The sequence below is a fragment of the Bombina bombina genome, chromosome 5 (genome assembly GCF_027579735.1).
Source record: "Bombina bombina isolate aBomBom1 chromosome 5, aBomBom1.pri, whole genome shotgun sequence".
NCBI classification, from domain to species: Eukaryota; Metazoa; Chordata; class Amphibia; order Anura; family Bombinatoridae; genus Bombina; species Bombina bombina.
This window is the reverse complement of record NC_069503.1, coordinates 664,908,208-665,052,386: the sequence shown is the minus strand read 5'-3', so window position 1 is coordinate 665,052,386 and position 144,179 is coordinate 664,908,208.

Here is a 144,179-nt window from a genome sequence, read left to right as displayed (position 1 = left end):
AAGGGTAGTTTATTGGGTGGATGTTGCGAACAAGGCATACAGATTCTCTAAGTAACTGTTGTAGAGGGTTCTGAGTGTTGTTCCAGAAAGATAATTACACATTGGATTTTGGGTGATGATGGTGAGCACCACAATTAAAGAAGAGGTGAAGAGGTGATTAATTCAGCAGGTGTATTTAATCCCCAATATTTTATGCTAATGTTGAAGTGTATTTAGGAGGAGCATGTCAGATGATTTATTATGTATATACAACATAGCTGTTTATAGCATGATATGTGAACAAATATTGGGTACAGTTTATGTCAACTTTCTTTATATTTTTACTTTTAGAATCTGAAGGCACTTAGTATATAAACTCTGCAATGACATATAGGTATCAGTAGATATACCTTATAATTGCAAAGGTTTTGGATGATGAGAGTTGATTTGATGTCAGTAGGGTGATTTAGAAAAGAGAGCTAATATAAATATTCATCATATGTGTAAAAGCTGCCTAAAGCAATAATATATCATGTATAACTCCCTTTCCAGTGTATATATATATATATATATATATATATATATATACATATATATATATATATATATATATATATATATATATATATATGTATATATATATGTATATATATGTATATATATATATGTATATATATATATATATGTATATATATATGTATATATATATATATGTATATATATATATATGTATATATATATATATATATATATATATATATATATATATATATATATATATATATATATATATAGAGAGAGAGAGAGAGAGAGAGAGAGAGAGAGAGAGAGAGAGAGAGAGAGAGAGAGAGAGAGAGAGAGAGAGAGAGAGAAGCAAGTAAAATGTGTTCACTCAGTATACTGGGTAGACACAAGTGATACTCTATAATTGGCGCTAGTCAATATTGTGTAGGGTATAGTGGCAGCTATATAAGACAAGTACTGGTTGAGATGTATGACCCCAATCAGTAAGTATAAATGTTTATACAAGGGTTGATACAGCGCCTATATATCCATTACAATATGGGTAATGTATCGGAATATGAATAAAAGAGATAAATAATAAATTAAAAAATATTGATAATAAATAAAAAATATATAAAAATATATAGTAAAATAAATAATACTAAAAAGTAAATAAATTGTGAAACAATGTTGATATAAGTCTTTAGAATGTATACAGTCCGTAATAAATCTTCACATAAAGTTGATATGCAGTAATAGATGGTATATAATACCCTTACCAGATATTACCCCAATCTAATGAGGTAAGTATGCCGCGCTGGGGGTATATATAGATAGTAGAATCTTCTCCTTGTATCCAGATGTGATGCCTCTTGGGTTTTCGTTAGCCTCCTGGAGTATGCAGGGATGTGTTTCTGGTTGTAAATAGATCCCTTGCACTTCCTTTGGGTTGAACTTTTCGTATATTAGATTTTTACTTCTTAACACAATTACAGTCCGGCAAAGTTCAACCCAAAGGAAGTGCAAGGGATCTATTTACAACCAGAAACACATCCCTGCATACTCCAGGAGGCTAACGAAAACCCAAGAGGCATCACATCTGGATACAAGGAGAAGATTCTACTATCTATATATACCCATATTTTAATGGATATATAGGCGCTGTATCAACCCTTGTATACACATATATATGTATATATATATGTATATATATATATATATATATATATATATATATACACACAGTGGGGCAAAAAAGTATTTAGTCAGCCACCAATTGTTCTCCCACTTAAGAAGATGAGAGAGGCCTGTAATTTTCATCATATGTATACCTCAACTATGAGAGACAACATGTGGAAACAAATTCAGACAATCACAATGTCTGATTTGGAAATAATTTATTTAAATATTATGGTGGAAAATAAGTATTTGGTCACCTACAAACAAGCAAGATTTCTGGCTCTAACAGACCTGTATCTTCTTCTTTAAGATGCTCCTCTGTCCTCCACTCATTACCTGTATTAATGGAACCTGTTTGAACTTGTTATCAGTATAAAAGATACCTGTCCACAACCTATAACAGTCACACTCCAAACTCCACTATGGTGAAGACCAAAGAGCTGTCGAAGGACACCAGAAACAAAATTGCAGACCTGCACCAGGCTGGGAAGACTGAATCTGCAATAGGCAAGCAGCTTGGTGTGAAGAAATCAACTGTGCGAGCAATAATTAGAAAATGGAAGACATACAAGACCACTGATAATCTCCGTCGATCTGGGTCTCCACGCAAGATCTCACCCCGTGGGGTCAAAATGATCACAAGAATGGTGAGCAAACATCCCAGAACCACACTGGGGGACCTAGTAAATGACCTGCAGGGAGCTGGGACCAACGTAACAAAGGCTACCATCAGTAACACACTACGCCGCCAGGGACTCAGATCTTGCAGTGCCAGACGTGTCCCCCTGTTTAAGCTAGTATATGTCCGGGCCCATCTGAAGTATGCTAGAGAGCATTTGGATGATCCAGAAGTGGATTGGGAGAATGTCATATGGTCAGATGAAACCAAAGTAGAACTGTTTGGTAGAAACACAACTCGTCGTGTTTGGAGGAGAGAGAATGCTGAGTTGCAACCAAAGAACACCATACCTACTGTGAAGCATGGGGGTGGCAACATCATTCTTTGGAGCTGTTTCTCTGCAAAGGGAACAGGACGACTGATCCTTGTACATGAAAGAATGAATGGGGCCATGTATCATGAGATTTTGAGTGCAAACCTCCTTTCATCAGCAAGGGCATTGAAGATGAAACATGGCTGGGTCTTTCAGCATGACACTGATCCCAAACACACCACCCGGGCAATGAAGGAGTGGCTTCGTAAGAAGCATTTCAAGGTCCTGGAGTGGCCTAGCCAGTCTCCAGATTTCAACCCCATAGAAAACCTTTGGAGGGAGTTGAAAGTCAGTGTTGCCCAGTAACAGCCCCAAAACATCACTGCTCTAGAGGAGATATGCATGCAGGAATGGGACAACATACCAGCAACAGTGTGTGGCAACCTTGTGAAGACTTACAGAAAACGTTTGACCTCTGTCATTGCCAACAAAGGATATATAACAAAGTATTGAGATGAACTTTTGATATTGACCAAATGCTTATTTTCCACCACAATTTGCAAATAAATTCTTTCCAAATCAGACAATGTGATTGTCTGGATTTGTTTCCACATTTTGTTTCTCATAGTTGAGGTATACCTATGATGAAAATTACAGGCCTCTCTCATCTTCTTAAGTGGGAGAACTTGCACAATTGGTGGCTGACTAAATACTTTTTTGCCCCACTGTATATATATATATATACACTCACCGGCCTCTTTATTAGGTACACCTTGCTAGTATCAGGTTGGACCCCTTTTTGCCTTCAGAACTGCCTTGATTTTTCATGGCATAGATTCAACAAGGTGTTAGAAATGATTCTCACAGATTTTGGTCCATATTGACATGATAGCATCATGCAGTTGCTGCAGATTTGTCGGCTGCACATCCATTATGTGAATCTCTCATTCCACCACATCCCAAAGGTGCTCTATTGGCTTGATATCTGTTGACTGTGGAGGCCATTGAAGTACAGTGAACTAATTTTCATGTTCAAGAAACCAGTTTGAGATGATTTGAGCTTTGTGACATGGTGCATTATCCTTTTGGAAGTAGCCATCAGAAGATGGGTACACTGTAGTCATAAAGGGATGGACATGGTCAGCAACAATACTAAGGTATGCTGTGGTGTTTAAACAATGCTCAATTAGTACTAAGGGGCCCAAAGTGTGCCAAAACAATATCCCCCACACCATCACACCACCACTACCAGCCTGAACCATTGATACAAGGCAGGATGGATTCATGATTTCATGTTGTTTACAACAAATTTTGATCCTACCATCTAAATGTCGCAGCTGAAATCGAGACTCATCAGACAAGGCAATGCTTTTCCACTCTTCTTTTGTCCAATTTTGATAAACCTGTGTTAATTGTAGCCTCAGTTTCCTGTTGTTAGCTGACAGGAGTGACACCCAGTGTGGTCTTCTGCTGCTGTAGCCCATCTGCTTCATGGTTCAACATGTTGTGCATTCATAGATGGTATTTTGCATACCTTGATTGTAAAGAGTGTTTATTTGAGTACTGTTGCCTTTCTATCATCTCAAACCAGTCTGCCTATTTTCCTCTGACATCAACAAGGCATTTTCGTCCACACAACTGCTGCTCACTGGATATTTTCTATTTTTAGGACCATTCTCTGTAAACCCTAGAGATGGTTGTGCATGGAAATCCCAGTAGATCAGCAGTTTTTAAAATACTTAGACCAGCACATCTGGCACAAACAACCATGCAACGTTCAAAGTCACTTAAATCCCCTTTCTTCCCAATTCTGATGCTCGGTTTGAACTTCATCAAGTCGTCTTCCTCACGTCTAGATACCTAAATGCATTGAGTTGGTGCCATGTGATTGGCTGATTACTAATTTGTGTTACCAAGCAATTGAACAGGTGTGCATAATAAAGTTGGCAGTGAGTATATATATATATATATATATATATATATATATATATATAGCGGTAGACCCTCTCCTGTCAAGACTGGTACCGCATTTTAAAGTCAGTAGTTAAGAGTTTTATGGTACAACGCTGTAGCATAAAACTCTTAACTAAAGTGCTAAAAAGTACACTAACACCCATAAACTACCTATTAACCCCTAAACTGAGGCCCTCCCGCATCGCAAACACTAAAATAAATATTTTAACCCCTAATCTGCCGAACCGGAAATCGCCGCCACTATAATACATATATTAACCCCTAAACCGCCGCACTCCTGCATCGCAAACACTAGTTAAATTTTATAAACCCCTAATCTGCCGGCCCTAACATCGCCGCCACCTACCTACATTTATTAAACCCTAATCTGTCGCTCCCAACGTCGCCACCACTATAATAAAGTTATTAACCCCTAAACCTATCTCTAATCCTAACCCTAACCCCACCTAACTTAAATAGAATCTAAATACAATTACTACAATTAACTAAATAATTCCTATTTAAAACTAAATACTTACCTATAAAATAAACCCTAAGATAGCTACAATATAACTAATAGTTACATTGTAGCTAGCTTAGGGTTTATTTTTATTTTACAGGCAACTTTGTATTTATTTTAACTAGGTACAATAGTTATTAACTGTTTAATAACTACCTAGTTAAAATAAAGACAAATTTACCTGTAAAATAAAACCTAACCTAAGTTACAATTACACCTAACACTACACTATACACTATAATTAAATTAATTCCCTACATTAAATAAAATTAATTACAATTAAATAAAATTATCAAAAGTACAAAAAAACCCCACTAAATTACAGAAAATAATAAACAAATTACAAGATTTTTAAACTAATTACACCTAATCTAATCCCCCTAACAAAATAAAAAAGCCCCCCCAAAATAAAAAAAGCCCTATTTAGTTTTAAATAGGAATTATTTAGTTAATTGTAGTAATTTTAATTAGATTGATTTAAATTATATTAAAGTTAGGTGGGGTTAGGGTTAGGGTTAGACAGGTTTAGGGGTTAATATGTTTATTATAGTGGTGGCGACATTGGGGACGGCAAATTAGGGGTTAAAAAGTGTAGGTAGGTTGTGGTGACTTTGGGGGCGGCAGATTAGGGGTTAATAAATATAATGTAGGTGTCGGCGATGTTGGGGGCAGCAGATTAGGGGTTCATAAGTATAATATAGGTGGCGGCGGTGTCCTGAGTGGCAGATTAGGGGTTATAATATAATGTAGGTGTCAGCGATGTCGGAGGCGGCAGATTAGGGGTTAATAAGTGTAAGAATATGGGTGCTTAGACTTGGGGTTTATGTTAGGGTGTTAGGTGTAGACATAAATGAATTTCCCCATAGGAATCAATGGGGCTGCGTTAGGAGCTTTACACTGCTTTTTTGCAGGTGTTAGGTTTTAAGCACTGCACCCCTGTTAACACAAAACTCGTAATCTAGGCAATAGTTTGGTAGGGATAGCTCTATGAAAAAGATTAGAAATGCTTATAAATATTTAGACATATTATAGAGATGAAATATTATTTTTTTTGTTTTCGCTGATGTTGTTGACCCTTTTTTTTAGTTGCTGTGTGAACAATGGTTGTTGTTGTTGTTTAAATAAATTGTCTTTTGCTGTTTTTTATATTCAATACATTAATTATCGTTATTTGTGTTTATTATGATAATATCATCACAACCGGAAGTGCTCTGATGCCACTTATGGTTTCTTTGTTTGGTTTCTTTGCTGGGTTTTCTCAATGATAGTGATGTACCTTGACAAAGGTCCAATTCTGGGACCTAAATGTCAGATTTTGGGCTATATGTTGTAACCACTGAGGTGATGTATTAAAAGGTGATTACAAGAATGGTGTGAGATATTGAGTGTGAGATATTTTGTTGTTTATTATCTGGAAGATTTAGCACCAGCTTTAAGAACAAGGGAGTGCAGGGGTAAGCAGAAGGTAGTTACTTGCTGAAATCTTGCACTGTATTGATTTCAGTCAATCAGTCTTTACATCCTTAAAAACAAATATCCAATGACCATTTCACCAGGTGTCCTCCAGTTTTTTCAAGGATAATCAGCTGTACCCTCAGCCCTTTTTAAATATCCAGTCCTTGTACTCAATTGGAAATACTGAATCACTGAAAGCAATACATCGCAAGATTACAGCCTAGTAACAACCTTTATAGCCTGCTAAGTATAGCTCTGTTTGCTAACTTATAAAGCTTAGCTGTAGGATGATTTTGTTAACAGTGAATTTATTTATGTCCTATATATTTTAATAACTTTTTAAAAATATACATATTGAAGCAATGTTCCTGCAATTACTTGAGCAGCTGAGGGGCTTTAAATCCTGTCTGGCAACTTAGAGCTGAGTTATGCTCTGTAAAGTGTGAATAAGATTCCATGAATTATTACAGTTTGTTTTCCTGACAGTACTCACTATTGTGTGTGTCTTTTCCTTTTGAAATACAGCACTGGAGGAATTATACAAATATATTCATAGTAACATACATAGTAGATGAGGTTGAAACAAGTCTATCAAGTTCAGCCTATAATTACAAAAAGCTCCAGTTGAGCTTAAATTAATCCCACTAAAAATTCATGAATTTTGTTTCTAGCCAGAAATGTATCCAAACAATTTTTAAATATATCTAGGGTATTGGCATTCACTACCTCCTTTGGTAATGAGTTCCACAATTTTATCGCTCTTACAGTGAAAAAACGTTTCCGTTGCAGGAGATTAAATCTCCTTTCCTCCAACCTTAAATTGTGACCTCTTGTCACAAACAATTTTCTTGGAATAAACAGAGCTTCTGCGATCTCTGTATATGGGCCTTGAATATATTTATATAAAGTAATCATGTCACCTCTCAAGCCCCTTTTTTTTAGAGAAAACAGACCCAGTTTGGCTAGCCTATCGTCATAGCTTAAATTCTCCATTCCCCTTATTAACTTTGTGGCCCTTCTCTGAACTTTTTCTAGTTTTTTTGTGATCTGTCCACAGAACTGCACTCCATACTCAAGGTGAGGTCTTACCAGGGATTTATATAGTGACAGAATAATGCTTTCCTCCCTTGACTCAATGCCTCTTTTAATACATGCTAGTATCGTATTAGCCTTTGAAGCCACTGCCCAGCATTGTGCACCCATATTTAGCTTGTTATCTACTACTCCAAAATCCCATTCCTCCTCTATTTGGCTAAGTCTTGTCTCATTTAAATAATACATTGCCTGCTTAATTTTACTTCAAAAATGTAGAACCTTGCATTTTCCTGTATTAAATATAATTTTCCATTTACCTGCCCATACTTCTAATTTTTGCAGATCCCTTTGAAATGAAAGTCCATCCTGCTCTGACCTAATGACCTTACTTCAAGTGAAAGTAAATCCTAGCATTTTACAAATGCTAGGATTTACTATCGAAACAAATAAAGGGCACTTTCATTCATGAAGTATAAGATACTTCATGTAGAAAGCATCTTTATTTTATTCAAACAATTGCCGCTCTTAGCTCCTACAGCAGTGCATTTCTATAAAAAATTTGGGCTAAGAGGTGATGTTTTCACCTCTTAGCCAATAGCCATGCGGTAAATCCGGCTCCCATGGGCGCCAAGCCGGATTTACTGCATGGCTATTGGCTAAGAGGTGAAAACGTCACCTCTTAGCCAAAAATTTGGGCTGCTGTAGGTGCTAAGAGCGGTGATCGATTGAATCAAATAAAGGAGCTTTCTACATGAAGTATCTTATACTTCATGAATGAAAGTGCCCTTTATTTGTTTCAATAGTAAATCCTAGAGTTTGTAAAATGCTAGGATTTACTTTCACTTTAATTTAGTATCATCTGCAAAAATAGAGATGTCGCTATTCAATCCTTGCTCCAAGTCATTAATAAAAAATATTAAAAAGAACAGGGCCCAGTATTGATCCCTTGAAGACTCCACTGATTACCTTTGTCCAATCTGAGTTTGACTCATTCACTACTACTCCCTATCTTTTATCCAGTTATTTATCCATCAACTAACATTTTCAGCTATTCCCAGTCCCTTAATTTTGTGCATTAATCTCTTCACTTATGTTATTTCACACAATTGTTGTTTTTTATTGATTTACTTTTTGTGGTGTGTATAGTTTAGTGACAACTGTTATTTTATTAACTTTCCAATTTACTTGTATCATCAAATGTATTTTGTTCTCTTGGTATTCTTTGTTGAAAGCTAAACCTACATAGACTTTTATGTTAATTTCTGAGCTCTTGAAAGCCGCGTTTAATCTCCATACATTTTGACAGTTTTTCACACCTAGAAAGCGCTAGGTCATTTGTGCCATATAGATAACGTTGTGCCCACTACCATGGAGTTACTTATGAGTCAGCACTGTTTGGCTAAAATGGAAGTCTGTCAAAAGAACTGAATTAAGGGGGCAGTCTGCAGAGGCTTAGATGCAAGGTAATAACAGAGATAAAAAGTATATTAATAAAACTTTTATGGTTATGCAAAACTGGTGATGCCCTTGCACTTTAGGAAGTGCTGCTCACTTTGGACATTAATAGGTAATTGATTTTAGATAACTTTGTTGACATTTTCATTACTTGATGACTACAGAGAGTGCAGAATTATTAGGCAAATTAGTATTTTGACCACATCATCCTCTTTATGCATGTTGTCTTACTCCAAGCTGTATACGCTCGAAAGCCTACTACCAATTAAGCATATTGGGTGATGTGCATCTCTGTAATGAGAAGGGGTGTGGTCTAATGACATCAACACCCTATATCAGGTGTGCATAATTATTAGGCAACTTCCTTTCCTTTGGCAAAATGGGTCAAAAGAAGGACTTGACAGGCTCAGAAAAGTAAAAAATAGTGAGATATCTTGCAGAGGGATGCAGCACTCTTAAAATTGCAAAGCTTCTGAAGCGTGATCATCGAACAATCAAGCGTTTCATTCAAAATAGTCAACAGGGTCACAAGAAGCGTGTGGAAAAACCAAGGCGCAAAATAACTGCCCATGAACTGAGAAAAGTCAAGCGTGCAGCTGCCAAGATGCCACTTGCCACCAGTTTGGCCATATTTCAGAGCTGCAACATCACTGGAGTGCCCAAAAGCACAAGGTGTGCAATACTCAGAGACATGGCCAAGGTAAGAAAGGCTGAAAGACGACCACCACTGAACAAGACAATCAAGCTGAAACGTCAAGACTGGGCCAAGAAATATCTCAAGACTGATTTTTCTAAGGTTTTATGGACTGATGAAATGAGAGTGAGTCTTGATGGGCCAGATGGATGGGCCTGTGGCTGGATTGGTAAAGGGCAGAGAGCTCCAGTCCGACTCAGACGCCAGCAAGGTGGAGGTGGAGTACTGGTTTGGGCTGGTATCATCAAAGATGAGCTTGTGGGGCCTTTTCAGGTTGAGGATGGAGTCAAGCTCAACTCCCAGTCCTACTTCCAGTTTCTGGAAGACACCTTCTTCAAGCAGTGGTACAGGAAGAAGTCTGCATACTTCAAGAAAAACATGATTTTCATGCAGGACAATGCTCCATCACACGCGTCCAAGTACTCCACAGCGTGGCTGGCAAGAAAGGGTATAAAAGAAGAAAATCTAATGACATGGCCTCCTTGTTCACCTGATCTGAACCCCATTGAGAACCTGTGGTCCATCATCAAATGTGAGATTTACAAGGAGGGAAAACAGTACACCTCTCTGAACAGTGTCTGGGAGGCTGTGGTTGCTGCTGCACGCAATGTTGATGGTGAACAGATCAAAACACTGACAGAATCCATGGATGGCAGGCTTTTGAGTGTCCTTGCAAAGAAAGGTGGCTATATTGGTCACTGATTTGTTTTTGTTTTGTTTTTGAATGTCAGAAATGTATATTTGTGAATGTTGAGATGTTATATTGGTTTCACTGGTAAAAATAAATAATTGAAATGGGCATATATTTGTTTTTTGTTAAGTTGCCTAATAATTGTGCACAGTAATAGTCACCTGCACACACAGATATCCCCCTAAAATAGCTATAACTAAAAACAAACTAAAAACTACTTCCAAAACTATTCAGCTTTGATATTAATGAGTTTTTTGGGTTCATTGAGAACATGGTTGTTGTTCAATAATAAAATTAATCCTCAAAAATACAACTTGCCTAATAATTCTGCACTCCCTGTATAGTTTAAAAATGGTGGACTCTAGACTTGTCCTTTAATTTCACATTCAAAGCATTAAATCTAATCCCTGTACAACATGTCAGTCAGTCAGTAAATATCAATTTTGGGATTTTTTATTTTGTCATAGACTTCTATATTCATATTCTATTTAATGATTATGGAGTTAAATATATTTTGATGAATGTGTTCCAGCAGACATAAGATCAGCTACTTACCTTCCCAACAATTAATTTGGCAACTTAAAGAGACAGTAAACACCTTGTACTTACAAGGTGTTTCTGTTGTGCTGCTATAAAATAACATATGGGTCAAGTTTTAACATTTTTAAAACAAATTAACTTCCTTTTTATGCAAGTTTTTTATTCTATAGTAAAACTCCAACCACCACCTTATGTAAAGGAGCCAATCTGGGCTTTAGCCCTTAGACAACACGGCTAATCATGGTCATAATGTTAGCATATCATACATTGTTTTACTACGAACTGGAAACTCTGTGACTGGATGTCACAGATAACCTATAGGAGGCGCTTACTTAACAGGTGATGTGGGTGACCCTAGTGTAAATATGTAATAATAAACCCATATAAAATTAATAAAAGCAATAAAAGTAAAACTAAAATAAAAAATTACTATAGGATTAATACATCAATTGTTAATATCAAATATGAACTTAATTATTATGATATGTAAATACAAAAATGAAAATACAAAAGTATATATGTAAAAATACACACGTTACACTGGAAGGTGTCCAATATAAACGGTGCAAATAAAAAGTCCCAAAATGAGTCCGTCTGAGAAAGGGAAAAGTGGAAAAGGCAGCTCTCGGTCTTCACTTCACAAGTGATGTAATTTTCTTATATGGACAACTGTAAAAAACAGAAACAGAGGCGCCACATGTGTAGATCAATGGATACCAAGACGTGAATATGGACAAGACACAGGATACTCACAAACGTAAAGGCACTCTCTTGTGCCTGTTAGAGTCAGGCTGGTATTCTAAACAGCAAACCAGCTGGCTGTGTATACGAGTCCCCGTCGTGATGTCCTGGAAAGGTGGATGTCCTGCAAGGCAGTCCTTGTCTGGATAGTATCCTAAAGGTTGGAACAAGGGGAAAGGCTGAACAGCCTTTGGGTTACTTAGAAGAGATTGATGCACACACCAGACTTAGTGAATCATAAAACTAGCATTTATTATACAGAATAAAATAGCCAGTAATGTAGCACATTACAGCTGGTGTGTTAAAATCAAATCTCTTATGGTATATAGAGAAGTAAAGCGACGCGTTTCTCGGGGGTAACCCCGTTTCCTCAGGCTTGTATGCTCTATCTATGTCTTAATCACCCTTAAATAGGCCTAAGTAACCACATGTTTACAATAAACACTCCCCTTCCTTCCTTTGCTTAAACCAATAAGAACCTTCCTTTCCCCTCACTCCCACTTGTTGCAGTGATTAGTTATTATTTACTAGATACATTTGTAATTGAGGGTGTGCTACTTGTTCCTTAAGGTTCGTGTTATATATACACATGATCTTGAGGTTTGTTGACAAAATTATTTTTGCGATCGTGTAGAAAGTTACAACCGGGATTATATAAACAAATCCTGTGATGTATGTCTAACCCACCAATGATGGCGAAGAACTATGGGGCTTGTCTTAAAATCTGAATACGATTGGTGGGAGTCTGTTTACATTGTTTTGCAGTTGTTATCTCTTAAAGCCAATTAGGGAAAGATATGTAGCAGGGTTGTCTTTGAGAAGTCAAAAGGGTGCATTTCAAGTTCTAAGAATTAGAAAATCCTCAATTTTCAAAGCTATATTACATGAAAAAGGGGCAACATAAATAATGAATATGTATTGCAAAGTTGTTTTTATATAACTAGACATTATATTAAAAAAAAACACAAGGTGTTTACTTTAAGTCTGTGTAAACCATAACATAATTGTTTCCTTTCTTACAGTCCATAATTACAGAATGATCAGGAATGTGTTATATCAGTTCATGTTACATGTCTTCATTAGGCCTGGATGAGGCTTATAGCCAATAGACAGCTTTATTTTTTTATTGCAAATGGGAGACCCAAGTCTCATGGACATGACATAAATAGAAATAATAAAAGCAACTAATTTGGCTGTGACTGCTAAGCTGTGAAATAATATATGTTTAATATGTTTGTAGGTTATTCAATTAAGCTTTATTGGATATTTCAACATTAAAAGTTGATTGTTCAAGTATAAAGTAACAAAAAAAGTTGAGTCCCTGCTGAAAAACCAAAAGATTTGTATGGCAGCAGAGGTGGTTTTATTTTGCCTCATTTTCAAACACATTTCAATCCAAGCTGCTATGTAAATTAGAACAAAATGTAGTAAACTATATACTAGAAAATCTAGCTAAACACGCATACACAAAAATATAAGAAACTGGGTTTTAGCAGGGATTTTGTAACACCTTCAAAGCAACAAAACATATAAATACTTTAAGGGACACTGAATCCAATTTTTTTCTTTTGTGATTCAGATAGAGCATGTAATTTTAAGCAACTTTCTAATTTACTCCTATTATCAAATTTTCTTAATTCTCTTGGTATCTTTATTTGAAATGCAAGAATATAACTTTAGATGCCGGCCCATTTTTGGTGAACAACCTGAGTTGTTCTTGCTAATTGGTGGATAAATTCATCCACCAATAAAAAAATGCTATCCAGAAAACTGAACCGAAAAAAAGCTTAGATGCCTTCTTTTTCAAATAAAGATAGCAAGAGAACGGAGAAAAATTGATAATAGGAGTAAATTAGAAAGTTGCTTAAAATTGTATGCTCTATCTGAATCATGAAAGAAAAAAAAGTGGGGTTCAGTGTCCCTTTAACCAAAGAAAAACTAAAATATGGCAGCTAATTCTTTTAAAACTGATAATCACTGCCAATGGTATGTGAATGCAGTTTTCTTTAACAATAATATACATTTATCATACTTGAAAATAACAATTTTATATCAATTAAAAATTACAAATATATTTGGATTTTAGGCATTAAAAGTGTTATTTGAGCCATAGTTTATCCTTTTTTTTTTTTAAATATTGTGATTATTTGAAAGTGAAAAAAGTGCCATCAGCCAAGAGATTTCAGTAAAAAAAAAAAATCTAAAAAGCTACTAGAAAAGTGTTTTGTGATTGTAATGCCCGTATTGAATTGTATAGAGAGAATTATTCCATAAAAGCATCTGAAAATATTGTCATAAATATGTTATTGGATGTTTTTCAAATAGATTATAATGGTTTTAAATTTAAAAAAACCCTGCAAAAAATATAAGATTAATTTACACCATAATATATGGCTGTGCCATCAGCTGATAATGGGGGAGATGAACACATCATGAAATAATGTTGCAAAAACACAGGTTGACATGGGGAAAAGCAGCATGGATGAGGGTGGAGTTGGGCAGTCTGTAACATTATTAGGTGGTTGGATGGTCTTGGAAATAGATAGGAGGGAAGAAACAATAGTGAGAAGTGATTATTTTGCCACCTTGACATAACAGGAGTGGATTCAAAGCTGCCAATGACCAGAATTCTGAAGGATTGGAATAAGAACCTATGTAATAAAGGTATTGAAAATGCAAGAGTTATCTGGGCTACCATGAAAATCATGAATGAGCTTATAATGTTCCAAAGCAAGATTTTTTTTTTCAGATTGCTTTTCTAATTGTGTTATGCAGGACAAATGTTTAAATTAAATAAAAAAACTGCATTTTTTTAATATATACATCCTAAATATTGTCAATTGAGCTTTCAAATAGTTTTGTATTGAATTTTTTTTTTAAAAATGAAGGAAATATCTAAATATGTAATTTTACAATCTGAAATGTAATAATTAAATTGTATGTGTAATTTTATAAATGTATTTAAAGGATGGTAAACAAAATAAGACATGACACTTTGCCATATCAAATATTTCCCTTTTAGTTATGACTTTAAACGGACAGTCTACACGTGTTTGCAAGCACCTTGTTTGGGATCGTTGTGCTGCGGGCACCCCACTCCGTCCTGTGCCGCCTCATGCAGGGCAAAAGAAAAAAGTATTTTAAAAAATACTTTCTAAATTTGTCTGTTATAGGATGGCAGCAAACTCCTCCTAGAGAATCCGTGGGCGTGTCTATTGGGAAGCAGCATTCAATAATCAGGCTCTCACTTGTAAAATTCATGATGCGCACTGTAGTTTTGCGCATGCGCAATGTGTCTGCCCTTTAGTCCATTCACGTACACTGCTGGGTGGGATTTCAAACAAACATACAAGAAGGAGGAAGATGGAGGGAGGAGGAGTTTGGTGGCCATATTAGGGCTGCCGAATAAAGACATATTGCTAAGAATACTGTAATCACTTTTGCCCTGCATGTGGTGGCACAGGACGGAGTAGGGTGCCTGCAGCACTACAATCCCAAACATGGTTTTTGCAAACGCGTGTAAACTGTCCCTTTAAGCATAATTAAAATATTTAATATATCATGCACATATAGAATGTGTCCAGCACTTTAAGTGGGTTAAATATATTCATGCTATCAATGGATTAAAGGTGTCCACAGGACTTCAAAGGCTTAGCATTTATAAATATGATATTTAAGTTAAAGGGACAGTCTAGTCCAAAAAAACTTTCATGATTCAGATAGGGCATGTAATTTTAAACAATTTTCCAATTTACTTTTATCACCAATTTTTCTTTGTTCTCTTGGTATTCTTAGTTGAAAGCTTAATTTAGGAGGTTCATATGCTAATTTCTTAGACCTTGAAGGCCGCCTCTTAAGAATGCATTTTAACAGGTTTTTCACCACTAGAGGGTGTTAGTTAATATTTTTCATATAGATAACACTGTGCTCGTGCACGTGAAGTTATTTGGGAGCCATTACTGATTGGCTAAACTGCAAGTCTGTCAAAAGAACAAATAAAGAGGCAGTCTGCAGAGGCTTAGATACAAGATAATCACAGAGGTAAAAAATATATAAATATAACTTTGTTGGTTATGCAAAACTAGGGAATGGGTAAACAAGGGATTATCTATCTTTTAAAACAATAACAATTCTGGTGTAGACTGTCCCTTTAAGCTATGATAACACCATATACGTCTGTACAATTCTTCAAACTTCAAAAGGGGAAAAAGGACAACATAATTTTTAATAGCAATTTTTTTAGTTATAGAAATGCAAAAGAAATGACAACCACAAGAACAAAACAAGGTTGTAAAAAAAAGAAAAAAGGTACAAAACAATAAGAATTTAATATAATATAGGGATACAAAACAATAAGAATTTAATATAATATAGGGATACTTCACTTCTTTAATTCACAAGTATATATGACCACATAAATATCATTAGACATGGATACATATATTTGCTGTATGTATAGATTGCTTATAGTTAGTATCACTTGTTATATTTGTAACTTGTAAATGCTATTAACTTTCAGACATGTAGATTTCTTAATCATTCCTACTATGCTTACATAGGCCTAGATTTAGAGTTGGGCGGTAGCCGTCAAAACCAGCGTTAGAGGCTCCTAACGCTGGTTTTGGGCTACCGCCGGTATTTAGAGTCAGTCATTAAAGGGTCTAACGCTCACTTTCCAGCCGAACTTTTCCATACCGCAGATCCCCTTACGTCATTTGCGTATCCTATCTTTTCAATGGGATCTTTCTAACGCCGGTATTTAGAGTCGTGGCTGAAGTGAGCGTTAGAAATCTGACGACAAAACTCCAGCCGCAGAAAAAAGTCAGTAGTTAAGAGCTTTCTGGGCTAACGCCGGTTTATAAAGCTCTTAACTACTGTGCTCTAAAGTACACTAACACCCATAAACTACCTATGTACCCCTAAACCGAGGTCCCCCCACATCGCCGACACTCGATTAAATATTTTTAACCCCTAATCTGCCGACCGCCACCTACGTTATACTTATGTACCCCTAATCTGCTGCCCCTAACACTGCCGACCCCTATATTATATTTATTAACCCCTAACCTGCCCCCCACAACGTCGCCGCCAGCTACCTACAATAATTAACCCCTAATCTGCCGACCGCAAAGCGCCGCCACCTACGTTATCCTTATGTACCCCTAATCTGCTGCCCCTAACACCGCCGACCCCTATATTATATTTATTAACCCCTAATATGCCCCCCTCAACGTCGCCTCCACCTGCCTACACTTATTAACCCCTAATCTGCCGAGCGGACCGCACCGCTACTATAATAAAGTTATTAACCCCTAATCCGCCTCACTCCCGCCTCAATAACCCTATAATAAATAGTATTAACCCCTAATCTGCCCTCCCTAACATCGCCAACACCTAACTTCAATTATTAACCCCTAATCTGCCGACCGAATCTTGCCGCTACTGTAATAAATGGATTAACCCCTAAAGCTAAGTCTAACCCTAATACTAACACCCCCCTAAGTTAAATATAATTTAAATCTAACTAAATAAGTGAACTCTTATTAAATACATTATTCCTATTTAAAGCTAAATACTTACCTGTAAAATAAACCCTAATATAGCTACAATATAAATTATAATTATATTATAGCTATTTTAGGATTTATATTTATTTTACAGGTAACTTTGTATTTATTTTAACCAGGTACAATAGCTATTAAATAGTTAAGAACTATTTAATAGCTAAAATAGTTAAAATAATTACAAAATTACCTGTAAAATAAATCCTAACCTAAGTTACAATTAAACCTAACACTACACGATCAATAAATTAATTAAATAAAATACCTACAATTATCTACAATTAAACCTAACACTACACTATCAATAAATTAATTAAATACAATATCTACAAATAAATACAATGAAATAAACTAACTAAAGTAAAAAAATAAAAAAGAACTAAGTTACAAAAAATAAAAAAATATTTACAAACATTAGAAAAATATTACAACAATATTAAACTAATTACACCTACTCTAAGCCCCCTAATAAAATAACAAAGACCCCCAAAATAAACAAATGCCCTACCCTATTCTAAATTACAAAAGTTCAAAGCTCTTTTACCTTACCAGCCCTGAACAGGGCCCTTTGCGGGGTATGCCCCAAAGAATTCAGCTCTTTTGCCTGTAAAAAAACACATACAATACCCCCCCCCAACATTACAACCCACCACCCACATACCCCTAATCTAACCCAAACCCCCCTTAAATAAACCTAACACTAAGCCCCTGAAGATCTTCCTACCTTATCTTCACCATACCAGGTTCACTGATCCGTCCTCGGAAGTCTTGATCCAAGCCTTGGAAGTGTTGATCCAAGCCCAAGCGGGGGGCTGAAGAGTGATGTCCATCCTCGGGCTGAAGTCTGGATCCAAACGGCGGTTGAAGAACTCCATCATCGGGCTGAAGTCTTCTATCAAGCCGCATCTTCAATCTTCTTTCTTCTGGAGCGGAGCGGAGCCATCTTCTTTCCAACCGACGCGGATCCAACCTCTTCAACCGACGCCTACTCGCCGAATGACGGTTCCTTTAAATGACGTCATCCAAGATGGCGTCCCTCGAATTCCGATTGGCTGATAGGATTCTAACAGCCAATCAGAATTAAGGTAGGAATATTCTGATTGGCTGATGGAATCAGCCAATCAGAATCAAGTTCAATCCTATTGGCTGATCCAATCAGACAATCAGATTCAGCTCGCATTCTATTGGCTGTTCCGATCAGCCAATAGAATGCGAGCTCAATCTGATTGGCTGATTGGATCAGCCAATCGGATTGAACTTGATTCTGATTGGCTGATTCCATCAGCCAATCAGAATTTTCCTACCTTAATTCCGATTGGCTGATAGAATCCTATCAGCCAATCGGAATTCGAGGGACGCCATCTTGGATGATGTCATTTAAAGGAACCGTCATTCGGCGAGTAGGCGTCAGTTGAAGAGGTTGGATCCGCGTTGGTTGGAAAGAAGATGGCTCCGCTCCGCTCCAGAAGGAAGAAGATTGAAGATGCAGCTTGAAGAAGACTTCATCCCGATGATGGACTTTCGACTTCAGCCCGATGATGGAGTTCTTCAGCCGCCGCTTGGATCCAGACTTCAGCCCGAGGATGGACGTCACTCTTCAGCCCCCCGCTTGGGCTTGGATCAACACTTCCGAGGCTTGAATCAAGACTTCCGAGGACGGATCGGTGAACCTGGTATGGTGAAGATAATGTAGGAAGATCTTCAGGGGCTTAGTGTTAAGTTTATTTAAGGGGAGTTTGGGTTAGATTAGGGGTATGTGGGTGGTGGGTTGTAATGTTGGGGGGGGGTATTGTATGTGTTTTTTTTACAGACAAAAGAGCTGAATTCTTTCGGGCATGCCCCCCAAAGGGCCCTGTTCAGGGCTGGTAAGGTAAAAGAGCTTTTTTATTTTTTGTACTTTAGTTAGTTTATTTAATTGTAGTTATTTGTAGGTATTGTATTTAAATAATTTATTGATAGTGTAGTGTTAGGTTTAATTGTAACTTAGGTTAGGATTTATTTTACAGGTAATTTTGTAATTATTTTAACTAGGTAACTATTAAATAGTTATTAACTATTTAATAGCTATTGTACCTGGTTAATATAATTACAAAGTTGCCTGTAAAATAAATATTAATCCTAAAATAGCTACAATATAATTATAATTTATATTGTAGCTATATTAGGGTTTATTTTACAGGTAAGTATTTAGCTTTAAATAGGAATAAGTTATTTAGTAATAGTTAATTTATTTCGTTAGATAAAATTTATATTTAACTTAGGGGGGTGTTAGGGTTAGACTTAGCTTTAGGGGTTAATACATTTATTAGAATAGCGGTGTGCTCCAGTCGGCAGAATAGGGGTTAATGTTTGAAGTTAGGTGTCGGCGATGTTAGGGAGGGCAGATTAGGGGTTAACACTATTTATTTTAGGGTTATTGAGGCGGGAGTGAGGCGGATTAGGGGTTAATAACTTTATTATAATAGCGGCGTGGTCCGGACGGCAGATTAGAGGTTAATAAGTGTAAGGTTAGGGGTGTGTAGACTCGGGGTACATGTTAGGGTGTTAGGTGCAGACGTAGGAAGTGTTTCCCCATATCAAACAATGGGGCTGCGTTAGGAGCTGAACGCGGCTTTTTTGCAGGTGTTAGTTTTTTTTTCAGCTCAAACAGCCCCATTGTTTTCTATGGGGGAATCGTGCATAAGCACGTTTTTGAAGCTGACCGCGTCCGTAAGCACCGCTGGTATCGAGAGTTGCAGTGGCGTTAAATTATGCTCTACGCTCCCTTTTTGGAGCCTAACGCACTGAAAACCCAGCCATTCTGTGAACTCTAAATACCAGCGGTATTTAAAAGGTGCGGCCAGAAAAAAGCATGTGTAGCTAACGCACCCCTTTGGCCGCAAAACTCTAAATCTAGGCGATAGTCTTTTCACTTTAAGTAATGTTGTTTGTGAATGGAACATTTTGAGCCATTCGTTTACTCAAAGTATATAAATTATATTTAGAATCATTGTCAACATTAGACTTTTATTTGATAGAAAATTAATTCTAGTTATCCCTGTGTATCTATTTCTACATTGTAAAATGAATATTGGCCTAAGTCTAAGGGCTCCATGTACTAAAGCATCAATTTTCTCGCCGACAACGTGTCTTCTCGACTCGCTTGAACTCGCAGCTAGCGAGATGTTGCCCGCCATATGTACTAAAAACTATCCCAAAAAAAGGCGCGTCTAATCCGCATCGAGCACTGGCGAATGATTCATACATATGACGCCTCGCTATTTGCGAATGTACTATTAATCGCTTATAAACTGTCAGTCATGTTTGTCCCACGTGACTGTAAGGTGTCAGAAACGTCAGCTTTGTTGCGGGAACATATTGCAGCACTATATAAAGTCGATTTTATAAATTTTTTCAGACTGCATAGTTCCCGAACTTGAAGCTTTACTGACTGTTATTCTTATCGATAAATTAAGTATGGCTACTTCTCGATCTGATTCACAGTCCAAATGGAAGAATCCACACTTTTCACATCAGCAGAACCTGGTTCTTGTCGATATGGTTCTAGACTCGTATGACTATTTATTTGGTTGTCGTGCAAAGCAAACTTTGACTATCCGTAAAAAAAGTATATGGACCCGGATAAGCGCTGCTGTCAGTGCTCAGGGACCTGGGAAAAAGGACGTTGACCAAATAAAAAAACAGTACAACGACATAAAAAGATTTGCAAAAGCCAAATTGGCAAAAGAAAAAAATTCAACTCGTGCTACCGGAGGTGGAACAGCTTATGTCGCTGATCTTAATGATTACGAGCAGAGACTGGTGCAGCGTCTAGGCCCAGAAGTAATTGTCGGGATCACAGATGATTGTGATAGCGACCTAAGAGGTAAAATATTAATCAAATTACTATTATTTAAATTGAATGATGATCATATTGTAATTATCCAGTAGAGTCGGTTTATCAAAATATCTATCATGTAAAGATATTTTGGCAAATCAATTTTTTTTTGGCAACAAAAGTGTCTCCATGGCTAACAGGATCAAAAGTGAGTAACGATTCAATTGTACACCTCTTTTAAATCAGTTGTAGGCGTTGATCTGATAGACCCTATTGTTTATTATGGTGCTCGCCACCTATTAGCTGGCGAGGGATTTTTAACGAGGTAGGTGCGGAGAAATTCACGAGCGTATAAATAGATAGTTTAGTAATTACTGTTTTGTGCGAGATTTATGTCGAGTGAGTATTTTCTAGCTACAAAAAAGATGAGAATTCAAGAGTTGCGGACAAGTTTGCTCAACATTTGTTAATGTAAGGTTTTCAATGGATTTGTGGCATAGTACATATGGTTATTGATCCGCACACAGAAATTTAGACGGAAATAGTCACGAAGACCTCGCAGACAGCTTAGTACATGGAGCCCTAAGACTTGTTTAAGGTTAGTCAACATAAATGTTATTGCATAGCATTCATTTAGGCATTATAGTTTCAAGACTTGACTTTAATAAACTCTTACTTTGTGGAATTGCTTATCTGAGGAAGGACATAAAAATCTGAAGTGCCACATTAAATTATCATTCAGATTAAAAAAATAAACCAGTGCAGAAATATTATTGAATTTAATACTTTAGTATCCAATCAGTTGTTCTCTCATTCTCACTCACTCTCTGACAAGCCATTGCATTGTGTAGAATAATAAAACATAGTTAACCAGTGTTTCTTACAATCTAACGGCTAGATTACGAGTTTTGCGGTATGAGTGAAAAAGAAGCGTAAAGGTTCTTTTTCACTACCGCTGGTATTATGAGTCTTGGAGGTTTAGCTGCACTGCACACTTTTTGTTGCCGGAACGCAACGTAACTGCTGCAGCTTTCCAAAAGTCCTTTTTCAATGGGACTTCTACAGCGCCGGTATTACGAGTTTGCCTGGGAGGCCAAAAAGTGAGCGGTAAAGCCTAGAACTACAAGATCCATAACGTAAACTGAAAGTCAGTAGTTTTGGGTTTTATGCTACAACGCCGTAACATAAAACTCATAACTAAAGTGCTAATAAGTACACTAACACCCATAAACTACCTATTAACCCCTAAACTGAGGCCCTCCCGCATTGCAAACACTAAAATAATTTTATTAACCCCTAATCTGCCACTCCGGACATCCCCGCCACTAGAATAAACATATTAACCCCTAAACCGCTGCACTCCCGCATCGTAAACACTAGTTAATTATTATTATTAACCCCTAATCTGCCACTCCCAAAATCGCCGCCACTATACTAAAACCCCAACCCTAAGTCTAACTCTAACCCTAACACCCACTAACTTTAATATAATTAAAATAAATCTAAATAAAAATTATAATTAATACCTAAATAATTCCTATTTAAAACTAAATACTGACCTATAAAATAAACCCTAAGATAGCTACAATATAACTAATAATTACATTGTATCTATCTTAGGTTTTATTTTTATTTCACAGGTAAGTTTGTATTTATTTTAACTAGGTAGAATAGTTAGTAAATAGTTATTAACTATTTACTAACTACCTAGCTAAAATAAATACAAATTTACCTGTAAAATAAAACCTACCCTGAGTTACACTAACACCTAAACATTACACTACAATTAAATAAATTACATTTATTAAATACAATTGACTAAATTACAAACAAAAAACCCCACTAAATTGCACAAAATAAAAAAATAAATGATCAAATATTTAAACTAATTACACCTAATCTAACAGTCCTATCAAAATAAAAAAGCCTCCCAAAATAAAAAAACCCTAGCCTACAATAAACTACCAATGGCCCTTAAAAGGGCCTTTTGCAAAAGAAATCAGCTCTTTTACCTGTAAAAAAATAATGCAAACAACCCCCCAACAGTAAAACCCACCACCAAACAACCAAACCCCTCAAATAAAAACCTATCTAAAAAAACCTAAGCTCCCCCATTGCCCGGAAAAGGGCATTTGGATGGGCATTGCCTTTAAAAGGGCATTTAGCTCTTTTCCATTGCCCAAAGTCCCTAATCTAAAAATAAAACCCACCCAATAAACCCTTAAAAAAAACCTAACACTAACCCCCGAAGATCCACTTACGTTTTTTTAAGACCTGACATCCATCCTCAACTAAGTGGCAGAAGTCCTCAACGAAGCGACAGAAGTCTTCATCCATGAATTTCAAACCTATTGGCTGATCCAATCAACCAATAGGATTTTTTTCACTTTAATTCCGATTGGCTGATAGAATTCTATCAGCCAATCAGAATTCAAGGGACACCATCTTTGATAACGTCACTTAAAGGAACCTTCATTTGAGAAGAGCCGTCGTCAGAAGAGAATGCTCCACGCCGGATGACTTGAAGATGGAGCTGCTCCGCGCCGGATTAATGAAGATAGAAGATGCCGTCTGGATGAAGACTTTTGCCCAGTTGGATGAAGACTTCGGCCCACTTGGATGAAGACTTCGGCCCACTTGGATGAAGACTTCTGCCACTTCGTTGAGGACTTCTGCTGCTTCATTGAGGATGGATGTCAGGTCTTCAAAAACTGTAAGTGGATCTTCAGTTAGGTTTTTTTAAGAGTTTATTGGGTGGGTTTTATTTTTATCTTAGGATTTGGGCTGAAAAAGAGCTAAATGCCCTTTTAAGGGCAATGCCCATCCAAATGCCTTTTCAGGGCAAAGGGGAGCTTAGGTTTTTTAGATAGGCTTTTATTTGGGGGGTGGTGGGTTTTACTGTTGGGGGGTTGTTTTATTATTTTTTTACAGGTAAAAGAGCTGATCTCTTTGGGGCAATGCCCCACAAAAGGCCCTTTTAAGGGCCATAGGTAGTTTATTGTAGGCTAGGGTTTTTTTTTATTTTGGGGGGGCTTTTTTATTTTTTATAGGGCTATTAGATTAGGTGAAATTAGTTTAAATATTTGATCATTTCTTTTTTTATTTTGTGTAAATTAGTTGTTTTTTTGTAATTTAGTTAATTGTATTTAATAAATGTAATTTATTTAATTGTAGTGTAAGGTTAGGTGTTAGTGTAAGACAGGTTAAGTTTTATTTTACAGGTAAATTTGTATTTATTTTAGCTAGGTAGCTAGTAAATAGTTAATAACTATTTATTAAGTAGTCTACCTAGTTAAAATAACTACAAACTTCAAAGTTCCAATTGCAGTCTATGCAAATATCCTGTTTGTTTCTATAAAGTTCCAATTGCAGTTTATGCAAATATCCTGTTTTTTTTCTACAAAGTACCAGTTTGCAGTTTATGCAAGTTTCCTTAAAGTTCCAGTCTACAGCATATGCAAATATCCTGTTTGTTATTACAAATCTCTGCATTCCTGCTTGTTATTACAAAGCACTGCTTTCCTGAGTGTTATTACACAGTTCCAGTCTACAGCATATGCAAATATCCTGTTTGTTATTACAAATCTCTGCATTCCTGCTTGTTATTACAAAGCACTGCTTTCCTGAGTGTTATTACACAGTTCCAGTCTACAGCATATGCAAATATCCTGTTTGTTATTACAAAGCCCAGCATTCCTGCTTGTTATTACAAAGCACTGCTTTCCTGAGTGTTATTACACAGTTCCAGTCTACAGCATATGCAAATATCCTGTTTGTTATTACAAATCTCTGCATTCCTGCTTGTTATTACAAAGCACTGCTTTCCTGAGTGTTATTACACAGTTCCAGTCTACAGCATATGCAAATATCCTGTTTGTTATTACAAATCTCTGCATTCCTGCTTGTTATTACAAAGCACTGCTTTCCTGAGTGTTATTACACAGTTCCAGTCTACAGCATATGCAAATATCCTGTTTGTTATTACAAAACTCTGCATTCCTGCTTGTTATTACAAGCTCTCTTTCCTGAGTGTTATTACACAGTTCCAGTCTACAGCATATGCAAATATCCTGTTTGTTATTATAAAGCACTGCATTCCTGCTTGTTATTACAAAGCACTGCTTTCCTGAGTGTTATTACACAGTTCCAGTCTACAGCATATGCAAATATCCTGTTTGTTATTACAAAGCCCTGCATTCCTGCTTGTTATTACAAAGCACTGCTTTCCTGAGTGTTATTACACAGTTCCAGTCTACAGCATATGCAAATATTCTGTTTGTTATTACAAAGCCCTGCATTCCTGCCTGTTATTACAAAGAACTGTATTCCTGCCTTATACTACAACCTATAGACTTTGTCGTATCTAATTGCATACCTCTACATTGCTTTATCCTATAAATAAAACCATCTCCTTTATTTCCTAAAACGTTGTACCTGTTTAATTATGCCTAAAAGGAAAGACTCACGCAGACAAAACACAACATTAACCCCAAAACCTTACACCTCTGCACAACAGCTCCTTACTCCTGAACCTGCTCCCTTGCAGAGTATGACACTATTGTAGACAGCATCATGTAAAGGGAACAGGGATATTACAGTTAGAGTTAATTGTGGTTTTGAAGGCTCCAGCTGGTGTTACAAGCTCTTAACTGGACAGGTCACTTCTGCCATCTATAACGAGATGTTACTTAGTGATACTGAAATAGGTGCTGTCACTAAATAATAGTAATTTGGTTATTGAACAGTTGTAATTTGCTGAAAAAAAATATTTGTAATGGTGGCTAAATTTCCAGTCATTTTAACTATCTTATGTTGCCCATACATTACAATGATATATCCGTCTATAGGCGGAACTACTATTAGTGCAGTGTAAAGGTGTGTGCAGAATATGCACATTCCTAATGCAGATTGCAAGTCTGTCTATCTATCCTCAAAATCATTATACAGAGTTGCATGTATATTATTACTAGTGATGTCGCAAATCGTTCGCCGGCAAATAGTTCCCGGCGAACATAGCATGTTCGCGTTCACCGTGAACGGGGAACATATGCAATGTTCTGTCCTCCCCCTATTCGTCATCATTGAGTAAACTTTGACCCTGTACCTCACAGTCAGCAGACACATTCCAGCCAATCAGTAGCAGACCCTCCCTCCCAGACCCTCCCATCTCCTGGACAGCATCCATTTTAGATTAATTCGGAAGCTGCATTCTTAGTGAGAGGAGGGACAGTGTAGCTGCTGCTGTTTTAATAGGGAAATCGGCTAGTGTATTCAGTGTCCACTACAGTCCTGAAGGACTCATCTGATCTCTGCTGTAAGGACAGAACCCCAAAAAGCCCTTTTTAGGGCTAGAACATCAGTCTGCTTTTTTTTTTTTTTCCTGTGTAATCTAATTGCAGTTGCCTGCCTGCCAGCGTGTGTGTCAGGCTCACAGCATATACTGTGCCCACTTGCCCAGTGCCACCACTCATATCTGGTGTAACAGTAGTGTACATTTAAAAAAAAACAACACTTTTTTGACTGTGAAATAATAGCAGTCAGTTTCCTTCACACGTGTGCGTTTCAGTGCCTGCCAGGGCACAGTGTCACCCCAGTGCAACTCATATCTGGTGTAACAGTAGTGTACATTTAAAAAAAAAAACAACACTTTTTTGACTGTGAAATAATAGCAGTCAGTTTCCTTCACACGTGTGCGCTTCAGTGCCTGCCAGGGCACAGTGTCACCCCAGTGCAACTCATATCTGGTGTAACAGTAGTGTACATTTAAAAAAACAACACTTTTTTGACTGTGAAATAATAGCAGTCAGTTTCCTTCACACATGTGCGTTTCAGTGCCTGCCAGGGCACAGTGTCACCCCAGTGCAACTCATATCTGGTGTAACAGTAGTGTACATTTAAAAAAAACAACACTTTTTTGACTGTGAAATAATAGCAGTCAGGTTCCGTCACGCGTCTGCGTTTCAGGGCCTGCCAGGGCACAGTGTCACACCAGTGCAACTCATATCTGGTGTAACATTAGTGTACATTTAAAAAAAATACAATTTTGACTGTAATAGATTGAATAGCAGTTATTTGTCTGCAAGCGTGTGTGTTAGGCCTACAGCGTCTACTCTGCCAACTTCTGCCAGCGCACAGTGCCACTCATATCTGTTGTCACAGTAGCTTGCACGCATGGTACCACTAATTGAAAAAAAAAATGACAGGCAGAGGTAGGCCACCCTGCAGGGGGCGTAGTGGTCGTGGTGCTGTGATTCCCTTTGGCCCTAGAATAATGCCCAGTGTTCAGAGGCCACGTACCCTGAACTCGAACAGTTCTGAGGACATAGTTGACTGGCTAACACAGGACACCCAATCTTCTACAGCTTCCGCTCGGAACCTTGATGCACCATCCTCCTCCAGCTTAGCGTCGGGCACCTGTCAAGTTACCACTCGCCTGCCTGCCGCCACCACCACCACTAGCACCACAGCCGCTTCACTTAATCTGTCAGAGGAGTTATTTACACATCAGTTGGAAGAAATGAGTGATAGTGATGCGCAACCATTATTGACAGAGGATGTCGATAACAGGGATATGTCTCAGTAAGGCAGCATTACACACATGGACGTGCGGTGTGATGATGATGATGATGATGTACCCGCTGCTGCTTCCTTTGCTGAGTTGTCAGATACAAGTGAAGCGGTTGATGATGACGATGCGTCCGTGGATGTCACGTGGGTGCCCGCTAGAAGAGAAGAAGAAGAGGGGGAAAGTTCAGATGGGGAGACAGTGAGGAGGAGGAGACGAGTTGGAAGCAGGGGGAGGTCATTGCAAGGAGCTAGTGGCACAGTCAGACAGCATGCATCGGCACCTGGGGTCAGCTAGACAGCACTCCAATCAACGCATGCTGTTGCCACCACCAGAATGCCGTCATTGCAGAGCTCAGCAGTGTGGCATTTTTTTGGTGTGTCTGCCTCTGACAACAGCGATGCCATTTGCAACCTATGCCAAAAGAAACTGAGTTGTGGGACATCCAACACCCACCTAGGTACAACTGCTTTGCGAAGGCACATGATCGCACATCACAAACGCCTATGGGATCAACACATGAGTACAAGCAGCACACAAACTCAAAGCCGCCATCCTCCTCCTGGTCCAGCATCTTCAGCCACATCAACCACTGCTGTCCTCCTTTCCCCCTCTCAACCATCCGCCACTCTGTCTCTCTCCTTGAGCAGTTCCTGCTCATCTGCCCACAGTCAGGTGTCTGTCAAGGACATGTTTGAGCGTAAGAAGCCAATGTCACAAAGTCACCCCCTTGCCCGGCATCTGACAGCTGGCTTGTCTGAACTCTTAGCCCGCCAGCTTTTACCATACAAGCTGGTGGAGTCTGAGGTGTTCCAAAAATTTGTAGCTATTGGGACATCGCAGTGGAAGGTATCCGGCCGAAATTTCTTTGCACAAAAGGCAATCCCCAACCTGTACTCGATTGTGCAAAAGGAAGTAATGGCATATCTGGCACACAGTGTTAGGGCAGGGGTCCATCTGACCAATGATACCTGGTCTGCAAAGCATGGTCAGGGCAGGTATATCACCTACACTGCGCATTGGATAAACCTGCTGATGGCTGCCAAGCATGGAATGCGTGGCTCTGCAGAGGAGTTGGTGACACTGCCATGACTTGCAGGCAGGCCTGCTGCCAACTTCTCTACTCCTCCTACTCCATCCTCTTCCATAACCTCTTCGGTTGAGTCCTCTTCTGCTGCTGCGTCTTGCTCCACATCAACGGCACCCCCCCAGCTCCGCAGGTATTATTCCACATCCCAGATACGGCAGTGTCACGCCGTCTTGGGGTTGACTTGCCTGAAAGCAGAGAGTCACAGCGGACCAGCACTTCTGTCCGCCCTGAATGCACAGGTGGATCAGTGGCTGACTCCACACCAACTGGAGATCAGCAAAGTGGTTTGTGACAATGGAAGAAATTTGTTGGCGGCATTGAATTTGGGCAAGTTGACACATGTGCCGTGCATGGCACATGTGTGTAATCTGATCGTACAACGCTTTGTGCATAAGTACCCAGGCTTACAGGACATCCTGAAGCAGGCCAGGAAGGTGTGTGGCCATTTCAGGCGTTCCTACACGGCCATGGCGCACTTTTCAGATATCCAGCGGCAAAACAACATGCCAGTGAGGCGCTTGATTTGCGACAGCCTGACACGTTGGAATTCAACACTCCTAATGTTCGACCGCCTGATCCAACAAGAAAAAGCCATTAATGACTATTTGTATGACCGGGGTGCTAGGACAGCCTCTACGGAGCTGGGAATTTTTTTGCCACGTCAATGGATGTTCATGCGCAATGCCTGTAGGCTCATGCCTCCTTTTGAGGAGGTGACAAACCTAGTCAGTTGCACCGAAGGCACCATCAGCGACATCATACCATTTGTTTTCTTCCTGGAGCATGCCCTGCGAAGAGTGCTAGATCAGGCCATAGATGAGCATGAAGAGGAAGAGTTGTGGTCACCATCACCACCAGAAACAGCCTTATCAGCATCGCTTGCTGGACCTGCGGCAATGCTGGAAGAGGATTGTGAGGAAGAGGAGTCAGAGGAGGAATGTGGCTTTGAGGAGGAGGAGGAAGACCAACCACAGCAGGCATCCCAGGGTGCTCGTTGTCACCTATCTGGTACCCGTGGTGTTGTACGTGGCTGGGGGGAAGAACATACCTTCGGTGAGATCACTGAGGATGAGGAACAGGACATGAGTAGCTCAACATCCAACCTTGTGCAAATGGGGTCTTTCATGCTTTCGTGCCTGTTGAGGGACCCTCGTAGAAAAAGGCTGAAGGAGAACGACCTGTACTGGGTGTCAATGCTACTAGACCCCCGTTATAAGCAGAAAGTGCCTGAAATGTTACTGAATTACTGCAAGTCGGAAAGGATGCAGCAGTTCCAAAATACATTTAAAAAAAATACAATTTTGACTGTAATAGATTGAATAGCAGTTATTTGTCTGCAAGCGTGTGTGTTAGGCCTACAGCGTCTACTCTGCCAACTTCTGCCAGCGCACAGTGCCACTCATATCTGTTGTCACAGTAGCTTGCACGCATGGTACCACTAATTGAAAAAAAAAATGACAGGCAGAGGTAGGCCACCCTGCAGGGGGCGTAGTGGTCGTGGTGCTGTGATTCCCTTTGGCCCTAGAATAATGCCCAGTGTTCAGAGGCCACGTACCCTGAACTCGAACAGTTCTGAGGACATAGTTGACTGGCTAACACAGGACACCCAATCTTCTACAGCTTCCGCTCGGAACCTTGATGCACCATCCTCCTCCAGCTTAGCGTCGGGCACCTGTCAAGTTACCACTCGCCTGCCTGCCGCCACCACCACCACTAGCACCACAGCCGCTTCACTTAATCTGTCAGAGGAGTTATTTACACATCAGTTGGAAGAAATGAGTGATAGTGATGCGCAACCATTATTGACAGAGGATGTCGATAACAGGGATATGTCTCAGTAAGGCAGCATTACACACATGGACGTGCGGTGTGATGATGATGATGATGATGATGTACCCGCTGCTGCTTCCTTTGCTGAGTTGTCAGATACAAGTGAAGCGGTTGATGATGACGATGCGTCCGTGGATGTCACGTGGGTGCCCGCTAGAAGAGAAGAAGAAGAGGGGGAAAGTTCAGATGGGGAGACAGTGAGGAGGAGGAGACGAGTTGGAAGCAGGGGGAGGTCATTGCAAGGAGCTAGTGGCACAGTCAGACAGCATGCATCGGCACCTGGGGTCAGCTAGACAGCACTCCAATCAACGCATGCTGTTGCCACCACCAGAATGCCGTCATTGCAGAGCTCAGCAGTGTGGCATTTTTTTGGTGTGTCTGCCTCTGACAACAGCGATGCCATTTGCAACCTATGCCAAAAGAAACTGAGTCGTGGGACATCCAACACCCACCTAGGTACAACTGCTTTGCGAAGGCACATGATCGCACATCACAAACGCCTATGGGATCAACACATGAGTACAAGCAGCACACAAACTCAAAGCCGCCATCCTCCTCCTGGTCCAGCATCTTCAGCCACATCAACCACTGCTGTCCTCCTTTCCCCCTCTCAACCATCCGCCACTCTGTCTCTCTCCTTGAGCAGTTCCTGCTCATCTGCCCACAGTCAGGTGTCTGTCAAGGACATGTTTGAGCGTAAGAAGCCAATGTCACAAAGTCACCCCCTTGCCCGGCATCTGACAGCTGGCTTGTCTGAACTCTTAGCCCGCCAGCTTTTACCATACAAGCTGGTGGAGTCTGAGGTGTTCCAAAAATTTGTAGCTATTGGGACATCGCAGTGGAAGGTATCCGGCCGAAATTTCTTTGCACAAAAGGCAATCCCCAACCTGTACTCGATTGTGCAAAAGGAAGTAATGGCATATCTGGCACACAGTGTTAGGGCAGGGGTCCATCTGACCAATGATACCTGGTCTGCAAAGCATGGTCAGGGCAGGTATATCACCTACACTGCGCATTGGATAAACCTGCTGATGGCTGCCAAGCATGGAATGCGTGGCTCTGCAGAGGAGTTGGTGACACTGCCATGACTTGCAGGCAGGCCTGCTGCCAACTTCTCTACTCCTCCTACTCCATCCTCTTCCATAACCTCTTCGGTTGAGTCCTCTTCTGCTGCTGCGTCTTGCTCCACATCAACGGCACCCCCCCAGCTCCGCAGGTATTATTCCACATCCCAGATACGGCAGTGTCACGCCGTCTTGGGGTTGACTTGCCTGAAAGCAGAGAGTCACAGCGGACCAGCACTTCTGTCCGCCCTGAATGCACAGGTGGATCAGTGGCTGACTCCACACCAACTGGAGATCAGCAAAGTGGTTTGTGACAATGGAAGAAATTTGTTGGCGGCATTGAATTTGGGCAAGTTGACACATGTGCCGTGCATGGCACATGTGTGTAATCTGATCGTACAACGCTTTGTGCATAAGTACCCAGGCTTACAGGACATCCTGAAGCAGGCCAGGAAGGTGTGTGGCCATTTCAGGCGTTCCTACACGGCCATGGCGCACTTTTCAGATATCCAGCGGCAAAACAACATGCCAGTGAGGCGCTTGATTTGCGACAGCCTGACACGTTGGAATTCAACACTCCTAATGTTCGACCGCCTGATCCAACAAGAAAAAGCCATTAATGACTATTTGTATGACCGGGGTGCTAGGACAGCCTCTGCGGAGCTGGGAATTTTTTTGCCACGTCAATGGATGTTCATGCGCAATGCCTGTAGGCTCATGCCTCCTTTTGAGGAGGTGACAAACCTAGTCAGTTGCACCGAAGGCACCATCAGCGACATCATACCATTTGTTTTCTTCCTGGAGCATGCCCTGCGAAGAGTGCTAGATCAGGCCATAGATGAGCATGAAGAGGAAGAGTTGTGGTCACCATCACCACCAGAAACAGCCTTATCAGCATCGCTTGCTGGACCTGCGGCAATGCTGGAAGAGGATTGTGAGGAAGAGGAGTCAGAGGAGGAATGTGGCTTTGAGGAGGAGGAGGAAGACCAACCACAGCAGGCATCCCAGGGTGCTCCTTGTCACCTATCTGGTACCCGTGGTGTTGTACGTGGCTGGGGGGAAGAACATACCTTCGGTGAGATCACTGAGGATGAGGAACAGGACATGAGTAGCTCAACATCCAACCTTGTGCAAATGGGGTCTTTCATGCTTTCGTGCCTGTTGAGGGACCCTCGTAGAAAAAGGCTGAAGGAGAACGACCTGTACTGGGTGTCAATGCTACTAGACCCCCGTTATAAGCAGAAAGTGCCTGAAATGTTACTGAATTACTGCAAGTCGGAAAGGATGCAGCAGTTCCAAAATAAATTGAAAAGTATGCTTTACACAGCGTATAAGGGTGATGTCACAGCACAACAGGAATCTAACAGGGGAAGAGGTGAAAGTAATCCTCCTCCTCCCACGACCACGCCGGCAAGGACAGGATGCTTTACAGACATGTTGTTGATGGAGGACATGCAGAGCTTTTTAAGTCCTATGCATTGCCACAGCCCTTCGGGGTCCACCCTCAGAGAACAACTCGACCAACAGGTAGCAGACTACCTCGCCTTAACTGCAGATATCGACACTCTGAGGAGCGATGAACCCCTTGACTACTTGGTGTGCAGGCCAGACCTGTGGCCTGAGCTATCCCAATTTGCGATAGAACTTCTGGCCTGCCCTGCTTCAATTGTTCTGTCAGAAAGGACCTTCAGTGCAGCAGGAGGTATTGTCGCCTAGGTAAAAAAAGTCTAGATTACCTCACATTTATTAAGCTTTTTTAGTCAAATATATCGCTCACTGTCAGTCCCGAAGGGACTGACAGTGAGCGATACATTTGACTAAAAAAGGCCTGATGAGATGAGCTGCCTTGGGCTAAAAATGGTCCACACGCTGCTGTATTTTATCTCTGAATGCCGGATGACTTGCGTGACCTATCCGCCACCAACTAGGGTTCAAGCCGCAATGTTTTAGGGCACTTTCTGCCTGGGAAACAAACATACATTTTTCTGGCGGCTGCTATAGCAGCGGCTGCAACAATACCTGATTTTTAAGGCATGTGTATATGCCGAATTTTTCTGGCCTCTGGTGCTGCACTGTGGCTTAAAAACCAAACCAAAAAAAGGCACATAACAGGGATTAAACTGATAGGAATATTACTACTTAATATCTTATAATAATGCAGAGAGAGGCAATGCAGAGAGAGGAGTCTGAAGAAGAGGAGTCAGAGGAGGAAGGTGGCTTTGAGGAGATGGAAGACCAAACACAGCATTCGTCCCAGGGGGCTTGTTGTCACTTTTCGGGGACCCTTGGTGTTGTACGTGGATGGGTGGAGGAAGAGACCTTCAATGACATCAGTGACGACAAGGAACGGGACATGACTAGCTTGGTACCCAACCTTGTGCAAATGAGGAGTTTGCGGTTGTGCAAATGGACTATTTGCAGTTGTTTGCGGTGCGTTAAACGGGGAGTTTGGTCTGTCACTGTGAAGCGGGCGTAACCCTTACACTACCTGATCGATACAACATCATACCTGATGTTTTAAAGCATGTTATTCCAAACAAATTAGGAATGTTAGGTGATTTATGCCCTTTATGGATTAAAACCAGACTCTGCATCAACTATGTAATTTTCCATGGGAGTTTTGCCATGGATCCCCCTCCGGAATGCCACAGTCCAGGTGTTAGTCCCCTTGAAACAACTTTTCCATCACTATTGTGGCCAGAAAGAGTCCCTGTGGGTTTTAAAATTCGCCTGCCTATTGAAGTCTATGGCTGTTCGCCCGGTTCACCGGTTCGTGAACATTTGCGGAAGTTCGCATTCGCCGTTCGCGACCTGAAAATTGTAGGTTCATGACATCACTAATTATTACTATTTCTTACTACTGAGTTATCTTTGAGGGGGGCCAAAACATATTTTGCACTGGGGCCCTTTGAGTAGGTCCATTACTGGATCTGTCTATATATGTCTTTGAAAAAAAAATATCATTAAAGGGCCATAATACTCATATGTTTAAACACTTGAAAGTGATGCAGTATCGCTGTAAAAAGCTGACTAGAAAATATCACCTGAACATCTCTATGTAAAAAATACATCAACAGTTTCACAGTAGCCACATCCCATTGTAAAGGACTTTTAAGCAACAAATCAGTATGTCTGTCCCGGGTCAGCGGAAGGAGCGAGCTTTCGTGCACACTCATCTTATTTCCCTATTCAGTGTAAGGAAGTTTACAATAAAATCTCACGAGCGTTAAGTTAAATCTCATGAGATCACAGTAAAAGAGTTCATGACCTCAGCACTGCTGATGCTGATTGACTTCTGTTCATTTCTTCATTATTATTTTTTTTATTTATTTACCTGCAGCTGGGCAGTACCTGAGTTTAACTTTTTACACAGAACTTACTCTGCTGAGCTGAGGAAGTTGTGAGGTAAAACATCTCCCTTTTTTACATAGAGATGCTCAGGTGATATTTTCCTGTCAGCTTTTTACAGTTATACTGCATCACTTTCAAGTGATTTAACATATGAGTATTATGTCCCTTTAAATACTGCATAACTGCATAATCAACAAATACATATTACAATGATAATAATAATAAAAAAAACACTGTAAAATCTTGTGCATGCTTGGTAAGAGCTGGTGCCTCAGAAAGTGTGCATACATAATGACTGTTCACTCAAGAATAATAAAATCAAAATAAATAATCATAGTGCTCCATTAAACAAGCAACATTAGCTGCTTTAGAGCCCCAGTGTTTCAGCATTTCAGTCTTGCTCAGAGTGAGCCTGAAACACTACTGTAGTTAAGTAGCAGGTGGGGGATTGCAATCATCTCAATCTGATGGGATTGAGATGATTGACAGCCCCCCCTCTTGTGCATGATTGGGCAGGTTCAAGATTGCGAATCTCATAAACCCAGCCTTTGATAAATCCCTTGGAAAGAGGGCTATGGGTGGCTATCAGTCGATGTTAAATCGTTATATTCGTCCATCCCGCACAGTTCTGGTTTGGAGGCCATATCCTTCTTTCTAAGGAGATCCACTGGGTATAGCTAAATTTGCTCCCTCTTACACCAACCTATACATGGGTTGGTGGGAGCTGTGCCACATCTTTGGAGATACAAACAACTATAGGGGCAAAATTGTCTATTATCGTCGATATATAGATGACCTGCTCTCTATATGGGATGGTAGTCTGAATGAAGCTCAAGAGTTTGTAGGGCATCTAAATATTAATGATGCAAGTCTACAATTTACCCATGATTTTGGGCACTCCAAAATAAACTTTTTCGATGTCACCCACCATGGTGAGGGAACTGATTATATAAGGGTAGAGCTCTACAGAAAACCCATAACCAGGAACACCCTATTGCACGCTCAGAGCAGTCACCCCAAGCAGGTTTTCAAGTCGGTATTGAAAGGACAATTTACTAGGGTAAAAAGAAATTGTACCAGAGTAAATGAACACTCTAAACATGAAATGGAACTATATGAAAAATTCCTCGAGAGGGGGTACCCTAAACAGGATATTATTAGGGCCCGGGATGAAGTAAGGGCCATTGAGAGGGCCAACTTACTTAAAGATAAATCCACAGAATGTGATGCGAAGTCTGAACAATTAACGTTTGTGACTCAGTTTAGTAAACAATATTACCAGATATGTAATATTATACGTAGACATATGTCACTTTTGAGGTCAGATGATGACCTTATACAGATTGCATCACACAAGTTGAGATTCGCTTTCAAGAGAGGCAAAACTATAGGAAATTATGTGGCACCTACACAATTGAAACTGGATGAGACTAGTGCATCCTCCTGGCTAAGTTGCAAAGGAGTTTAAAAATGTAGTTTCACAAACTGCATAGCATGTAGTCATGTCAAATTGGGTAATATATTCAGAAGCGCCTATTCTGGAGAGACATTTGCACACAGAGCACTCTTTAATTGCAGGTCAACATATGCAGTATATCTCCTCAGTTGGTGACTCTTGTGACATTCAATATACAGGACAAACGTCCAGACAAGTAAGGACCAGGATAAGGGAACATATAAATGACATTAAAAGGGGCAAACTAACCACCCCCCTGTTGAACCATTTTAAGGTTAAACACAACAAAGATCCAGGGACACTGTCATGGACGATTGTTGAAGTTGTTGGTACAAACAACAGGGGAGGTGACAGGGACACCTTGCTTCTTAAAAGGGAGGTGTTCTGGATACACAGGCTACACACCTGAATACGATCTGATTAACTTCTGGTGTTAGCCTGTGCATCTGCTTGCACAACACATTACTTCATAATGGACAGTGTATAAATAGTGATAGTGGGTTGCCTATACCATATCACTATACATGATATAGAAATTTCCCTTATACATAGTCCCCAATCAAGTTCATTATATAAAGGGTATTATTATTAGTAACTTTTTACCTTTTTACCTTTATTATTTGATATTTAACTAACCTATTTAACTAGGTACCCCAATTCTCCACAATCATAATACATGATAGACACGGAATGATAATCAATATATAGAGCTATCCATCATTGTAATAGTATAACTGTACACAATGTTGTTTAAAGTAAGCAGATATATGCGACTCTTATCAACTTTGTTTCTATCTTTCCGTGTGGAGGTTTACAGTAAGATATGTATTGAGTTTAGTTTAATTTAGCTCTATTTGATATGGCTGAAATCACCAAGTTGTCTTTACATGTACTGTATGTAGTGGGTAATGATGAGTTAACTTCCAAACAGGGCGGTATTTGTATATATTTTGACCCATAGGTGGAGGTGTGTATCAACCACCTAGTATTGTTTTTAACTTATCACAGGTGATTTGTTCTTTTAAAGGAAGGCCTGGCTTTTACCCTATAGCTACGATTACGGCTTTTGCCGAAACATGTCAGCGTTAGGGTACGTGGGTGACCACTACTCCACCTAGCCCTGAGGTTTACGCTTTTCCCATGCAACTCTGGTTGTGATTTTACATACCTTGAATAAAGGACATTTGCATTTTGAAAAACATCCGGTGCCTCATTTTGCCTTTTTTACTGATGTCTTTTGGATATGGTTAAGGCACGGATAATATTTTGGCAGCTAACATTTCCCCTATAAGATGCAGCATTTCAGTGAATTTTCATTTCCTTGAAGCCGTGGACTCTCCCCGTTTCTTTTTGGCTCACCTGCCCCACATTGTGACGTCACGCTTCCTTGGATCAGCCGCACACACGCCGACACGCTGTAGGGATCCACACGGCGACTCGACCTCCATGATGCTGTGAACTCACAGACACTTTCGAGAGAAGATCTAGAGCAGGATACTGAGGTGGGTCCCCAGAATCAGCGTTTTTCAGTAGCGTGCACACCAGAGGTTTACAAATCATACGGATCTAAGTTGGGGTTGGAGAGGAGCTTCAAGGTACCTTATGTAAGGGGTTTATGTGAGTCTATATTACTTAACAAAAGTGATGTGTCAACAGGTGCTGCACTAACTGTGTTGTGATTTGATAAATGGAGCCCTTAGCAGCAGATTTACACAGCAGAGGCATGCTTCCCATATGAGGATACAATGGATGTAGTCTGTGGACTAATTCCTATTTTACCATTTATGTGCCCTACGTGCTTTCAATGCTTTTTTATACCTCACATTTGTTGAGGTTTTATTTTATAAGTTTGGATGTGTTAACTACTACACTTAAAGGATTTCTGAGCTGTTCTTTGTATGTCTGTTTAGCCCAAGAATGAGCAGGTGTCCTTTTAAAATTATTTGTTTACACTAGCTATGTAATAGACAAAGATTTCTGTCTGTTAAGGAACTAGTGCAAGCAAACAGTATATTATGTCTCTAACTACGGACTAGATTACAAGTTGAGTGCAACTGATCCCACACTAAGAATAAAGCACAATCTTGTATTAAAAGGGGATGGCAAAAACATTTAACCAGAGAATCTCAACACAGCCAACATTTTTTATCTCACCCTATACTTTTAATGGATAGCACAGGGAATGCTACTAGCTCATATAATACAAGTGGTGAATTAAGTGTTGTGCTTGAGCACAATCAAAATACTGTTGTAAAGTTTTGTACTTTTGGAGATCTAACATAAACCATTATTGTTAAAAAGTGTGCAATACAAAACATATTAAAAAATTATATGGAAATTAAGAATCTAAGTTAAAACATTTACAAAAATGGTTCATTAATGAAAGAAAGGATTTAAAGTAATGCTATTTAAGGGACCATTAAACTTGACATTTCAACAACGTATAAAATGTTTCATTATTGCAAGTGTAAAATTATTGCAATATACATTCATTTATTTTCGTGCCTTTTGATGTGCATCTAAAATGTGTGCTTGTTTTACTTTCTCCCAGCGAGGTGTGGGTTAATACTTTAAGGCAATGTATGCAAGCTTTTGTTTACTTCACAACCCCCCCAACCCAAGATTGTTTCTAAAGGGTGGATTATTAGTATTGCATCAACATTCATTATAGGAGATTCATTCTTTGTAATAGTAACTAAGTTAAATCAGTTCTAAACCACCTTAAGGGTAAAGATAAGGGCATGCTTCATCAGTCTCTGTCAACTGCATATATGCAAACAGAGTTTGTGCTATTTCTGAATTATAGTTTGTGATTGGTTAGCAAGAATTCTTTTGTTCTGGGGGACAGGGAAACCAGTTAAATGAACAAACATAAAACAATATACTCATTTGGCAAAATAAAGTTGCCGTTTTCATTGTAAACTTGTTCTCAGATATGAAGGTTCAAAAACATGTAGTTTACAATTTGTGTTTAATGATCCTTTAACAAACTGCAGGTCTGGAAAGGGGTCAAAGGTTTATGTTTATGTGCCTATATTTGTATGTGTGTATGGTTATATGTATATATGTATGTGTGAAGTGTGTTATATATCGCTTTCATTTCAATAATTTAGTTTTAAGTGAAGAACTCCACAACTTGAGTATATGTTTTGCATAATATTGGCTCAGCACTGGAGTGATATCCAACATTAATTTTCTGTGCACCGCATAGAAGTCCATTATCCATATGTTAGCACATCCAAGACTATTGCTTGAGCTATACAAAATAACCTTTTGTTTTGTAATATAAGAGCAAAAACATGCATTATTGATTGCACTCAAGCAATGCTAGCACACAATTGCACTCTAATTTTTACTCTCCACTTGATATCTAAAAATAATAACATACTTTTGATGGATAAATTAATTTAAAATCACTAGTCTAATAATCAGATGTTTACAACTAGATCTAGATACTAAATTATAGTATAATTTAATTTAACTTAGTTATGTGTTTTATGGAACTATTTTTATGGAACTATTTTTGTGGAAGAAGAAAGAAGTCATTAAACATAATTTATGTAAGAACTTACCTGATAAATTCATTTCTTTCATATTAGCAAGAGTCCATGAGCTAGTGACGTATGGGATATACATTCCTACCAGGAGGGGCAAAGTTTCCCAAACCTCAAAATGCCTATAAATACACCCCTCACCACACCCACAATTCAGTTTAACGAATAGCCAAGAAGTGGGGTGATAAAAAAGTGCGAAAGCATATAAAATAAGGAATTGGAATAATTGTGCTTTATACAAAAATCATAACCACCCCAAAAAAAGGGCGGGCCTCATGGACTCTTGCTAATATGAAAGAAATGAATTTATCAGGTAAGTTCTTACATTATGTTTTCTTTCATGTAATTAGCAAGAGTCCATGAGCTAGTGACGTATGGGATAATGACTACCCAAGATGTGGATCTTTCCACGCAAGAGTCACTAGAGAGGGAGGGATAAAATAAAGACAGCCAATTCCTGCTGAAAATAATCCACACCCAAAATAAAGTTTAATGAAAAACATAAGCAGAAGATTCAAACTGAAACCGCTGCCTGAAGTACTTTTCTACCAAAAACTGCTTCAGAAGAAGAAAATACATCAAAATGGTAGAATTTAGTAAAAGTATGCAAAGAGGACCAAGTTGCTGCTTTGCAAATCTGATCAATCGAAGCTTCATTCCTAAACGCCCAGGAAGTAGAAACTGACCTAGTAGAATGAGCTGTAATCCTTTGAGGCGGAGTTTTACCCGACTCAACATAGGCAAGATGAATTAAAGATTTCAACCAAGATGCCAAAGAAATGGCAGAAGCTTTCTGGCCTTTCCTAGAACCAGAAAAGATAACAAATAAACTAGAAGTCTTTCGGGAAGACTTAGTAGCTTCAACATAATATTTCAAAGCTCTAACAACATCCAAAGAATGCAATGATTTCTCCTTAGAATTCTTAGGATTAGGACATAATGAAGGAACCACAATTTCTCTACTAATGTTGTTAGAATTCACAACTTTAGGTAAAAATTCAAAAGAAGTTCGCAACACTGCCTTATCCTGATGAAAAATCAGAAAAGGAGACTCACAAGAAAGAGCAGATAATTCAGAAACTCTTCTGGCAGAAGAGATTGCCAAAAGGAACAAAACTTTCCAAGAAAGTAATTTAATGTCCAATGAATGCATAGGTTCAAACGGAGGAGCTTGAAGAGCCCCCAGAACCAAATTCAAACTCCAAGGAGGAGAAATTGACTTAATGACAGGTTTTATACGAACCAAAGCTTGTACAAAACAATGAATATCAGGAAGATTAGCAATCTTTCTGTGAAAAAGAACAGAAAGAGCAGAGATTTGTCCTTTCAAAGAACTTGCGGATAAACCTTTATCTAAACCATCCAGAAGAAACTGTAAAATTCTCGGAATTCTAAAAGAATGCCAAGAAAAATGATGAGAAAGACACCAAGAAATATAAGTCTTCCAGACTCTATAATATATCTCTCTGGATACAGATTTACGAGCCTGTAACATAGTATTAATCACAGAGTCAGAGAAACCTCTTTGACCAAGAATCAAGCGTTCAATCTCCATACCTTTAAATTTAAGGATTTGAGATCCTGATGGAAAAAAGGACCTTGCGACAGAAGGTCTGGTCATAGCGGAAGAGTCCACAGATGGCAAGAGGCCATCCGGACAAGATCCGCATACCAAAACCTGTGAGGCCATGCCGGAGCTACCAGCAGAACAAACGAGCATTCCTTCAGAATCTTGGAGATTACTCTTGGAAGAAGAACTAGAGGCGGAAAGATATAAGCAGGATGATACTTCCAAGGGAGTGATAATGCATCCACTGCTTCCGCCTGAGGATCCCGGGATCTGGACAGATACCTGGGAAGTTTCTTGTTTAGATGAGACGCCATCAGATCTATTTCTGGAAGCTCCCACATTTGAACAATCTGAAGAAATACCTCTGGGTGAAGAGACCATTCGCCCGGATGCAACGTTTGGCGACTGAGATAATCCGCTTCCCAATTGTCTATACCTGGGATATGAACCGCAGAGATTAGACAGGAGCTGGATTCCGCCCAAACCAGAATTCGAGATACTTCTTTCATAGCCAGAGGACTGTGAGTCCCTCCTTGATGATTGATGTATGCCACCGTAGTGACATTGTCTGTCTGAAAACAAATGAACGATTCTCTCTTCAGAAGAGGCCAAGACTGAAGAGCTCTGAAAATTGCACGGAGTTCCAAAATATTGATCGGTAATCTCACCTCCTGAGATTCCCAAACTCCTTGTGCCGTCAGAGATCCCCACACAGCTCCCCAACCTGTGAGACTTGCATCTGTTGAAATTACAGTCCAGGTCGGAAGCACAAAAGAAGCCCCCTGAATTAAACGATGGTGATCTGTCCACCACGTTAGAGAGTGTCGTACAATCGGTTTTAAAGATATTAATTGAGATATCTTTGTGTAATCCTTGCACCATTGATTCAGCATACAGAGCTGAAGAGGTTGCATGTGAAAACGAGCAAAGGGGATCGCGTCCGATGCAGCAGTCATAAGACCTAGAATTTCCATGCATAAGGCTACCGAAGGGAATGATAGTGACTGAAGGTTTCGACAAGCTGAAATCAATTTTAGACATCTCTTGTCTGTTAAAGACAGAGTCATGGACACTGAATCTATCTGGAAACCCAGAAAGGTTACCCTTGTCTGAGGAATCAATGAACTTTTTGGTGAATTGATCCTCCAACCATGATCTTGAAGAAACAACACAAGTCGATTCGTATGAGATTCTGCTAAATGTAAAGACTGAGCAAGTACCAAGATATCGTCCAAATAAGGAAATACCACAATACCTTGTTCTCTGATTACAGACAGAAGGGCACCGAGAACCTTTGTAAAAATTCTTGGAGCTGTAGCTAGGCCAAACGGCAGAGCCACAAACTGGTAATGCTTGTCCAGAAAAGAGAATCTCAGGAACTGATAATGATCTGGATGAATCGGAATATGCAGATATGCATCCTGTAAATCTATTGTGGACATAAAATGCCCTTGCTGAACAAAAGGCAAGATAGTCCTTACAGTTACCATTTTGAACGTTGGTATCCTTACATAACGATTCAATATTTTTAGATCCAGAACTGGTCTGAAGGAATTCTCCTTCTTTGGTACAATGAAGAGATTTGAATAAAACCCCATCCCCTGTTCCAGAACTGGAACTGGCATAATTACTCCAGCCAACTCTAGATCTGAAACACAATTCAGAAATGCTTTAGCTTTCACTGGACTTACTGGGACACGGGAAAGAAAAAATCTCTTTGCAGGAGGTCTCATCTTGAAACCAATTCTGTACCCTTCTGAAACAATGTTCTGAATCCAAAGATTGTGAACAGAATTGATCCAAATTTCCTTGAAAAAACATAACCTGCCCCCTACCAGCTGAGCTGGAATGAGGGCCGCACCTTCATGTGGACTTAGAAGCAGGCTTTGCCTTTCTAGAAGGCTTGGATTTATTCCAGACTGGAGCTGGTTTCCAAACTGAAACTGCTCCTGAGGATGAAGGATCAGGATTTTGTTCTTTGTTGAAATGAAAGGATCGAAAACGATTATTAGCCCTGTTTTTACCCTTAGATTTTTTATCCTGTGGTAAAAAAGTTCCTTTCCCACCAGTAACAGTTGAGATAATAGAATCCAACTGAGAACCAAATAATTTGTTACCCTGGAAAGAAATGGAAAGTAGAGTTGATTTAGAAGCCATATCAGCATTCCAAGTTTTAAGCCATAAAGCTCTTCTAGCTAAAATAGCTAGAGACATAAACCTGACATCAACTCTGATAATATCAAAAATGGCATCACAGATAAAATTATTAGCATGCTGAAGAAGAATAATAATATTATGAGAATCATGATCTGTTACTTGTTGCGCTAAAGTCTCCAACCAAAAACTTGAAGCTGCAGCAACATCAGCCAAAGATATAGCAGGTCTAAGAAGATTACCTGAACACAGATAAGCTTTTCTTAGAAAGGATTCAATTTTCCTATCTAAAGGATCTTTAAACGAAGTACCATCTGACGTAGGAATAGTAGTACGTTTAGCAAGGGTAGAAATAGCCCCATCGACTTTAGGGATTTTGTCCCAAAATTCTAATCAGTCAGACGGCACAGGATATAATTGCTTAAAACGTTTAGAAGGAGTAAATGAATTACCCAATTTATCCCATTCTCTGGAAATTACTTCAGAAATAGCATTAGGAACAGGAAAAACTTCTGGAATAACCACAGGAGATTTAAATACCTTATCTAAACGCTTAGAATTAGTATCAAGAGGACCAGAATCCTCTATTTCTAAAGCAATTAGTACTTCTTTAAGTAAAGAACGAATAAATTCCATTTTAAATAAATATGAAGATTTATCAGCATCAATCTCTGAGACAGAATCCTCTGAACCAGAAGAGTCATCAGAATCAGAATGATGATGTTCATTTAAAAATTCATCTGTAGAGAGAGAAGTTTTAAAAGATTTTTTATGTTTACTAGAAGGAGAAAAAACAGACATAGCCTTCTTGATGGATTCAGAAACAAAATCTCTTATGTTATCAGGAACATTCTGCACCTTAGATGTTGAAGGAACTGCAACAGGCAATGGTACATTACTAAAGGAAATATTATCTGCTTTAACAAGTTTGTCATGACAATTAATATAAACAACAGCCGGAGGAATAGCTACCAAAAGTTTACAGCAGATACACTTAGCTTTGGTAGTTCCAGCACTAGACAGCGATTTTCCTGAAGTATCTTCTGACTCAGATGCAACGTGAGACATCTTGCAATATGTAAGAGAAAAAACAACATATAAAGCAAAATTGATCAAATTCCTTAAATGACAGTTTCAGGAATGGGAAAAAATGCCAATAAACAAGCTTCTAGTAACCAGAAGCAAAGAAAAAATTAGACTGAAATAATGTGGAGACAAAAGCGACGCCCATATTTTTTGGCGCCAAATAATACGCCCACATTATTTGGCGCCTAAATGCTTTTTGGCGCCAAAAATGACGCCACATCCGGAACGCCGACATTTTTGGCGCAAAAGGACGTCAAAAAATGACGCAACTTCCGGCGACACGTATGACGCCGGAAACAGAAAAGATTTTTTTTTGCGCCAAAAAGTCTGCGCCAAGAATGACGCAATAAAATGAAGCATTTTCAGCCCCCGCGAGCCTAACAGCCCACAGGGAAAAAAAGTCAAATTTTTAAGGTAAGAAAAAATGAATGATTTAAATGCATTATCCCAAATATGAAACTGACTGTCTGAAAATAAGGAATGTTGAACATTCTGAGTCAAGGCAAATAAATGTTTGAATACATATATTTAGAACTTTATAAATAAAGTGCCCAACCATAGCTTAGAGTGTCACAGAAAATAAGATTTACTTACCCCAGGACACTCATCTACATGTTTGTAGAAAGCCAAACCAGTACTGAAACGAAAATCAGCAGAGGTAATGGTATATAAATAAGAGTATATCGTCGATCTGAAAAGGGAGGTAAGAGATGAATCTCTACGACCGATAACAGAGAACCTATGAAATAGACCCCGTAGAAGGAGATCACTGCATTCAAATAGGCAATACTCTCCTCACATCCCTCTGACATTCACTGCACGCTGAGAGGAAAACCGGGCTCCAACTTGCTGCGGAGCGCATATCAACGTAGAATCTAGCACAAACTTACTTCACCACCTCCATAGGAGGCAAAGTTTGTAAAACTGAATTGTGGGTGTGGTGAGGGGTGTATTTGTAGGCATTTTGAGGTTTGGGAAACTTTGCCCCTCCTGGTAGGAATGTATATCCCATACGTCACTAGCTCATGGACTCTTGCTAATTACATGAAAGAAATATACATTCAGAAAAAAAAATGTAACTGAAATAAATATTTGGAATAAAGATATTAAGTTCAAGTCTTATTGTTTGCCTTTTCTCCTATGACTAATGAAATATAAATAGAGAGAAAGACCAAACCTCATGAAGAATTCTTTATGGATTTTTGTATAAACCTCCAAAATATTATTTCATAGGTGCACAATATTGAATGATGAATGGCACAAGAGTATATTTAACAAAAATGATAGAAGCTGGATTTTTATGAGGAGGTATCAATATGAACAATTGAAATTAGATTCACAAATAAAGATATGTCAACTTAGAATCTCAAGTAATATTGTATATTGTAAAAATGAATTTCAGTTGTAAGAGTTATATTTTGGTGGGGATTGTAAAATGCTTGTGAACATTTTTTGTAACCATATCAATGAGGAAAATGTTTCTTTAAAATAAAAAACAGTGCTTTAACTCTCTACAGGCCTTGTGATTAAAAAAAACTCCCTTGGATGAAGTGAAATCAAACAAAATCTTTAAGGGCTTTTTTTAACGTTAAATTATAAGGTTAGGGGTCTCTTCTTCACATCTAGAAACCTGTGAAGCTAGATAAACAATTCCCATGTTTAAATATGCCTTTATAAAATTTTATCAGGGACCTTCCAGTGCTAATGAGACTTCTTAGATAATCTTGAAAAAATGAAAAGCTGCAGATCAAATATCAGTACATAAAGAAAACTTAAAAATAACACAGAAATATCAGTACATAGTAAATTAGAGAATTAAAAAGAACACACAAATATTAGTTAGTACATTCTCAAAGATCAATATGTTTGCTTACCTCTCAACATTTGTGGCTAGGTATTAGGGACTCGGAGTCTAAGGCTGTGTTGTGGGCGAGGCAATGTTAGGAGGGCTAGGACATGTCTGGGAAGTTTGCAGGCGTGTCTTGACATTCTATGGGTGTGGCTAAGGGAAATTATGCAAATACGGACATAGCTTAGAATTAAAGACTGTCCCAAACAAATAGCGACAGTTGTGAGGTGTTTGACTTATAAGTTTGTGTTTGATTTATAAGTTTGAATTTATCAATAATGTCAAAACTAAGAGCATAATTATTTTTTCATTCAAACAGCAAAATACCAGTGCATGCACTAAAATCTACTATTTTCAAATACATGTATTATCTAAAGTAGGTTAAATCAACTCGTTAATCCAAGAAAAAAGTATTGAAGACAAAAACAAGTTTTTCTTTTAATATCATCGCTGATAAATATTTATTTGAATAAACTTTTATCAAGCTATCTTTTCTAAAACCTAGTGACTATTTACAAAAATGCATGCATCGCCAATAAAAATATGTTTTAAAATATGATGCAGGCAGTTATTTCATATACATAAAAATACGGAATGGAAATAAATTAAACATTTATCTTTTTATAAAAAAGGCTAATGCTAAAGTTTAAATAAAAATATATTTCCATTTAAAGTATGACAAATAAGAAATAATCTTATAAACAACTGACTCTTAAGAAGGTTTTAGAGTAAGAATGTGCAAATATAAAAATATACTAAATTTAAAAAAAACAGTTCTAATACTGTTTGTATGTGTAACATATTCAGACATCAGATAATGTTGTATCACATATTTACATGTACATTATATTTTATTAGCTATTTAAAATGGATATTATGGACTATAACAACTGAATTTTATTCTGGAAAAGTAAAGTATTATAGTAGGCTATATAAAATATTGTTAAATAAAAAGTAAAATTGCACATGTTAATTAAGGGGCTATGGGACTGGTTTCTATTATGATGTATACTGCAGTTGATATCTTTATGCAATACAATTTACTGCATACTTTAAAATATCATGCATTATTCAAAATTTTATTGCATGCATCACTACCCCAATTGTGAATTTAAAATGAACATGATGTCCAGGCACACTGCACACCTTAACATTATACAGTACATTAGCTACTATGAAGAGCATTAAATTGTTTTATTGTTATATCTGGTGCTAGCTCTGAGTTGCTACCTCCTGGAAGGCAACTTTACTGGAATTACTTGCACCACAATTCATTTAAACTGGCTAATAAACTTGTGCACTTTATTAAAAAAAGAAATCATTCTTGTAGATATTGTTAACACTGAATTGATTGAAACTATACTAAAGTTAGTAATCTCTATTCCACCGCACCCCAACATCGCTGCCACTATATTAAACTTATTAACCCCTCTTTTACCAATCCCAACATTTCTGCAACTAAATAAAGTTATTAACCTCTAAACCTCTGCCCTCCCACATCACTACCACTAAATAATCCTATTAACCCATAAACCGCAAGTCATCACATTGCAACAACCTAAATTAAACTATTAACCCCATACACCTACCCCTAAACCTAACCCTAACCTTACCCCTAAACCTAACCCGAAACCTAGTCCTAACGTAACCCTAACCCTAACACCCCCTAACTTTAACATAATTAAAATAGATCTTAATTAAATTTACAATTATTAACTAAATAATACCTATTTAAAACTAAATACATACTTACCTGTGAAATAAAATCTAAGCTAGCTACAATATAACTAATAGTTATATTGTAGCTAGCTTAGGTTTTATTTTTATTTCACAGGTAAGTTTGTATTTATTTTAACTAGGTAGACTATTTAGTAAATAGTTGTTAACTATTTACTAACTACCTAGTTAAAATAAATACAAACTTACCTGTGAAATAAAACCTAAGCTACCTTACACTAAAAACTAAAATTATGTATATAAAAAAAAACTTCCATTACAAAAAATAAAAAAACTTACCATTACAAATAAATGTTAAATTATCCAAAAAAATAAAAATTATTCCTATTCTAATACCCTTTAAAAAACAAAAACACCCCAAAATAAAAAGCCTTATCTAGCATAAACTACCAAGAGCACTTAAAAGGACCTTTTGTGGGCCCTTAAAAGGGCCATTTGTAGGGCATTGCCAGTGAAACAGCTCTTTTGCTGCAAAAAACCAAACACCCCCTAAAAAATACATTACACAAAATAACAAACAAATTATCAAAAATAATAAAAATTATTTGTATTCTAATATAATTTTCTAAAACAAAATTTTATATTCTATTCTATTAAAAAAAAACACCCTAAAATAAAAAACCTAATCTAGAATAAACTACCTATGGCCCTTAAAAGGACCTTAAAGGGACAGTCTACACCAGAATTTTTATTGTTTTAAAAGATAGATAATCCCTTTATTACCCATTCGCCAGTTTTGAATAACCAACACATTTATATTAATATACTTTTAACCTCTGTGATTATCTTGTATCTAAGCCTCTGCAAACTGCCCCTTTTTCAATTCTTTTGACAGACTTGCAGTCTAGCCAATCAGTACCTGCTCCCAGATAACTTCTCGTGCACGAGCACAGTGTTATCTATATGGAAAAACATGAACTAACACCCTCTAGTGGTGAAAAACATGTTAAAATGCATTCTTAAGAGGCGGCCTTCAAGGTCTAAGAAATTAGCATATGAACCTCCTAAATTAAGCTTTCAACTAAGAATACCAAGAGAACAAAGCAAAATTGGTGATAAAAGTAAATTGGAAAATTGTTTAAAATTGCATGCTCTATCTGAATCATGAACGTTTATTTTGGCCTAGACTGTCCCTTTAAGATATCAGCTCTTTTTCTGAATAAAAAATACAAATACTCACTAACATTACAAAACCCCCAACCCACAAAATAAAAAAAAAACTAAGCTACCCATCACCCTGAAAGGGCATTTGGATGGGCATTGCCCTTAAAAGGGCATTTAGCTCTTTTACATGCCTAGACTATAAACTAAAACTAACACCCACCCAAAAAACCCTTAAAAAAACATAACACTAACCCCCGACGATCAACTTACAGTTTTTGAAGTCCCTCTTGAACAATCTTTATTCTGAGGGGGAGAAGTCCTCATCCAGGTGGCGAGAAGTCTTCATCCAAGTGGCCTCTTCTATCTTGATACCGGCGGCGCTGTTGAACATAATAAGCAATATCTGTAACTGTTCTTTCTTCAGTGCTTTGTGAGGTCTGAATGGGTTAGTTTCTATGCAGGCATTGTTAGTCAGGAGAGGCCAGTCTTGCTTAAGGGGCAATGATTTATGGTAGCTAGTGTATGTCTGTTATTCTTCCAAAATCTAATCCTTTCCTATCTTTGTATCAGGGCATTCAATTCCCTTGTTGTCCTGGTAGGCCAAACATATGTGTAATATACCTTTAAGACAGATCCCTCCTACTAATAACCAAACCCTATTTAACCTATCATTACCATATCCACCTTGCCTGTTAATTGTTGTTCTACACTCAGTTAGCTCTGTGAAGAGTCAGCTCTATTTCATAGTTTTATTTCCAGGTTCTTGGTAGAATTCACCTCTGATTTTTACCAGCGTTAACTACCTTTTTCTCCATCAACTACTTGTGGATGCACAAACCAACTTTATCGCAGACTCCATATTATCTCATCCTGTACCGGCAACTGCAGCTTCTTCTCAGTACAATCAGTAGCGGTTCATTCAGAACTCCTTATCGCAACCGGAAGTGAGTCACACTCTCACCAGCTTCACTTTCCTCCACACGCTGACGGACGAACTTCTCCCCAACTCGATCTCCTGACTAAGGTATCAAACAGCTCATTTGGGTCTGAAGTCGGTAAGCACATTCACGGTAATCCTCTAAGCATCCCAGTTCTCTACTTTGATACTTGTGACTGAATCACCAATTATTACCTGTGCTATTCTACTGGATGATTGTATGACTATTGTATATATTTTATTCCGGTTTGAGTGTGTGAAGATTGTTTGCCAAACTTGCTGAAACCTTTAACATAGTTATAATGGTTATGCTGCACTAAAGCTAAATTTCGTTTTCAACCAGACAGCAGAGATCAAAATCTGCAACCTAACACTGCTTATTAGAAAGTCTCTGTATTAATGTGCACTTGCTTTCTCTATATTCAGTGTCATTTATCTAACTGTTCCTACGACTAAAAAGCTCACTGTTACTGATCTTAGTAAAATCAAATACTTTGCTGAGACAAATAACACAAGAGCAACAAAACCAATTTTACATTGGTCAGAGCATTACAGTATTAACAGGCCCAAAAAACTACCTGTTTGTTTAACTCTTTAAGTCATGGAACCACAAGAGATTCAGAACGAGTTCAATAATATACATCAAAAATTGGACTACCTTGCACGTGGCTTAACAGAGGTGCAAGCAGAGAATACAGCACTTAACCCCTAAAGAGCAGGCAATTCCTGAACCTCAAATTCAGCCTCCCACACCTTTTTCAGGTAAACGTTCTGCCTTTAGGGATTTTAAAAATGCGTGCAATTTACTTTTCACTCTGAGACCTAGGACTTACCATAGTGAGAAAATCAAAGTTTGCACAACTATTTCCTACCTACTTGGGGAACCTAGAACATGGGCCAATAGGCTATATGAAACTAATGATCCCGTATTAGATTCTTTGCAGGACTTTTTTTTTGCTATGTCTATCTTATATGAAGACACAAACATTCAGATTAATGCAGAGTCTAAATTACGTGCTCTTAAACAAGGCAAACAAAGTGTTGAGGAATACATCACTGATTTTCAGATGTGGGCTTCAGACTCACAATGGAATGAGGTTAGCCTCAGAAATCAGTTTAGGTTGGGACTATCTGAAAGTCTAAAAGATGAACTTTCACGCTTTGAAATGCCTGACTTATCAGCTCTCATAAAGATTTGCATCACTCTTGACAGACGCTTAAGAGAACGTAAAGCAGAGAGATCACTTTTTGAGACAGTCCCAAGACGCTCATACCCCACACCTGTAACACAAGAAAAGAGCTCCTCCAATCCTGTACCCATGGAAATAGGAGCTATAAGGGGTCCTCTTTCGTCAGAGGAAAAGATAAGACGAAGGTTATCAAATCTCTGCCTTTATTGTGCACATAAAGAGCACTCAGTGAGTGATTGTCCGTTGTTAGCTAAACAAAAAAAGGGTAAGACAGTATTTGTTAAACACATAGATAACACCTCAAAGACACAACATCTAACTATTCCCCTTTCTTTACAGTGGGATCAAGACAACCTACATACTGAAGGACTGATAGATTCTGGGGCAACTGGAATATATATTGACACTGATTTTGTAAATAGAAATAAAATACCCACTGTGTGCAAAGCAAATCCAGTTTTTGTCAAGTTAATTGATGGCACTTTCATTCAGAAAGGACCAATCACTCATCATACCATACCTCTCCTATTAACCACATCTAACATACACACTGAATATGTCACATTCAACATAATTCCTATAGCACAACATTCAGTTATTTTGGGTTATACATGGTTAGTGACTCATAATCCTCTAATTGATTGGACACAAAACACTGTAAAGCTAAATTCACCCTATTGTTCTAAGACTTGTTACCCCCAGGTTTCCATTGCTACTATGGAACAGGGTATTCCATGTGTTTATCAGGATCTGGCAGACGTATTTGATTTGAAAGAAGCTGAAAATCTACCACCACATAGGACATTTGACTGCCCCATTGATATTATTCCAGGTTCTCAAATACCTCATGGCAAAATATACCCAATGAATCAAAATGAGCTACAAGATTTACGTACCTATTTGGATGATAATTTAAGAAAGGGGTTTATTACACACTCTACCTCTCCCGCAGCCGCTGGGATTATTTTTGTAAAAAACAAAGATGGAACTTTACGTCCCATCATCGACTATAGAGCCTTAAACAAGATTACAATAAAGAACCGTTACCCTCTCCCTTTAATACCCGAGCTATTAGAAAGACTTACAGGAGCCACTGTATTTTCAAAGCTGGATCTAAAAGGAGCATACAATCTAATCCGTATCAAGAAGGGTGATGAGTGGAAGACCGCTTTCCGCACCAGATACGGACTATTCCAATACAACGTTATGCCTTTCGGATTATGTAATGCTCCGGCAACCTTCCAGCATTTCATAAATGAGATTTTCCATGATCTCACTGATGTTTGTGTAATCATCTATTTGGATGATATCTTAATATATTCTAAAGACATGACTGAACATGAGAAACAGGTACGTTGGGTTTTATCTAGACTTAGACAAAACAAGTTATATGCTAAGTTGGAGAAATGTATCTTTCATACATCTGAAATAAAATTTTTGGGATACATTCTAAAACCTAACAAAATTGAGATGGATCAACAAAAGATCCAGGCAATTATAGATTGGCCAGAACCCTCTACTGTACGCTCACTCCAGAGGTTTCTGGGGTTTGCAAATTTTTACAGGAAATTTATTAAAGGATTTTCCTCCGTAATAAAACCCCTTACACAACTGACTAGTATCAGACACAAATTCCATTGGACAGAAGAGTCCAAAGAAGCTTTTAATAAGCTCAAAAAACTTTTTACTTCAGCTCCAGTTTTAACCTTACCAGATTACAACCAACCATTTATATTAGAAGTAGATGCTTCCAATTCTGGAATTGGAGCTGTACTATCACAACAAAATAAGGAGACTAATCAGATTCATCCTATAGCATTTTATTCCAAGACCTTCTTACCAGCAGAGAACAATTACTCTATTGGTGACAAAGAGTTACTAGCTATAAAACGCTCGCTAGAACATTGGAGACACCTATTAGAAGGTACAAAAGAACCCTTTCTAATTTATACTGACCATAAAAACCTTGAATACTTGAGGACCAATAAGACTCTTTCTTCCCGTCAAGTACGGTGGACACTTTTCTTGGATCGCTTTAATTTTCTGATTACATACCGGCCAGGTATAACAAATGTAAAAGCTGACGCTTTATCAAGACAGTTTGATTCCAACCTACCATTAAGTATCGCAACATCAATTATACCAGAAGAAAAGATTCTGGGTACACTTAGTAATTTAGAGACTGAGATTCTAACCGCTCTACAAACTGAGAGACACATACCCCCAGAGTGTGTCAAGGATCCTACAACAGGATTATTCTATAACAAGGGAAGGTTATTCATCCCTGAGTCTCAACGACAGATTATATTAAACAACACTCATGACAATTTGTTGTCTGGACATACAGGAATTCAAAAGACTATTGAGTTGACTAAACGAAATTTTTGGTGGCCTCAGATGGAAAAGACTATTACTGATTACATCATTGGCTGTGACGTCTGTGCCAGAAACAAGATTGAACACAGGAAACCTATTGGTTACTTAACATCGCTACCAATACCTGATAGACCATGGAGTACTATATCCATGGACTTTATTGTTGAATTACCAGAGTCACAACATTACAATACAATATTCGTTGTAGTAGACCAATTAACCAAACTTGCTCATTTCACACCACTGAAGGCTCTTCCCACTGCTTACATAACAGCAAAAGCCTTCATCAGAGCTATAGTCCGGTTACATGGTTTACCAACAACCATTATAACTGACAGGGGTACTCAGTTTACCTCCGCTTTCTGGAGATCACTCTGTAAATTACTAAAGATTGATACACGTTACTCTACAGCATTCCACCCTCAGACCAATGGTCTAACTGAACGGTTAAATCAAACATTAGAACAGTACCTCAGGTGTTATATTACACATTTACAGGATGATTGGGTAGCATACCTACCCATGGCAGAATTCTCATACAACAACTCTGTGTCCTCCTCAACAAAGATGACTCCATTTTTTGCCACATACGGTTTTCACCCCACATCAATCACTCTATCAAACACTCCAGTCAACTCCCCAGGTGCTACAACTTATATCACTACATTACAAGATCGCTTAGAACAAATAAAGACACACCTCTTTCAAGCTAAAGACCGACAAAAACATTATTATGACCAGAGACATCGACCCTCACCAGATTATAAGTTAGGTGATCAAGTACTCTTATCCACTAAGTATTTGAGGTTACAGATACCTAGTAAAAAATTAGCAAATCAGTTTATAGGACCATTCCTGATAGACAAAATCATCAATCCCAATGCAGTGCGACTAAAACTACCAAGACATTACAAGATTCATAACACTTTTCATGTCTCTTTATTAAAACCTTACACTTCGGACCGAAACAGATTGCACTTGGTAGATCCTCCTCCCTTACTCTCAAACAGTCAAGAAGACTTCGAGGTCGAAAGTATTTTAGACTCTCGTATTAGGAGACAGAGATTAGAGTATCTCATCCAATGGAAGGGTTATGGATCAGAGGAGAATTCTTGGCAGCTTCACTCTGAGATTACTGCTCCAAGACTTCTTAGGCGCTTCCATCTGCGTTACCCCTCTAAACCTCATCCTGAATCACCGGGGGTGATTCTTTAACGGGGGGGGAGATGTAATATACCTTTAAGACAGATCCCTCCTACTAATAACCAAACCCTATTTAACCTATCATTACCATATCCACCTTGCCTGTTAATTGTTGTTCTACGCTCAGTTAGCTCTGTGAAGAGTCAGCTCTATTTCATAGTTTTATTTCCAGTTCCTTGGTAGAATTCACCTCTGATTTTTACCAGCGTTAACTACCTTTTTCTCCATCAACTACTTGTGGATGCACAAACCAACTTTATCGCAGTCTCCATATTATCTCATCCTGTACCGGCAACTGCAGCTTCTTCTCAGTACAATCAGTAGCGGTTCATTCAGAACTCCTTATCACAACCGGAAGTGAGTCACACTCTCACCGGCTTCACTTTCCTCCACACGCTGACGGACGAACTTCTCCCCAACTCGATCTCCTGACTAAGGTATCAAACAGCTCATTTGGGTCTGAAGTCGGTAAGCACATTCACGGTAATCCTCTAAGGATCCCAGTTCTCTACTTTGATACTTGTGACTGAATCACCAATTATTACCTGTGCTATTCTACTGGATGATTGTATGACTATTGTATATATTTTATTCCGGTGTGAGTGTGTGAAGATTGTTTGCCAAACTTGCTGAAACCTTTAACATAGTTATAATGGTTATGCTGCACTAAAGCTAAATTTCGTTTTCAACCAGACAGCAGAGATCAAAATCTGCAACCTAACACTGCTTATTAGAAAGTCTCTGTATTAATGTGCACTTGCTTTCTCTATATTCAGTGTCATTTATCTAACTGTTCCTACGACTAAAAAGCTCACTGTTACTGATCTTAGTAAAATCAAATACTTTGCTGAGACAAATAACACAAGAGCAACAAAACCAATTTTACATTAGTCAGAGCATTACAATATGTGAGTATATGGATGGATGTATACCATAAATTAGTAAGCTTATAGAATGATATGCTTTTTACACAGCTCTCTTTGTTAACATAAGAGCAGACATTAGTTCATCCCTGACCTTTGCCCTTTTTTGATATACGGTCAGACAGTTAAACCAGCTACTTTGAGGAATAGAACTTAGTGAATGGAATTGTGCCTAAACTGTATTTTTTTTACTTATGTTATAAACATATTTAGTAAAAACCCTTGCAATTTAGCTAGCCAATCATAAACTGTATTAGCCTAGATATGGAGTTCAGAAAATGCCCTGCCTCCTGTGTATAAATGTTTGGGAAGGGGACTGACCCCCCCAGAGAAAACTTTGTAATCATTCTCTCCTCACTGCAGTGTGTTTTTCAATAAACAAACCCTCTTTAACCTGTCGTGGTCTGAAGAGTTATTCAGTCCAGGGTGAATATCACCAACACATGGCGGCACGAACAGGATGGCACAATCTCAGACACCAGTCCAAGTGGCAAAGACTTTCTGCTCCAGGGGCACTCAATTAAGACCGGTCTGAATGGTAAGAGCATTTGTTTTGTTTTTAGTGTAACAGTAATTGAGTGTCTCTGGGTAAGGGGTCAGAGATGTTTGGCGTTCTGGGTGACACTATCCTAAGAGGCTCCGTTTATTGATTCATTAATGTTGTGTGTTGTATTGTGTAAATTGTTTTTTGTAAAAGTAAAAAACTTGTGACCTAGGAGGGTGTCTATTAAAAGGCAACTGGGATTAGGAGACTGGGTTTACAGTTCTAGCCTTCCCAACCTGACTGCAAGTCCCACCGGATGTTAACCAGTCAGTGTTTGAATGCAAGGGGAACTGTGACAAACCTATATCCGAAACTGTGACCTGGCAGACACCCTAAGAGGAAACATAGTTATCTGTTATCTGATTATTTGTTTAGGAAATCCTCCTGGATAAGCCCTGATTAGACAGCTTTATTTCATGTATGAGCACTGATAGTATTCCCAGTGAAGAAAATATTGTTAGTCTTAGTGAAGGGGCTATCCTGGGTAGACGTAAGACTGCAGTGGTCATTTAAGGGCAGACATGTGGTGTAGTGTCGCCAGGTTGGGGTGAAGGTTCCCCTGATACAATACAATTCTCTTTTGTTCTGTTTCGTTGCTTTTGTTGTTTCAGTTTGTTAAAATTTGTGTTAATCGTAATTAAAAAACCCTGTTACATTTAAAAAAAAAAAATTGTAAAAAGTAAAAAATCAATTTAAAATGGGACATAGTTCCTCTAGAGGCTGTTCCCCTAATCCTAAATGGCTAAAAGGTTCCCCAGCAGAATATATGAATCAACACCATGGCCCTTTTTGTAATAAGTATCATACTAAATGGTCCCAACTAACTCAAAACAAAGGGTCCAATATATGGCCAGCGGGTGGCTCTTGGAACCTAGATAAAATAAATACCCTAAGTAATGTTTAAACAGAGGTTTCAAAAAAGAACAACCCTACATCAGAAGAGTGGAAAGCATATTTGAAATGGAATACTGAGGCAGTAAAAAAGAGAAAAGAGTCATTAAAGGCTTCGCTAGAGGATAATTATCAAAAATAAATTACAAAATTAGAATTAAATCTCCCAGTAAGGGAAGTAAAAGAGAAAAAAAAGAATAAGAAAAAGAGTGCAAGGGGTAAAAGAATAAAATGTTTCAAATGTGGAAAAGTTGGACACATGAGAAAAGATTGTTGGTCACTCACTCCAGCAGCATAAAAACACAGACACAAGAGCTGCATGTAAGAGGGAGGGGTATAGGAATACTGATAGGACTGGTAAATATATGTGTTAGAAAAGTTTGTGTTCGAATGATTAAAAGATTAAGTAATAACTTAAAACTGCGCTTTATATTCCTTAAGTGACATTTTAAGTAGGGTAAATCATGTTTTAGTGTTTGTTATCAGGGAGTACCCATGGACAAAGTAATTGTATATTATACAATTTTGTGAAAATTGGCATAATTGAGAGGAAATGTATTCCTTTGTCAGAATGTAATGCTCATGAAAATGTGTATAAATATTGAAGAGGTGCTGGAGGTATGTAAGGAGATATTAGAAGTTTGTATGGTGGGTTTTTCCACCTTATGAGTGAATATTTTTGAAGTTTTAATTAGTGGTTGATTGTCAGTGTTCAGTGTCTCTGCTGTATGATTTTGTCAGAGCAATAGTGCACAATGTGTAGTTTAAGATAAATGTAGTATTTTGAACGTTTGTGTGTGTAAGGTTTATTGTGTTCCCCACTAAAATTACACAGAATTATTGATGGTAAATTATATACTTTAAATGTTCTTATATATACATATTGTCTTGTATTGATTTGCAAAACTGGCCAGCTGCAATAAATATGCAAAGACAATATTTAGTTCAAATAATATTTAGTGGATGAATACAATAAAACCAGGTATAATATTAAGATGTTTGTATATGATTGTTTAACTTCTTTTACTTATTATTTCAAGTGGAATAAAATGTTTTAACTCTAGAAAAATGTGAAACAGATAAGACTTTGAGCAGTCAGTCAGTAAAAAAATAGGAGCTGCGCCGGTGTTATAGGATAAAGGAGGTGGAGAGGGGACTGTTTAAGAAGAATGCCGACTCTGTCAGTTCTTGTTAGACAAAGCACATATCCCCTTGTAAATAAAGTAAAAAGCTGTAATGATTACTTTAGTTGGGAATAAGGGTATATCATACCACATATTAGAACCTTTGAGTGTAACTGTAGGTCCTGAAACAGAATGACATGTTCCAAAACTGTTCAATAATGTATTTAGGAAAGACTAGCGCCTAGATTTAGAGTTCTGCGGCCAAAGGGGTGCGTTAGCTACGCGTGCTTTTTTCTGGCCGCACCTTTTAAATACCGCTGGTATTAAGAGTTCACAGAATGGCTGCGTTAGGCTTCAAAAAAGGAGCGTAGAGCATATTTAACGCAACTTCAACTCTCGACACCAGCGGTGCTTACGGACGCAGCCAGCTTCAAAAACGTGCTCGTGCACGATTCCCCCATAGAAAACAATGGGGCTGTTTGAGCTGAAAAAAAACCTAACCCCTGCAAAAAAGCGGTGTTCAGCTCCTAACGCAGCCCCATTGTTTGCTATGGGAAACACTTCCTACGTCTGCACCTAACACTCTAACATGTACCCCGAGTCTAAACACCCCTAACCTTACACTTATTAACCCCTATTCTGCTACCGCTGACGCCTGCATATTATTATTAACCCCTAATCTGCCGCTCCGTAAACCGCCGCTACTTACATTATCCCTATGTACCCCTAATCTGCTGCTAACACCGCCGACCCCTATATTATATTTATTAACCCCTAATCTGCCCCCCACAACGTCGCCTCCACCTGCCTACACTTATTAACCCCTAATCTGCTGAATGGAGTGCACCGCTATTATAATAAAGTTATTAACCCCTAATCCGCCTCACTAACCCTATAATAAATAGTATTAACCTCTAATCTGACCTCCCTAACATCGCTGACACCTAACTTCAAACATTAACCCCTAATCTGCCGACTGGAGCTCACCGCTATTCTAATAAATGTATTAACCCCTAAAGCTAAGTCTAACCCTAACACTAAAACCCCCCTAAGTTAAATATAATTTAAATCTAACGAAATTAATTAACTCTTATTAAATAAATTATTCCTATTTAAAGCTAAATACTTACCTGTAAAATAAATCCTAATATAGCTACAATATAAATTATAATTATATTATAGCTATTATAGGATTTATATTTATTTTACAGGCAACTTTGTATTTATTTTAACCAGGTACAATAGCTATTAAATAGTTAAGAACTATTTAATAGCTAAAATAGTTAAAATAATTACAAAATTACCTGTAAAATAAATCCTAACCTAAGTTGCAATTAAACCTAACACTACACTATCAATAAATTAATTAAATAAAATACCTACAATTACCTACAATTAAACCTAACACTACAATATCAATAAATTAATTAAATACAATATCTACAAATAAATACAATGAAATAAACTAACTAAAGTACAAAAAATAAAAAAGAACTAAGTTACAAAAAATAAAAAATGTTTACAAACATCAGAAAAATATTACAACAATTTTAAACTAATTACACCTACTCTAAGCCCCCTAATAAAATATCAAAGACCCCCAAAATAAAAAAACCCTATTCTAAATTAAAAAAGTTCAAAGCTCTTTTACCTTACCAGCCCTGAACGGGGCCCTTTGCGGGGCATGCCCCAAAGAATTCAGCTCTTTTGCCTGTAAAAAAAACACATACAATACCCCCCCCCAACATTACAACCCACCACCCACATACCCCTAATCTAACCCAAACCCCCCTTAAATAAACCTAACACTAAGCCCTTGAAGATCTTCCTACCTTATCTTCACCATACCAGGTTCACCGATCGGTCCTCGGAAGTCTTGATCCAAGCCTCGGAAGTGTTGATCCAAGCCCAAGCGGGGGGCTGAAAAGTGACGTCCATCCTCGGGCTGAAGTCTGGATCCAAGCGGCGACTGAAGAACTCCATCATCGGGCTGAAGTCGGAAGTCCATCATCGGGATGAAGTCTTCTATCAAGCAGCATCTTCAATCTTCTTTCTTCCGGAGCCATCATCTTCCAGCCGACGCGGAACATCCTCTTCTCCCGACGCCTACTCGCCGAATGACGGTTCCTTTAAATGACGTCATCCAAGATGGCGTCCGTCAAATTCCGATTGGCTGATAGTATTCTATCAGCCAATCGGAATTAAGGTAGGAAAATTCTGATTGGCTGATGGAATCAGCCAATCAGATTGAGCTCGCATTCTATTGGCTGATCGGAACAGCCAATAGAATGCGAGCTCAATCTGATTGGCTGATCGGATCAGCCAATCGGATTGAACGTCAATCTGATTGGCTGATTCCATTGCTGCACAGTTAAAGAATGATAATCGTGAAGTGCATGCCATGTCACCTGGTGATCCTTATGATGGTTGAAAGTTTTTCGAGAAAAATAGCTCTGGAGCCAAAGTAGAAGATGCCTGTCTGTGTATTATTTATCACAAATACAGCCACTGAAGTCACAGAAGTTAAATCATGGATCTCACTACAAATTGGTGTCACCACAGACTGATCCTATGATCCTGTCACTGGCAAGGAAATCCAAAAAGACTGAGCCTTTGGGAAGTATCATTCTCTGATAGTGCTTGATTATTTCCTGAATGTTTAAAGCTAATGAACTCATTTTTATGTTTCATTATAATTTCTGTATGCTGCATTTACACCCTAGTGATGTTTTTACTGGTGTGTAAAGGAATTCTCTGTTTTATAAAGCTTTCAGTAATAACTCAAATGTTAGCAATTACTTTTTGTATGATATAATTATTCTATTACAGTGTAATTGTTATATGTATATCAAACTCACCATGTATCCTTTTATATTTTTGGGTATTCTCAATGTTTTCCGTTATGTCTGCCATACCACCCCATGGGAACAAGACAATGCATTTTTTGTTACTGCCACATTGATGGTACAGGTGCCTGTTGGATCTGTGGTTTCATACCACATATCCATGAGTCTGATACCTCTGTATTGATGTTCATTAACCCCTAAACCTAAGTCTAACCCTAACCCTAACACCCACTAACTTTAATATAATTAAAAGAAATCTAAATAAAATTTACTATCATTAAATAAATAATTCCTATTTAAAACTAAATACTTACCTATAAAATAAAGCCTAAGCTTGCTACAATATAACTAATAGTTACATTGAATCTATCTTAGGTTTTATTTTTATTTCACAGGCAAGTTTGTATTTATTTTAACTAGGTAGAATATTTACTAAATAGTTATTAACTATTTACTAACTACCTAGTTAAAATAAATACAAATTTACTTGTAAAATAAAACCTAACCTGAGTTACACTAACACCTAACCTTACACTACAATTATATAAATTATATTATTAAATAAAATTAACTAAATTACAAAAAAAACCCACTAACTTACACAAAATAAAAAAGAAATGATCAAATATTTAAACTAATTACACCTAATCTAATAGCCCCATACAATGTTTAACTATTGACAATGAAACATTACTATACATTCATTTTTATTCTGTTTTTATTTTTTGTAAAGTACATATAAAAAGTGTACTTGTTACATTTTCTCCCAGCAATGATTGGGTTAATTATTTTAGCTAATGTATCTTTGAGGTTTTGTATATTGCTCCTTCCCCACATTTTCTATTTGTTTTTGTTTATTTTCAGATGGATTATTAGTTTTGCATTCATTTCAATAGCAGTGAGCATTCAAGGTAGTTTGGTGTTAATATAATTGTGCTTAAATACTTATATACTTATGTTTAGCTATTAGATATAGATTACAAAGAAATATAATGTATGTCTGTGGCAACCCTAGTCTCTTAAAGGGACAGTATACTAAAACATTTTTTTATATTAATCTATTTTAGACTTGTTATACCAGCTGCAGAGTATAAAATATATATTGTGTATATGAAGTAGCTGGTTTTGTGCTTTTAAACCACAGCCTATTACAATGTGCTGAGCTTCAGGTAATGCCATATTTACTTGCTTCCTTATCTTTTAATTATGTTGAAAACCAAAGCTCAATACTTAGATAGAACAAATGGAAAAATTATAATTTTATTACTTAACTATCCTGCATGATATTAAGTTTAGTGTTTCTGATTTTGATTTGACTTTTGGCCTGTCAAGATACCTGGGTAAATTGGGGGTACAGATACTGCAAGGTTTGCTAATCTTTGTTGTACTAATTGTTTTTCTTTCTCTTGTAGTAATCTTGCTCAAATTAATGCTACACAAGCTCTGTAACCTCTTCAGCGCAGCAACCAGCAGACTGATGCCCTCCTGTGAAGCTCCAGCCTTGCGTGTGCCCCATTGCTATGACCACGGCAACTCTGCACTGCAGTTTGAGATGGAATTCACCCGACTAAATCATATTGCTGTTTGATGCTATTGACGGAGTTTTACAGCATCAGAGGAGGGACTGTTGAACATAATTAGCAATATCTGTAACTGTTTTTTCTTCAGTGCTTTGTGAGGTCTGAATGGGTTAATTTCTATACAGGCACTGTTAGACAGGAGAGGCCAGTCTTGATTAAGGGGCAATGATTTATGGTAGCTAGTGTATGTCTGTTATTCCTCCTAAATCTAATCCTTTCCTATCCTTGTATCTGGGCATTCAATTACCTTGTTGTCCTGGTAGGCCAAACATATGTGAGTATATGGATGGATGTATACCATAAATTAGTAAGCTTATAGAATGATATGCTTTTTACACAGCTCTCTTTGTTAACATAAGAGCAGACATTAGTTCATCCCTGACCTTTGCCCTTTTTTGATATACGGTCAGACAGTTAAACCAGCTACTTTGAGGAATAGAACTTAGTGAATGGAATTGTGCCTAAACTGTATTTTTTTTTACTTATGTTATAAACATATTTAGTAAAAACCCTTGCAATTTAGCTAGCCAATCATAAACTGTATTAGACTAGATATGGAGTTCAGAAAATGCCCTGCCTCCTGTGTATAAATGTTTGGGAAGGGGACTGACCCCCCCAGAGAAAACTTTGTAATCATTCTCTCCTCACTGCAGTGTGTTTTTCAATAAACAAACCCTCTTTAACCTGTCATGGTCTGAAGAGTTATTCAGTCCAGGGTGAATATCACCAACACATGGCGGCACGAACAGGATGGCACAATCTCAGACACCAGTCCAAGTGGCAAAGACTTTCTGCTCCAGGGGCACTCAATTAAGACCGGTCTGAATGGTAAGAGCATTTGTTTTGTTTTTAGTGTAACAGTAATTGAGTGTCTCTGGGTAAGGGGTCAGAGATGTTTGGCCGTCTGGGTGACGCTATCCTAAGAGGCTCCGTTTATTGATTCATTAATGTTGTGTGTTGTATTGTGTAAATTGTTTTTTGTAAAAGTAAAAAACTTGTGACCTAGGAGGGTGTCTATTAAAAGGCAACTGGGATTAGGAGACTGGGTTTACAGTTCTAGCCTTCCCAACCTGACTGCAAGTCCCACCGGACGTTAACCAGTCAGTGTTTGAATGCAAGGGGAACTGTGACAAACCTATATCCGAAACTGTGACCTGGCAGACACCCTAAGAGGAAACATAGTTATCTGTTATCTGATTATTTGTTTAGGAAAACCTCCTGGATAAGCCCTGATTAGACAGCTTTATTTCATGTATGAGCACTGATAGTATTCCCAGTGAAGAAAATATTGTTAGTCTTAGTGAAGGGGCTATCCTGGGTAGACGTAAGACTGCAGTGGTCATTTAAGGGCAGACATGTGGTGTAGTGTCGCCAGGTTGGGGTGAAGGTTCCCCTGATACAATACAATTCTCTTTTGTTCTGTTTCGTTGCTTTTGTTGTTTCAGTTTGTTAAAATTTGTGTTAATCGTAATTAAAAAAACCCTGTTACATTTAAAAAAAAAAAATTGTAAAAACTAAAAAATCAATTTATAATGGGACATAGTTCCTCTAGAGGCTGTTCCCCTAATCCTAAATGGCTAAAAGGTTCCCCAGCAGAATATATGAATCAACACCATGGCCCTTTTTGTAATAAGTATCATACTAAATGGTCCCAACTAACTCAAAACAAAGGGTCGAATATATGGCCAGCGGGTGGCTCTTGGAACCTAGATAAAATAAATACCCTAAGTAATGTTTAAACAGAGGTTTCAAAAAAGAACAACCCTACATCAGAAGAGTGGAAAGCATATTTGAAATGGAATACTGAGGCAGTAAAAAAGAGAAAAGAGTCATTAAAGGCTTCGCTAGAGGATAATTATCAAAAATAAATTACAAAATTAGAATTAAATCTCCCAGTAAGGGAAGGAAAAGAGAAAAAAAAGAATAAGAAAAAGAGTACAAGGGGTAAAAGAATAAAATGTTTCAAATGTGGAAAAGTGGGACACATGAGAAAAGATTGTTGGTCACTCACTCCAGCAGCATAAAAACACAGACACAAGAGCTGCATGTAAGAGGGAGGGGTATAGGAATACTGATAGGACTGGTAAATATATGTGTTAGAAAAGTTTGTGTTTGAATGATTAAAAGATTAAGTAATAACTTAAAACTGTGCTTTATATTCCTTAAGTGACATTTTAAGTAGGGTAAATCATGTTTTAGTGTTTGTTATCAGGGAGTACCCATGGACAAAGTAATTGTATATTATACAATTTTGTGAAAATTGGCATAATTGAGAGGAAATGTATTCCTTTGTCAGAATGTAATGCTCATGAAAATGTGTATAAATATTGAAGAGGTGCTGGAGGTATGTAAGGAGTTATTAGAAGTTTGTATGGTGGGTTTTTCCACCTTATGAGTGAATATTTTTGAAGTTTTAATTAGTGGTTGATTGTCAGTGTTCAGTGTCTCTGCTGTATGATTTTGTCAGAGCAATAGTGCACAATGTGTAGTTTAAGGTAAATGTAGTATTTTGAACGTTTGTGTGTGTAAGGTTTATTGTGTTCCCCACTAAAATTACACAGAATTATTGATGGTAAATTATATACTTAAAATGTTCTTATATATACATATTGTCTTGTATTGATTTGCAGAACTGGCCAGCTGCAATAAATATGCAAAGACAATATTTAGTTCAAATAATATTTAGTGGATGAATACAATAAAACCAGGTATAATATTAAGATGTTTGTATATGATTGTTTAACTTCTTTTACTTATTATTTCAAGTGGAATAAAATGTTTTAACTCTAGAAAAATGTGAAACAGATAAGACTTTGAGCAGTCAGTCAGTAAAAAAATAGGAGCTGCGCCGGTGTTATAGGATAAAGGAGGGGGAGAGGGGACTGTTTAAGAAGAATGCCGACTCTGTCAGTTCTTGTTAGACAAAGCACATATCCCCTTGTAAATAAAGTTAAAAGCTGTAATGATTACTTTAGTTGGGAATAAGGGTATATCATACCACATATTAGAACCTTTGAGTGTAACTGTAGGTCCTGAAACAGAATGACATGTTCCAAAACTGTTCAATAATGTATTTAGGAAAGACTAGCGCCTAGATTTAGAGTTCTGCGGCCAAAGGGGTGCGTTAGCTACGCGTGCTTTTTTTCTGGCCGCACCTTTTAAATACCGCTGGTATTAAGAGTTCACAGAATGGCTGCGTTAGGCTTCAAAAAAGGAGCGTAGAGCATATTTAACGCAACTTCAACTCTCGATACCAGCGGTGCTTACGGACGCAGCCAGCTTCAAAAACGTGCTCGTGCACGATTCCCCCATAGAAAACAATGGGGCTGTTTGAGCTGAAAAAAAACCTAACCCCTGCAAAAAAGCGGTGTTCAGCTCCTAACGCAGCCCCATTGTTTGCTATGGGAAACACTTCCTACGTCTGCACCTAACACTCTAACATGTACCCCGAGTCTAAACACCCCTAACCTTACACTTATTAACCCCTATTCTGCTACCGCTGACGCCTGCATATTATTATTAACCCCTAATCTGCCGCTCCGTAAACCGCCGCTACTTACATTATCCCTATCTACCCCTAATCTGCTGCCCCTAACACCGCCGACCCCTATATTATATTTATTAACCCCTAATCTGCCCCCCACAACGTCGCCTCCACCTGCCTACACTTATTAACCCCTAATCTGCCGAATGGAGTGCACCGCTATTATAATAAAGTTATTAACCCCTAATCCGCCTCACTAACCCTATAATAAATAGTATTAACCCCTAATCTGACCTCCCTAACATCGCTGACACCTAACTTCAAACATTAACCCCTAATCTGCCGACTGGAGCTCATCGCTATTCTAATAAATGTATTAACCCCTAAAGCTAAGTCTAACCCTAACACTAACACCCCCCTAAATTAAATATAATTTAAATCTAACGAAATTAATTATCTCTTATTAAATAAATTATTCCTATTTAAAGCTAAATACTTACCTGTAAAATAAATCCTAATATAGCTACAATATAAATTATAATTATATTATAGCTATTTTAGGATTTATATTTATTTTACAGGCAACTTTGTATTTATTTTAACCAGGTACAATAGCTATTAAATAGTTAAGAACTATTTAATAGCTAAAATAGTTAAAATAATTACAAAATTACCTGTAAAATAAATCCTAACCTAAGTTGCAATTAAACCTAACACTACACTATCAATAAATTAATTAAATAAAATACCTACAATTACCTACAATTAAACCTAACACTACAATATCAATAAATTAATTACATACAATGGGCGCCATGTACTAAGCTTCGAAGTGACCGTCCGTCTGTATTTCCGCGTCAAAATTCGCTCACGATCTGCTTCTCGTATGTATCAATCTGCGATCTGCTCGAAAAACCACTATTTTTCATCAGCGATCGTAATTTTACTCAACTCATCGTTCCGAAGCCTTTTTCCACTTACTACATGTTCGATCGCACGTAAATTCGCTGTAATCGGAAATTATGAATGTTACAACTAATCCGCCCGCTCCAACTTTCACTGTAACTTCGCGTGATTTCCTTCGCGACCATTTAGGTAGCGAATACAATAGAAAACTATAGGGGTTATCAACCTGACGCCAGGTAGAAGTACTTAAGTGAAAGGACTAGACTACTATTGTAGCATTATTGGTTTTTGGATCAGTGAATGAAGATGGAGACAGTTTTACACATGTTTCTTTTCCGATTAATTCAATTACGAGGAAGAAGGGCTATACAGGCACCGGTTAACAACTTGCAGAGAAGGAGAGGTAGAAGAATTAGAGTCCCTAGAGTTTTCCTTCCACGTATGGGTTTGGAAAGCATTTCTGATCGAGAGATTATCCAGAGATTCCGTTTGGATAGAGAAGCTATTATGCAACTTTACAATGAAATAGCAGAATACCTTGAACCAATGACAGCGCGTTCACAAGCCATACCCGGACTATTAAAACTGTTGGCAGCCTTACACTTTTTTGCCACCGGTTCATTCCAAGCTGTGTCTAGCGTTATAAGTTAGGGTTGCGAGTCTTCTTAGAAGCAGCAGAATCTCCGGAGCAAGCCATCTTGTCAAAGTGAATACCGAAAAGTAAATAAACAATATTCTAAGATTTCTGGGAAAATGCACATTCTTATACATGTCAGCAGCCAGACGTTGCCGCTTGTCTGGCGATTATGACACCTAGATCGTCACGTGGGTAAAGAACTAAACCAATCAGGTCGCAGACTGCTTCTTAACTTTGCTCTTTCGCGACGAACGAAGCTTCAAAGTTATCAATAATCCGATTGTCTTCGACACACAATAGACGCGAAATTTTACGGCTTGGTTTTTAGTACATTCATGTAACGAAGTGCCATCCGCATGGTGCGAATGCCGGTGGGTTATTTCGATACGGTCTGTGCGAAAAAATTGACGCCTTAGTACATGGCGCCCAATATCTACAAATAAATACAATGAAATAAACTAACTAAAGTACAAAAAATAAAAAAGAACTAAGTTACAAAAAATAAAAAATGTTTACAAACATCAGAAAAATATTACAACAATTTTAAACTAATTACACCTACTCTAAGCCCCCTAATAAAATATCAAAGCCCCCCAAAATAAAAAACCCTATTCTAAATTAAAAAAGTTCAAAGCTCTTTTACCTTACCAGCCCTGAACGGGGCCCTTTGCGGGGCATGCCCCAAAGAATTCAGCTCTTTTGCCTGTAAAAAAAACACATACAATACCCCCCCCAACATTACAACCCACCACCCACATACCCCTAATCTAACCCAAACCCCCCTTAAATAAACCTAACACTAAGCCCTTGAAGATCTTCCTACCTTATCTTCACCATACCAGGTTCACCAATCGGTCCTCGGAAGTCTTGATCCAAGCCTCGGAAGTGTTGATCCAAGCCCAAGCGGGGGGGCTGAAAAGTGACGTCCATCCTCGGGCTGAAGTCTGGATCCAAGCGGCGACTGAAGAACTCCATCATCGGGCTGAAGTCGGAAGTCCATCATCGGGATGAAGTCTTCTATCAAGCAGCATCTTCAATCTTCTTTCTTCCGGAGCCATCATCTTCCAGCCGACGCGGAACATCCTCTTCTCCCGACGCCTACTCGCCGAATGACGGTTCCTTTAAATGACGTCATCCAAGATGGCGTCCGTCAAATTCTGATTGGCTGATAGTATTCTATCAGCCAATCGGAATTAAGGTAGGAAAATTCTGATTGGCTGATGGAATCAGCCAATCAGATTGAGCTCGCATTCTATTGGCTGATCGGAACAGCCAATAGAATGCGAGCTCAATCTGATTGGCTGATCGGATCAGCCAATCGGATTGAACTTCAATCCGATTGGCTGATTCCATTGCTGCACAGTTAAAGAATGATAATCGTGAAGTGCATGCCATGTCACCTGGTGATCCTTATGATGGTTGAAAGTTTTTCGAGAAAAATAGCTCTGGAGCCAAAGTAGAAGATGCCTGTCTGTGTATTATTTATCACAAATACAGCCACTGAAGTCACAGAAGTTAAATCATGGATCTCACTACAAATTGGTGCCACCACAGACTGATCCTATGATCCTATCACTGGCAAGGAAATCCAAAAAGACTGAGCCTTTGGGAAGTATCATTCTCTGATAGTGCTTGATTATTTCCTGAATGTTTAAAGCTAATGAACTCATTTTTATGTTTCATTATAATTTCTGTATGCTGCATTTACACCCTAGTGATGTTTTTACTGGTGTGTAAAGGAATTCTCTGTTTTATAAAGCTTTCAGTAATAACTCAAATGTTAGCAATTACTTTTTGTATGATATAATTATTCTATTACTGTGTAATTGTTATATGTATATCAAACTCACCATGTATCCTTTTATATTTTTGGGTATTCTCAATGTTTTCCGTTATGTCTGCCATACCACCCCATGGGAACAAGACAATGCATTTATTGTTACTGCCACATTGATGGTACAGGTGCCTGTTGGATCTGTGGTTTCATACCACATATCCATGAGTCTGATACCTCTGTATTGATGTTCATTAACCCCTAAACCTAAGTCTAACCCTAACCCTAACACCCACTAACTTTAATATAATTAAAAGAAATCTAAATAAAATTTACTATCATTAAATAAATAATTCCTATTTAAAACTAAATACTTACCTATAAAATAAAGCCTAAGCTTGCTACAATATAACTAATAGTTACATTGAATCTATCTTAGGTTTTATTTTTATTTCACAGGCAAGTTTGTATTTATTTTAACTAGGTAGAATATTTACTAAATAGTTATTAACTATTTACTAACTACCTAGTTAAAATAAATACAAATTTACTTGTAAAATAAAACCTAACCTGAGTTACACTAACACCTAACCTTACACTACAATTATATAAATTATATTATTAAATAAAATTAACTAAATTACAAAAAAACCCCACTAACTTACACAAAATAAAAAAGAAATGATCAAATATTTAAACTAATTACACCTAATCTAATAGCCCCATACAATGTTTAACTATTGACAATGAAACATTACTATACATTCATTTTTATTCTGTTTTTATTTTTTGTAAAGTACATATAAAAAGTGTACTTGTTACATTTTCTCCCAGCAATGATTGGGTTAATTATTTTAGCTAATGTATCTTTGAGGTTTTGTATATTGCTCCTTCCCCACATTTTCTATTTGTTTTTGTTTATTTTCAGATGGATTATTAGTTTTGCATTCATTTCAATAGCAGTGAGCATTCAAGGTAGTTTGGTGTTAATATAATTGTGCTTAAATACTTATATAGTTATGTTTAGCTATTAGATATAGATTACAAAGAAATATAATGTATGTCTGTGGCAACCCTAGTCTCTTAAAGGGACAGTATACTAAAACATTTTTTTATATTAATCTATTAATCTATAGACTTGTAATACCAGCTGCAGAGTATAAAATATATGTTGTGTATATGAAGTAGCTAGTTTTGTGCTTTTAAACCACAGCCTATTACAATGTGTTGAGCTTCAGGTAATGCCATATTTACTTGCTTCCTTATCTTTTAATTATGTTGAAAACCAAAGCTCAATACTTAGATAGAACAAATGGACAAATTATAATTTTATTACTTAACTATCCTGCATGATATTAAGTTTAGTGTTTCTGATTTTGATTTGACTTTTGGCCTGTCAAGATACCTGGGTAAATTGGGGGTACAGATACTGCAAGGTTTGCTAATCTTTGTTGTACTAATTGTTTTTCTTTCTCTTGTAGTAATCTTGCTCAAATTAATGCTAAACAAGCTCTGTAACCTCTTCAGCACAGCAACCAGCAGACTGATGCCCTCCTGTGAAGCTCCAGCCTTGCGTGTGCCCCATTGCTATGACCACGGCAACTCTGCACTGCAGTTTGAGATGGAATTCACCCGACTAAATCATATTGCTGTTTGATGCTATTGACGGAGTTTTACAGCATTAGAGGAGGGACTGTTGAACATAATTAGCAATATCTGTAACTGTTTTTTCTTCAGTGCTTTGTGAGGTCTGAATGGGTTAATTTCTATACAGGCATTGTTAGACAGGAAAGGCCAGTCTTGATTAAGGGGCAATGATTTATGGTAGCTAGTGTATGTCTGTTATTCCTCCTAAATCTAATCCTTTCCTATCCTTGTATCTGGGCATTCAATTACCTTGTTGTCCTGGTAGGCCAAACATATGTATATGGATGGATGTATACCATAAATTAGTAAGCTTATAGAATGATATGCTTTTTACACAGCTCTCTTTGTTAACATAAGAGCAGACATTAGTTCATCCCTGACCTTTGCCCTTTTTTGATATACGGTCAGACAGTTAAACCAGCTACTTTGAGGAATAGAACTTAGTGAATGGATTTGTGTCTAAACTGTATTTTTTTTACTTATGTTATAACCATATTTGGTAAAAACCCTTGCATTTTAGCTAGCCAATCATAAATTGTATTAGACTAGATATGGAGTTCAGAAAATGCCCTGCCTCCTGTGTATAAATGTTTGGGAAGGGGACTGACCCCCCCAAGAGAAAACTTTGTATTCATTCTCTCCTCACTGCAGTGTGTTTTTCAGTAAACAAACCCTCTTTAACCTGTCGTGGTCTGAAGAGTTATTCAGTCCAGGGTGAATATCACCAACAGCGCAAAGCAGGTCCATCCTGAAGACACCCAGTGCGGAGCATCTTCTTCATATGGTTACCTCCATACACTGAATCTTCAATGCAAGGTACGCGATTCAAGATGGCGTCCCATGCATTCCTATTGGCTGAAAAGTTTGAATCAGCCAATAGAATGAGAGCTGCTAAAATTCTATTGTCTGTTAAAATCAGCCAATAGGATTTTAGCAGCACTCATTATATTGGTTGACTGAAAATTTTCAGCCAATAGTAATGCAAGGGATGCCATCTTAAATTTTGTACCTTGTATTGAAGATTTAGTGTACAGCGGCGACTGTATGAAGAGGATGCTCCACGCTGGAATGGACCCGCTCCGCGCTGCCGGGATCAAGATAGAAGATGCCGCCTGGATGAAGATTGAAGGGGCCACCTGGATAAAGACTTCTCGCTGACTGATGAGGACTTCTCCACCGGGATGAGGATCGTTCAAGCTGGACTTCAAAAACTTTAAGTGGGTCGTCCGGGGTTAGTGTTAGTTTTTTTTAAGGGTTTTTGGGCGGGTTTTATTTTTAGTTTTGTGTTTGGGCATGTTAATTGAGCCAAATGCCATTTTAAGAGCACCCATAAACTACCTATGTACCCCTAAACCGAGGTCCCCCCACATCGCTGCCACTCTAATAAAACATTTTAAGCCCTAATCTGCCAACAGCACACCGCCGAAAACTACATTATCCCTATGTACCCCTAATCTGCTGCCCCTAACATCGGCGACCCCTATATTATATTTATTAACCCCTAATCTGCCGCCCCCAACGTCGCCGCTACCTACCTACACTTATTAACCTCTAATCTGCCGACCGGACCTCGCTGCCACTATAATAAATGTATTAACCCCTAAACCGACGCACTCCCGCCTCAAAAACCCTATAATAAATAGTATTAACCCCTAATCTGCCCTCCCTAACATTGCCGACACCTAACTTCAAGTATTAACCCCTAATCTGCCGACCGGACCTCGCCGCTACTATAATAAATGTATTAACCCCTAAAGCTAAGTCTAACCCTAACCCTAACACCCCCCTAAATTAAATATAATTTTTATCTAACGAAATAAATTAACGCTTATTAAATAAATTAATCCTATTTAAAGCTAAATACTTACCTGTAAAATAAACCCTAAAATAGCTACAATATAACTAATAATTATATTGTAGCTATTTTAGGATTTATATTTATTTTACAGGCAACTTTGTATTTTTTTTTAACTAGGTACAATAGCTATTAAATAGTTAATAACTATTTAGTAGCTACCTAGTTAAAATAATTACAAAATTACCTGTAAAATAAATCCTAACCTAAGTTACAATTAAACCTAACACTACACTATCAATAAATTAATTAAATAAACTACCTACAATTATCTACAATTAAATCAACTAAACTAAATTACAAAAAAAAAACCACTAAATTACAAAAAAAACCCAATAAATTTAAAAAAATAAAAAAAGATTACAAGAATTTTAAACTAATTACACCTACTTTAAGCCCCCTAAAAAAATAACAAAGCCCCCCAAAATAAAATAATGCCCTACCCTATTCTAAAATAAAACGTTTACAGCTCTTTTACCTTACCAGCCCTTAAAAGGGCCTTTTGCGGGGCATGCCCCAAAGAATTCTGCTCTTTTGCCTGTAAAAAAAACATACAATACCCCCCCACAACATTACAACCCACCACCCACATACCCCTAATCTAACCCAAACCCCCCTTAAAAAACCTAACACTAAGCCACTGAAGATCTCCCTACCTTATCTTCACCACGCCGGGCATCACCGATCCATCCAGAAGAGGCTCCGAAGTCTTCATCCTATCCGCCAAGAAGAGGTCCAGAAGAGGCTCCGAAGTCTTCATCCTATCCGCCAAGAAGAGGACATCTGGACCGGCAAACATCTTCATCTAAGCTGCATCTTCTATCTTCATCCATCCGACGAGGAGCAGCTCCATCTTCAAGACCTCCGGCGCGGAACATCCTCTTCTCCTGATGACTAGACAACGAATGAAGGTTCCTTTAAGGGACGTCATCCAAGATGGCGTCCCTCGAATTCCAATTGGCTGATAGGATTCTATCAGCCAATCGGAATTAAGGTAGGAAAAATCTGATTGGCTGATTGAATCAGCCAATCAGATTCAAGTTCAATTGGATTGGCTGATCCAATCAGCCAATCAGATTGAGCTTGCATTCTATTGGATGATCGGAACAGCCAATAGAATGCAAGCTCAATCTGATTGAATGAGCCAATCCGATTGAACTTGAATCTGATTTTTCCTACCTTAATTCCGATTGGCTTATAGAATCCTATCAGCCAATCGGAATTCGAGGGACGCCATCTTGGATGACGTCCCTTAAAGGAACCTTCATTCGTCATCTAGTCATCAGGAGAAGAGGATGTTCCGCGCCGGAGGTCTTGAAGATGGAGCCGCTCCTCGTTGGATGGATGAAGATAGAAGATGCCACTTGGATGAAGATGTTTGCCGGTCCGGATGTCCTCTTCTTTGCGGATAGGATGAAGACTTTGGAGCCTCTTCTGGACCTCTTCTTGCCGGATAGGATGAAGACTTCAGAGCCTCTTCTGGACGGATCGGTGATACCCGGCGTGGTGAAGATAAGGTAGCGAGATCTTCAGTGGCTTAGTGTTAGGTTTTTTAAGAGGGGTGTGGGTTAGATTAAGGGTATGTGGGAGGTGGGTTTTAATGTTGGGGGGTATTGTATGTTTTTTTACAGGCAAAAGAGCAGAATTCTTTTGGGCATGCCCCACAAAAGGCCCTTTTAAGGGCTGGTAAGGTAAAAGAGCTGTAAACTTTTCATTTTAGAATAGGGTAGGGCATTTTTTTATTTTAGGGGGATTTGTTATTTTTTTAGGGGGCTTAGAGTAGGTGTAATTAGTTTAAAATTCTTGTAATCTTTTATATTTATTGTAATTTAGTGTTTTTTTTGTAATTTAGTTTAGTTGATTTAATTGTAGATAATTGTAGGTAATTGTAGGTAGTTTATTTAATTAATTTATTGATAGTGTAGTGTTAGGTTTAAATGTAACTTAGGTTAGGATTTATTTTACATGTAATTTTGTAATTATTTTAACTAGGTAGCTATTAAATAGTTATTAACTATTTAATAGCTATTGTACCTAGTTAAAATAAATACAAAGTTGTCTGCAAAATAAATATAAATCCTAAAATAGCTACAATATAATTATTATTTATATTGTAGCTATATTAGGGTTTATTTTACAGGTAAGTATTTAGCTTTAAATAGAATAATTTATTTAATAAGATTTATTTTATTTTGTTAGATTTAAATTATATTTAAATTAGGGGGGTGTTAGGGTTAGGGTTAGACTTAGCTTTATGGTTAATACATGTATTATAGTAGCAGTGAGGTCCGGTCGGCAGATTAGGGGTTAATAAGTTTAGGTAAGGTAGTGGCGATGTTGGGGGGGGCATATTAGGGGTTAATAAATATAATATAGGGGTCATCAATGTCAGGGGCAGCTGATTAGGGGTACATAGGGATAACGTAGGTGGCTGTGGTGTCCGGAGCGACAGATTAGGGGTTAAAAGTGTAATGCAGGGGTCAGCGATAGCGGGGGCGGCAGATTAAATGTTAAGTGTAAGATTAGGGGTGTTTAGACTCGGGGGTTCATGTTAGGGTGTTAGGTGCAGACTTAGGAAGTGATTCCCCATAGGAAACAATGGGGCTGCGTTAGGAGCTGAACGCTGCTTTTTTGCAGGTGTTAGGTTTTTTTTCAGCTCAAACTGCCCCATTGTTTCCTATGGGGATATCGTGCACGAGCACGTTTTTGAAGCTGGCCGCGTCCGTAAGCATTGCTGGTATTTAGAGTTGCAGTGGCTGTAAATATGCCTGTACGCTCCCTTTTTGGAGCCTAACGCAGCCCTTCAGAGAACTCTAAATTCCAGCCTTGCTTAAAAGGTGCGGGGGAAAAAAGCAAGCGTAGCTAACGCACCCCTTCTAACGCAAAACTCTAAATCTATGTGTTAGTGTCTTTATTTTAAAGATCAGGAATAGAAGCTTAGGAGCCAACCCATTTTTGGTTCAGCACCTGGGTAGAGCTTGCTAATTTAGCCACCAATCAGCAAGCGCTACCCAGGTGCTGAGCGAAAAATGGGCCGGGTCCTAAGCTTACATCTGAATCATTAAAGAAATATTTGGGTTTCATATCCCTTAAAAGTTCTTGCACATGCTCAACTTGCATGTTAATAAACCAGATCAAATTTTGTTCATTAAGAAAGTAAAAATAAATAAATCACATATTTACACAGAAAAAAATTGTACACAAATAAATACAACAATCTTATAGTTGATTTATTATTGCAATGTGAGATATAAAAATATTAACAGTAAAATTAATAACAATGAATAAATATAAAGGGCCATATTACTAGTGGAGCACAAAGTGATAAGGGGTTTATTGCGGGCGCTGTGCGGTTTACCACTGGTATTATGTGCTTAAAATAAAAGAGATAACATGAGTGATATCCCGATTTATGCTAAAATGATTACCGCGTCCTCAGAGCACAAAATATTTTATAAGAAACATTAAAAATACATTACAAAGTACTCAAAGATATGAGATCTCAGGTGTTAGAAAAAAAGGCAGACAAAGGGCTTTAATATACAGATACATACAGTACATATACATGTCTAAAGATGTATATGTATATATATATATATATATATATATATATATATATATATATATATATATATATATATATATATATATATATATATATATAGTAAAGCAGGTATGAATCTCAATGACATGGTGTGTTCACTTGGGTGATGATACTGGAAGTACTTGTTTTTTTAAACTGCAGCAGTTCACAAACGATCAAAGGGGTAAGTTTAATTTCTTTTATATATATATATATATATATATATATATATATATATATATATATATATACAAAGTTGCAGAGGTGAACGGCACTCACGAATAAGTCAGCTACCTGGTGCTCTCACTAGGGAGAAACAAACAGTAAAGCAGGTATGAATCCCACGGACGGGCTCCGTGTTGCAGCCAGGATCCAAATGAAGCAGGCACACAGGTTTTTTGAAAAACACTCCGGTTTATTGGCAGTATTGTTTACCAAACGTTTTGGCTCAAACAGGAGCCTTTGTCAATGGTGTACAAAACCAAATGTGAAGACTTAAACAAAACCACACCTTAAATACCCACCCAGCCCAAGTGATAAACCAATCAAAGTGTGTATCCGCGGCACACCCACTCACACAAACCTAAAAAACTTTTTGCCGGGCTCAATGTAGGCGTGACGTGATGTCATCACGTTGCTGCCGTCCTAGGTGAAACCAAGGAAACATGCGTAACCATGGAGACAACGCATAAACATTGGTGTGGTGCGTGTGCGCAGACGGGTAAGACTCTGACAACAAACAATTTAACAGTCGATCAAAAAGTGATCCAAATTCCCCTACATAAAAATACAATAATAGAAAAGGTATCTATCTATATGCAACATAGAAACAAACCTTATATATAGTTTGTAAGGCAAATAACGCTACCGTAACCCAAAGTATAAATAACTAGTAACACAGCCCTCTATACTCATGGTATCAAGGCATGTGGGGAGGTAGCTGGTGAGGGCGAAAACAATCTAAAGCCCCCTATATATTCGAATAGGTATACATTGCATCATGCCTGAGGAGTAGGTAGAACTTAAGTCCTTGATGACTCCCAGTAGTTCACAACTCATTTGTGTTTATACCAACAGCCAAAGTCTATGTTAACATTCAGGCCTCGAGGGGCAACTGTGTCCAATGTGAAAATCCAACGGGATTCCATTCTTAGTAGTGCCAATCCTCTATCACCACCACGTCTGTTATAAGGCACATGGTCAATCAACATCACTCGTAACGAGGAAACAGAATGTCCCGCAGTTGCAAAATGTCGTGCAACCGGTTGTTCTGATCGTCCTTTTTCAATCGCCTAACGAACAGCTGTTTTATGGTTAGCCAAACGTTCCTTGAATGCTGTCACTGTTTTGCCTATGTAAAATTTGGAACATGGGCAAATAATGGCATAAACCACATATTCCGATGTACAGGATAATCTATGCCTTATTTTGTACCTTTTATTGTCATGGGGTGTTGAAAGGATGTCCCAGCAATAAGATTATTGCAAGTGACACAATTGCCACACTTGTAGCATCCTGGTTTCCCTCTTGTAAGCTATGTCTGTTTTTCGTAACAATGTATGGGATCACTGAGTACTAGTAGATCTCTGAGGTTACTTGCTCGCTTGTATACCACCCGGGGTACCAGAGCATCCACAAAAGGTAGGCTAGTGTCTTTGGAGAGCATCATCCAATTTTTCTTAATCACATTCTGGAGCATCCCAGATCCCGGAGTGTAAGTGGTTACAAAGTTCATTCGTTTGGGTTGTTCCGTGACTGTCCTTTTCTGGATAGTGTCATTCTGGGTGAGTTTTATTACTTCACACTTTTGTTGATCTATTAGCATTGGTGGATATCCTCTGCCCAGGAATTTTTGTGACATTTCTTCAAGTTGTCTCTCTTTTCGGGAGTCATCCGTGTTGTTCCGGACGACCCGCAGGAGTTGTGAGGAGCTAACACCATCTTTCTGAAATCTAGGGTGGAAACTCTGGTAATGAAGTATAGAGTTTTTATCTGTGGGTTTTTTGAACAAGGTGGTGTGTAGTTTATCACCATTAGATGTTTCTACCCTAAAGATTTCCAGGTCAAGAAAGTGAATCTGGTTGTTATTATGTTCCATTTTAAATCTGATCGTGGAGTCAAGGGTATTCAATCCTTCAACCCACTCAATGAGATTTTCAGGGGTACCACCCCAAATCAAGAAGACATCGTCAATATATCTGCAATACATTCTAATGGGGTTCTGTCTGGAGAAGATATTATATTTTTCATACATTGCCATATAAATGTTTGCATACGATGGGGCCATATTCGACCCCATCGCAGTGCCCATAATTTGTAGGAAATACTCATTTTCAAACTGAAAATAATTTTTCTCCAGGCAGAACTCCATCAGATGCAGCAGAAATTCCACAGGAGGACCAGTATATAGTGGGTTGTCAGTCAGGATCTGTCGCTCCATGTTGATACCATGCCCGTGAGGTATCACCGTGTATAAACTCACTACGTCCATAGTGACTAAAATGTCAGTAGGGGCCAGACTATCAAACTCTTTCAGTAGTTTAATAAGTTCAGAGGAATCTTTGAGGTGGGACTGAGTGTTTTGTACCACTGGTTGTAAGTAAAAATCAATAAATTCTGCTAACGGCTGCATCAATGATCCCCTGGCAGACACAATAGGTCTGCCAGGGGGATCTTTGAGGGACTTATGGATCTTGGGCAGTAAATATAGTATTGGGCAGATTGGATGATCAACTGAAAGAAAACCCAATACATCATCATCAATTACCCCAGCTTGGTATGCCATGCCCAGGAATTCATCAATTTCTCTTTTAAAAGTTTTAGTAGGATTTGATTGTAGTTTGCGGTAGGTATTAGGATCATGGAGTTGTTTAAAAGCCTCACCTCTATACTGTACATAATCGAGTATCACCGTGGCACCACCCTTATCCGCTGCCCTTATGACTATGTCTCTGTCAGTAGACAGATACTTTATTGCCCGTCAACAACCCAAACGAATGAACTTTGTAACCACTTACACTCTGGGATGCTCCAGAATTTGATTAAGAAAAATTGGATGATGCTCTCCAAAGACACTAGCCTACCTTTTGTGGATGCTCCGGTACCCCGGGTGGTATACAAGCGAGCAAGTAACCTGAGAGATCTACTAGTACTCAGTGATCCCATACATTGTTACGAAAAACAGACATGGCTTACAAGAGGGAAACCAGGATGCTACAAGTGTGGCAATTGTGTCACTTGCAATAATCTTATTGCTGGGACATCCTTTCAAATCCCCCTTAACAATAAAAGGAACAAAATAAGGCATAGATTATCCTGTTCATCGGAATATGTGGTTTATGCCATTATTTGCCCATGTTCCAAATTTTACATAGGCAAAACGGTGACAGCATTCAAGGAACGTTTGGCTAACCATAAAACAGCTATTCGTCAGGCGATTGAAAAAGGACGATCAGAACAACCGGTTGCATGACATTTTGCAACTGCGGGACATTCTGTTTCCTCGTTACGAGTGATGTTGATTGAACATGTGCCTTACAACAGATGTGGTGGTGATAGAGGATTGGCACTACTAAGAATGGAATCCCGTCGGATTTTCACATTGGACACAGTTGCCCCTCGAGGCCTGAATGTTAACATAGACTTTGGCTGTTGGTATAAACATAAATGAGTTGTGAACTACTGGGAGTCATCAAGGACTTAAGTTCTACCTACTCCTCAGGCATGATGCAATGTATAACTATTCGAATATATAGGGGGCTTTAGATTGTTTTCGCCCTCACCAGCTACCTCCCCACATGCCTTGATACCATGAGTATAGAGGGCTGTGTTACTAGTTATTTATACTTTGGGTTACGGTAGCGTTATTTGCCTTACAAAATATATATAAGGTTTGTTTCTATGTTGCATATAGATAGATACCTTTTCTATTATTGTATTTTTATGTAGGGGAATTTGGATCACTTTTTGATCGACTGTTAAATTGTTTGTTGTCAGAGTCTTACCCGTCTGCGCACCCGCACCACACCAATGTTTATGTGTTGTCTCCATGGTTACGCATGTTTCCTTGGTTTCACCTAGGACGGCGGCAACGTGATGTCATCACGTCACGCCTACATTGAGCCCGGCAAAAAGTTTTTTAGGTTTGTGTGAGTGGGTGTGCCGCGGATACACACTTTGATTGGTTTATCACTTGGGCTGGGTGGGTATTTAAGGTGTGGTTTTGTTTAAGTCTTCACATTTGGTTTTGTACACCATTGACAAAGGCTCGTGTTTGAGCCGAAACGTTTGGTAAACAATACTGCCAATAAACCGGAGTGTTTTTGAAAAAACCTGTGTGCCTGCTTCATTTGGATCCTGGCTGCAACACGGAGCCCGTCCGTGGGATTCATACCTGCTTTACTGTTTGTTTCTCCCTAGTGAGAGCACCAGGTAGCTGACTTATTCGTGAGTGCCGTTCACCTCTGCAACTTTGTATACATTTATTGATACGTGCACCCATTCTGATACTGTGGGGTGATATTCCCCCTCTTGAAATTATCTATAGTGACTGTGGATACTTTTCAAAACCGACTCTGCTATTTGCAACAAGACAACCTTTGGATACATTGCATCAATTACGACTGAGACGGGTATGGAAACACCATCTACTACCCAAGAAGTGCCCAACAGTGAGGATCCTTACAGTAATACAGAGGACTTTGCCTTCACGGAGGCAGATGCGGCTCGCATTCATTGTGAGGCGGACCTGCAGGAGTTGGAGGAGACAAAAGGTGAGACACCAAACAATATCTATCACAAATTACTACACCTTGAAAAGAAAGATGTAGATTTTTACCTTCATGCTGTGTACTTATCTAAGTACCATAAATTGAAGTTTATCCCCAGGGGATTTCGAGTAAAGAATATCCCCACCCTAGGCAGGAACAACATAGAATTCTGCAGGAGGTGGTGTGGTATTTTAAGCAAATGTTCACATGATCTGATGTTAGTAGTTATTGAGGAGGTAACTAGACTCAAAGCTAATATAAAAAAAAGAAATTGACACTGTTAAAGACACTTTATTGACTGTACTTACATCTGATAGTTCTACAGACTGGATCACAAAATTAAGGACACAGGTAGAAAAATGCAAACAGGACTTACTAACATTTAAGAATAAAAAATAGTTGGTTGTTTGGGAGGGATTCCACTTGGGTTGGATGCAGGAGAACACCTTTTAACAAAAACAGACGGATTAATCTCACCACAGTAGACAGCAGTGGGGGGGGACTCCTCAGAAGGTGAAACTCAGAATACAACTAACATCACCGCCAGTGGGGTAATCACAAGATCTGCACAGAAACCCCCTTTAGCTGTAGGCCCCGAGGCGGCAGTCTCAGGAGGGGGCGGGGCAAAACGAAAAAAACAGTCACGACAGAAAAAGACACAATAATTTATAATCTGAGTAAACGACCTCTTACAGGTGACGAAATAAGAGTCCTTAATAGAGGATTGTCCTTTGTACCTACTCCCCACTGTGATCTTTTTGATTTGATGGTAGATATGGGTAGATTTCAAAGGCAGTTGAAGCTTAAAGACTTCTTTAAAGATAAAGGGGATCAGACCCCAAAACAATTCAAAGCAAGTAGCACCTTTGAACCGATTAATACACATTCTTCGATAAAAACATTCCATCATATCTGTACAACCACCCTTACTGAATTACATAAAGATATGCCTCTGCCAAGAGACAACATTACAAGTGCTGAAAGACGGGCAATAAAGTCTCTGTCTACTGACAGAGACATAGTCATAAGGCCAGCGGATAAGGGTGGTGCCACGGTGATACTCGATTATGTACAGTATAGAGGTGAGGCTTTTAAACAACTCCATGATCCTAATACCTATCGCAAACTACAATCAAATCCTACTAAAACTTTTAAAAGAGAAATTGATGAATTCCTGGGCATGGCATACCAAGCTGGGGTAATTGATGATGATGTATTGGGTTTTCTTTCAGTTGATCATCCAATCTGCCCAATACTATATTTACTGCCCAAGATCCATAAGTCCCTCAAAGATCCCTCTGGCAGACCTATTGTGTCTGCCAGGGGATCATTGATGCAGCCGTTAGCAGAATTTATTGATTTTTACTTACAACCAGTGGTACAAAACACTCAGTCCCACCTCAAAGATTCCTCTGAACTTATTAAACTACTGAAAGAGTTTGATAGTCTGGCCCCTACTGACATTTTAGTCACTATGGACGTAGTGAGTTTATACACGGTGATACCTCATGGGCATGGTATCAACATGGTGCGACAGATCCTGACTGACAAACCACTATATACTGGTCCTCCTGTGGAATTTCTGCTGCATCTGATGGAGTTCTGCCTGGAGAAAAATTATTTTCGGTTTGAAAATGAGTATTTCCTACAAATTATGGGCACTGCGATGGGGTCGAATATGGCCCCATCGTATGCAAACATTTATATGGCAATGTATGAAAAATATAATATCTTCTCCAGACAGAACCCCATTAGAATGTATCGCAGATATATTGACGATGTCTTCTTGATTTGGGGTGGTACCCCTGAAAATCTCATTGAGTGGGTTGAAGGATTGAATACCCTTGACTCCACGATCAGATTTAAAATGGAACATAATAACAACCAGATTCACTTTCTTGACCTGGAAATCTTTAGGGTAGAAACATCTAATGGTGATAAACTACACACCACCTTGTTCAAAAAACCCACGGATAAAAACTCTATACTTCATTACCAGAGTTTCCACCCTAGATTTCAGAAAGATGGTGTTAGCTCCTCACAACTCCTGTGGGTCGTCCGGAACAACACGGATGACTCCCGAAAAGAGAGACAACTTGAAGAAATGTCACAAAAATTCCTGGGCAGAGGATATCCACCAATGCTAATAGATCAACAAAAGAGTGAAGCAATAAAACTCACCCAGAATGACACTATCCAGAAACGGACAGTAACGGAACAACCCAAACGAATGAACTTTGTAACCACTTACACTCCGGGATCTGGGATGCTCCAGAATGTGATTAAGAAAAATTGGATGATGCTCTCCAAAGACACTAGCCTACCTTTTGTGGATGCTCCGGTACCCCGGTAGGTATACAAGCGAGCAAGTAACCTGAGAGATCTACTAGTACTCAGTGATCCCATACATTGTTACGAAAAACAGACATGGCTTACAAGAGGGAAACCAGGATGCTACAAGTGTGGCAATTGTGTCACTTGCAATAATCTTATTGCTGGGACATCCTTTCAACACCCCCATAACAATAAAAGGTACAAAATAAGGCATAGATTATCCTGTACATCGGAATATGTGGTTTATGCCATTATTTGCCCATGTTCCAAATTTTACATAGGCAAAACGGTGACAGCATTCAAGGAACGTTTGGCTAACCATAAAACGGCTATTTGTCAGACGATTGAAAAAGGACGATCAGAACAACCGGTTGCACTACATTTTGCAACTACGGGACATTCTGTTTCCTCGTTACGAGTGATGCTGATTGACCATGTGCCTTACAACAGACGTGGTGGTGATAGAGGATTGGCACTACTAAGAATGGAATCCCGTTGGATTTTCACATTGGACACAGTTGCCCCTCGAGGCCTGAATGTTAACATAGACTTTGGCTGTTGGTATAAACACAAATGAGCTTTGAATTACTGGGAGTCATCAAGGACTTAAGTTCTACCTACTCCTCAGGCATGATGCAATGTATGGAGTTAAATTACACTTTATTTAACACATATGCTTGAAAACAGACGTTACTCATAGGGGGTAATATATAAGGGAAATAAATCCAGGGTTATGCAACCTCTGAACCAAAATTCATTCAGTTCCTATTCCCAATATGCCCCTATAGGTAATTAAACAAGTTAAAAAATAAGGTAATATAGAAAGCAAATGAAGAATGGGATTATCACTTCCATAATTCAAAAATTCATTGCCTATATTCTATAAACCCAAGTATTAAAATTAAGGCTAGTGGACAGGTTTAGCGTGTCTAGTCAGACAATAGCATTAGAAAGAGAAGTTAGCAAAAAGGTAATCACATATGCACAAGAGGTTTCAATCATACAGGCATAAGCAAATATGCACTATCTATGCGCTCAAAGGCGTCCTCCTCTCTGCGTACTGCTCTGATTTAACAGAGTCAGCCGATTTCTAACTTTTCCCCTGTCAGATAGGTCTAGTTCACATACATAATTATCAGTATTCAAAGCTTAGCAACTATTCAGTTGAGATGTTATGCTGAGTGTTAACTAACAGCTAGTATTGCACTAGGTTCAATGCAAGTAATTACATTTAGTCATAAATCATAGAGTCAGAAGTTACTATGTAACCAAACATATAGCGTAATAGCGTTTTATGTATAAAGTTAGACAAACTTGTTAACCTTACATTGAGTGCTAATTAATGGTAGTACAACAACAGCAAAAACCCCCCTGTATATAAATTAATTCAGTAATTACTAGCAATCCCTTTAAGAAATTACTGTTCAAGATATGTTCTGTAATTTATCAATACACCTATACCTCTATTTACTGAGGGATCTTGTGTCTTTTACCAACGGATCTAATATACAATATATCTAGTTATATGAGCGCTTTAATTTACAACTATTAAGCCCCCTTCTTGTCCCAATAGTCTTGGTATTAATCAATACTTTAAAGGTTTAAAATATACTTAATACATCTAATGTATTCTAATGAGGCCATAGCGGAGTTTACACCTCCGTGTCTACTGTGTAATTGATTTACATACGTTGCCATGATGACGGATCAGTATATTTCACCGCATCTAATGCTGGGCTGGCCCTATGCCCTGACGAAGTCACGTTCAGTGACGGAAACGCGTCGGTGGGCGTGGACAGCGTTGTAGCTAGCGTGGTCTAACCAGACCGGTCACAAATGCTCACATATTAATTCAGCGGTCTGGTACATTTAATACCGCCTTACTTAGCCTATATCGGGTTATATACAGGGGGGTTTTTGCTGCTGTTGTACTACCATTAATTAGCACTCAATGTAAGGTTAACAAGTTTGTCTAACTTTATACATAAAACGCTACTACGCTATATGTTTGGTTACATAGTAACTTCTGACTCTATGATTTATGACTAAATGTAATTACTTGCATTGAACCTAGTGCAATACTAGCTGTTAGTTAACACTCAGCATAACATCTCCACTGAATAGTTGCTAAGCTTTGAATACTGATAATTATGTATGTGAACTAGACCTATCTGACAGGGGAAATGTTAGAAATCGGCTGACTCTGTTAAATCAGAGCAGTACGCAGAGAGGAGGACGCCTTTGAGCGCATAGATAGTGCATATTTGCTTATGCCTGTATGATTAAAGCCTCTTGTGCATATGTGATTACCTTTTTGCTAACTTCTCTTTCTAATGCTATTGTCTGACTAGACACGCTAAACCTGTCCACTAGCCTTAATTTTAATACTTGGGTTTATAGAATATAGGCAATGAATTTTTGAATTATGGAAGTGATAATCCCATTCTTCATTAGCTTTCTATATTACCTTATTTTTTAACTTGTCTAATTACCTATAGGGGCATATTGGGAATTGGAACTGAATGAATTTTGGTTCAGAGGTTGCATAACCCTGGATTTATTTCCCTTATATATTACCCCCTATGAGTAACGTCTGTTTTCAAGCATATTTGTTAAATAAAGTGTAATTTAACTCCATTTTCTATTTGACTTATTCAGTGTATAATTCTACACTTGACTTCAATGTCATAAATCCCCTTTTGGTTCCCTAACCTTACTACTTTATATCTAGTGATTTAATTCACACCTACGAATTTGGGACTGCAGTGGTAAAGAGCTTAGATAGTGATGGCCGGCTATCTATCCTCTTCTATAGATTTTGTTCAATGGAAACAAGAAGCAGAAAGAGTATTTACTCTAAATGTTGGCAATATTTGCCCTAATGCTACCAACATAGAAGAAGCCTTTAAAAATATTGCTAAAATAATGAAAAAACAAGTTAAATCTTTCTGGGAAATTTTCAGTTTAGAAAACTATGTTAAGAATAAATTAATCCCTAGAGGTTTAAGGATTCAACTAGCACCTGCTTTCCACATCTCTGATGAGAACTTTGTGCTTAGATGGCATGAAATCTTGACCCAATGTTCTCTAGAACTAATGAAATTGAAATTAGAGTTTGAAAGAAAACAATATGATGAACTAACCAAACTAATTGATGAAGCCAAAATACAAACAAATAAATTTACTACGCGTAAAGACTTTGAAGCTTTAGATATAAAACTTAAGTTCCATATAGACAAACTCAAGGAAGAATTGAGTGACACAAAAAATAGGAAACTGCAAAGAGATTGATCTGACCATCAAAAAGGGAATATCTATAAAATCAATCAGAGACGTAGTAATTTTAGAAAAACACAAGAATCTAGAGTCACGAACAAAAATGACACCTCAGATAATTCCACTACTGATTCAGAACCCTCTGATGAGGAATTAACACAAATACCCACAACCAGTGCTGCCCTAATAGAACCATCCATTACACGAATTTTTTTAGAGACAGATCTGTTCCCCCCAAAGAGAACAGTAAAAACAAGGCAAAAAAACAAACCGAAAGCCACCGGCAAACAGAAGTAGTTATGGATAATTTACAGATTATCAATCTGACTGAAACTCATTTAGAAAAAGAACATCACACACTACTATCTAAAGGATTAACCTTTGTACCCACTCCACATCATGATACATTTAATTGGATCAAGGACATACACCTGTTCGCTAGAAAACTTGCACTACATAAATTTCACAAAAATGCTAACACAAATTCCCTGATTGATATGGGAGTAGAACAAGAGGACCATGAAATGGTTAATCTAATGATATCATTACTGAATGAAAATGTAGAGACTCCAGAAACAAGGAAAGCAAGTATAGTGAAACCCAAAAGTAAATTTTATGCCAGCAATATCCAAATACCCTTCTATTGATAAATTTGTCTCCCTGGTCACAACAGAAATAGAGGAGATAAATAAAAAAAGCAAAGTGCCAAAAAACTTGAGTTATAAAGAACGAAAAGCCCTCCAGAAATTACAAAACAATAAGGAGATTACAATAAAAAATGCGGATAAGGGAGGTAATATTGTCCTTATGAGCAATTCTCAATATGAAGAAATATGTACCGATATTCTGAGCAATACTGATAATTGTGCAAAAAGATATAGGTATATATGTGTGCGCCAAATTTGTGTGAAACACAAATGGCAATAGATCTTTTTTAAAAATAGCTTCTATTTAGTTATCTATTTTAAATCGATAATTTTTCTTATTTATAGAGTAAATGGTCCATAAAGTGCTGATAATATGAAAATCACAATAAATATATAAAAAATATAAAAAAGGACTATTATTGTACTAAAATGTTGAATAATCAATAAATTTTATTTGTTTAAAACATCGATTATTAATTCAGAAAAAAATATATAAAATACACAAAAAAATTTACAGAAGCAGTGTAATACTGTTATTTCTCCCTATTGGTACCAATCTAAGAGCTAAATAAATAAATAAATAGTGGTGTTTCTTTTAAAAATGTATAAGTGATTTAGCAGCCTAATAATATTCTAAGAGACTAACAAAAAGTAATCAAAAATAAAATTTTCTAAAAACCTTAAAAAAGTAACTTTGAAAAAGTAACTTTGAATAATTTCTCCTGAGAAATGTTAGCAGTTAATATGCTTACAATCTGACTTAAGCATATATCCAGATCATATATCCAGATCTCCTTTTTGTTTAAATAGGATTGTCCTGTCTTATTTCAAAGTCTGTGTAGGTAGTATGGACAATAGGTCAGCATATGATGATAGTAGAAGAGGGTTATTACTCCAAAACCCCAGTGTCCGTATGAAAGATCTTTAGCAAAAATAGCCTTTCAATCTAATCCTTTAAGAGTCGTACCTTTGTTCAAAAGGAGAGAGAAAGTACCTCTTTGAACACCGCTGCCAATGCTCGTCAGTTTAGGGGTAGCGCCAAAACCACAAAGTTCCGTGTCGGACCTTGAACACGCCCACAAGTGCGGGAAGTGACGTTGGCAAATCGTATCCCTGTTTGAAATCTGACTATCCGTGGCAGCGTCTTAGCAACGTCCTCAGCAGTGTCCTCGGCAATATCCTCAGTGTATCATCCGTGTATTGGTAACGCGTTTCAGCTCCTTGGAGCCTTTGTCAAACCATACCGGATGATACTGATGGGGTCTTTTTATACAAAAATGTCCATAATGATTTCGGTTGTCAATTGATACATTTATGCAAATTTAATATAAGTATCAATTGCTTTTTGATTCTATACAATGTTAAAAACTTTATTGCACTTTAGTGGTGTGTTTCAATGGTTAAAAATTCCTAGTTACGATGTTCAAAGGCTTATAGAACTTAAAAAGTTTTAAAATGATAAAAGTACATAGTTTTAAATGAATTAATAATTGATTATCATAAGAGAAAATTTATGTATAAGTAGTGAAAGGCATATTATCAGTTCATAATGGACATATAGAAAAAAGTGTCCTAATCAAAAATGTATCATACAGACTGTTTAGTATAAAAGGGTTATAAGGGAATTAGGCAATCATGGCATATGAACCTTTTAGAAGAAACAAATTTAATAGGATGTGAATAAAATGTTATATTAAAAATATTTTTATATAAAAATGCATTTTTATAAAAAGTTTCAAAAGAAGTTTATAAGGGGGTTTATAAATATGCCTTTTTTTTTTTTTTTTTTTTTTTTAAAAAAGGTATTTTATCATTTAAAAAAAAAAAACTTCCTAATTCAATTTCTAGATTAAGGCCCTGAGGGTATAATGTGTCAAGATTAAAAATCCATTTACTCTCTAATTGCAACAACTTATTATGTGCATCACCTCCTCTTGTTAGTTTGGGCAATTTGGCTACCCCCATATATTGGAACCATTTTAGGTTACCTCCATTACATTGTTTGAAATGTTTTGGGACCGGTAGGTCCTTATTTCTTTCTTTATCCATGTTTTCGATAGATAAGATGTGTTCTCTGATTCTTTCCCGTAGGGGTCTTTCTGACTCTCCTACGTATTGCTGACCACATTTACACTGGATTACATATACCGTATTGCTATCCGTACATCTAATACAATCGTGGATTTTAAATTCCTGTTTATTTATATTAGAAACAATTGTTTTTCTTTTTTGTGAATGTCTGCATGATTTGCAGATAAAACAGGGGAAAAAAACCTTTTATTTCATTACCTTTTAGGTCCCTATCATTATTTCGTTTTTTCTTTATAGTGGTGGGTGCTAGCTTATTTTTTAAGTTATTTGCTCTTCTATAAATAAAATGGGGTCTTTCATTGATTAGAGGTCCTAGTATTTTGTCTTGTTTTAAAATATGCCAGTGTTTCTTCATAATTTTCTCTGTTAATTTATGGTTGGCATTATATTCTGTAATAAATGGTACTTTGATTGTACTAGTTTGTGGATTATCTGGTTCCTTTTGTTTCTTTGTTAGTAAAGATGTTCTGTCTATTTTTTCAATATCTTGTCTTATCTCCTCAACAACATTATCTTTGTACCCTCTTTCGATAAATTTTTCTTTCAGAATTAGTGACTGAGTTAGATAATCATCCTTTTTATTACAGTTCTTTCTAACCCTCATCATTTGGCCTTTAGGAATATTGTTTTTCCATAGATAATGGTGACAACTAGTTGAATGTATGAAATTGTTGCTGTCAACCGGTTTAAAATATGTTCTGGTATTTAGTTTTCCTTGCTCTACATAAATTTGTAAATCTAAGAAGTTTAGATGTTCCTTACTTATTTCTTTGGTAAATCTGATGTTATGTTTATTGTTATTCATATTAGTACAGAAGTTTTCTAAAGACTCTGATGTTCCTCTCCAAATGATGATTACATCATCTATGTATCTTTTAAAGAGGACTAGGCTCGCACCCAGTTCCTGGGTGGCTAAGAATTCTTTCTCCCAAAGGCCCATAAAAAGGTTCGCGTAACTGGGTGCGAACCTAGTCCCCATGGCAGTCCCACATGTTTGTAAATAATAGGAATCATCAAATTGGAAGTAATTATGGTTCAGGATAAACTCTATGCTATCCAAAATAAAATCTCCCTGTTCTTTTTTAATTGTGGAGTCATTATTTAAAAAGTATTTTACCGCTTCTAGGCCGTTTGAATGTTCGATTATGGTATAGAGTGACGTTACATCACAGCTTACTAGCCACATTTCCTCTGTCCAGATTATATCTTCCAATAGTTTGATGACTTCTGTAGAATCTTTTAAATATGAATCAAGAGATGTCACATATTTTTGCAGGTATCTGTCCACATACTGTGAAAGGTTGGCAGTAACTGAATCTATACCAGATATTATTGGTCTACCCGGTGGGTCCGTAAGGGACTTGTGTATCTTGGGTAATATGTAAAAAACAGGGATTCTTGGTGTTTTTTTAAAAAGATAATCATATTCTTTCTCATGTATTACCTCTAAGATTTTGTATTTATTTAAAAGTGATTTTAATTCCCAAGTATAAAATGTAGTGGGGTTAATTTTACTTTTTTTGTAGGTGTTTTCATCTTTCAGTAAGTTGTCACATATTTTCATGTAGTGTGCCTTGTCTAAAATTACAATTCCCCCGCCTTTATCTGCACTTTTGAAAATTATTTCGTTATTATTTTCTAGTTCTCTGATTAAATTTTCTTGTTTCTTTGATAAATTGTGTTTTACTTTATTAATTTTCTTTTCCGGTATATTTTTTATATCGTTTATAATTAATTTCTCAAAAGTTTCTAATATAGGCCCCTTTTCATGTTTGGGGTAAAAAGAGGACCTGTTCTTTAAACCGGAATGTATAAAACCATTGGTATCAGGTAGGGTATTTTTATTTTTAGGTTGCTGAACCTCTCTCTCTAGAGCATTTTTTGCAAAGTATCTCTTCAAGGTTAAAGATCTAATAAATTTGTTAGCATCTATGTATGTGTTAAATTTATTGATTTTTGCAGTAGGGGCAAAGGAAAGGCCTTTTAGTAGAACATCTCGTTCCTCATCTTTCAGAATATAACTACTTAAATTATAGATACCATTTTCTTTATTATTACTCACTTCTTTCTTTTGTCTGTTGGCTTTTTGTAGGCCTCTTCCTCGTTTCCCTCTCCTCCTGAGTGGTTTCTTTTTCTTTGGCCTGATCTCTGTTCTTTTGGTTCTAACGTCGGTTCGTGGAATGTGTTCTGACCTCTCTCTAAAAAATAATAATAAGTAAGGAACATCTAAACTTCTTAGATTTACAAATTTATGTAGAGCAAGGAAAACTAAATACCAGAACATATTTTAAACCGGTTGACAGCAACAATTTCATACATTCAACTAGTTGTCACCATTATCTATGGAAAAACAATATTCCTAAAGGCCAAATGATGAGGGTTAGAAAGAACTGTAATAAAAAGGATGATTATCTAACTCAGTCACTAATTCTGAAAGAAAAATTTATCGAAAGAGGGTACAAAGATAATGTTGTTGAGGAGATAAGACAAGATATTGAAAAAATAGACAGAACATCTTTACTAACAAAGAAACAAAAGGAACCAGATAATCCACAAACTAGTACAATCAAAGTACCATTTATTACAGAATATAATGCCAACCATAAATTAACAGAGAAAATTATGAAGAAACACTGGCATATTTTAAAACAAGACAAAATACTAGGACCTCTAATCAATGAAAGACCCCATTTTATTTATAGAAGAGCAAATAACTTAAAAAATAAGCTAGCACCCACCACTATAAAGAAAAAACGAAATAATGATAGGGACCTAAAAGGTAATGAAATAAAAGGTTTTTTCCCCTGTTTTATCTGCAAATCATGCAGACATTCACAAAAAAGAAAAACAATTGTTTCTAATATAAATAAACAGGAATTTAAAATCCACGATTGTATTAGATGTACGGATAGCAATACGGTATATGTAATCCAGTGTAAATGTGGTCAGCAATACGTAGGAGAGTCAGAAAGACCCCTACGGGAAAGAATCAGAGAACACATCTTATCTATCGAAAACATGGATAAAGAAAGAAATAAGGACCTACCGGTCCCAAAACATTTCAAACAATGTAATGGAGGTAACCTAAAATGGTTCCAATATATGGGGGTAGCCAAATTGCCCAAACTAACAAGAGGAGGTGATGCACATAATAAGTTGTTGCAATTAGAGAGTAAATGGATTTTTAATCTTGACACATTATACCCTCAGGGCCTTAATCTAGAAATTGAATTAGGAAGTTTTTTTTTTAAATGATAAAATACCTTTTTTTAAAAAAAAAAAAAAAAAAAAAAGGCATATTTATAAACCCCCTTATAAACTTCTTTTGAAACTTTTTATAAAAATGCATTTTTATATAAAAATATTTTTAATATAACATTTTATTCACATCCTATTAAATTTGTTTCTTCTAAAAGGTTCATATGCCATGATTGCCTAATTCCCTTATAACCCTTTTATACTAAACAGTCTGTATGATACATTTTTGATTAGGACACTTTTTTCTATATGTCCATTATGAACTGATAATATGCCTTTCACTACTTATACATAAATTTTCTCTTATGATAATCAATTATTAATTCATTTAAAACTATGTACTTTTATCATTTTAAAACTTTTTAAGTTCTATAAGCCTTTGAACATCGTAACTAGGAATTTTTAACCATTGAAACACACCACTAAAGTGCAATAAAGTTTTTAACATTGTATAGAATCAAAAAGCAATTGATACTTATATTAAATTTGCATAAATGTATCAATTGACAACCGAAATCATTATGGACATTTTTGTATAAAAAGACCCCATCAGTATCATCCGGTATGGTTTGACAAAGGCTCCAAGGAGCTGAAACGCGTTACCAATACACGGATGATACACTGAGGATATTGCCGAGGACACTGCTGAGGACGTTGCTAAGACGCTGCCACGGATAGTCAGATTTCAAACAGGGATACGATTTGCCAACGTCACTTCCCGCACTTGTGGGCGTGTTCAAGGTCCGACACGGAACTTTGTGGTTTTGGCGCTACCCCTAAACTGACGAGCATTGGCAGCGGTGTTCAAAGAGGTACTTTCTCTCTCCTTTTGAACAAAGGTACGACTCTTAAAGGATTAGATTGAAAGGCTATTTTTGCTAAAGATCTTTCATACGGACACTGGGGTTTTGGAGTAATAACCCTCTTCTACTATCATCATATGCTGACCTATTGTCCATACTACCTACACAGACTTTGAAATAAGACAGGACAATCCTATTTAAACAAAAAGGAGATCTGGATATATGATCTGGATATATGCTTAAGTCAGATTGTAAGCATATTAACTGCTAACATTTCTCAGGAGAAATTATTCAAAGTTACTTTTTCAAAGTTACTTTTTTAAGGTTTTTAGAAAATTTTATTTTTGATTACTTTTAGTTAGTCTCTTAGAATATTATTAGGCTGCTAAATCACTTATACATTTTTAAAAGAAACACCACTATTTATTTATTTATTTAGCTCTTAGATTGGTACCAATAGGGAGAAATAACAGTATTACACTGCTTCTGTAAATTTTTTTGTGTATTTTATATATTTTTTTCTGAATTAATAATCGATGTTTTAAACAAATAAAATTTATTGATTATTCAACATTTTAGTACAATAATAGTCCTTTTTTATATTTTTTATATATTTATTGTGATTTTCATATTATCAGCACTTTATGGACCATTTACTCTATAAATAAGAAAAATTATCGATTTAAAATAGATAACTAAATAGAAGCTATTTTTAAAAAAGATCTATTGCCATTTGTGTTTCACACAAATTTGGCGCACACATATATACCTATATCTTTTTGCACATTCGATCATTTTCAGGCTTAGGGATTGCCTGTTTTTTATGTGTAGCTCAGATCTTATCTAGCGCATTGTTTTTCATACAATTTCCCTTTTAAGCAATACTGATAATTACAAGGTCCTTACTCGTGATCCAACTGATGCCTTCCAACGAGAACTAGGATCCCTCTTGGATAGGGGTCTACAAGAAAGGGTAATTACTAAAGCAGAACATCAGTTTATGTTTAATAAGTTTCCAAGAATAGCTACTTTCTATAGCCTTCCTAAGGTTCATAAGGATATGACAAAACCACCCGGGAGACCTATAGTCTCCGGAAATGGCTGTATCACTGAAAATGCAAGCATCTTTTTAGATAAAAAACTGAGACATTTTGTACACACCCTTACATCTTACGTACAAGATACTAAAGATGTCTTGAAATGCCTGGCTGATGTTATAGTCAGTGATAATACTATGTTGGCTAGCATAGACGTTGAAAGTCTATACTCTAATATATCCCACAACCTGGGCTTGGAGGCAGTTACTTTCTTCCTGAGAACAGTTAATCCAACCAGAAATGATGAAGATGAATTCATCATCGATCTATTAGATTATGTACTAAGACATAACTATTTTCTATTCAACAAAAAGATCTACTTACAGAAAAGGGGCACAGCAATGGGCACTTGCTGTGCTCCAACATATGCCAATATGTTCCTGGGGTGGATTGAGAACAAGAGTATTCTCAATGAAGACGTTAACCCATATATGCAGTATATGGATCTATATATTAGATATATAGATGACGTCTTAATTCTATGGACGGGCACTAAAAATGACTTTGAAAAATTCATGTTGTGGCTGAATAACAACAAAGATGGTATGAGGTATACTTCAACTATAGATTCAAACAAAATTTCTTTCTTAGATCTAGAGATCAGAAAAGAGACGGATGGCACACTAAATACAAAACTGTATAGAAAAGAGACAGCTACCAACAGTCTCCTCAAATGGGAGAGTTATCACCCTAAGAAATTGAAAATGGGCATTCCGTTTGGTCAGTATTTAAGAGCCAGACGAAACTGCAGCACAGAACTTGATTTTGAAACAGAAGCGTGGGAATTACAAAGAAGGTTTAAAGAAAGAGGGTACCCAGGTAGATGCCTTAAAAAGGCATATCAAAGAGCTAAATTACTGGATAGAAATACACTACTGCAAACCAGTAAGCAAACTAATGCACAAGAAACAACGAACAGCAGCCCATAAGAATTATTGGTACATATGATGACAAAAATGTCTGTATAAAGAATATCATTCAAAGACATTGGCATGTTATTCAAGAAGACGAAGACCTAAAGGAAGTAATTTCTGAAAAACCTAACATTACCTATAGAAGATCAAAAAACCTTAAAGATATACTTATGGAGAGTCATTACTCTAAAGACTTACCTAGAACCTGGTTGCGAGAAACCAAAGGCTTCCATAAGTGTGGAAGATGTCAAGCCTGTAAGAACATGGCCCCTACTAAAACCTTCGTACACCCTAACACAGAAAAACAGTATGAAATTAAAGATTTTCTAAACTGTAGATCTAAGCAAGTTATATATATCGCTATGTGCAAATGCCCAAAAATCTATGTGGGTGAGACCTCGAGAGAACTAAGAACCAGAGTGCTAGAACATATAGGCGATATTAAATGGAATAGAAATGTTCCTGTAGCACAACACATGAATAATGAACATCAGGGACATAAATATGAAATCTATTTCTGTGCAATTGAACAAGTAAAATTGAAAGGGAGGAGGGGCGATATTAATAAAATGTTATTGCAAAAAGAATGTAGATGGATTCATGAATTACAATCCACCTCACCTAAGGGACTGAATGAAGCAATATCATATAAATGTTTCTTATAGTCTACGGATCATGATATACATTTTGTCTTATATGACTATTATTTAAAAACCGTTCCCTTCTGACCATTGAAACTAAATATGTATGCATCACTGCAAAATAATATCTTTGAAATGGCATATAAATGAGTTGAAACCTTTTGAAATAATTTTTGAAATAATTTACGATTAGTTCGCATAAACTAATACTTCACTGTGTATAACACTGAGGAGAAATTGTTTCTTCTCCCTAATAAGCATTTGCCTTTCCAATGAGTAAAGAATTAATTTTGAATGATCTTTCAGGTAGATCACTAGGGACATTTTCAAGATCCTTTGAGTAGTCTTATAAGTATATCATTTCATTGCTTAAATTTAAATTAATTCAGTAATTACTAGCAATCCCTTTAAGAAATTACTGTTCAAGATATGTTCTGTAATTTATCAATACACCTATACCTCTATTTACTGAGGGATCTTGTGTCTTTTACCAACGGATCTAATATACAATATATCTAGTTATATGAGCGCTTTAATTTACAACTATTAAGCCCCCTTCTTGTCCCAATAGTCTTGGTATTAATCAATACTTTAAAGGTTTAAAATATACTTAATACATCTAATGTATTCTAATGAGGCCATAGCGGAGTTTACACCTCCGTGTCTACTGTGTAATTGATTTACATACGTTGCCATGACGACGGATCAGTATATTTCACCGCATCTAATGCTGGGCTGGCCCTATGCCCTGACGAAGTCACGTTCAGTGACGGAAACGCGTCGGTGGGCGTGGACAGTGTTGTAGCTAGCGTGGTCTAACCAGACCGGTCACAAATGCTCACATATTAATTCAGCGGTCTGGTACATTTAATACCACCTTACTTAGCCTATATCGGGTTATATACAGGGGGGTTTTTGCTGCTGTTGTACTACCATTAATTAGCACTCAATGTAAGGTTAACAAGTTTGTCTAACTTTATACATAAAACGCTACTACGCTATATGTTTGGTTACATAGTAACTTCTGACTCTATGATTTATGACTAAATGTAATTACTTGCATTGAACCTAGTGCAATACTAGCTGTTAGTTAACACTCAGCATAACATCTCCACTGAATAGTTGCTAAGCTTTGAATACTGATAATTATGTATGTGAACTAGACCTATCTGACAGGGGAAAAGTTAGAAATCGGCTGACTCTGTTAAATCAGAGCAGTACGCAGAGAGGAGGACGCCTTTGAGCGCATAGATAGTGCATATTTGCTTATGCCTGTATGATTGAAACCTCTTGTGCATATGTGATTACCTTTTTGCTAACTTCTCTTTCTAATGCTATTGTCTGACTAGACACGCTAAACCTGTCCACTAGCCTTAATTTTAATACTTGGGTTTATAGAATATAGGCAATGAATTTTTGAATTATGGAAGTGATAATCCCATTCTTCATTAGCTTTCTATATTACCTTATTTTTTAACTTGTCTAATTACCTATAGGGGCATATTGGGAATTGGAACTGAATGAATTTTGGTTCAGAGGTTGCATAACCCTGGATTTATTTCCCTTATATATTACCCCCTATGAGTAACGTCTGTTTTCAAGCATATTTGTTAAATAAAGTGTAATTTAACTCCATTTTCTATTTGACTTATTCAGTGTATAATTCTACACTTGACTTCAATGTCATAAATCCCCTTTTGGTTCCCTAACCTTACTACTTTATATCTAGTGATTTAATTCACACCTACGAATTTGGGACTGCAGTGGTAAAGAGCTTAGATAGTGATGGCCGGCTATCTATCCTCTTCTATAGATTTTGTTCAATGGAAACAAGAAGCAGAAAGAGTATTTACTCTAAATGTTGGCAATATTTGCCCTAATGCTACCAACATAGAAGAAGCCTTTAAAAATATTACTAAAATAATGAAAAAACAAGTTAAATCTTTCTGGGAAATTTTCAGTTTAGAAAACTATGTTAAGAATAAATTAATCCCTAGAGGTTTAAGGATTCAACTAGCACCTGCTTTCCACATCTCTGATGAGAACTTTGTGTTTAGATGGCATGAAATCTTGACCCAATGTTCTCTAGATCTAATGAAATTGACATTAGAGTTTGAAAGAAAACAATATGATGAACTAACCAAACTAATTGATGAAGCCAAAATACAAACAAATAAATTTACTACGCATAAAGACTTTGAAGCTTTAGATATAAAACTTAAGTTCCATATAGACAAACTCAAGGAAGAATTGAGTGACACAAAAAATAGGAAACTGCAAAGAGATTGGTCTGACCATCAAAAAGGGAATATCTATAAAATCAATCAGAGACGTAGTAATTTTAGAAAAACACAAGAATCTAGAGTCACGAACAAAAATGACACCTCAGATAATTCCACTACTGATTCAGAACCCTCTGATGAGGAATTAACACAAATACCCACAACCAGTGCTGCCCTAATAGAACCATCCATTACACAAATTTTTTTAGAGAAAGATCTGTTCCCCCCAAAGAGAACAGTAAAAACAATGCAAAAAAACAAACCAAAAGCCACCGGCAAACAGAAGTAGTTATGGATAATTTACAGATTATCAATCTGACTGAAACTCATTTAGAAAAAGAACATCACACACTACTATCTAAAGGATTAACCTTTGTACCCACTCCACATCATGATACATTTAATTGGATCAAGGACATACACCTGTTCGCTAGAAAACTTGCACTACATAAATTTCACAAAAATGCTAACACAAATTCCCTGATTGATATGGGAGTAGAACAAGAGGACCATGAAATGGTTAATATAATGATATCATTACTGAATGAAAATGTAGAGACTCCAGAAACAAGGAAAGCAAGTATAGTGAAACCCAAAAGTAATTTTATGCCAGCAATATCCAAATACCCTTCTATTGATAAATTTGTCTCCCTGGTCACAACAGAAATAGAGGAGATAAATAAAAAAAGCAAAGTGCCAAAAAACTTGAGTTATAAAGAACGAAAAGCCCTCCAGAAATTACAAAACAATAAGGAGATTACAATAAAAAATGCGGATAAGGGAGGTAATATGGTCCTTATGAGCAATTCTCAATATGAAGAAATATGTACCGATATTCTGAGCAATACTGATAATTACAAGGTCCTTACTCGTGATCCAACTGATGCCTTCCAACGAGATCTAGGATCCCTCCTGGATAGGGGTCTACAAGAAAGGGTAATTACTAAAGCAGAACATCAGTTTATGTTTAATAAGTTTCCAAGAATAGCTACTTTCTATAGCCTTCCTAAGGTTCATAAGGATATGACAAAACCACCCGGGAGACCTATAGTCTCCAGAAATGGCTGTATCACTGAAAATGCAAGCATCTTTTTAGATAAAAAACTGAGACATTTTGTACACACCCTTACATCTTACGTACAAGATACTAAAGATGTCTTGAAATGCCTGGCTGATGTTATAGTCAGTGATAATACTATGTTGGCTAGCATAGACGTTGAAAGTCTATACTCTAATATATCCCACAACCTGGGCTTGGAGGCAGTTACTTTCTTCCTGAGAACAGTTAATCCAACCAGAAATGATGAAGATGAATTCATCATCGATCTATTAGATTATGTACTAAGACATAACTATTTTCTATTCAACAAAAAGATCTACTTACAGAAAAGGGGCACAGCAATGGGCACTTGCTGTGCTCCAACATATGCCAATATGTTCCTGGGGTGGATTGAGAACAAGAGTATTCTCAATGAAGACGTTAACCCATATATGCAGTATAGGGATCTATATATTAGATATATAGATGACGTCTTAATTCTATGGACGGGCACTAAAAATGACTTTGAAAAATTCATGTTGTGGCTGAATAACAACAAAGATGGTATGAGGTATACTTCAACTATAGATTCAAACAAAATTTCTTTCTTAGATCTAGAGATCAGAAAAGAGACGGATGGCACACTAAATACAAAACTGTATAGAAAAGAGACAGCTACCAACAGTCTCCTCAAATGGGAGAGTTATCACCCTAAGAAATTGAAAATGGGCATTCCGTTTGGTCAGTATTTAAGAGCCAGACGAAACTGCAGCACAGAACTTGATTTTGAAACAGAAGCGAGGGAATTACAAAGAAGGTTTAAAGAAAGAGGGTACCCAGGTAGATGCCTTAAAAAGGCATATCAAAGAGCTAAATTACTGGATAGAAATACACTACTGCAAACCAGTAAGCAAACTAATGCACAAGAAACAAACGAACAGCAGCCCATAAGAATTATTGGTACATATGATGACAAAAATGTCTGTATAAAGAATATCATCCAAAGACATTGGCATGTTATTCAAGAAGACGAAGACCTAAAGGAAGTAATTTCTGAAAAACCTAACATTACCTATAGAAGATCAAAAAACCTTAAAGATATACTTATGGAGAGTCATTACTCTAAAGACTTACCTAGAACCTGGTTGCGAGAAACCAAAGGCTTCCATAAGTGTGGAAGATGTCAAGCCTGTAAGAACATGGCCCCTACTAAAACCTTCGTACACCCTAACACAGAAAAACAGTATGAAATTAAAGATTTTCTAAACTGTAGATCTAAGCAAGTTATATATATCGCTATGTGCAAATGCCCAAAAATCTATGTGGGTGAGACCTCGAGAGAACTAAGAACCAGAGTGCTAGAACATATAGGCGATATTAAATGGAATAGAAATGTTCCTGTAGCACAACACATGAATAATGAACATCAGGGACATAAATATGAAATCTATTTCTGTGCAATTGAACAAGTAAAATTGAAAGGGAGGAGGGGCGATATTAATAAAATGTTATTGCAAAAAGAATGTAGATGGATTCATGAATTACAATCCACCTCACCTAAGGGACTGAATGAAGCAATATCATATAAATGTTTCTTATAGTCTACGGATCATGATATACATTTTGTCTTATATGACTATTATTTAAAAACCGTTCCCTTCTGACCATTGAAACTAAATATGTATGCATCACTGCAAAATAATATCTTTGAAATGGCATATAAATGAGTTGAAACCTTTTGAAATAATTTTTGAAATAATTTACGATTAGTTCGCATAAACTAATACTTCACTGTGTATAACACTGAGGAGAAATTGTTTCTTCTCCCTAATAAGCATTTGCCTTTCCAATGAGTAAAGAATTAATTTTGAATGATCTTTCAGGTAGATCACTAGGGACATTTTCAAGATCCTTCGAGTAGTCTTATAAGTATATCATTTCATTGCTTAAATTTAAATTAATTCAGTAATTACTAGCAATCCCTTTAAGAAATTACTGTTCAAGATATGTTCTGTAATTTATCAATACACCTATACCTCTATTTACTGAGGGATCTTGTGTCTTTTACCAACGGATCTAATATACAATATATCTAGTTATATGAGCGCTTTAATTTACAACTATTAAGCCCCCTTCTTGTCCCAATAGTCTTGGTATTAATCAATACTTTAAAGGTTTAAAATATACTTAATACATCTAATGTATTCTAATGAGGCCATAGCGGAGTTTACACCTCCGTGTCTACTGTGTAATTGATTTACATACGTTGCCATGATGACGGATAAGTATATTTCACCGCATCTAATGCTGGGCTGGCCCTATGCCCTGACGAAATCACGTTCAGTGACGGAAACGCGTCGGTGGGCGTGGACAGCGTTGTAGCTAGCGTGGTCTAACCAGACCGGTCACAAATGCTCACATATTAATTCAGCGGTCTGGTACATTTAATACCGCCTTACTTAGCCTATATCGGGTTATATACAGGGGGTTTTTTGCTGCTGTTGTACTACCATTAATTAGCACTCAATGTAAGGTTAACAAGTTTGTCTAACTTTATACATAAAACGCTACTACGCTATATGTTTGGTTACATAGTAACTTCTGACTCTATGATTTATGACTAAATGTAATTACTTGCATTGAACCTAGTGCAATACTAGCTGTTAGTTAACACTCAGCATAACATCTCCACTGAATAGTTGCTAAGCTTTGAATACTGATAATTATGTATGTGAACTAGACCTATCTGACAGGGGAAATGTTAGAAATCGGCTGACTCTGTTAAATCAGAGCAGTACGCAGAGAGGAGGACGCCTTTGAGCGCATAGATAGTGCATATTTGCTTATGCCTGTATGATTGAAACCTCTTGTGCATATGTGATTACCTTTTTGCTAACTTCTCTTTCTAATGCTATTGTCTGACTAGACACGCTAAACCTGTCCACTAGCCTTAATTTTAATACTTGGGTTTATAGAATATAGGCAATGAATTTTTGAATTATGGAAGTGATAATCCCATTCTTCATTAGCTTTCTATATTACCTTATTTTTTAACTTGTCTAATTACCTATAGGGGCATATTGGGAATTGGAACTGAATGAATTTTGGTTCAGAGGTTGCATAACCCTGGATTTATTTCCCTTATATATTACCCCCTATGAGTAACGTCTGTTTTCAAGCATATTTGTTAAATAAAGTGTAATTTAACTCCATTTTCTATTTGACTTATTCAGTGTATAATTCTACACTTGACTTCAATGTCATAAATCCCCTTTTGGTTCCCTAACCTTACTACTTTATATCTAGTGATTTAATTCACACCTACGAATTTGGGACTGCAGTGGTAAAGAGCTTAGATAGTGATGGCCGGCTATCTATCCTCTTCTATAGATTTTGTTCAATGGAAACAAGAAGCAGAAAGAGTATTTACTCTAAATGTTGGCAATATTTGCCCTAATGCTACCAACATAGAAGAAGCCTTTAAAAATATTGCTAAAATAATGAAAAAACAAGTTAAATCTTTCTGGGAAATTTTCAGTTTAGAAAACTATGTTAAGAATAAATTAATCCCTAGAGGTTTAAGGATTCAACTAGCACCTGCTTTCCACATCTCTGATGAGAACTTTGTGTTTAGATGGCATGAAATCTTGACCCAATGTTCTCTAGATCTAATGAAATTGACATTAGAGTTTGAAAGAAAACAATATGATGAACTAACCAAACTAATTGATGAAGCCAAAATACAAACAAATAAATTTACTACGCATAAAGACTTTGAAGCTTTAGATATAAAACTTAAGTTCCATATAGACAAACTCAAGGAAGAATTGAGTGACACAAAAAATAGGAAACTGCAAAGAGATTGGTCTGACCATCAAAAAGGGAATATCTATAAAATCAATCAGAGACGTAGTAATTTTAGAAAAACACAAGAATCTAGAGTCACGAACAAAAATGACACCTCAGATAATTCCACTACTGATTCAGAACCCTCTGATGAGGAATTAACACAAATACCCACAACCAGTGCTGCCCTAATAGAACCATCCATTACACAAATTTTTTTAGAGAAAGATCTGTTCCCCCCAAAGATAACAGTAAAAACAAGGCAAAAAAACAAACCGAAAGCCACCGGCAAACAGAAGTAGTTATGGATAATTTACAGATTATCAATCTGACTGAAACTCATTTAGAAAAAGAACATCACACACTACTATCTAAAGGATTAACCTTTGTACCCACTCCACATCATGATACATTTAATTGGATCAAGGACATACACCTGTTCGCTAGAAAACTTGCACTACATAAATTTCACAAAAATGCTAACACAAATTCCCTGATTGATATGGGAGTAGAACAAGAGGACCATGAAATGGTTAATCTAATGATATCATTACTGAATGAAAATGTAGAGACTCCAGAAACAAGGAAAGCAAGTATAGTGAAACCCAAAAGTAATTTTATGCCAGCAATATCCAAATACCCTTCTATTGATAAATTTGTCTCCCTGGTCACAACAGAAATAGAGGAGATAAATAAAAAAAGCAAAGTGCCAAAAAACTTGAGTTATAAAGAACGAAAAGCCCTCCAGAAATTACAAAACAATAAGGAGATTACAATAAAAAATGCGGATAAGGGAGGTAATATGGTCCTTATGAGCAATTCTCAATATGAAGAAATATGTACCGATATTCTGAGCAATACTGATAATTACAAGGTCCTTACTCGCGATCCAACTGATGCCTTCCAACGAGAACTAGGATCCCTCCTGGATAGGGGTCTACAAGAAAGGGTAATTACTAAAGCAGAACATCAGTTTATGTTTAATAAGTTTCCAAGAATAGCTACTTTCTATAGCCTTCCTAAGGTTCATAAGGATATGACAAAACCACCCGGGAGACCTATAGTCTCCAGAAATGGCTGTATCACTGAAAATGCAAGCATCTTTTTAGATAAAAAAATGAGACATTTTGTACACACCCTTACATCTTACGTACAAGAAACTAAAGATGTCTTGAAATTCCTGGCTGATGTTATAGTCAGTGATAATACTATGTTGGCTAGCATAGACGTTGAAAGTCTATACTCTAATATATCCCACAACCTGGGCTTGGAGGCAGTTACTTTCTTCCTGAGAACAGTTAATCCAACCAGAAATGATGAAGATGAATTCATCATCGATCTATTAGATTATGTACTAAGACATAACTATTTTCTATTCAACAAAAAGATCTACTTACAGAAAAGGGGCACAGCAATGGGCACTTGCTGTGCTCCAACATATGCCAATATGTTCCTGGGGTGGATTGAGAACAAGAGTATTCTCAATGAAGACGTTAACCCATATATGCAGTATATGGATCTATATATTAGATATATAGATGACGTCTTAATTCTATGGACGGGCACTAAAAATGACTTTGAAAAATTCATGTTGTGGCTGAATAACAACAACGATGGTATGAGGTATACTTCAACTATAGATTCAAACAAAATTTCTTTCTTAGATCTAGAGATCAGAAAAGAGACGGATGGCACACTAAATACAAAACTGTATAGAAAAGAGACAGCTACCAACAGTCTCCTCAAATGGGAGAGTTATCACCCTAAGAAATTGAAAATGGGCATTCCGTTTGGTCAGTATTTAAGAGCCAGACGAAACTGCAGCACAGAACTTGATTTTGAAACAGAAGCGAGGGAATTACAAAGAAGGTTTAAAGAAAGAGGGTACCCAGGTAGATGCCTTAAAAAGGCATATCAAAGAGCTAAATTACTGGATAGAAATACACTACTGCAAACCAGTAAGCAAACTAATGCACAAGAAACAAACGAACAGCAGCCCATAAGAATTATTGGTACATATGATGACAAAAATGTCTGTATAAAGAATATCATCCAAAGACATTGGCATGTTATTCAAGAAGACGAAGACCTAAAGGAAGTAATTTCTGAAAAACCTAACATTACCTATAGAAGATCAAAAAACCTTAAAGATATACTTATGGAGAGTCATTACTCTAAAGACTTACCTAGAACCTGGTTGCGAGAAACCAAAGGCTTCCATAAGTGTGGAAGATGTCAAGCCTGTAAGAACATGGCCCCTACTAAAACCTTCGTACACCCTAACACAGAAAAACAGTATGAAATTAAAGATTTTCTAAACTGTAGATCTAAGCAAGTTATATATATCGCTATGTGCAAATGCCCAAAAATCTATGTGGGTGAGACCTCGAGAGAACTAAGAACCAGAGTGCTAGAACATATAGGCGATATTAAATGGAATAGAAATGTTCCTGTAGCACAACACATGAATAATGAACATCAGGGACATAAATATGAAATCTATTTCTGTGCAATTGAACAAGTAAAATTGAAAGGGAGGAGGGGCGATATTAATAAAATGTTATTGCAAAAAGAATGTAGATGGATTCATGAATTACAATCCACCTCACCTAAGGGACTGAATGAAGCAATATCATATAAATGTTTCTTATAGTCTACGGATCATGATATACATTTTGTCTTATATGACTATTATTTAAAAACCGTTCCCTTCTGACCATTGAAACTAAATATGTATGCATCACTGCAAAATAATATCTTTGAAATGGCATATAAATGAGTTGAAACCTTTTGAAATAATTTTTGAAATAATTTACGATTAGTTCGCATAAACTAATACTTCACTGTGTATAACACTGAGGAGAAATTGTTTCTTCTCCCTAATAAGCATTTGCCTTTCCAATGAGTAAAGAATTAATTTTGAATGATCTTTCAGGTAGATCACTAGGGACATTTTCAAGATCCTTCGAGTAGTCTTATAAGTATATCATTTCATTGCTTAAATTTAAATTAATTCAGTAATTACTAGCAATCCCTTTAAGAAATTACTGTTCAAGATATGTTCTGTAATTTATCAATACACCTATACCTCTATTTACTGAGGGATCTTGTGTCTTTTACCAACGGATCTAATATACAATATATCTAGTTATATGAGCGCTTTAATTTACAACTATTAAGCCCCCTTCTTGTCCCAATAGTCTTGGTATTAATCAATACTTTAAAAGGTTTAAAATATACTTAATACATCTAATGTATTCTAATGAGGCCATAGCGGAGTTTACACCTCCGTGTCTACTGTGTAATTGATTTACATACGTTGCCATGACGACGGATCAGTATATTTCACCGCATCTAATGCTGGGCTGGCCCTATGCCCTGACGAAGTCACGTTCAGTGACGGAAACGCGTCGGTGGGCGTGGACAGCGTTGTAGCTAGCGTGGTTTAACCAGACCGGTCACAAATGCTCACATATTAATTCAGCGGTCTGGTACATTTAATACCGCCTTACTTAGCCTATATCGGGTTATATACAGGGGTTTTTTTGCTGCTGTTGTACTACCATTAATTAGCACTCAATGTAAGGTTAACAAGTTTGTCTAACTTTATACATAAAACGCTACTACGCTATATGTTTGGTTACATAGTAACTTCTGACTCTATGATTTATGACTAAATGTAATTACTTGCATTGAACCTAGTGCAATACTAGCTGTTAGTTAACACTCAGCATAACATCTCCACTGAATAGTTGCTAAGCTTTGAATACTGATAATTATGTATGTGAACTAGACCTATCTGACAGGGGAAATGTTAGAAATCGGCTGACTCTGTTAAATCAGAGCAGTACGCAGAGAGGAGGACGCCTTTGAGCGCATAGATAGTGCATATTTGCTTATGCCTGTATGATTGAAACCTCTTGTGCATATGTGATTACCTTTTTGCTAACTTCTCTTTCTAATGCTATTGTCTGACTAGACACGCTAAACCTGTCCACTAGCCTTTATTTTAATACTTGGGTTTATAGAATATTGGCAATGAATTTTTGAATTATGGAAGTGATAATCCCATTCTTCATTAGCTTTCTATATTACCTTATTTTTTAACTTGTCTAATTACCTATAGGGGCATATTGGGAATTGGAACTGAATGAATTTTGGTTCAGAGGTTGCATAACCCTGGATTTATTTCCCTTATATATTACCCCCTATGAGTAACGTCTGTTTTCAAGCATATTTGTTAAATAAAGTGTAATTTAACTCCATTTTCTATTTGACTTATTCAGTGTATAATTCTACACTTGACTTCAATGTCATAAATCCCCTTTTGGTTCCCTAACCTTACTACATGATGCAATGTATACCTATTCGAATATATAGGGGGCTTTAGATTGTTTTCGCCCTCACCAGCTACCTCCCCACATGCCTTGATACCATGAGTATAGAGGGCTGTGTTACTAGTTATTTATACCTTGGGTTACGGTAGCGTTATTTGCCTTACAAACTATATATAAGGTTTGTTTCTATGTTGCATATAGATAGATACCTTTTCTATTATTGTATTTTTATGTAGGGAAATTTGGATCACTTTTTGATCGACTGTTAAATTGTTTGTTGTCAGAGTCTTACCCATCTGCGCACCCGCACCACACCAATGTTTATGCGTTGTCTCCATGGTTACGCATGTTTCCTTGGTTTCACCTAGGACGGCGGCAACGTGATGACGTCACATCACGCCTATATTGAGCCCGGCAAAAAGTTTTTTAGGTTTGTGTGAGTGGGTGTGCTGCGGATACACACTCTGATTGGTTTATCACTTGGGCTGGGTGGGTATTTAAGGTGTGGTTTTGTTTAAGTATTCACATTTGGTTTTGTACACCATTGACAAAGGCTCGTGTTTGAGCCGAAACGTTTGGTAAACAATACTGCCAATAAACCGGAGTGTTTTTGAAAAAACCTGTGTGCCTGCTTCATCTGGATCCTGGCTGCAACACGGAGCCCGTCCGTGGGATTCATACCTGCTTTACTGTTTGTTTCTCCCTAGTGAGAGAACCAGGTAGCTGACTTATTCGTGAGTGCCGTTCACCTCTGCAACTTTGTATATATATATATATATATATATATATATAAAAGAAATTAAACTTACCCCTTTGATCGTTTGTGAACTGCTGCAGTTTAAAAAAACAAGTACTTCCAGTATCATCACCCAAGTGAACACACCATGTCATTGCCATGGGGATGTCAGTAAACAAATTCATACCTAAACAATTGATATATTATGAAAACACTATGCCAATGTGAAATTTCTCATCAGACACAGATACAGACCTCTTGGAAGAACCGTGGACAGAGCGGAATCCTTGGGAACCCCCATGAACCAGCACCTCCTTCTACAACCTAGGTCCAACATATGGGTATCTTGATAGATGCGCCTGTACAGCAGCTAGTCCATCCTGGTGTGGTATACAAGTATATAGACTATTGAAGTCTAGAGTGACAAGAATATCCTGTTGAGTGATCTGTTGGAAGGTGTTCCATTAGAGATTAAGTGTCCAGAGTCTCTTAAATATGAAGACATATGTAAGACTAGTGGTTGTAGGATTGAGCCTACATATTGTGCTATGGGCTGCAGCAAGGAACCCCTGGCAGAGACTATAGGCCGGCCAGGAGGGTTGAGAGCATTCTTATGCACTTTCATCAACATATATAAAATGGGCACAATAAGGAAATCCACAGTTAGATAGGATTTCTTGCCTTTATTAATGTATCCTAGCTCAAAAAAATAGACCGATAGTTTGATCTATCTGTGATTTGAATATCAGGGTAGGATTATGTTGAAGCCTTCTGTATGATGTAATCTCATTTAATTCTCTGTAGATTTCCTGTTGGTACTGTGTGTAATCCAATAGAACTATGGTGCCTTCCCTTGTCTGCTTCATGTATTACAATGTTACAATTATTTTTTAATTTGTCCAATGCTTGTTTGTCCAGTTTGCCTTTGTTTATGGAAAATTGGATCCTTATTTTGTGTTAAGGCATCTTTGATTTCTCTCAGGGATGTGACTTTGTAGCGTCCCTAGTTTAGGATTCATGATATATTATTTGCATATGTTATGAAAAGGCCCTTGGAGGGACAGCTATTTGCATCATTAGTTTGGGAAGTTAATCTATATTACTTGTGCCTGCCTAACACAGTCTATCATGTTTGCCATAAGAAGTCCATACTTAGGGCTTACATTACTTAATGGTATCTACTTATCAAGCCGTCAACCACAAATACGCTGGAGTTCCACAGCGTTATTGTGGCAAGCTTGATTTGCCTTAGTTATCAAAGCCTACAGTCCGGCAAAAGTAGAATTTTGTGACGTAACATATGATCCACCGGTCTCTGTGCGACACAGATCGATGCTTACATCACTACAGATGTTCCGAATGCAAATTCGGCACTATATGACTACTTTTGCTAGTTAACAAATGTCTACCAGGTACGCTTGGCACTATTCCGGGCCCAGCATACCTGGTTTTCAATCCACCACCCTGGAGGTGGAGGATGCCATAGATCAATGGGAGTCTGAAAGCAGCAAAAGCTTATGTTCGCTGCTGCCCGATATCCCATTGATTCCTATGGGAGAATAAAAGTTATGTTTGCACCTAACACCCTAACATAAGCCCCGAGTCTAAACACCCCTAATCTGCCACTCCCTACACCGCCACCACCTACATTATACTTATTAACCCCTAATCTGCCGCCTCTTACACCGCCGTCACCTACATTATACTTATTAACCCCTAATCTGCCGCCCAGACACCGCCGCCACCTAAATAAAAGTATTAACCCCTATCCCGCCACTCCCGGAGCCCACCGCAACTAAATAAATGTATTAACCCCTAAACCGCCAGCCCCCCACATCGCCATAAACTAAATTAACCTATTAATCCTTAAACCTAACAACCCGCTAACTGTACATTAAATATTAACTCATCCCTATCTTATAATAAATTTAAACTTACCTTTAGATTTAAATTAAACTATATTAAACTAATAATTAACCTACCCTAACTATTATAATAAAATTATATTAAACTATATTAAATTAATAATTAATCTAACCAAAATTTTATACTAAAATTACATTAAACTACAAATTAAATTAACTATATATATATATATATATATATATATATATATATATATATATATATATATATATATATATATATATATCCTATTGGCTCATCCAATTAGCCTATAGATTGCAAGCTCAATCCTATTGGCTGATTGCAACAGCCAATAGGATTTTTTCAACCTTAATTCCAATTGGCTTTGGGCCGCAAAAGAGCTAACTGCCCTTTTAAAGGCAATGCCCATCCAAATGCCCTTTTCAGGGCAATGGGGAGATTAGGTTTTTTTAGTTAGTATTTTATTTGGGGGGTTGGTTGTGTGGGTGGTGGGTTTTACTGTTGGGGGGGTTGTTTGTATTTTTTTTTACAGGTAAAAGAGCTGATTACTTTGGGGCAATACCCCACAAAAGGCCCTTTTAAGGGCTATTGGTAGTTTACTTTAGGCTAGGGTTTTTTTTTTATTTTGGGGGGCTTTTTATTTTGATAGGGCTATTAGATTAGATGTAATTAGTTTAAATATCTTGTAATTTGTTTATTAATTTCTGTAATTTTGTTGTACTTTAGATAATTGTATATAATTTAGGTAATTTAGTTTATTATAGTGTAGTGTTATGTGTTATTGTAACTTAGGTTAGGTTTTATTTTACAGCTGCTTTTGTATTTAGTTTAGCTAGGTAGTTATTAAATAGTTAATAACTATTTAATAACTATTTTTCCTAGTTAACATAAATACAAACTTGCCTGGGAAATAAAAATAAACACTAAGATAGCTACAATGTAACTATTAGTTATCTTGTAGCTATCTTAGGGTTTATTTTATAGGTAAGTATTTAGTTTTAAATAGGAATTATTTAGTTATTAATAGTAGGTTTTATTTAGATTTATTTTAATTATATTTAAGTTAGGGGTGTTAGGGTTAGACTTAGGTTTAGGGGTTAATTAATGTAATATTGTGGTGGCGACATTGGGGACAGCAGAGTAAGGGTTTATAAGTATAATGTCTGTGTCGGCGGTGTAGGGGGCAGCAGATTAGGGGTCAATAACATAATGTAGGTGGCGGTGGGCTCCGGGAGAGGCAGGATAGGGGTTAATTTGTTTATTAGAGTGGTGGTGGGCTCCAGGAGCGGCAGTTTAGGGGTTAATAACTTTATTTAGTTGTGGCGGGGTCTGTGAGCAGCGGGATAGGGGTAAAACAGTGTAGTATAGTGTGGGTGTTTAGTGACAGTATATAAATAAAGTTGGGAAAAAGCTGAAGTGCAGCGAGATCGATGACTGTCAGTTAACAACAGTAGGCTGCTCATTGCCCCATACTTGGTGCTCGGCTTTTTGACAGCTTTTTTGGTAACTTTGGAGAACGTATTCAGGTCTGCGGCAGCGAAGTTAGGCGATCTTAGGCAAATGCAAGTAAGTTGATGGCTTGATAAGTAGATGCCAATGAGTCATTGTCTAGGTGTTGATTACATATCTATAGGCATTTATAACATTTGTCCACATATCAGCTATGTGCTTCACTTTTGCCACAATCCTACAAGCTATGACTACTGTTGTCATTATATTGCATATATAACTTTGACTTAGGGCTTCTATTGACAAAATACGCTTTGTCCATATGATTATCACATAGGCACAGGCATATTATTGCCATAAAATATTTTTTGAAATTATTACTCATACACTATCACCTAAATTACAAGTTTTGCGTTTGTGTTTTAACAATGAAAAAATGGTCATTTCAGTGTTAAAACAGCATTGCAGCCATTATAAGTCTTGTCGGTATAGCTGTAGAAAAAATATATATATCAAACAGCGCTACCCTTCAGATAACTCCAGCTGTTCCTAAAATACAACTCTCCCTAAAGGTTGTATACAGAAAAGACAATTCGCAAATAAAATAGTAGGATCATCGCTAGTGATAGAAAGAGGAATCCAACAAACAAAATAGTAGATAAACAAGTTAAATGTTTTATATAGAAAATGATAATTTATTTAATTAAAAAGACATTCAAAATAATATATCAGATGATATCTAGCTGTTGCAGATATTATCTGGCTGTATATATAGTGACCGGTCACTTATGCAATAAAAACAATGTATATTGTAAAAACAATGTATATTGAAAACTTATAAAATAGCAGTCATAAGCATATGTTTTTTTTTTATAAAAACAGCCAATCTCAGAGTTAGTACCCAATTCTCTAGAACAAGATAAAATACGTGATATGTCTCTGTGTATAAAATCCTTTTTAGGGCAAATACTGTCACACGTTAAAATACACCTTATCTCTTTCCTCCAATACAGTACCGGAACGTGGTGTTCTATAGTGTATCTGGACTCCTACTTTTAGCAGGTGGAGGGCGGTGTATCAGGTGACTAGTGTCCGTTATAGATGGAAATCAGTCTCACCTTGGAAGGCTTTCTTACCAGCCTTAGCGACTCCTGTGCTCAGATGCTGTGTTCCGCCGGACGCCACCATGCATATATATATACATTGGAGTCCTTTAGAGTTAAGGAGATGAAAACATGAAAAAACATATTTATAAAATATTATTTTTTAATAAAAGTTTTAACAATGTATTTCATGTAAATACTTCACATTCCAGTGTTCTGTACATAGCAGAATATGTTCTAAGTACAAAAACAGTTTGTTTCAAGTTATAAAACGAGCACAACCAGACACACGCAAAAAGCTTACTTCTGCTGCAGTTAATGCTCGAGCAGGAATGTTAATTAGCGCTCCATTCATAATCTGGCCAAAAGTGGAAAAACTTGCACTTAAACATGTTAGACCATTTTCAACTACACTATCAATTATCTGTCATTAGCTTTGGCTGCCTAACTATTGCTTCCTTGATAAAAACTAATTGAAATGCCTGTTTTTTAAGTTCAACAAAATGTAGGTCTTTATCATTTTACAAGTCATCTATTTTCATTTCTAATTTCAATGTCAGCACTTATTCATGCAACACTTTGTTTTCTAGTATGAATTTAGATATTTTAGGATGAAGGCCATATATAGCAATATTCATAAGTATGGGGTGGGCACATGTTTTTATATATTAGCTCAAATTAATGCATGTTGACTGCACTCTATAATTTTAATAATAATTCTATTTGTGGCTTCTCACATACTTACTAATGGAATCAATATTCTAAAGAAATGTTTGAATGTTACATTCAATATTTGCATGTTAATATTAAATTTCAATAAAAAAAATGACAAAACTACAAATTTCAAGGGGAACAGTAAAAATGAGAATGTCAAAATGTAGAAATTCACAATCCAGCCCAACTTTTATATTACATTTAATTTGTATATCTTATTTCTGTGTCACCTCTTTTCTCAGTCTTGTGTCTGTGTTTGTGTTGGGTTGTTTAGCAAGGCTTGTGAATTGTATTATCTCTGACCTACACATTTCTGATGATAGAAAGATAGGTTACACATATCCAAGTAAGTAAAAAAATAGGAAACATAATTAAATAGATGTACAGAACAAAAACTGAAAAATAACTGCTATATCTGATGAAAGAAACTATACATATCAGATATGTACATTACCTTTCAGGTGAGGCAACACCTATTTTTTTTCCAAAAGTCTACTAATTAAAACAAATATGTAAACATCAAATAAACTATCATTTGAGCAATGCTGCAGAGAGTTAGAACTCATTGTTAAAAGAGCCAACTTCCAAGTCAGCTAGACGTGTTTTCTGAAGCTCTGAGCTCTCAATTCTAATTTCATAGATTATTCTACATAAAAAGAGCTCAAACTTATCCCAGGACTCAATGGAAAACAGGTGTTATTAGCCTCAAACATAGAGAAACCGAAGATACTTTATTTTTGGATCTCTAACACTAATATCCCCTTCTAAGCCTGGCCACGTGCAGCTATAACGCTTGTACCCAAAAAGCTGTGCAGACATGGAGACTTTAGAAGCCTGGGAACAGCACACTCAACTACTCCTTGAGAGGTATTACCGGAGTATGAAGGAGGATCTAACATTACTTCTTTTGGCCTTTACTCCATCGTTGCAACATGCAGCTGAGAGATCTGGCCTAATGCAGAGTGACGAGATCTCTGCTACATCTGCTCTTAAGACACAGGAAGCCCCAGGGATCTCCTCTCACAGTTTAATGCGGAGACAAGAGGGCGACAAGTTAGGGCTAACTCTGGCTCACTGTCCTCCGATAACCATACCTGCAGAACTGGAGGCTGAAGTATCGCCGCAATTAAAACTTATGCTCACACCCAGTAACGCAATTATGAACTCCTTACCATCCCATCCGGCTCTTCAGGATCCCGCATTGGAGCCAAAGCAATCTCTTATTACAGGCCACACTTCCTCAGGGCCCACAGGAGCTGCGCATGAATGCAGGCCTAGCCGACATCGCACCTGACGGTGCAGATACACCCACCTCTCTCCAGTTGCTACAGGGAATCTCGGACCCTAGAGAGGCGAAGATTACAAAAGGCAGATCCTGGTCACTCATCAGACGCAAGCAGCCGACCCGCAGGTTGGCCCTCCAGAGCCCTCATATATTCCTTCCCCCATGGCTTCGGTGGTGCTGGTCACTAGAGACAAGAACTTGATGACCCTCTTCTGCTCATTAACTAGGAGGGTACTCACCACTTCTGCCCATAAGACCAGTCCTATAAATGACAACCTCTGGACTGTAACATACAAGGTACTACTTGAAAACAGATACGGCATCGGTTGATGTGTACTTTTGCCCATGTAAGGATGCCCCAGTGTGCTACCATACCTTTTTTTGTGGGGCCATCATGACTATCAGTCTATATCACTACGGTTTGCGGTTAAGCCCTGGTTGGGAGTCTATTGTTATATTTCTCTTTCTCTTTACATGTTATACGCCATAAAATGTTTTAAATGCTATGACAGACTGAGCACATATCTGTGGCGTAAGGTATTTTAATTTTAAAAAGTTTTTTATTAAGACAATAGTAGAGCGAAACATAAACATGAACATACGTAACGTTATACATTACATTATTATCTGCACTCACAGTCATTTGAAGAATTTGAGTTTGAGGATAATTTAGTACAGAGCGAGTTAATGAAAACAATTATGTAATAGTATCTGAGTCTACATTCTCATTCATCTACATCTATTATGCATGTTTCAGTGATGAAAATGCTGTCTTATTTTTCTATACTGAGAGATAGAGAGGATGTATTTTTAATAATATCTACACCATCAGGACCAGGAAGAGCAAGAGTAGTATTTAGAAAAAGGGATCTGAAATGTCTAAAATCCAGGGGGGTGATTCCTGGACCCGTCTGTAATGCTGGCCCAAGGGTGGAAGATCAAAAAGGGGAGTGAAATTGGGGTTACGATAAAGAGAGTGATTTTGGAGATAGGGGGTGAGCAGGGAATATCTCAGTCTGGGTATACTTTTAGCCAAGGGGACCAAATGTCGTTATAGCTGTCTAGTTTATCTAGAAGTCTGTAAGAGTATTGTTCCATTGTTCTAATGTATCTGATGATAGACAGCACTTGTGTAAGAGATGGAGGGTTCCTTTTTTTCCACTCTCTAGCAATCGCTAGCTTCGATGCCATGAAGACATATACTGTTAATGCCTCAGAAGCTTTATTTAGATTAGGGGGTTGAGTGTGAAGCAGGGTGATTTCTGGGAGAAAAGGAGGGTTAATATTTACAGCCACCCCTCTGGATTTTGATTCAAAAGAGGCCTCAATCACCACGGGAAACCTTTTAGATGTATGGGATAGGGGAGAGTTTTGTATCCAATGAGTCTCCTGTATGCAAGCTATATCTATTTTGTGTTTTTGTAAGTGATTGGATAATAGGCTGCGTTTGGTTGGAGAATTAAGCCCCTGTACATTCAGAGATAGGCATCGAAGACCTTCCATTCCTAAGTTTCAGTTGTGGGGAAAAGTAGATACCAGAGATGTAGGCTAAGTGAGCGAAAGGGTAGGGGAAGAGGCGGGCCAGGGGGCTGGTTATTCACACCCTTGGGCTCGGCGGGGAGGGACTATCCCCAAAAATTTCTGGAGCTGGTCAAGTTATAGATATCAGTCTGGTGGTGTAACTGTGATTTGCAGAAAGAAGGAGGGACAAAGAATTACAGCGGGCAAGAGCCGCTTAGGTTTGAAAAAGAGGAAGAGATAGGAGAAGGGATTAAAGAATTAAGGCAGAGAACCTTAAAAGAGAAGTGAAAAGTTAATAAGGGATATGGGGGGGGAAAGAGAAAAGAGAGGGGCGGAGCCAGAGAAAGAAGCAGCGATTAGTTTATAGTATGAGTAAGCAAGCAAAGTGCAGAGTCTTGTTGGGGGTATGATTAAAGTGGTCCGGTCGAGTACTGTAAAGGTTAAGTGAGAGTGAGCTCGGTTGGGAAGGTTAGAGCTCCCCTCTAGATAGAGTGATGATTTGGTAGTGGTGGAAGTGAAAAGTATGTGGGGTGTGAGTTATATGTAGAAAGGCAAAATGTAAAACATACAACAAAGTGAACATGTCTAACAACCTTATTACAAAACATAAACATAATCAAACTTGATCTTAATTACTTGGTTGTACCAGTCCCGTTAGTTATAAAACCTTCTGTCTCTCGTAAGCTCTAGAAAAGAGAGCAGAGAGAGGCACAACCAAAGAGGAAACAGGCTCAGGTATAGAGATCTGCGATCAGCTTAATCTATCAAATTTGTGATTCTGTTCTTTACTTATGTGGACATTTCAATAAACTAGGAGGTACCAGCAGACCTAAAAAGTTTGAGCATCAACCGTTTGTCCTAGGGCAAAACACAATACACACATCTGAGTGAACATTATTATAAACTAACAACATTATAGCAAACCATAAACATAGTTCAATGTGACCTTAATTACTTGGTTGTCCCAGTCCTGTCATTCACCAAGTCTTCTGTTTCGCCTTAGCCACACGAGGAGGGCAGAGAGAAGTACACCCTGATAAAAGAAATGGGTTAAAATGTGCCCTAAACAAACAAATGAAGAAGTCAAGTATATCGTCTAGGTAGTAGGGACTAGAGATTAAGCCACTATTAACTATGTCAGGTACTGGGCTCTCATAAGAGTAAGATGTGTACCCGTGTGTAAGCCCAGTATAGCCTGAGTCCTGTAGTGGTTTCAATGGAGGAGAGGTAAACAAGATTGAGAGACTGGTGACCCTCAAGCAGGGGGCACCCTGATATCGGAGGATTCCGAAATCAGTTTAGACTTCAAGGTTTGTAGATCTGTGCTTCACTTATGAGCAAATGTCAAGGGGAAAAGTGGCACCAACTGAATCAAAAGTTTAAGCGTTACCTAACTGTCCTAGGTTAGTCTGTCTGGTGATGTTCTCGGTTGGTGGGGACTCCAATCAGGAACTGATGGGTTCAAGATGTCAGCTGTTGCTGTGGTTTTTCTTTGTTGCTCCTGTGTAGAGGACATACCTAAGGAGCAAAGAAGTTTCATCCCTTGTTCTGGGGAAGTGATCACATATGAGCGTTCTTGATGTTGGAGAAATAATTTTACTGGGAACCCCCACCTGTACTTGATGTTATTGTGTCGCAGTATTTGCGTGAATTGTTGAAAAGTTCTTCTTCTCGCTAAGGTATGCTGCGACAGGTCCGGGAATATCTGTACTTTGTGATATGGTTCCTGTAGGGCTTTATTTGAGAAAGATGCTCTGAGGATTTTTTCTCTAGTGGAATAGTAGTGAAGTCTAACTATGACGTCTCTAGGAGTATCAGCGTTGGAATTGCGTGGGCGTAAGGCTCTGTGAGCTCTATCAAGCAAGAGATCCTGTGTCTGAGGTGAGCCAAGTAATTCTTTGAAGAGACCATTCAAATAATCCGATAAGTTTGCTGTGGATATGGATTCTGGAATACCCCGAAACCTTAGGTTATTCCTATGGGATCGGTCTTCTTGGTCCGCTAGCTTCCCTTCCAGTTCTGTGATTAGCTCTGCCAGAGTTTGAGAATAGGCGAGGAGGTTTGCGTGGTCCACTGCTAAATCTTCATGTTTCTTTTCAAGCGTTTCTGTACGCTCACCTAAAGATGAGAGGTCACGCCTCAATTCACCTACTGACTGTCTTAGTTCCTGTCGTAGGGAGGAGTAGTGAGTATCCATCTTATCAGATAAAGACTTGATTGTTTCTAGAAATGTAGATTGCGTTAATGCCGGTTGCTCTTTTCTTATGACATCTAATTTGTGACTTTTATTACTTATTGTAGAGGCATCTCTAGATTCTTCATCTGAGAGATCTTGGTCTGAGACGTTTCTACTGTGGAAATGGTCTGTGAGAGTTCTCTTGGGGTTTTCCTGACGTTTCTGTTTCTTCCCCATAGCTTGCGACATACTAGAAAGGTTAATTAGATAGATCTGATTATAAACTCACGCTATGGTGCACAATATAGAGGATTTTTGTGGAAAGGTGAGTACTGTTTTCACTTCAGCGATTAAATCTAGAGGGGGCTCCCCCTGCACCTTGCCTACGGCCTTTAGCCCAGCATGGTTCTTCGGTCGTGTATAGGTCAAATCTGTAAGTGCAGAGCAGGGAACTTGTTGGTGATGTGCCTTCAAGAAGGGGGTTCAAGGTATCCTAAATTAAATAACCTAGGTTCATGTAGGCAAATTTCTGTAGTAAACCCCTCTCCTGGGGAAATACCCCCTATTGGGCAGGGTAGGTAGAAGGAGGGTGATTATGGCCCCCTGCCAACCTGAGACAGCAGGAAAGATAGGAGGAGGTCTCTTATGTTAAGGCTGGAGTAACCTGTATCTGAGGGTAGGCCCAAGTGTCCGGTAAAAAATAAGCAAAGTCTACTAGCTCTCAGAGCTTCCCCAGGTGATTAGAGTGAACTTTGTCCGTTGTTACAGGGGGAACAAAATATAAAATATATTGTGCTGGTTTAGTAGTACTTGTTTCTACTGAAAGGAGCTGCGTAGGGTTATGATGAGTGTATGATACTTTTCCCTAAATTCACAATGTTGCTCACTTATCTGGTGAGAGCGGAATCAAGGTGTTCCCTTTAATAAAGGTGATTCTGGAGGGCTTAAAGTTGACACATAGGCACCCAGATAAAAAAGAAAGGCCAGGTGGAACTAGCGTTAATGATATGCTAGAGGCTGTGCCTGACAATGAAACCTGGCTTGTAATGATTGCATGCACTTATAATGTAGCGTTGTGGATCTCTGTGTTTTATGACGCAAAGCTCTTTATTTGTATGTATCTCAGTTTATGAGCTATTAGTAGGATGCATGCAGTAATTAACCAATCTTTTAGGTATATCTCTTAACTCGGTACTCACTCAGGCAGATGTGTTGTCCCAGAGAGGATTGAACGCCTCAGCAGGAGGCTCCGGTTCCTTAAAAGCGATCACTGCGTACCCACGTGGTTTTTGGAGCACCGGAGGGCGCTTTCTATTATGCGGATGACCAGGGAGATTGTGAGTAGGAATCCGGTGGTGCCGACTAGCAGAGTCGGGTGGAAGGTAAGAAGAGCACCGGAGCTATTAGGCGTCGTGAGCGCTAATACTGCCAGGTATAGCCCGGGTGTGATTGACAGCTAAGATGGCTGCCGTTCGCGGGCTTTACCTCCGTGTCTCTGTGAGCTTGTCGGGTAGAGGGTAAGATGGGCCACAGTCGGGATCTGGAGCAAAATGCTTTGTAGAGACTCCGGAGTCAAGGTATTATCCAGTGGGGTCTTTATCCAAAGTGGCTGCTCTCTCCTGATCCCCGGAATTATTCCTAACACCGGGTATATGTGTCTTCTCAGTCCGGTGGGTGCAGCTGTAGTAGGGAACTTTAGCAATAAAAAGAAAGCAAAAAAAGGTGAAAAAGGAGAACTCCAGGGTATAATAGATACAGGGGATTATAAGACTTAATTTGGGACGGTTCTGGGGGTGTTTAGGGATGAATTTAGTTAGTTTTGGGCAATTATGAAGAGAGAGCTCTAAATCTCTGCAACCAGTCAGGCTCGGTGTTGGCTCCGCCCCCCGCGTAAGGTATTTTAAGACATGGTTCTTAGTTGTTATATTAAACATTTAGCTAGCTGTTACTTTTTGTATAACCCCCAAACGTTTTCTTATATAACTATGTTTAGAGGACTACTTGAGAAAGCTAATTCGCCCATAGCCATATGTTAATAGCCCTGTTTTCCTGTTCATATGAGCTAGCATTAGGGTAGTCCATAAGTATCACCCAGGATAAGTACATATTCCCTGTGCCACTAGTATATTTTTGGTCTCAATGCTAGAGTATTGCAATTACTTCATAGCTGTAAGCAGAAGCATATTTACACCTCAGTCTAGGGAAAGCTTCAGTTCAGAGGAATATATGTCACTCTTCTGTATTCATATTAAGCACTATACCTTCTATACTATGCCATGAGTGCTATACCCCTATTAGAATGTATACATCAGAGGATATGTTATGTATATCAGTTTCTCCTCTTCTACATATAAGTGTATCTGGAACCACTCCTTCTTGCTTTATTCCCAACACACCTAATGAGCTAAAAGCCATCCCCTGTATTCACTTAAAGTATTGCACACTCATACAAAGCTTGACATCTTTAGGTTAGAGGTGTAAACTTTACAACCCCACGTTTACAAGAGGAAACGGAAGAAAGGGGACTGAAATATCCTTTAGTGCTCTCTATGCCTGCGCTCAAAGGGTTAGTTAAATATGTTTAAAATTTAAAAATAGTAATGTGCCCATATCAGTTGTGCTAGATCTTATGGATGCCACTTATTACACTTAAACCGTGAAGATAGCTATATGTTATATTCAGACAAAATACTAGTCCCTGTTGAGCCCCTCTCCTCCCTTTCCCGCCGGTACTTGCTGCCTGCGGGTCATACCCACTCTCCTTTTACCTACATCGCCTAGAGGTGGCACTTCACCAGGAGAGGGGCTCATACAGTAGTCCCCTGCATTCTATATATACTGATCTTCTCCCCTGTACATAATCTTATTTGGGGCTGTCCTTATTTATCACATCCTTTATAATAACCCCTATATGCATCAAAACTTACAGTAGCCTCCCCATTCAGATGTCGTTCATAATATCTCTTTATTTTATAAGCCTGAAGTCCAGGGTTCTTAGGTAATTGCACCCCTTAATTGCTACATACTCTGTCAATTTATCGCCCCTTCCATCGCACACTCGCAGGATATATCTCTGTTTTCCCTCAGCCTCTATCTAATCCTCTGTTATGGACAATACAAATAATTAACTAATTTAACTCACAATTTAGAAACATAGTCCTCAAACAGACATTACCTATGCGTACGTGCATTCACTATGCTATTTAGAAGATACCCTAAATCATATATATCACCATCATCAAATTTAACATTTTCGGTAACTTGTGTATATTATACAGTTATTTTAGAAGGCTCACTCCCCCCCCCCAATCATCCTCCCCCTTATACAGAGCAGCTTTTGCCCGCTGAATTTTCCTCCTACATACTTTGGCCCAATAGAGGCCAGACAAAATGCCAACTCCCTACGCCACGCTCTTATTAGACTATAGAGTTTCTCTTCAAACCAGAGTATTGATCGTCAGTCACATTATATAAAAAAAATGAGGTCTTCATGTCAGGTGTTTCAGTCATTCCTGTTTACCATAAACTGAGTTACACTTTGTGTCCATGATTCCAGAAGTTGTGTTATAACTCAGGGCAGTCGCTACTTTCTTTTCATGATTATAATAACCGCTGCAAATGACACTGCTCTTGTTTGAATGTAGTGACAACAATTCTATTGTATAGGTACTCCGATGTGTCAACTTAAGTTTACTTTTTACATGAGAAATGTATAATTACTTTAACTGCTTATGATCCGTGCCTGGACACATTTTATGTTATGTGGTTATTATTCATTACCTCAATAAAAAAATTATTTTAAAAAAAAAGTGCCACACACCAACATATGCAAACAGGACAAGAAACATACACAATCATCTACTCAGGTTCTAAGGAAATGGGATAGTTGCATAGAAGAGAAGCAATGTTTTCCCCACATTCAACTGTAAGTCTGACAGGATCACAGAACAATAATTGGCCTCAATGTTTAAAAGTATGTTTAACAAGTTTCTTAATGAACTATACCAGCTTGTGCACATATTCATAGCAGGTATACAAAACTGAAAGTAGAAGAGCATAGAATGTTTATAGGATTGATCACAATCCTTTAGAAACATTTATCTATTTTGTAGAGAAAAAACACCATTGAATTCTTTGCTTTGGTTTTGGATTTATTTTATATAAATCATTAGATGAGTTATTCTAAACAATTTTGATAAACCCCAATATGTCATAGAAAACAAATGCCACAGCTCTCATGCTGCCCTGTTTGCCCTAACTTGCCCTCCTGCCCCTTTTGACAATGTATCACCATGACCCACCACTCATATGCTGTCCTTGGTAACCTCCCGCCTATGTGCTCCATCTTGAGACTTTTTGAGATTACGCTGCTGCTGTATTCTGTCCAACATCCAGTGTTAGGCCCATATGTAGATGCTACTTTGTTATTGAATTCCACTATATGTTGCAGATCCTCTGCTGCACTGCATGTCATACTGTTCCTCCACTGCTCTGGTGCCTGTTAGCCCTTTAGCACTGCTTTTCAGCTGTTCCAAAAAGAAGAAGAATATGGAACAAGTTTTGTTATTTAAAAGACACTGTTAAAAAAATATATATTAACAAAACCAAAGAACCAGTTGAACTAATCTCAGACAAAGAATAAATCATGCTGAATAATTAAAACAAAACATTTTTATATATACACATGTCTAAATCATTATAAAGAAACTAGGGAAAACAAACTTTTGCATGCTACTGCTGCAAACTAGGAAAAGCATAGAGAAAGAACAGAAGTTGGCAAAGACAATTAAAGAGTTTTATAGGTGAGCTAGAATTGTATAATGATCACATGAAGTAGAAAACGGCAGCAATTTTACACTGATGTTATTTGATATAAATGGTGAAACAGAAGTGAAAAAGGTCACCCAAGGCTAGATGATGACAATCAAGTAAAGAATGCCATATAAGTTTTTCTTTTGACTTGTTCTATTTTTTTTTTTTTTTTCTCAATTTTATAGCTTGGAAAATACCAGAAAAGAATTGAGTCATGTCGTCATAATCAGTGAGAATTGCAACTGATTACAAGATTCATAGGTAAAAGTTTTGTATAGATTGGTTGGTAGATGGGCTGAGACATCAGCTTGCTAAAGACAAAAAAAATAAGAAAAATAATTTTTAAACTGCTTTTTTTAAAGCAGTGTTGGGAGAATAGAGAGTGGAAAAACACAAAACTGCTAGAATGGAAAAGAGAAATTGAAATCTAGAAATGACATAACTAAAAGTAATAATAATAATAAATAAAAAAAAGGAATAATATTTGCAGATTATATTAATATAGGAATTGAAGAAAGTGAGTGTTTTCTCCGGATCATTGCTCTTGAAGTTCATTCATATTTGTCATATTTGATTTTCCTTTTTTTTTTCTGGATCCTCGCTTTGAGGGGGTAGTTTTTAAATTATTATCATTATTATTGTAAATAAACATTATCCTCAACCCTCTAAATATTATTATAATAGTCACTTCACTAGTATTGCTATTTTCCTCTAAGCATTTATCTTTTCTGATATGTGTCCATAACTATAAAAATTAGATTATGCAAATGCAAACTGACAATACAAATTATAATGATGCTTAACTCATTAAACCACATTTGCATGCATCTTGGACATAAAATGTTTTCAGTAATAATTACGTGAAAATGTAGTGTTGGTGTTAAAGAAACATGGCAATCAGAAAAGAAACTAAGAGGTAGGGCAGTATTTGTGAGGGCATGGAATTGAGGGGACAGGTGTAAGGTGAGAGGAAGATATAGGGGCAAAAACTTCTCTCTCAGTAAAAGGAACACATTTGTGGCTTTCTGGGTTTTGAACATTTGCGAAAAGCTGTGGGGGTTGGAGAATAATAGTATACCAAGAGATGATTTTCATTCTGATGGAATCAATTTTTTTGTTGAAGTGGCTGGAAAAATCTGGAGCTGACAGGGAAGGGGTAATAGGAGGTGGGGTGGAAGGAAAAGGGTATTCAAAGTGTTATGATGTAGTGTATCTTGTCCACTGCACACATCGATAAATGCCGACAGCATATGCTGTCTGTATTTATCATTGCACCCGCAGTTCTTGTTGTGCTGGTGCAATGCCGCCCCCTGCTGATTCGTGGCCAATCGGCCGCTAGCAGGGGGTGTCAATCAACCTGATCGTATTTGATCGGGTTGATTTCTGTCTGCGGCCTCAGAGCAGGCGGACAAGTTATGAAGCAGCGGTCCATTCGGAGTTTGATATTTCGTCCCCTATGTCTTAAGGAGACAGACAGATATCTGTGAGATCCAGAAGGTTGAGGGAATGGGTGATGAAGAGGTCATGGATAGAAGGGAGTTTGTGGCAAACAGAGTGAGAGTTCCAGAGTGAAGGAGGTGTTGTCTTTAGATACAAAAGGAACCTGTGTAAGGTTTCCAGAGTTCTGTTTACTAGGACATAGGAAAGGCATACTTAAGTGGGTGAAATTAGGAAGTTATGGGAGACCAGGGGGAGATATCACGAGCAGTCAGTATCAACAAGAGGGAGAGTGACATAAGATGAGATACAGATTTGCAGTAGTAAGTTCATTTGGGCTGTGGGGCAGTAAGGAGAGAGAGATTTTAGTAATGTGTGAAGTTCATCAGAGAAAAAGTGAGGTGATGATAAAAGAGATGTGACAAAGAATAATGCAGGTGGTAAGGGGTAAGAAATAAATGAAAAATATAAGGCTAATCTAAAAGTGGCTCACTAACTGTTACACAATGTGCAAAAAGGGATTTATCATGGGTGTTTGCATGTGTTGGAAGTAGCGTGCTTATTACAAGTTGATAGTAAACTCTTTCACTCGAGAGTTATTAAATTTAACGCGTGCAGGGTTATCGCGACCTCACAGCTCTGTTTAACTGTTACTCTCGAATAAAAAGTGTCACAAAAAACATCAAAAATACATTTAAAAGTACAGTTCATAACACGGTCTGAAAAACATTATTTTAAAAAAATTGCAATCAAAAGTTGTAAGGGCTCATGGTATGATGTCTCAGGTGTTAGAAAAATAAAAGGCTGCTTAGGGCTTTAACATAGAGAGAGATATATACATGTCTAAAGATGTATATGTATGTATATACCGTGAGGAGTACAAAGACAAGTGTGTCTTGCCTACAGTAAAGCATGGTGGTGGGAGTGTCATGGTCTGGGCCTGCATGGTTGCTGCCGGCACTGGGGAGCTACAGTTCATTGAGGGAACCATGAATGCCAACATGTACTGTGACATACTGAAGCAGAGCATGATCTTCTCCCTTCAGAGAATGAGCCGGAGGGCAGTATTCCAACATGATAGCAACCCCAAACACACCTCCAAGATGACCACTGCCTTGCTAAAGAAGCTGAGGGTAAAGGTGATAGACTGGCCAAGCATGTCTCCAGACCTAACCCTATTGAGCATCTGTGGGGCATCATCAAACGGAAGGTGGGGGAGTGCTTAGTGATGTCGTCATGGAGGAAAGGAAGAGGACTCCAGTGGCAACCTGTGAAGCTCTGGTGAACTCCATGCCCAAGAGGGTTAAGGCAGTGCTGGAAAATAATGGTGGCCACACAAAATATTGACTTTTTTTGGACCCAATTTGGACATTTCCACTTAGGGGTGTACTCACTTTTGTTGCAAATGGTTTAGACATTAATGGCTGTATGTTGAGTTATGTTGAGGGGACAGCAAATTTACACTGCTATACGGGCTGTACACTCACTATTTTACAAAGTAGCAAAGTGTCATTTCTTCAGTGTTGTCACATGAAAAGATATAATAAAATATTTACAAAAATGTGAGGGGTTCACTCACTTTTTTGAGATACTGTATATATATATATATATATATATATATATATATATGTGTGTGCACATATGTATTTATGTATTATTATATATACAGCAATATATATTTAATTACAAAAAAGAACATAGGATTATAACATATGCATTTTGAGCATCAAGTTTTTCAATTTAGATCTTAAAGCAGGTCGGGTTAGCACACGTGAACTTAGTATTCTAAGGGTGTGTTATTGAAAAATTATATATAAAATATTAATAAAAAGATAGATAGATATATAGATAGATAGATATAGAAGGTTATTGAGGCAGCAATACGGTTCTGATGCAATCTACAATTTTCTAAAGCCCATGATATTATACAACATAATATAGTTCATGGATTCAAACTGAAACTGTATCTAAACAGTTCTCAAAGAGCACTACACCTTTTCACACATTGCCACCTGAACACTGGCAGCTTATAAAAAAAACACATATACTCTTCAGTAAATAAAGCAACAGTTTCGCTCTTGTAATAATTTAGAATACAAAGATTTTAATTCATATAAAACTCAAAAAGTTCAATATATGTCAAGACTCAGAAATATCTATATGAATATGCATCATACAGCTTCTAACTCTTACAAAGTCAACAACTTAATTGCCAAAGCTTTACTTATTGTTTAGCCTTACACTTCCTAGCAAGTTAGAGAATTTTATCCACAATACTATAATTTACTGAGCAAAATAAAAAACTTAATTAAAATAAAAAAATTAAATGATTATCATACTAATAATCTAAGCATACATGCTCAGCGCACATAGGGTAAAGAAATGCCTCAATTTAGTGTTTATTACTAATAACCATAAACTTGTTATTTAAAAATTCATCACACTCAATATCTGCATTCATTTAGTCTTTGGAGTCAATTTATTAAACCACGGGTGGACATGATTTGCGCATACGCTGTTGGCATTTAATTAACATTGCCCAAACATTTCACAAGAAATGCTTGTGCAATGCCGCCCCCCTGCACATTTGTGGGCATGTATTACTGATTTGGAGATAGGATTCCCTGAACAAAAAGGTCTTTAGGGACCGTTTAAAGGAGGAAAGGTTAGGGGAAAGTCTGACAGCTCGAGGAAGTGCGTTCCAGATGGTTGATGCCGCACGAGAGAAGTCCTGTAGTCTAGCATGGGAGGAGATGATGGTAGAAGATGCAAGGAGCAGTTCATTGTTGGATCTTAGGGGGTGGGCTGGAGTATATTTGTTGATGAGTGAGGACAGGTAAGGGGGGCTGCGTTGGTAAAGGCTTTGTAGGTTAGTTTGAGAATGTTTAATTTAATTCTGCTGTGAATGGGGAATCAGTGAAGGGACTTGCAGAGAGGTGCAGCAGATACAGAGTGTCGGGAGAGGTGAATTAGCCTAGCAGAGGCATTTAGGATAGATTGAAGAGGGCAGAGGCGGGAAAGAGGAAGGCCAGTTAGTAGGTTATTACAGTAGTCAAGTCAGGAAATTACAGGGAGTGGATTAGCTGTTTAGTAGTTTCAGCACTCAGATATAGGGGCCGATTATTATTTGTCTGGCGGACATGATCCGCTGTAGCGATCATGTCCGCCAGACAGTGATAAATGCAGACAACATACGCTGTCAGCATTTATCATTGCACAAGCAGTTCTGGTGAAATGCTTGTGCAATGCCGCCCCCTGCAGATTTGTGGAAGGGGTGTCACTCCACATGATCATATGCGATCGGGCGGATTCCTGTCCACCACCTCAGAGGCAGTGAACAAGTTAAGGAGCAGTCGACCCATTCGGGCATGATAAATTGGCCACATAGTGTAGATCAGTCACATATACCTCTCATTCTATAAGTCTTTGTCCCTGTGGTTCTGGATTCCCAAATCTTAAAATGTTGTAATATATTGGCTCCTTTTTTAGCGTGTCTAGGACTTTCTGATTTCCAGATCTGTTTATCTGAACATTTTCACTCAAAAAGGTTAACTTTCAGCTGTTTAAATATATTTAAAAACTGACAGGAAGTACATGTCTTTGCACAACTCATCCTTTGGGACAGATAGCTTATTTGGTTGTAAGAATAATTCCATTATCACTATTGGTTGATATTTACACATTCCACAAGCATAAAAATGAAGAAAAAAAATGTACATCATTTTTTCAAAACTAAAATAAATAAATAAAAACTGCTCTAATAAATTTTAAAATGTTCTTGTTTAAATGCAACAAAGAAAAAAAAATACTAATGTCTTTTCAATCTAATTACATATTTATATTCATACATATAGCAAACCAATTGCAAGAAACAGAAAAACCCATATCACCAAGGTTGTCTGTAAATAACAAATAAAAACATTCAGTCATTTATTTTAAAATAGTAACCCAGGCTATGGCATTTACTGGAAACTGGTAGATTATGTGTCATACTAAAAGTCTGTGGATAAAGTAACTAAATAAAATCTAGTGAAAGGTAACTTTGTCAAAAACATTATAGAACTCAATCAGCATAGTATAGCCACAGTTACAAATATATATCAAAATTGGAAACGAAATTATAACTCTGAGATTTAAGAAATTACTCCTATAGTGTCTTGTCAATATAAATGTGTGTTCACATATGTTTGTTGTAGTTCACTTAAAGGAGCAGTACTTAAGCATAAGTAAATAGTTAAACTTAAATAGACATTACTCACACACAATGTGTGAGTTATGGCACAAAAGTATGCTTATATGCACTGATATTGTAATAATACATCTAGATGAAATCTAAAGAGGGGAATTATTATAAAATAAATTTTATTATCGTGATTAATAAGACAGCAAATGATAAATGGTGTTTTGCTGATCACTTTAAATTCAAAAACACTACACCTGTGTGTTAATGTAGATACTTAGATAACAGCAAGAATATTCAATTCAATTACCATATAGTATTGAATATGTTAATTTAACCTATATTGTGCTTACTGTGAACTACTTTTTGCCTTATATTTGGCTTTAATATACAGCACAGTAAGAGTACTGCTTTCTCTAATATATAGAGGTAATATCTCTTTAAATAGATTCCATATAATATAGGTTGAATTCGTTAAATCTCTGTGGAAATACATCACAGTTTTGTCTTTTGTATTGGATAGATCAGTAGTAGACTCTATTTTAATGAGTTCACTTTAACAGGAAATGCTTATTGTATGAGAGATTTTGTATTGGGTATGCATTATTTGGCTGAGTAGATTGCCAAAGATGTTATAGTTGCAAGTGAAAATTGCAACATTAAATTGCTGCTTGTGTTGCTTTTATTTTTGCTATTTGCAACAACTTATCTTTGTAACTTGAAAACTTTCTTATAATGATTCGCTGGTGTAGGAACAAAATGTACATACTCTGTATTGTTTGTTCATGTATGTAAAGTTATAATTAATGGTATAAATTGCTTATAGGTGTGTAAATACCCATGCAATGTTTTCCATATCTTGAATCAAAAGAAAGAGCCGTTGAGAATTATTGTGTAATATTACCAAATGACTCTGATGACACAATATGAACTTAAATGTAGCAGCTCGTGTGATTAATATTACACTTTTCTTGTTGTGAACATATATGAAATTCTAATCTATGGTATTAAAATATATACGTTGTTTGGTCTTTCATTAAGACTAAAGTTAATATACACCAGCGATAATAAAACAGGGAAAAAAAGCCGTTAGAAGTTTGTTATATTATATTGGCTGTGTCACTGATAGCACAGCGTATACTTAAATATGACGACTTTTAAGTTAACATTACAGATGCGTTTTTATAGATAGGTTTGGTCTTTTATACTTGTGCCAAGACTTACAAAAGTAGTAACAAAGAGTAAAAATCGTCTAGTTATACTCTTGTAAAATACCCAACTGTTTTTTTCTCCTATAGGTAGTTAATCCTGTGAATATATCACTATTGATTGCTATGAAACGGCTAGTTACCGTCTATATGAAACTGCTAATAGATCCTACATTTATCAAATTGAAGATATTATTGCTGTTAAATTTTATTATTATTCTACCACAACAGGGAGCACATTAAAACAAACAGACCCCTGACGCTGCGTTTCTCTAACGCTTCCTCAAAGGGGGTACGCGGGCCGGCAAAAAAACGTTCTTTCATACGTTAGTGTTGACATATCTCTAACAGTGGATTGGGTCATAAAGTTCAATCTGATTGGTTGGTTTGTCATTCAATCATTATATTTACCTTTGCGTGATGTATACTTTTGTTATTATGAGGAATATTTATAGATATTACTTGTGTACTACTATTGTAACAAGTTGTGTTACTTATGCTTTAAATTGATGTTAATATATTGAATTTTACCTAACCAATTGGTATAAAAGGTGTTATTACGCTGATACACTTTATTATTTTAATATGTTGTGCATATTAGACAAATTTTGTCATTAGATAGTTTAGATCAGTCATTTTATTTTATTTCCTGCAACATATCAACTATGTTATGTTATAAGGAATATTTATACAAATTACGTTCTGCTATTTTTAGATGGGTTGCATTACTCATATATTAAATTTATGTCAGTGTGATCAAATTAAACTGGTCAATTTTTTTTTTTTATATATATTATTTTTATTTATTACAAAACATTTGTTACACGTACACATGTATTCTGGCAAAAGAATGAAACATACAGTACAGAATCCCTAAAAGCACATTGCTAAACAACAGGTCTCAGGAAGTATAAATGCACCATATTGTCCAGCGGCTAGTACTTATTTCTTGCATATTCCGGCACCGAGGGTAAGCTTAGAATGCAGAAGTGAAAGTCTTTTGAATAACTGTCCTCTGTCGGTGACAGAAAAATCACATAATAGTAATTGTCTATATTTCTATTTATAAGCCACAACTATAGCCTTACAGCCTGGACCACTTTATCAAGAATATACACATACAAACTAAGATTGGTCTAGCAAATGGTTCTAACTGCAGTATATGTGTAAGAACTAACATATAAATGAAATAAGCATGGTATCCAGTAGTGTAACAACAACAGAAAAAAAAAAAAAAAAAATCAAATCAAGACAAAACATGTGTACTCAGTATTAACATGAACCTTCATTTCGTGTGACTTCAGGAGGAATAATCTATGTTGCCATTACCAAATTGTATGTAATATACTAATATTGATCATTTAATATTAGGAGACACTAAAGGGTTAGTTGCCTATTCTTTATTACTGTGTTTGTATGACTCCCATAAAAATAACATATCCTCATATAAATCCAGATTTCCAGCTTGAAGGTAATAAAATCTTTCAAGTATGATATTCTGATCTACCAGTCTCCTCCAATCATTGGTGCATGGGGTTTTGGGTGTCTTCCAATATCTGGGTATCATTTGTTTAGCCACATTTACCATTATATGAAATAGTTGCCTCCTTATTTTGCAAGAAATTTGGGGGGGTTTTAGTAGCAGGGTCACTTCTGGGCTATGTGTCAATTGAGTGTGAAGGACTGAATTTATTTCTGTATATATTTTCCCCCAAAACACATTGATCGGGGTGCAGTCCCACCAAATATGTTTCATGTTTCCTATGTGGTTTCCACATCTCCAGCACAAGTTTGAGTATCTTGTATATATAAATTTGAGTTTAGCAGGGGTCAAATACCACCTCATCATTACTTTGATATTTGTTTCTTTTGTACCAGAGGAATGCGCTGATTTCGTTAAATTTCTAAACCATTTATACCATTCCTCAGATGTTATGTTTATGTTCAATTCCCTTTCCCATCTCTTCGTGTATGTTGGAAGATTAGGAAATTTATTTTCTAAGACCATTTTATATAAGGTAGAGATTGACTTTTGGGATTTCCTGTTGTGTACGCATGCTTGTTCAAACTGAGTGAGGGGTCTAAGAAGGTCTGGTTTACACCTGTGTGAGTAGATAAAATGTCTAACTTGGTGGTATCTAAACCAGGAGGAGAAAAATGGGAGTTCAAGATTTTCTATTTGCTGTTTGGTTTTTAGCTTACCCTTCTCTAGAAGGATAAAGATTGGTGCCCGAATGAAGGTAATTAATTCAGGGCGTGTAAATCTAGATTAATTTAGTTTATAAGCATCTTGGAAATAGAAATTAAGTCGATATTATAAGGAAGGTGGACAGCCTCTGTGTATGCTATATCTGTATTAAGAGGACAAATTTAGTGGTAACATAAGAAAGTAAAGCTAACTGGATAAGGTAATAGTTACATCACAGGCTTGTATGCACTTTTATGCACTAAAAACACTACTAAAATAACTCTATTTTGATTATTTTTGTCTTACACCAAATTTTGATAATATAATATTATAACAAAAAAAAGGGAAAGAAGAAAAGAAAAAGGGGGGAGGGAGGGGCCTTGGAATTAGCCAGTATAGGTTACTGGTTGCTATTTTTGTGGGTTTGAGATAGCCATCTATAGGCTATTGTTTGCAATTTTCTGAGTCTTCACTTTAACGTGCACTTGATTGTTTTGTTTTTTTTTTCTCTCTATTGGTAGATATTTCATGGAAAAATTTATCACCCAGGTGAACTCTAAATCACCCAAAATGCCTGTAAAAGCAAAAGATAAAAGAAGTAAAATATCAGACACTAGTATAGATAGTTCGATAGAATTTAACAAAATGTCCCCTGAGTCACAAACATTGGTTTCACAGTTAACAGAGGTGTTTTCTCCACAATTTGAAGCTATTAAGAAAGAGCTAGGGACTATTTCTTCTGAATTAGTCACGCTATCTTCCGAAGTCAGGCAGTTTGCAACTAGGTTAACAGAGGCCGAAACTAGAATCTCTGAAATAGAGGATATATCTCATATACATGAAGATTTAATTCAGAAACAAGAATCTAAAATTAAGAATATGCAGATACGCCTGGAGGACCTTGAGGATCGCTCCAGGCGCAATAATATTAGGATAGTAGGCCTCCCAGAAACACCAGAGTATGAAGATTTAATGAAATTTACGTCAATCACATTACCACAAGCATTAGGGATGTCCCCCCAGTTGTTACCCCTGGTGATAGAGCGAGCGCATAGGTTGGGCCCAAGGAAATCTGGTATGGATGGAGTCCCGAGGAACAGAATCTGTGTTTTTAAATTGCTAAAATTTCAAGATAAAATTGAAATACTGAAATTATTTAAAAAAAATGATCCTCCTATCTTTGGAAAAAGCAGGATTCTGTTGTTCCAGGACTTCTTCTTTGAGACCTCCTCTAAAAGAAAATTAATGGCACCTTATTGTACGCAACTGATAAATAAAGGGGTTAGAGCTCGATTAGTTTACCCGGCACGTATAATTGTAGAGGATAAAGGCTCTAAATATGTTTTTGATACGGTGGCAGATGTTAAAAAATTTATAGAGACAGGATAATTCTTAGAATACATATAAAGAAAAGCTGCGTTATACTGAGTCCTTTTTTTCAATGAATAGGTATCTTATGTTAAATAGATATGGTGAAGTTGTTATATTGTATTTTATGCGTTTCTGTTTTTATGTTTTGTGGGGTTTTTTTTTTTTTGGGGGGGGTTTTTTTCTCTCTCTCTCTTCCTCTCTCCGCTCGCCCATTCCCCTTTTCCTATCGGCGTGCTGCAGGGGTTCCTGCCCCCCCCCCCCTGGGCTGCTCTAGATTGGTTTTAATTGTGGATGGGGGAAGGAATTAAAGTTTTATCCTGGAATGTAGGGGGGTTAACTTCCCCCTTTAAACGTAAATTAGTTATCAAAACTCTAGCTGGTTATAAACCTGATCTGGTACTCTTGCAGGAGACTCACCTTAATGTGTTAGAAGCAGCAAAGTTAAAAATAAAATGGGTGGGGGAAGTTGTCTCTTCCTCTGTATCTGCTAGAAAATGTGGGGTTGCTATTCTCTTTCATAAAGAATTAGATTATAAGATAATAGATTTAGAAATTGACCCGGCAGCCAGATTCATTCTCCTCCAGATACAACTAAAAACTTGAATTTGGTTATATGTAATGTATATGCCCCAAATTAATTTTCGGTTGACTTCTGGGAAAGAATGAAACTGAAGTTATTTCCATTTATTGCAGAAAATCTGATTATCAGAGGGGATTTTAATGCAACTTTCTATCCAGAGTTAGATAGACTCTCAAAAAAAAAAAAAAACAGAATGGGCCATAATAGAAATGCTAAATGTTTAAGACATTTTTGTACAAAGTTGAAGTTGGTGGATGTTTGGCGGTTTAAAAATCCGGATGTGGTGCCGTTCTCATGTGAATCAAAAGCACACCGTACTTTCTCCAGAATAGATTTCTTTCTAATCTCGGAAACATTACTTATACAAGATCTAGAGAGTGCGATGGGGGATATATGTATATCAGATCACGCCATTATCTCATTATCTTTCCCTGTTGGTAATAAAGAAAGGGGTAAAATATCTAGATTTGTCTTCCCCCGCCATCTATGCACTAATCCTAAATTTGTTAATTTTTTAAAAATGTTGTGGCAGCATTATTATAAGGAGAATATAAGCTACTGGTATAAACCAGAAATTTTCTGGGAAGCTTTTAAAGCAGTTATGCGGGGAGAGATCCAAGCATATGTGAGTATAAGAAAGAAAAAGAACAAAGCAAGAGAGATTCAAATTATACACCAAGTTAAGAACTCTTATAGAAAATACTGTGCATATCTGACAGCGGCTAATTTGGGAAAATATACAGATAATAGAAAGGAAAGAGACCTCTTCTTAAAACAAAAATTAGTAGAAGAAGAGACAAAGATTAACTTATACTTTAGAGGGGTACACGGTTGTTCTGCGAAATATTTGGCTAGACTGACTAAAGCGAAAAAAAAGAAAAATCTTATTTTATCTATTCAATCGGATAAAGGTAGAGTCATTGAGACTAAGGCAATTGTAGAAACTTTCCATACATATTATCAACAGCTTTATGCTGAAATTGAAACAGATAATGTGAAGCAAGAGTTGTTCTGGAAATTAATAAAGGTACCTAAAATATCCGGTGATGATCTAACGCTAATTAATGCTCCAATCTCTTTGGAAGAAATCAGCAAAGCAATAGACAATTTGAAACTGAATAAAGCAGCAGGTCCTGATGGATTCCCTGCAGAGTTTTACAGATGTTTAAATAAAGAGATACTCTTAATATTAGAAAAACTTTTTAATTCTTACTTTTGTACACAGTGCTCTATTTCTAGCTTTTTTTCGGCTGCAAATATTTCACTTATCCTAAAAAAGGATAAAAACGCGGATGATCCTGCCTCATATAGGCCAATCTCAGTTTTAAATATAGATTATAAAATACTAATGTCTATTATTTCAGCTAGGTTATCTACTTGTTTGCACAAAATCATTCACCCAGATCAAACTGGATTTATGGTGGGTAGAAACCCATCTAAAAATATCCGTAAATTGGTTAATTTTTTGGACTATGCGTGGAATGTGGATAAGGGTAAACAGACACCATTATGGAGGGATGTTGCTATCCTCTCCCTGGATGCGGTCAAAGCATTTGACTCGATTGTATGGGAGTATCTATTTCGGGCATTAAACCAGTTTGGGTTTAAAGGGGAATTTATGCAATTTATTTGTAGAATATATCATAACCCTATATCCTTTATTTTGATTAATGGGGCTCTATCTCCGAAAATAATATTACAAAGAGGAACAAGACAGGGGTGTCCCCTGTCCCCGTTACTCTTTAACATTGCATTGGAACCGCTAGCAATACGTTTTAGAGAAGTTCTAGCTGGAGTATCGGTTGGTACTCAGGCTCTTAAAACACTGCTTTATGCGGATGATGTATTACTATTCTTGGCAAATATACAACAATCTATTCCAGCAATTCTTCAAACGTTAGAAATATTTATTTCTTTCTCGGGGTATAGGATAAATTTAGAAAAGAGTGAACTAATGTGCTTAGGCAATATGCAGACAGCAGGACTTAATAGTCCCTTTAAACAAGTGGATGCCATTAAATATCTAGGTTTAGTATTGCATAAAAATCCCAGCTTCTGGTATAAAGCTAATTATGAGCTACTATTTCAAAAAATTAGGTCAGATTTACATCTGTGGGCAGTATTTCCACTCCCATTGACAGCGCGCGTTAACTTGATCAAATCCATTATCTTTCCCCGATTGCTGTATCCATTACAGAACTTGCCGCTATTTATTTTAAACAAAGATTTGAAATTAATTAACACCCTCTTTTCCAAATTCATTTGGAATAATAAAAAGCCTTGAATTGCCTTGGAAAGATTAATGCAAAAGACGGACACAGCAGGACTAGCGCTGCCTAATGTTAAATTTTATAATTTAGCCGCTATGGTTAAAATTGCAATAGATTGGATTGCAGGATCTAGCATAGTATCATCTGAAGAAATGGAAGCTTTTTTAATTGCCCCATTTTCTTTAAAAGCTATTATTCACTCTCCAATACAGAAGCTGCCGCAGAATATTAGCTGTCTCATTTCTATCAAAAATATTGTATATGCTTGGCATAAATTTTGTACTATTTTAGATTTGGATTTCTCGGTTTCTGAGTTTCTACCTATTTTAGGTAATCCGAGTTTTCTCCCAGGGTTATATCATAAAATATTTAAAGATTGGGCTGGAAAAGGTTTGCAATATGTAAAACAAGTACTTGATGAAAACTATCAAATGGCTTCAGCAGAAGATATTTTTAGTAAATATGGGCTTGCCAGGTCTGATCTATTTGGGTATTTCCAAATTCGGCATTTCATTGCTGCACAGAAGTGGCGGGTTCCGACCACAACGGTCTGGGCGGACATCAAGCAATGTATACAAAAATTCACTAGAGGAGACTCGTCAATCTCTTTAATATATGACATTTTGTTGAGTAAACAGAGCCAGCTAATTAAGGACAGGTTATGTAAATCGTGGGCGGCTATAACCTCTTCAGTGGAGCAAGAAACAATTAAGCAGAGTTTTGATTCCTTGTATAAATGTAAAGTACCAATAGCTTGGAAAGAATCGCACATGAAAATGATTAATAATTTCTATCTCTCACCATGGAAAATATCTAGATTTTACCCTTTGCTAACTAATCTATGTCCGCGATGTGCGCATGGCAAGGCAGATTTACTCCATATGTTTTGGACTTGTCCTAAAGTCAGACAACTGTGGCTGAAAATTATTTTCTGGTTTAATAAATTATACAAAGTAACAATAGCTCTAGCCGCAATAGATATTTTTTTTCTCCTTTCACCAAATGAGATTATTAATTACAACACTATAAATAGTTTAAATACAATTATATTAGCAGTTAGACATTGTATATTGAAAAATTGGAAAGCTAAGAGGGTGCCCGCTTTAACTATGGTCTTTAAAATTTTACAAAATCAATTGGTGTTCGAATCATATCATGTTTACGATGCTGCAGAGAAAAAAATTCAGAAATTCGTGTGGAGATGGTCCCCGGTTATATTATCCTATCCTATCTCATTGCAAAAGTTGATTCTCCTCTCCCCCTTCCTATCCTCTGTGAGTTTTGCGGAATTGACTCTACTGAATGTCTTTCCGCATAGCTGGCTGGAGCGGCCGGGTGGGGGGTGTCGGGCGGGGGCCTTGTAGTGGTGCTGGGGGGAGGCTGTGGGGGGGGGAGGGAGAGAGAGAGGGAGATAATTTTTATTTTATTTTATTTTTTTTCTGTTGTTCGTATGTTTTCAAGTCCTAAGTGGAGACATTTATAATAAATATAGGGATGAAGTGGGAGCTGTGTCTCCCCTAATTCATGGTTGATATGGAGCTGCGACTCCACCAAATATTTTTTTTTCTTTTTTGGGTGATATATGCTTAACCTTATTCTTCTTTTTTTTCTATTATCATGTTGTATACTTGAAAAAAATCTGCGGTGTATCCACTAAACTGTTGTTGTCATGGGAGCTGTGTCTCCAGCAAAAAAATTTGGCTAGACTGAAATATTTGGCTAGACTGACTAAAGCGAAAAAAAAGAAAAATCTTATTTTATCTATTCAATCGGATAAAGGTAGAGTCATTGAGACTAAGGCAATTGTAGAAACTTTCCATACATATTATCAACAGCTTTATGCTGAAATTGAAACAGATAATGTGAAGCAAGAGTTGTTCTGGAAATTGATAAAGGTACCTAAAATATCCGGTGATGATCTAACGCTAATTAATGCTCCAATCTCTTTGGAAGAAATCAGCAAAGCAATAGACAATTTGAAACTGAATAAAGCAGCAGGTCCTGATGGATTCCCTGCAGAGTTTTACAGATGTTTAAATAAAGAGATACTCTTAATATTAGAAAAACTTTTTAATTCTTACTTTTGTACACAGTGCTCTATTTCTAGCTTTTTTTCGGCTGCAAATATTTCACTTATCCTAAAAAAGGATAAAAACGCGGATGATCCTGCCTCATATAGGCCAATCTCAGTTTTAAATATAGATTATAAAATACTAATGTCTATTATTTCAGCTAGGTTATCTACTTGTTTGCACAAAATCATTCACCCAGATCAAACTGGATTTATGGTGGGTAGAAACCCATCTAAAAATATCCGTAAATTGGTTAATTTTTTGGACTATGCGTGGAATGTGGATAAGGGTAAACAGACACCATTATGGAGGGATGTTGCTATCCTCTCCCTGGATGCGGTCAAAGCATTTGACTCGATTGTATGGGAGTATCTATTTCGGGCATTAAACCAGTTTGGGTTTAAAGGGGAATTTATGCAATTTATTTGTAGAATATATCATAACCCTATATCCTTTATTTTGATTAATGGGGCTCTATCTCCGAAAATAATATTACAAAGAGGAACAAGACAGGGGTGTCCCCTGTCCCCGTTACTCTTTAACATTGCATTGGAACCGCTAGCAATACGTTTTAGAGAAGTTCTAGCTGGAGTATCGGTTGGTACTCAGGCTCTTAAAACACTGCTTTATGCGGATGATGTATTACTATTCTTGGCAAATATACAACAATCTATTCCAGCAATTCTTCAAACGTTAGAAATATTTAGTTCTTTCTCGGGGTATAGGATAAATTTAGAAAAGAGTGAACTAATGTGCTTAGGCAATATGCAGACAGCAGGACTTAATAGTCCCTTTAAACAAGTGGATGCCATTAAATATCTAGGTTTAGTATTGCATAAAAATCCCAGCTTCTGGTATAAAGCTAATTATGAGCTACTATTTCAAAAAATTAGGTCAGATTTACATCTGTGGGCAGTATTTCCACTCCCATTGACAGCGCGCGTTAACTTGATCAAATCCATTATCTTTCCCCGATTGCTGTATCCATTACAGAACTTGCCGCTATTTATTTTAAACAAAGATTTGAAATTAATTAACACCCTCTTTTCCAAATTCATTTGGAATAATAAAAAGCCTTGAATTGCCTTGGAAAGATTAATGCAAAAGACGGACACAGCAGGACTAGCGCTGCCTAATGTTAAATTTTATAATTTAGCCGCTATGGTTAAAATTGCAATAGATTGGATTGCAGGATCTAGCATAGTATCATCTGAAGAAATGGAAGCTTTTTTAATTGCCCCATTTTCTTTAAAAGCTATTATTCACTCTCCAATACAGAAGCTGCCGCAGAATATTAGCTGTCTCATTTCTATCAAAAATATTGTATATGCTTGGCATAAATTTTGTACTATTTTAGATTTGGATTTCTCGGTTTCTGAGTTTCTACCTATTTTAGGTAATCCGAGTTTTCTCCCAGGGTTATATCATAAAATATTTAAAGATTGGGCTGGAAAAGGTTTGCAATATGTAAAACAAGTACTTGATGAAAACTATCAAATGGCTTCAGCAGAAGATATTTTTAGTAAATATGGGCTTGCCAGGTCTGATCTATTTGGGTATTTCCAAATTCGGCATTTCATTGCTGCACAGAAGTGGCGGGTTCCGACCACAACGGTCTGGGCGGACATCAAGCAATGTATACAAAAATTCACTAGAGGAGACTCGTCAATCTCTTTAATATATGACATTTTGTTGAGTAAACAGAGCCAGCTAATTAAGGACAGGTTATGTAAATCGTGGGCGGCTATAACCTCTTCAGTGGAGCAAGAAACAATTAAGCAGAGTTTTGATTCCTTGTATAAATGTAAAGTACCAATAGCTTGGAAAGAATCGCACATGAAAATGATTAATAATTTCTATCTCTCACCATGGAAAATATCTAGATTTTACCCTTTGCTAACTAATCTATGTCCGCGATGTGCGCATGGCAAGGCAGATTTACTCCATATGTTTTGGACTTGTCCTAAAGTCAGACAACTGTGGCTGAAAATTATTTTCTGGTTTAATAAATTATACAAAGTAACAATAGCTCTAGCCGCAATAGATATTTTTTTTCTCCTTTCACCAAATGAGATTATTAATTACAACACTATAAATAGTTTAAATACAATTATATTAGCAGTTAGACATTGTATATTGAAAAATTGGAAAGCTAAGAGGGTGCCCGCTTTAACTATGGTCTTTAAAATTTTACAAAATCAATTGGTGTTCGAATCATATCATGTTTACGATGCTGCAGAGAAAAAAATTCAGAAATTCGTGTGGAGATGGTCCCCGGTTATATTATCCTATCCTATCTCATTGCAAAAGTTGATTCTCCTCTCCCCCTTCCTATCCTCTGTGAGTTTTGCGGAATTGACTCTACTGAATGTCTTTCCGCATAGCTGGCTGGAGCGGCCGGGTGGGGGGTGTCGGGCGGGGGCCTTGTAGTGGTGCTGGGGGGAGGCTGTGGGGGGGGGAGGGAGAGAGAGAGGGAGATAATTTTTTTTTTATTTTATTTCTTTTCTGTTGTTCGTATGTTTTCAAGTCCTAAGTGGAGACATTTATAATAAATATAGGGATGAAGTGGGAGCTGTGTCTCCCCTAATTCATGGTTGATACGGAGCTGCGACTCCACCAAATATTTTTTTTTCTTTTTTGGGTGATATATGCTTAACCTTATTCTTCTTTTTTTTCTATTATCATGTTGTATACTTGAAAAAAATCTGCGGTGTATCCACTAAACTGTTGTTGTCATGGGAGCTGTGTCTCCAGCAAAAAAATTTCTTTCATTTTTTTTTTTTTTTCCTCTTTTGTATTTGTGAATTTGTTAGATGCTGAAAAATCTGATAAATAAAGATATAAAAAAAAAAAAAAAAAAGATTGGAATCTGGGAGGTATACGCTGGGTTTGGGGGTTGTGTAAGTTTGAGGCCCGGGGGGAATTCCTGGTTAAGTAGAAGTTTTGTGAGTGGGGAGTATCTAGTAGTTATTTTTTTGTATGATTTTAGAATGTGTAGCCAGTCCCTCCAAGTTTCATTCGATATTGAAAGTGCCGAAAGGGTCTCTTGTTTAAAAGCTGGAATATCCCAGCAGTAACTCCCTATGTTCTCTACACCTGCCATATAGCTTTCTATCTGGGTCCAGCCTTTGGAATTGTCACCCTGGAAGTTGTACCACTCTACTATCCTCTGTAGGGAAATTGCCAACTTGTAAGAGCCAATATGTGGCACCCCAAGACCACCCCTGGCTGGGATTGCATACATTGTGCCTTTATTAATTCGTGGAGGCCTACGGTGCCAAATGTAATCGTTCATGATCTTTTGTAAAATATCTATTTATTTTGAAATGTTTGAGATAGGTACGGTTTGTAACAAATAAAGAGCTTTGGGTAAGAGGACCATTTTGGCAGCCTGGATACGCCCCAGCCAGGAAATGTTCTTCAACAGCCAGGAGGAGGTCAGCGAGTGAAACTCGTTAATCAATTCCCCATAGTTAAGTTTACGTGTACTATTTAAGTTAGGGGTTAGATAGATACCTAGATATCTCAAATATTGTGTTTGGGCTTTCATTGGACATTTGGCTTTAATTGCTTCCAGGGATTGTGTTGTAATATTTATTGGTAGAAATTCTGATTTAGACATGTTAACTGAGAAATTGGAGACCTCACCGAATTGGAATAGTTCTCGCATGGTATGTGTTATAGAGTTTATGGGGTCTAGTAGGGTTAACAACAGGTCGTCCGCAAATATTGCTAGTTTGTGTATTCTTGTGCCAACTTTTATTCCATGTATACGAGGGTTAGCCCTGATTTTAATGGCGAGGGGTTCAAGGGATAGTATGAACAGTAGTGGGGAGAGGGGGCAGCCCTGTCGCGACCCATTTCTAATTTCAAACGTATCTAAGAGGGACCCATTTACCCTAACCTGAGCCGTTGGGTTGGAATATAAAGCTAAGATTTTCCTTATAAAGGGGGTAGGGAAGCCAAACCGTCTAAGCGTCTCGTCAAGGTAAGTCCAGTCCAGTCTGTCAAAAGCCTTTTCGGCGTCAGTTGAAAGAAAAATAGCTGGGGAGTCTGTTTTTGTGACATATTCGATTAAGTTAAGAACTTTGAGGGTGTTGTCCTTTGCCTCCCTATTGGGTACAAAGCCTGCCTGATCTTGATGTATCAATAAAGGTAATATTGTGTTCATACGAGAGGCTAGAATCTTAGCATATAACTTCAGGTCAGTATTGAGCAAGGATATTGGACGGAAGTTAGCTGGGGTGTCCGGAATTTTCCCTGGTTTTTCCAATACTGTGATTTGGGCTTGGAGCATAGTGTCGGGGAAAGGGAGATTATCCGAGATAGAGTTAAATAGTGCTGTTAGATGGGGAGCTAATTGTTTAGCAAAGGTTTTATAATAGAGGCCTGAGAAGCCATCCGGCCCTGGTGCTTTATTGGGTTTTAAATGTTTAATAGCCTCAAGTACTTCCTTGGTGGAGATGGGCTGAGCTAGCGTGTCCTTGTGTTCGGGGGATAATTGTGGTAGTATTACTTGGCCTAAATATTGGTGGCATTTTTGGGAGTGTGTCATAGCGTTCCTCTTTGGGAACAAATTATACAATTTGTGATAGAAGGCCTTAAATTCAGCTGCTATGGTGTGTGTGTCTTCTACATGCTTGCCTGCTTGGTTTTTAATCGAGTGTATATACGTATTTCTTGTCTTTTTTTTTAGGGCTCTGGCCAGCCAACGTCCAGATTTATTACCCTCCCTATAAAATGTCTGGTTGAATGTCAATAGTTGTTGTTGAGTAGCAATTTAAAGCATCTTATTAAGTTGATTCCTTTTAACATTTAAATTGTCTAATATTTGGATGTTGTCTGGGGATTTTTTATGGAGGAAATCTAATCTCGAAATTTCCTTGG